Source organism: Fringilla coelebs (genome assembly GCF_963513975.1).
Source record: "Fringilla coelebs genome assembly, chromosome: 3".
NCBI lineage: Eukaryota > Metazoa > Chordata > Aves > Passeriformes > Fringillidae > Fringilla > Fringilla coelebs.
The window spans coordinates 108,896,031-109,016,021 of record NC_140030.1 but is presented as its reverse complement, the minus strand read 5'-3'; the positions used below and the strand labels follow the sequence as shown (position 1 = coordinate 109,016,021).

At 44.1% G+C, this 119,991-nt stretch overlaps 2 protein-coding genes across 4 annotated transcripts; both read left to right on the top strand.

Annotated features, from left to right (window-relative positions):
- Nucleotides 1-5,045: 5,045 nt before the first annotated feature.
- Nucleotides 5,046-68,119, top strand: RIN2 (Ras and Rab interactor 2; the record flags this gene model as incomplete). Of its 3 annotated transcripts, none has more annotated exons than XM_084202098.1 (12): nucleotides 5,046-5,180; nucleotides 27,661-27,753; nucleotides 34,822-34,916; nucleotides 41,952-42,144; nucleotides 42,369-42,480; nucleotides 44,306-44,378; nucleotides 46,384-46,475; nucleotides 49,647-50,783; nucleotides 57,813-58,118; nucleotides 61,014-61,145; nucleotides 63,247-63,410; nucleotides 66,326-68,119. In XM_084202098.1, 12 exons carry the CDS (start codon nucleotides 5,046-5,048, stop codon nucleotides 66,641-66,643), a joined length of 2,850 nt encoding a protein of 949 aa, XP_084058224.1. In that variant the 3' UTR covers nucleotides 66,644-68,119. The 3 variants fall into 3 exon arrangements, with proteins under 3 accessions (XP_084058224.1, XP_084058226.1, XP_084058225.1); XM_084202100.1 differs by lacking the exon at nucleotides 66,326-68,119 and adding an exon at nucleotides 63,932-65,264 and having other exon boundaries at nucleotides 5,086-5,180; XM_084202099.1 differs by lacking the exon at nucleotides 27,661-27,753 and having other exon boundaries at nucleotides 5,090-5,180.
- An 18,275-nt stretch (nucleotides 68,120-86,394) lies between these two features.
- Nucleotides 86,395-95,480, top strand: LOC311151957 (uncharacterized protein; the record flags this gene model as incomplete). The annotated part of the gene is made up of 4 exons (XM_084202669.1): nucleotides 86,395-86,428; nucleotides 89,470-89,507; nucleotides 93,900-93,987; nucleotides 95,229-95,480. Exons 3-4 carry the CDS (start codon nucleotides 93,904-93,906, stop codon nucleotides 95,478-95,480), a joined length of 336 nt encoding a protein of 111 aa, XP_084058795.1. The 5' UTR covers nucleotides 86,395-86,428; nucleotides 89,470-89,507; nucleotides 93,900-93,903.
- Nucleotides 95,481-119,991: the final 24,511 nt, after the last annotated feature.

Genomic DNA, 119,991 nt, shown 5'->3' with positions numbered 1-119,991 from the left:
TTGCAGAGCAATGCCATCTAGGGCATAGAGCCTTACAGTTACCAACAGGAATTCTATCCATCCTTCGTGACAGAGCTTCCTGGATTGAATATTTATAACTGGTTCATCACATTTGCATTAGGCCTGTTGAAATTTGCTCATTTTCCGTATCTGTTTCCAGTTTTCTGGACTGTGCTCAGTTGTCAGATATTAGTGGATTGTTTTGTCTGAACTGGAACATAATGAATTTCTGGATATACCTTATTTCCTCTTTAAATCCTCTTGTTAGCTTTCATCTGTGCAGCTCAGCAGGGATTATTGATGGTCTCTCTAATCTTCAGCTACTCGAGGAATCCGCCGTGGCTGTGATTAGAGGCACAGTACACTTGGGCAGTAGATTAAAATATTAAACCTAACAGGCCAGATCTTGTCATCCTTCCTCAAAGCTATTTACTGTGTTGCTGATGCGCTCCTGTTCAAACCAAGCTGCCTCTAGAGTGCTGGTCTGTGCTAGCTGAACACACCCCAAGAACCTGGCCCGGTCACAGCCTGTCCTCGCTCCTGGCTGATGCAGCTCTCTCCAGGCTGAAGATGAAGTGCCAAATACAAGGTAACAATCTGCTGGGTTTTGTCAAGGCCTGTGGCAATAATGATTAATGAACTTGGGCTCACAGGTAGTACATTTTAGGTACCATCTCTTCTTGCTTCCTGGCATTTGAATTCATAATGCTTGGCCTTTCTAGGGAATGGTAGCAATATTTAGTGGCACTTTTTGTTTGTCTCTGCAATGGGTTTTGTTCTATATACACAAATTTGCTCCCCATTAGAGAAGAACAAGTGCTTTAGCTCGCAAACCAGTCTCAGGACATTCTTCAAACTCCCAAGGCTGCACACCAGGTTCTGGACCAGCCAGCTTCTGCCTGTCTCTGCGAGAGTTACATTTGCAGCTGATGATCCTCAAGTTACTGGTTGGGTATGACTTTGTTATTTTTACGAGCAGCTCCAAACCAAAGGCAAAATACTTGACTCTAATTTGAAAGCATACTGGGAAATGTTAGTACTTTCACTAATAAACACAAAAGCTTTTACTATGTAGCTGCAGGAATTCTTTCCCCTCCCTTGGAATAATGACATTCTTGTTGCTATCTGAGCATAGAGGAGGCCTGATTCTCCTCCAGGTTCGTAGTGGTCTGGTTTGGCTGCCAAGAGGTAATAAAGCAAATGCCTGCTGGTGCCTTAGAATGGCATTGTCTGTGGGCACTCCAAGTCTGGGGAAGGATTAGATATTAACAGTATTAATTAAGAAGCACATTAGTACATTAAAGTACATTAGTAATTAAATTTTTGCAGGGTCTAGTTAAACAGTGCATTGTTAAAGCATGATGCTGAAGTGACAAATAATTGGTTCGTCACAGTTCTCTCTAATGATCTGTTGTCCCATAAATTGGTATGGTGTATGTCACTCCTCACTGTAACTGCAGATCTAGAGCACAGATGACTTTATTTAGAAGACAGTTTTAAAGCCAAGCTAAAACCACTGTCTTTTCCCCTCTTCAGTGTAAAGATAAAAGGATGAATCGCAATCATTACTTTCCTGCGAGTTAAGACAGCTGTGAGAGAAATACTGGAAATATCAGCCTGGTTTTTTTGAAGGTGATGAGAGCTTGCTGGTTTTTGCCAGGACTCCATCCATCACAGTGAAGGCAGAGGCTGGTTTACTCAGTAGCTGGTACTTCCAAGTCCAGACTTGGATCAGCTCACGTTGCTGTGCTTCAGTGGTGGGTCAGAGACAGAATCAGGGATGCTGAACTAGGGTGCACTGAGGAAGTCCTTACCCAAACACAGGTCCTGCCACTGCTTCTCCCCTACCCACACTGTGCCACCCACAAAAAAGATACATGTTCAGCAGTGGGATCAGAATATGGCTCAGATCATTCCCAAGCTCCTGAGGATTATTCACAGCTAGTGTCTGGCATCTCCCTTGTGTCATCATCTCCCTTGACAGAGGACTCATCGCTGCTGCCGTGTAGCTTTTGGCAGGTACACAGCTGGAATGAGCTTTCATTGGCAGCTCATTATTGTACCTCCCTTCTTGCTCCCTGAGCTAGTGAGGTTGCTGGTGAAGAGTCAGATCAGATGCCATGGCCCTCACATCTTCCTTTCACAGTGCTCAGAGACGTGTGTGGTGTTTCTGTGTTGCTCTGACTCTGCAGGGGCTTTCTGAGAAACTTGGGCTTCTGCTGCTCACCTTCTTTGGGAACTGAGATGTCCACGTGTTTGCACATGCCCATATAAGTATGCATTTTGTTTGAATGCTGTTGTCAAAAAAATCTTGAAATTAAAAGAGAGAAAGTAAAAAGTAAGTGCTGCTGAGCTGGAAATACAGTTACGCAGCTTTTCCACTTTTTCATTTCCTGGCTGGTCAGGAGGTTTAGCTGTTGTCAGCTCTCTCATCAGAGCCCCACCATGGAGATCTGTATTGATGTGAGGGAGTGTTGGAAAGCTGTTGGCCCAATCTACCTTCATGGGACAAGGCTGAGAGAAAGGGAAGAGGTGGAACAAGGAGAGATTCTGCCTCACTACATTGTGTGGCCACAGAACAGAGCACAGTACCACTCAGGATCCCAATACTAGCCTAGCTACAGAAAACTAGGCTTGGAGAAAAACTTGCTGGCTGAGTTCTGTGGGGTTTTGTTCACTTGTTGGTTCGTGGGGTTTTTTGGTGGCTTATTTCCTTTGTACGTGTGTAATTATGTTCCCTTTGATATGTTCACAGTGTATGAAGAAGTAATCAGGAAAACTAAACAAAACATCTCGTACTGTTTTGCTCTTAAGCAGTTTTTGCTGTGCCTCCTTCATGCTGTTTGATTCCCATTTCCCTTCTCTCTTGCTATAAGGAACAGCTGAGTGCAAATCAGAACAAGAAATCCAGCTTGAAGCCGAAAGTATAATACACATAATGCTGCCAAGGGCCAGATTTGGAACACACTGCAGTAATAGCTATCACATGCTATAAAATGAGACACACATCATGTTTTCAGGTGAGAAAAGGTCATTCTGAAGTCATTGGTGGACATGACCTGGTTGTGGAGGCTGGGGTGGATGCACCTCCATGGCTGGGTGATGGCACAGTTGTTCCCGTGGTGCAGCAGCAACGTGTTCAGCTCACAGGAGAGAGATCCCAGCGCCTGTTCTGTCTTTTCCTGGGCTGTGGTTTCTCTTCTCACTCCTGCAGAGCTCACAGCAATGTGACAGGGCAGGAGCCAGAGCAAGAGGAAAGTGTCTGATGCAGGAATCTTGGCTGCCATGAGAGAAGCTAGCCAAAGGAATTAATGGTTTCTGCTCCTTGTTGCAGCTGCCACCGTGTGACAATAGATAAGTGAGTCTGTGTTCTTTCCCTGTGGCATCTTCTCAGGACGGTGGAGATCCATCCTGGTAACATGCTTTTCCTTTGAATTTGGGACGTGATTTTTATAGCTGAAGTACATACTGCCCTGGCCCAGTCAACCCCAGATTCTATGGGAAAGCTCCCCTCACCCCTCCATGGTTTATAACACAGCAGAGCAGCAGTTTAGGGAAGGCTGTATGCCAGTCTTGTCCAGACTAGTCAGGTGCTCAGGGCAATCCCACCTTAAATCCTTCTGCCTACAAATTGGTCTCTGACCCACCCCTGTATGATGGGAAATACAGCCCAGCTGTTCAGGGCTTGGAAAAAAACAAACCCTGCTGTTCTGCAGACTTTCTGTATGCACAGGAAACCAGGCCAAGCCCATCTCACAGCTGGATTGAGGGGAGGGGTCTCAGGGATACATAAGAAACACAAGCCATGAAACTTCATGCGGTATCTCAGATCCTTCAAAGGCAGAGGCTTTTCCAGTGAATTTTTCCAGGCCTTAGAGCTCAGTTTTGCTCCAATTTGGTGGGGCTGGCTATGCCCTAACCTGCCTCTTGTTTACTGCCTTTTCTGCTCTCGTTTTCCTCTGTGGCTGGCAGTTCACCTCAAAGGTTTGGTGGGGAGAGGGGAGCAGCAGTGTCTCCCTTCTCTCTGTAAAAGGGTAGCCAAAGGCTCTGATGGCTCTACCAAACCAGGCACTGCAAAGCTGGACTTCGTTTCAGTGTTCTAGGCTCCTGAATAAACACCAGCAGCTCCCATTGGACTGAAAAGTCAGTCACAATATAGTTCGTAATAAGTGCATTTTAATGTCTTAGTTCTGTGTGGGATTCATGCAGGTGGAGCCATTGCCAGTGACCTTGTAGAAGTCACCACTGCTGCCATGACTGTCAAGCAGGACTGCTCCAGCTCATGCCAGAGTTCATGCCTCTCTCAAAAGGCAGCTGTAAATTGCATGGAAGCTGCAGCAGCAGGAGCTGCTCTTGGGCCTGAAGATAAATGGGAGCTTTCACAGAAGCCATGGATTAATATAAAAATCATCTTGGACGTGAGACAGCATTCCTTTGTCCTGCTTCCTAAAAGCTAGGTAAGCATCTGCCTTTCATTTTAATGGTCTCGATTTTGGAATTGTTTATACCCCCTTTAAGCAGATTTTGCCACTGTGGTGTGTCTGTGATTGTGCATGAACGTGTTTGTAACCAGGCTTAATGCAGCAGCTGCTCCTCACTGTGGTCACTGGCATTCTTAATGGGCACTGCTGGCAGCTGCCGGAATGGAAGGGGAATGTTGCTCTCATTGTTTTGTCATTGAGATAACTTGCACTGAAATGCAGCCTGGAATGAGCTGTGGAAAATACACAGCCTAATAGCATCGAGGCTGCGAATGATCTTCAGCAGTTCCTTTGGCTCAAGTCGGAGAACTGTGCCCATCGCCCGGGTCCTGCTGACTTGGAGACGTCTGTGAGGCCATCCCGCCCCACGAGCAGGTGCGCTAAGGCACAGAGCCCTCCCGGCTTCGTGCCCGGTGCCCTGAGGGGCTCTGCCCTCCCGGCTCCGTGCCCGGGCTGTCCCCGGTGCCCTGAGGGGCTCTGCCCTCCCGGCTCCGTGCCCGGACTGTCCCCGCTGCCCTGAGGGGCTCGGCCCGGCGGGGGCGGAGCGCGTTGCGGGAGCGGCGCATGCGCAGGGGCCGGGCCCGGGGCAGCGGAGCGGCGGCGCAGAGCCGGCCCATCCCCGCGCCTCCGCCCGGCCCGGCCGGCCGGGGCGGCTCCGACTGCGCTGCCCGGCGCTGCCGCCGACGCGCGGGAGGCGAGGTGAGGCGAAGCGAGGTGAGGGAAGGGCGCCGGCCCGTGCGGGGGTTGCGGGGCCGGATCGAAACCGCTCCCGGGAAAGCGCCGCGGGAGCGGGAGGGCCGGGCCCAGCCGAGCGCCGGCAGTCGCCGGTGCCGCGGGGCAGCGTTGTCCTCGCCTTGCTTTCACCAGACTCTGCCCCTTTGCCAGCCAAGGGCGGCCGGGTTGGGTCGGTCCCCGCGGGCCCGGGGCTGGGCACTTTGCTGGTGTCCGTCCCGCCACCTCCCTGTCCCCTCGGGTGTCCCGGGCTCGCTTGAGGGCGGCGCGGCGCGGTCCCGCGGCGTGGCCCTGGCACTGCCGCGGCAGCGCCCGCCTTGGGCAGGAGTCCAGCCCCTGCTCCACGAGGAGTCCTCAGTGCGGGCATCTGAAACGTGGGCTCCTAAATGCAGGAATGCGTATGTCTGGCTGCGTCCTCTTCTGAAGTGTTTCCTTGTAAATATTATGTCAAAAGTTTGTTTTAGATAGCGCAGGTGTGATTTGGTAGATGCAGAAAAGCAGACAGTGCGTTATCCTCTGTGAGCTCGTCTTCCCATCTTTTCAGACTACTCTCCTCTCATTTGTTTTATTTGCTGATATCCCAAAGTGTAATTCCTTAGCCCAATTAAATAAGGAACGTCTTTATGTGCCTTTGGCAGCCCAGCTGAGTTGATGAGGAGTGAGTAGAGCAGAATTTCCACCAGGTATTTGTGTGACAGCAGAAGCCCCGGGGGGTGAGCAGGACGGTGCTGGCCGGAGCCCTTTCTCCCTTTCTCAGAGGATAGCTTGGGGTAACAGGTGAGGAACTGGTTGGGTGAGTGGAGTTATGGTGCCTGAAGAGGTGTGTGTTTTCTAGGCTGTAGCTGGAAGGCTCATGGGGCAGTGCTTGGAAAGGCAAAGGCTCAACAGCCGTGACCCTGCTGCTCCACATCAGCTCTGTGTTCAATTCAGCTGTGTCTGCACCGGTTCTATGAGTAATTCTGTGTTTGTTGTGGTAAAAGTATGCCAGTATAGCCATGTAGCCAAGCCCTTGACTTTCCTCAGGCCAGATCTATATTAAAGTTTATTAGCTTCAGATCTGTTTAGCTCCAAAAATACCAATTTATTCCTTGGGGTGTGACTATTGAATTAGATCAGCAAGAGGAAGTGGAATGAAGCTGTGCTGGCCAGGGGTCTGTTGGCAGCCCTTGCTGCTGGCACAGCTGGATACAGTGTCTTGGGGCGCTCTTGGGAGTGAACTGTGGTGGATCACTCTGTCTCTCCCAGCCAGCTCAGTGTCTCTCACTGCACCTCTAGGAAAGTAGGTTTGGTGTCTGTGTGAAACTCTGCTCCAGTGTCCCCTCCTCCCACCCTTGTTGAGGTATTTGGTGAGTGGGCAGCTGGACAGGTGTTCTGGTATGTGGCTGACTGGACCAGGAGGGGTGGCTCCTGTTGCTCTTGGTGTAGAAGAAGACTAGCTCTTCTGCTTAACTACTGGGGCATTTTTGAGTTGTTTTTAAAGCTACTTCAAGCAGTGGCTACTGAGAGACTGAATGATCAGTAGGGTTACTGAATTTTTTCAGAAGGGATCCTACTGCCTTGAAAAGAACAGAACAGTTCTGTTACTATAGCATTTTAAGAGTTGCTGTTATGTATGAGGATAATGTGAGGTAATTCATCTTCCATCAACTGCAGGGGATTGATGGAGTACTGCATCAAGTAGATATGGACTCAGGTCTTTTCTAAACATCTCACTAAACCACAGCCACAGTTTATTGTTTCTGTAGGATCACTAAGAGACTTTGTATCAGGAGGACTTCAAACACTGGTGGAGCAGCACACACAAAACTGGTTCTGTGTCAAATGTATTGCAGGCTCTGTGGTTGTGTAGCTCTTGCCTGTGGCTGTAATAAATATTTGGCATACCATACAGTTCTCAAGAGTAAGAGGTTTAAGAGTAAGAGAGTAAGAGGCTTTACGTACCTCTGATATGCAACTGGAGATTTCTCAAGATGTGTCTCAAAAAAACCCTCTAAAATTCCTCAGTGAGGGGTTGCTGTGGAGACTGCTAGGCAGAGTCAAGCATGCCAGTTACCTTTTTTTGAGTTAATTATCACCCAGTTGGTAATGCCTATCAGGAGAGGGGTTGGAAGTGTAGCTGAATATTCAGTACCCTGTGTTACCTTGAATCACTGTGTAGCAAAACACAGATGTTTTAGTATGAATTGGATGGATATGAGGCTCTAGTTTTTTAATACTTGTCTTACTTCAGAACACTGAAACAAAATTTCTCCTGACATAGTAAATGCTGCATCAGCACACTAAATGCAATGCAGTTATCCTGTGTCTTCTCATGGAGCACATTACTGGCAGCTGCAAAGGAGGTCATGGATGCTTCTTAGCATTTATGGTGTTCGTGATCCAGAGTAGGACTGCTGTGGACATTACTGGTACTGATACCACCTGCAGTTAGTCAGTGCTGAGGTGCTCTGGTTCACCTTACCATACGTATTCAGGAGTCCTGAGCATTTGCAGCTGGAGCAGGACAAGGAGGAAGAGCTGTCAGGGACATGGAATTTTCTTTGTCTCAGCTGCTGTGAGCCATGACACAGTTTGTTTGTGGAAGAGCAGCTGCTGCTGCTGCTTTGCATTCTTGGCTGTAGAGTCTGAAGTGTATACATGGTCTGATCCTGTTTTTGGTTTGTGCTCTGTGTGATCCTTACCTGGCAGGGAAGACATGCTGTGCCATGACCCAGCCTGTGTTAATTTGGCTTCAAGGACCTTTTTGTAGGTATACTGAGGCAAACACATACAGTTGTTTCTCTGCCTCCTTGTTCTAGAAGGCTGCTGCAGAAATGGAAGGTGGTGAAGGACCTGTTGGCACACCACAGCAGTCCATGGCTGCCTCCATGCTGGGCATTCTGCCCCAAAAAGCATCCCCTGTCTCAGCTGGTGATGTGACTGGTGAGACAGGGGCAGAGGTTTGTGCAGCGCAGAAGCACAGGTCCTTTTGTCATTTGGGTGTTGTGCTGCTGGGAAAAGGGTGTGTAAAGTGCACTCTGTGCTCTGTGCCCAAGCAGGCAGGGCAAGAGTCTCTGCATGGGAGTGTTTGTAGCTGTCTGTTTCAGCTGCCTCAAGTTTTCAGGCAAAACAAAAAGCATTAGAGTGTAGCATAGCATTCCAAGGTTGTCTCATGCTTGTGAAGTCCATTCTTTATGAGGATCATTCTTTAGTCAAAGGAGGGTGGGCCTGGTTATCCTCTGCTGACAGTATGTTTTATCCTTTATTGACTTCAGGGGAGTTGCTTCTGAATTTTTGCTGTTGTGAATGCTTAATCAGGCCCAAGAGCTTGGCTTTATCCATGTAACTTTTAGTTGCCTTATGCAGATTTTGTGAGCCTGCACACATAGATCCCATTGTTTACTTTTTAAAGTAAAATTGAAAATTTTGCTGGAGGGCTAAAGCGATATTTCTACCTTGCAATGAGCAGAGTGAAACTACACATAACAGAAAAGAAATTGTGCAGCTGCAGTCATGTTCTGTCATTAGGCATTGGGTTAATTCTGTTTTTTTCGGAAATTTTGATCTAAACAATTAGCTCTGTTGAAAATTGTTGTGCATTAATACGGTGCTGTTTCCTTTGAACCAGTAAGGATTCTGCCATCAGCATAAATATGGGAGAGGAGTATGAAGTTCTCACCATGATAGAGTGAAAATAGCAAAAGGAAGTTCCTGGAGTCCTACCAGTCCTCTGGCAGGAATAACAGTAATTTGTAGTATGTAATTGTCATTATACTGTTTGAAATTAGTGCACCCGTTTGTGTTGAGGTGTTGTGTGAGAAAACAGATAATGATGCTGCACAGGGGAGGATTCTGGTCTGTGAACACTGTGTATAATGCTAGAGTAGGGTGAGAAAGTGACATTTTTCCTCCTGATTTTGGAACAGGGTCCTCGAGACGACCTTGTAAAATGAGTGTTCTTGGAAGATGTTTTATCTGTAACTTGTCTTTGAAGAGTTAAAGCCCTGCTTTGAACATAAGCAGGTGTTGCCTTTCTGAGTGGTGAAAATCTGAAAGCACTGGATTGTTTTGTATTGTATTCAGATACAAAAGGACAAATCTTTTGCTGCAAATTGCTGTTGCTCCTTTACAACTGGCAGAGCACTGCAGACTGACTCTGGTGAGAGATGTCAAGTTACCTCCCCAGTCTCATGTATACATGCTTGGATGCAGACACAGCTCTTTTCTGAGGGACTTTTCTCAAAAAAACCCCAAAACTATTCTTTTCCTCACTCCACCAGCTCCAGAATGTGAATGTCATCTGGCCAGATGCCCAGAACTAAATACAGTGCTCTTGTGGGAACTCAGCGCACTTCTCCTGAGGGCCAGAGCTACCGAGAGAACCCTTGGGGAGCTCGGGAGCCTTGGGATGTTGCAAAAAGTACCTGGTGGCTCAACTTTGACCCTGCAAGAGATGTTCCACCTATATGTGGGGACATAAGAATCACTGGCGTGTAAAAGATATAGAAATAGAACATTTATAAGCTTAAGCACAGTTTTTAAGATTTGGTACAGGGGGGTTGGAAAAGAACAAGATGGAGGGAGTTAGGCCTGCCACATGGCTTTTCCTCCTTCTTCTTGTCTTCCATTTTCCGGGTGACGTAGGTATTTTTGATAGGTTTATAGTAAAGGTACACTTAGTAATAAAAATTATAAGTATTGGAGACAAAAGATAAATATAGTCTACGTAAACTTTGTTATAAAAGGAGGTGGCCGCCCTGTGGGCGGTCAGAGTGCCTTTGGCTGCCTTGCTGGTCAGACCCCGGCTGGGCAGAAAGAAAATTTTTGTAGATAAGAAATAATAAACAACCTTGAAGACCGAACCTGAGAGTCCAGCCTTGTTTTTTGGAGCCCGAAAAGCGAGCCCATCTCACCCTTGTCTGGGCAGAGACAAATAACAGCCCGAACCCGGACATGCTCTAAACAAGGTCTCACAAGTGGCTTGTACAGGAAAAAAAAAAAAAAAAGACTACAATAGCCAGATACTTTTTTGAATTTAAATCGTTCTTTTGCGCTTTTTTTTTCTTGTATCAGAAATGATGTTTTTGGCTTCTACTTTGTATTTGCTGAATAGAAATCTGTGCTTTCCAGGAATTAACTCCAGGGCTCCTCAGTGCTGACTTTGTTGGAACGTACGTGCTTATAACATGAGAATAACCCAGAACCTTACTGGTTTTTCTTTCGTGCTTTTGATGTGTGTTGCATATGCTGACATTCCCTTCTTAACTTGACTGTGGATCTGTAGCCTCATCTTCCTCTAGATCCTTTGTTTAGTATTTTCTCCTAATGGATGATGATTTTTGAGCACATGCCAAGAGGTGTCTTTAAATGCGTTTGAGAGGGAATGTGTGGAAAGCGAGGGCAGCATTGACTTGGCTCCCTGGTTCAGGTGAGGTCTTGGGGCTATGGAGCACAGGGGGATGGAAGAAGGCAGATCTGAGTGAGTGGTCAGAGCAGCACAGGGAGCCAGTGCCTGGACAAGTGCTGTTTACAAGTACCTATTTTTATCTTGCTATCTTGCTGCCCTGCAGGTACTCAGTGCAAAGCCAGATGCTGTGGCACTGGGGGTGGTTTCTCCTGTGTGGAGCAGAGGATGGAATTCTGAGCTGTTGTGTTCCAGCCCAACCTGTGTGCCTGAGCCAGTGTGGCAAGGTGCTGCTGAGTACTCCAGCTTTGTGAGCCTTGTGATAATTTTAACTCGGGAATTATAAAAGGCCTGTACTGAGGCCTGGGGATGCCTGCTGCCTGTTTTGGATCTGGCTTGTGTGGGAAACTGCTCACCATCTTTTGCAAAGAAGTTAAGTTTTTTAACTGATTTTTTTTTTAATGCAGCCACAAACCAAAACCATAACCTTCAGAAAGATAAACATGCATCCTTGTGCCAGCTGGGGCCTTGGCAGGATTTATGCTGCATAACTTGCTGAGACTGTAATTTTTTTCGAAAAGCAGTTAGATATTGGCAGCTATGAAATGTCAGCCCCCAGTAAATGTTGTAATAAGCTATTTTAGCTACAGCTGGGGATTTAAAAAAAGAATAATTTACTCACAGCATTCTTGGTAGTTAATGCGAGAATAAAAATCAGACTTTGGACGCACTCAATAGCTTAGGAGAAGGAAGCAGGGTTCTTTGTGTGTGTTTGCTAAGGGCCACAACTGTCTGGATGCATGACTAGGAACCTTTAGGTGTTCTAGATTATTTAAGTTGTGTATGCATCTGTGCCACAGCATATCCCTCAATTTTTACTTTGGTTTTACTAGATTTATCTAGATACAGCTGGTAAAATGATGGTTGTTTTGGAAGTTTATGAGAATTCGGTTTTGGGAGGTGGAAGTAGAAAATGTGCTGGGGACTTGAACTTGATTAACTTAAATAGTAGGTGCAGTAAAACTCATCCTGAAGTTTCTCTGAATGTGTGTTAGAGCTGGGAATTGCTGGTGAAGTCTTTGTAAACTGCTTTTAAGTAACTGGAACTTTAGGAAATGATATGTGAGGAGTTAGGCAGAAAGGCTCAGTTCGAACTTGTGTTGGTGTTCTTAATTTATGTAGTATATCCTCTGCAAACTGTAGTGCTTGGAATTTTTAGCAGAGGGAAAAATGAGTTCACCGTCAAGCCAGCAGCTGGCTTTCCTTTGGATAGTTCAAAGTTTCTATTTAGTGGTTCCATAAAAATTCTTGGTTCATGTTTGTTACAGATAGATGCATAGCTCCTCCACTTTGGCAGGAAGCCCTACATAGATATTTTCAGCATCTGTTTTGCAGTAAGTCTCCTTAAATGTTCACCTTTATTGCAAATTTTTTGCTAGAAGGTAATGATCTGCCAAAGTAAATATTTGGTTTGTTATAGTGCAGGTTCTTTTTTTGATGTTTTTATGGAAAATATTTTTTCATCCCTTGGTATTTCATGAATGCTTGGGCATATGTTAACTATAACTTATGGTGATATACCATGATAGCTGTGGTGTGTTCCCATGTGGTTTAGAACAGCTCTGGAAGCCAGAGAAATGTTTTAGCTGGATCCTGTGTGATTTGATCCTTGCTGGAGTGGTGTACTCTGGGCAGACACACTGGGCACCTTCCTGGACTGCTGGTGGCCTCCTGTTTGCTGTGTCTCAGAGAACCATGGCTTTCACTACTCCACAGTGAGCCAGAGGAGGCAGCTGCTTTTTTTCTCCTTTTTAGTATGGCACCCTGAGAGCTATGTCTAAATTCAGCCTTTTAATTAAGGTTTATTCAGGGCAAGGAGTGCATAATAGTGTGGCAGTTCCACTGATGCTCCGTGTGTTGCTTTTCATTGTTTTATGTGTTCTAAGAACATATGGTGGGAACATACAGAGTTGGTTTTCAGTAGTTACTATCAATATTCTGATCTTGACTAAAAGTGTTATCTCATATGATCTCAATCATGTTCCTCCATCACAGGAGTACAGAATGGAAAAGTAAGAAAGTCTTGGACCTAGGGGTTAGCTGGATAGTATGGTTAACTGAGGAATGATGGATTGAAACCATAACTTGGAAGCAGTGAATTGAAGAAGTAGTCTCAATATCAAGGTTGTTTCATACCACCTTTTCCTTCACAAAGGCCTGTGTTCATCAGTTTGGTTAAAACTGCTGCTAGGAGGCAATGCACCAGTCAAGATGAGAAGACTTGGGGTTTTTGTTTCTGGGCCTTCCAGTTCCCACATGCAGGTGGGTGTTGTGTTCCCTGCACAGTTCTGTCCATGGGGATATTTCCTTTGCTGCATGTGATCAGATTGTAATGCTGGTTACAGGCATTTGCCCTGTGTCGAGGCAGGGCATGCCCTTGGGCCCAACAGAATGGCAAGACAGCCTTTATTTTGCTAGTGGAAACCTTCCTTTGGAACATTTTGCTGAAATCTGATGCATTAGAAGGAAAAGAAATTTAAGAAAGGTAAATTGTAGATTCAGCTCATGTGCCAGTAAGCTTTCCATCCAGCAAAGTGTTTACATACTATATATCTAATTTTAGCTATGAATAGTCCATCAGTTTTTCTCTGTTCATGCTTTTCCTGGATGATGCATTTTCTTAAAGTAGCACTAATTCAGGCCAACAAACCAAGTTTAACTCTGGAAACTAGGGAGAGGTCTAGACAAAAATAAAACATCAGGCCTTGCCACTCACAGGTTGGATACGTGGTCTCTGACATCTGTAGTATACACCTCTTTTACCAGGTGTGCAAACTGAATGTACAAACTCCAAAGAAGAGTAGCGTGTGTAAAGTTTTGGCAAAGTTGATTCTGTATGACTCCTGCAGGGTGACTTTTTCGGCATTTTATGGAATCCTTTCCTTCTGTTCACCACTGTCTGGTGGCCAGCACAGACCTCAAGCTGGCCAGCTTTTAACTGAAGACAACATGGTTGGTTGCTTGGCTATTTAAACCCATTTCCAGTCTTTTCCCTGCCTTTCAAATAGTCATTCACCACAGCAAGGCTTAGATCTTCCTCTTACAGGTCCATTTCAGCAAAGCACCTGCCCCACTGAGTCCCTGAGCCTGTGGTGTGTAAGTGTAGGCTAACTCCAAACTGCACATAGGATGGTCATCACTTAAAGGTCACGTCTTCCAAGGCTGCCTGTAAATGTCTGGGGCAGTTGGCAAAATTATAATTTCTTCGGGAGAGTTTCTTACATTACAGCCTTGGTAGTTGTAGAATGCTAAATTGAACTGTTACTTTTCCAAGCCTGAGTTTGATAGTGTTCTTCGTGTGTAGGTGTGAAATGTGTTTGTGCAATGTTTCTGTGTGGATTTACTGTGTGTTTTAGGAGATTTTGGAGAGAGATGCTTTTGTGTGGCAAAGTGCCAAGAGGCATGACAGTTGTTTGAACATGCTGCCGGGCTTGGAATCTATTTCTGATCAAGAGATTAACAAGCAGAAACTGCCAGAAGTTCATTTAACTTGCAGGTTTCAAACAAGTAACTCCTGCTGCAGAATTCTACAGTGCTGGTAGCATGGGGTAGCCAGTGTTTGCTGTACACAGAAGCAGTGGTGGGAAGCTTAGGCTAAGGCTTCACTGGCAGGATGGACAGAGCAGAGGGGGAGGCTGGTGCCAGCTCCTTGCTGGACATTGTTCATCTTCACCTTCTCCAGCAGAGAATAGAACTTTGCAAGGAGGAAGAGATGCAGGACAACAGTCATGGTCCACAAACTGTGGAAGATGTTTGTTTTCTCCTTGATTTGCCCTTTGGTGCTGTGGTTTTGGAACAAAGGCAGACTGACTGGGAACAAAAAGATTAATTTTAGGTCTGAATTGAGTTCCCCTAGCTCAGTCACAGCAGGTCAAGTTAGTCGAGAGATTTGTGACTCCCCAGGGACATGGGTTCGTGTTTGTGCAGGGCATATGTCATAGCTGAGGTACAGAGGACAGAAATGGACTTGTTGGGGTTTATTTTAAGAGTGGTTGATAGACCTGAAAGTTGTTGAATTTATACAAAGAAGCTGCATAAAAATAACTGGCACCAGATGTAGAAGCAAAAAACTAATGCCGTGTTAAGTCTTGAAACTGTGCTATGTAACCTAAGAAGTATTTTCACCTATTGGCAGCTTCCTCTTTATTATCTACAGAAGGAGAGTAATGGAATTTACTAGCTGTTAAACAATATAATTTTTCATTTTTAAAAGAACTAAGTAAATGTGTATCTCACGACACTTAGTCTGAGCTCCCCATATGCAATGGTTGCCCATGTTTGTTGCTGGCAGTCATGGGAATCTTTTGGTCCCAGTGTGTCAGCAAGAATTAAACCCTAGGAAGCAGCCTGTCACCTGGCTGCTACCTTACACTTTCTGGGTTTGACTGCATTTGGTTCAGACCTGAAAGAAAAAAAGTGACACCCACAGATTGTCTGATCTATGTGCCTAATGTAACCCCCCGGTACAGTAATTATGTGGAGTCACCAATGTGTTTGGAATGCTCTGCTTTTAGCAGTACTTGGACCCAGTTTCACCATTTCAGCAAATGAGGTTTATTGCCTTCTAAAAAGCCTATTTCAAAACACAGTGTCCCAGGAGAGAAAAAACAAATTGTTTACACAAGCAAACTAACAGAGAAGAGCTAAACACCCACGCTTCTTTCTTCAGGAGTTCCCCTGCTAAGAGTTTCTATGAACTCATTAATACAGTGAGTAAGAAGAAACTTTTTAATTCTAATGAAATGGGTCTTGATGTGACTGCTGATGCTGCTGAGGAAGGAAAGTTTGATTTTGATGATATCCACCATTCAACTGGGGGATCAAAAAGAAGTTAGAGGAGGGAGAAGTGCTCATCCCAAAACCTAGGGAGGACCTTCATTCCTCCTAGTCTGCAAGGAGACAGCCTGAGAGAGGCTTTAAGCTGTTCTCCTTACTGTTAGAGCCAGCTAGTGCTGTGGCATCAATTCCTCCCTCTTTATCTGTGGGCTCTATGTGTCCTAGCCTTTCAAGGGATTGGAGGAAGAAGCAGATGGGGAATTACTAGGGTGGGATGATCTTGGTCCACCTTCTCAAAAACAAATGTGATGGAAGAAGGGGAAGGGATGAGAAGGCTCCTCAAACCTGATAAGTGGAGGTGTTGTGGAATGTGCATGGTGTCCACCTTGTATTGGAAGGTGTCCCTGCCCCTGGCATGGGGGTTGGAACTAGATGACCTTTAGGGCCCCTTCCAACCTAGACTATTCTATGAATGTGAAATCCTGTCTGGGATCTTTATGCACATGGCTTGGGAAAAAGGGGTAGAAAAGGAGAGGAGCTTTAGTAGGAAGTAGAAAACAGTGAAAACTGAAAAGCAGGAGGATTGGATTGGTGGATGGAAACCTTACAGGTTCAGGGAAGGAAACTGGCAAAGCCATGAGGCTTCATCCCCTGGGGTTCAGCTGCAAGAGTGAAGGCAAGCTGGGTGTAGGGGCTCTGACAGGGGAGGCTGGGACTGCTCAGCATCAGCAGAATAAGAGGATGCTGCTAGTGATGGGAAAAGGGAAGAAGGTTGGGAAAGCAGCAGTAACCTTTGCACTGCTGATGAATTTACAAGTCAGCTGTTGACAGAAGGTGATGAGGTTATCAGAGGGAAGAGTTGCAGGGAGAAGTCTGAGGGAACAATTGTCCTCAGGAGGATCACGAAGAGCCCCATGAGGACAGGAAGGGTGACCTGTGCTTACGTGTCTTTGAAGTTACACAGGTTGGGAACTGAGCCAGGAAGTTTGGTTGAGGCTGACATTGCCAATCCCATGCTGCATGTGTAGAAAACAGGAAGAGGAGTGGAATTAACTTGAGACAGATATTTCAACAGCCATCAGTTTTGAATTTCCTGGGTTTCATTGCTGTGTGTCATAACCTTGTTTTTACTATTTAATATTCTTTTTCCATAAAGAAATAGGATGGATGGAGAAATATTTAAGACTTTTTATCAGAGTCATATGTTATGACTGACTTTTCTCTTTTGTTTGGTGAAAATATATTTGGAAATGAAGTTTTAGAGTCTAAATATTGGAATATTTGGAACTCCCTTGTCCCTCAAAAAGAAAACATCTCCAAGGTGAATCCCTCCACCTCTCCAGTCCCACAGATAGGCAGTAGTTTAGTAGTTGTATGAAAAAAAAAAAAGAAAGCGTAGTATTTCAGAATATAGTTGACCAAAGTTGTGCATGGATTTTATAGAACAGTCACTCTTTATAACCAATCTAATCGTTATGAGGAATATAGAAGTATCTGAAATGATTTTGAGAATTTAAAATGGCCTCCTGATTTTTCCAGATAGGTCAGGTAAAGGCAATACCGTGCATTATGCTATCTGCAGACTTGATTCTATAGAACTGTTATATTGCCCTATTCATGCCTCCCCTGTGCCTCCAACCAGATTCTCTAACAGGCAAGAAATAGACTGTGCAAATAGAGTTTTTCTCTCCAGGATTTGATTTGTGATTTTGTTTTGGTTTTTAACCTCCTAGTAACACAAAATAAGTGCAGGCATTTTGTCTAGGCATTCCATCTCCTCTGATGTGTATATGGCACAGCTGACAGGACAGTGAGAATGTGTGCTTTGGGTGTATCCTGCTTTTTGTGTTGGCACACTTGTGCAGCAGTGAGCTGGCACACATTCATGGCTCAGTCTGCTTTTTCCAGTCTGTTATAGGAACAAATGACACATTCTGAGCCTAGTGGTGGCTTTCCCTCTACGTAATACAGGTCTGCAGTGCTGTGCTGTGGTGGTGCAGAAGGTGTCAATCCCTAGTGGGGCTAGCCCAGTTCCCAGGCCTGTCTCCATGCAAGCTTTCTGCAGTGAGCAACTTCTCTGTTCATTGCCAGTGGATCTGAGCTAGGTTAGGACAGTGGAAACTCTGCTGTAGGCAGAAGTGTTGTTACATGGATCATCCTTGTGTGCAGAGCAGATGACCTTGGTTTAACTAATGCAAGATTTTCTTGGAGTCTCTTCTTTGCATAAACCAAAACAAACAGGTCAAAACATAAGCACTGTTCTTTTAAAGTTTTTCTAGTGAAAATATTTTCTTTTGTTCATTGAGAAGTAATTCTTCTCCTTGGTACTCAGCCTCATGCTTTGCTGTGTTTGTGCACCCTCAAGGGTGTGGAACCACATTGGAAGTGCGCTACAAAAAGTGCTTCTTAAAGCAATCTACAGCATTCTTCAAAAATTAGTAGTGAGTGCTTAGAGAATAAAGAAGCAAACTGTCCATCATGTCTGATGTCCAGCTGTTTAAAATAAACAGTGCAACCACAAAAACTCACATGTGATCTTCCTCATAGAGTCTGTTGGATTGCATTCACCTCTCGGTCAGAAAGCACTAGTGCAAATATAACTAATGACATGCAAGTAAAATTGTTATTGAACAGAAAGCAAACCCACACCTGCAGCTGGAGTGCCCTCAGGTTAGTCAGCACTTGGTGCTGACCTGGTGCAATTCAGGATGTAGGATGCTTTGCATTCTTAAACAGGCAGCTTGAAAATGTATCCTTTCAGGAATTTCACTGGCTTCACACTAGCTGACCTACAACACTTAGTGTACTTGCTTTAGTGGGTGAAAAATCAGGTTCCATCACTGCAATTTTTCCTCATTTGTTTAAACTCGGATGAGTATTTGCATATCACTTATTAGGTGAGCTGCTCAGGGTATTTTTAAACATTTTCCAGTGGCAGATAAATAATAGTTGTGGTTTGTTTAGTTGTCCCTGTAAAAAGCATACATCCAAATTTTTATCCCTCCGATTGATATGTAGTTCCAACAGTACATTAATTTGTTTACTCCAAGTTTAGATGTTCTTTCACACAGTTTTTTGTGCTTGGATGTATGTCATTTGCTAATAAATACAAAGTTAAACGTCTGATTTATTATTTAAGCTGATTATGCTTTATAATTATTATATTATTTAAGCTGATATTATGCTTTTTGACTTAGTGCTTCTTTTTGGGTTATATAAATTTAGCAATTCCTTTGTGATGAAATGTAAAAATGGGTTTTGGAGCAGTGGAAGTCTCCCCCCCCCCCGTGTGAAACTGAGTAAGAAAAATTCATGCTTTTCCTCCGATATCTTGGTATTGCAAAAGAAGCAAAGAAAAAAAGCCAAAACCCCAGCAAAAATAATACCCAACCTCCCCAATATACACTTCCCCATTCCTTCCCATTCCCACTTTGTGACGTCTTTGCAAAAACCAGAGGTTAGAAGAGGCTTGCAGAATTCAGCTGGTCCAGCCCTCCCTGCAGCCTGATCAGGAGCTTGGGACCTTTTCCTACTTCTCTGGTTGCACTTTTCTTTCCTCTGCACATGTCCTGGTGACACTGAGGGGTTCCTGTGAGTCACCGCCATTTCCAGTGTCTGGAGTTGTCACTTCTGAGTGGTTCACTCAGTGAGAAAACCCTCTGATGTGGGGCAGTGCTGTTCTCAGTTTTCATGGGGAACAAAAACTAATTACACATCAAAGTTCTCACCAAATGTGAGGCCCATTTCTTAAATCACTGGAGTGCATTAACTCTGGTACTTCTGGATTCTGTATAGACCAGAGAGGGCACATATGCTTCCTGAAATCCCAAACCATCTTTCTGTTTTAAAGATGCCACACTGTTTAGGTTTGTCTCTTTGATGCTTATGTGTATAGTGTTTGGTATAAAGCCTGAGTTTTTGTGGTCCACAAAATTTACTATTTCATGTAATATGGTGAAAGTGGGAATAAAGAAGAAAGGGTGAAATTATTCCTAACTAATGCTAAGGGCTAAGCTGAGAAGTGTCCCAGGTGATTACATCTTAACAGTTTTTTTTGATTAAGGAATTCAAATATGAGCCTTTACCGTGGACTCAGCTGAAATAAAGTAGTCTGTATTTAACTTAGTGTACTCAGCTCAGAGGAAGAGCAGCCTGTGTACTGGAAATGAGCAGTTTCTGTCACTGGGAGCTATCCAAAAAACAACGTGCCAAGTGTGGTGCATTTCTGATAATCTGGTTCCTTAGTTAATAGCTAAACCATTAGATTAGTGGCATTTACATATTATCTTTTGAATGTGTCACACGAAGATGAGCATAAGGTCAACACCAGAATAAAGAGAGGGGTGTTGGCTCCCTGGTTAATCATTGCCCTGATGCCCTGGACTGTGCTGAAGCCTTGGTGCACAGCACAAACTTTTAAATGGAACGTGGAATAACAGCCTAAGGGGCTTCTGATCTTACAGATTCCTTATGCACACCATTTAATGCCTTGTGCTGAACTCATTCCAGTAATTATGGCCATCAATGGAAATCTTTATGTTGATTCTGTGAAATGCAGGATGTAGTCTCTTTGGCATTGGCTGCCTCCTGAACAGCAGCTTACTTTGTAAAATGTTTCATAGGCAATAATGAAACCATTGCTTGCTATTACAAGGAGTTATTTTCTTACAGAGATACCTGTTAAGCCTATTGGTGATGCAACAAACACAGCTAGAAAATGCTATTGCATTAGAATTAAAAGAAGATCTATTTGTCGTTGTTTGTGGTATTCAAACTATTTAACTCTTTTTTTTTTTTTTTTTTTTTTGATAAAGAGCCTAAAAGATATTTAGGGCTTAAAAAAATCTCAGCTTTTGCAGTTCTTTAAAGATCACTTTTCTGTCTTGCAGTCCATGTCTCATATTTACTTTTTAGGTCAAACAACTTTTAGATCTGTCTTCCATTTTTTCCCATTTGTGTGTTGCTTTAGGTGAACACCTGCAATCCTTTTCAATGAATTATGTGAAGAAGAATTTATCAAAAGAATTTGTGTTCCCCTAGCTCTGAAAAGAGAATTGCTCTTACTGGAAATCAGCTGAAGCTTTTCTGGAAGCATTGAGCAAAATGAGCATGGGCTTTGATGTACGTAATACTCTGCCACAAGGAAGAAATGTTTTAAGGTGGGACAAGGGGAAGTGGCTTCAAAGTGACAGAGACAAGTTTAGCTTAGATTGGATATTAGGAAGAAATTCTTCCTTGTGAGGGTGGTGAGGCCCCTGGCACAGGGTGCCCAGAGAAGCTGTGGCTGCTCCATCCCTGGAAATATCTAAGGCCACGTTGGACAGGACTTGGAGCAACCTGGGGTAGCTGAAGGTGTCCCTGCCCACAGCAGGGGGTTGGAACGAGACCCTTTTAGATCTCCAATCCAAGCAGTTCTATGATCTTGGAAATATGTGAGTAGATAGAAGTGTTCTGGCTCTCTGAACCATCAGAAGTCAGGTCCCTTCTTCCCCCTTGCTGCATGGAGGATGGTCACCTCTGGCAGTGGAGCAGACAGAGCTTTGTTTTGATGCCTCTGTTGGGCCAGAAGGTAAGAGGTAGGAGTTGAGCACTGAACCCCTCATCCTGCTCTGGCTTTCATGGTACAGGGGGAAGATGCTTTTCCCAGGTGCCTAAAATAAGCCATGGTCAAGCCCAGCAGGTGTTTGTCTTGTGCAGATGTAGGTGCTGAACCCCATGTCCCTTTGTCACTATGAATTCTGGAGTTTCTCTAGACTGTGAAGCTAAGACTGTAATTCAAGCAATTACTTTTTCTTGCTTCTCCCAGGAAGTGCAGCTCTATGTTAAACTTTAAAAAGATGTTTGAAAACACTTGTGAATGTTATTCTTTTTATTATTCAGTGGTTTTGGCAGGAATAGTAAGTGGAAATTGCAGAAATACTGCAAGAAACACTAGTTTTTGTGAGGTATGTAGGCCAGGGAATTTGGGAAGAATAGAAACCTTCTGAAAGGTTATCCAAATCAAAGTCGATCTCTTCCTAAATTTATTTCTCTGACATTTCCAGAGGCAAAACAAGACATGAATGTATCAACAAACAATCATTCTCTTATAAGAGACTTGGTAGTATCCTCCATGACTAAATGCTGTGCCAGAGGAAATGACTTGGGGTTTTATTCCTTTTCAGTAATGTGGAAAATATGCCATGGGAGCAAGCAGGAAGAGGTTGTTTAGTGGAAAAGAGGAAGAAGAAGCTTGGGAAGGGGTACAGAGGAACAGTGCTAGCAGCAAACAGAACTCTCCTGGTAGGGTGCTGTGCTTTTGCAACGTGCCTTGTGCTCGTACAAAGCTTGAGGATTGGCTTTTCTGAGGCATTCAGTGTTTGCATAACTGTGTGCTTCTGCTGGAAAGAGTGATGCCATGTCTGCTCATGTTGATGGGAGCAGAGCCAGGACGATTCTTGTGCCCTTGTTAGATGAGATTTTCAGATGCTTTCATTTCGGAATTTATGGCTTTGTAGATAAAAGAAGTGGGTAGACAGCTGTGAGTGAGACAGTGGATCAGCCCAAAATCTGATGGGACTTAAAGCCTCTCCTGAGAGTGCTGTACTAAAAGAAGTTCAAAGTAATAACTCCTCTTTATCCTTTAGTCTCATAAAAGACTGCCAGCAAGTAGGATCTGGAATCAAGGGGAAAAAATAAGCCTGCTGGCAAAAGATTGGTTGAGGCAGGAGTGATGACTGGCTGAAACCAGATGTAGAAAGATCAGTGGATAAATCTGGCAGTGATGTTCCCACTTTAGGCTGACCCCAATAATTATGCCATGACTGATGCAGAGACTGGATAACAGCCCCTGAAAATCGGTCTGTCCAGGTGGGCTTCTTGTCACCCCTGAAGATCAGTGTGTCCAGGTGAGACCTTCTTAAGCACTTCATGGCTCAATGCAAGGTGAGGTGGAGTGTCCTTGGAGAGCTGGCTGTGATTAAACAGCATTGTTGTGCTAAGTGTGATGAGCGGCATTGATACAGTTTACCCGTGACCCCCCTCACTGCCTTTGAAAAGTTGCATGTTTATGTTTCCTTTGCAGTTTATGAAGACAGTATTGTTTCCTGAAAAGGATTGCAAACAATCGCTCATGGCCCTTCTGCCTACATGTAGGGAATGTTTATCTTTGTAAGATCTTCTTTACATCGAGGGCAGAAATACTGAGTGGGAAGTACTCACCGACATCATACTGGTGGCTTTCTGGTGGCTTTCTTCCGGGGGAGGAGCTCACACAAACACGTTATGTTTAGGTAGCAAAGAAGAATATAAAGAGTGCTTGAAGGAAAAGAAGGGTGAGGGATTTTTTTGTTATTTGCAAGGTTTTTAAAACTCTTTAAATAAAATGGCAAAATACAAAAATTAGTTGTTTTCTACAAGTAATGTGCCCTTGCATTACTTGAATTAAAAAAAAAAAAAAGAAAGACTGTAAACCCTTTCTGCAGCCGGAAGAATGATGGAAATTAGAATTTCTTTTTACATAATCCCCTCGCATTTTGCTTGTGGATACAGCTGTGTTAACACAATGCAACATTTGAGTTGAGAGATCTGCCAGATCCTGGCACCAGTGATAGTTTGCAGACTGAAGGTCTTATTTGATAGATTTTCAAAGTGATACTGTGCTCAGTTGTATCTATGTTCCTGGAAGGAGGATTGCAGTCAGCTTCTCAGAGGAAATACTTTCAAAAGGAAAAGTTTAATTTTGCCAAGATTCAGATAAGGTCAGAGTAATTGGACAAACCAGAGCTTTGTAGGTTAGAGATGAACGCAGCCGGCTCCCTGGGACTGGCAAATGCACTAGGAGAACAGGGAAATGAACTGCATGAGAATGATTACATTTGCTGAAAATCTGAAGTCCTGTGTATATCTCTTGGCATATTGTCAAGTGTAGAGTTGCCTTTCAGCAGAGTGGGTTTTTTTAACTTTTTATAAATTAAGTAAAATGTATTTATCCTTTCCATTTCTGGTTTCTACTTTAACCCACCAGAAAGTGGGTTCACAAAATTAATTTTAGTTGTTTTAATATGTATTTATAAATTGCTGTAAAAATTGATTGTAATATGATGCTAATTCACCATAGATTTTACAAGTGCATCAGTAGTAGCTTCTACCTAGCTTCCATGCTTTTCTGTTATGGGGCAGTAGGGATTGTATTCCAGCTGTACCCCACTGCTGGCCAAGGGAATGTTCTGACAGGTAGCAGCCAGTATTAGCCTCTCACATCAGCTGACCTTTGCCAGCTTATACTTAAGGTCTGGACTGATATTTTCTCCTGTGTTTTCTTGGCTGCAGAACAGTAAAACCATTTTTTCATTTGCCTGAGGTAGTTTCTGTGAGAGTCTGTGCTCAGTGATTGCGCAGCCTTTACAGGCAGGGAATGAAAGAGGGCAGACTGAGTTTCTTCAGTGGGGTAACTCACATTTAAAATCCAGGAAAAAGTGATCATTCTGGGGGTCAGCCAGCAAAAGGAAAGCTGCAGATCTCTTCCTTCAGTGGTGGCATACATGGAGTCTCTTCCTGCTATCTTTTTGTCTTGTTAGGTTGGCCAAAAGATCAAAAATCCTAGGTAGGAACTGAGGAGCAGGAAGCTAATGCAGTTGGATAGTTTTGATTCCTTAGGAAAGAGAAGATGTGGGATTGTGGGAGGATTGTGGGGAGGGACTTTGTACAGATTGCTGTGGCTGAGCTCGGGGGAGGCATACAAACAGTCTTGTCTTTGCTAGGACTTTGGGCTAAAAAAAATGGGATGTTTTGCTTTGTAAAAGCAGGATTGGAATGAGAGGGTTAAAGGGAAGGATCCTGAGAAGTCCAGTGAGGTCGTCATTGGCTCTAATGTAGTTAAGTATAAGAACATACAAAAAAATCCAAGTAAAATTGCAGTAGAGGGAGTAAAGTAGGAGCTGTTTTGATGAGAAGTCAGATTGCACACAGGCGTGTGAAGGGTGCTCTGGCATTCTTGTCTGAAGGAAAACCAGCAGGAGAAGGGAATGGAAGAAAGATAAAGAGGCACCTGGGTTTTTGAAACGTACAGCTTGCATGGGCATGGGTATCATGCAGTAGCATTGGACTTGAGGGAAGTTTCCCAAGCAGACAGATCATGCCTTCTCCCTGCCCTGTCTTGTTGGACACACACAGGAGCTCTGTCCTGGATGTGGGGAGCTGTAGGAAGGCAGTGCTGTGGGTAGGGAGTGTCTGGCACTGGCTGCCCACAGAGAGCTGGGACAAAGCCCTGGGGCGCAGAGGTGGCTTCCAGATGGCCAGGCAAAAGGCCACGTGGATTACACAGTGAGCTGGCTCCTGCAGCCTGGTGACATCTCCAGGTGGGTGAATCTGTCTGGGCTCTCTGCCTCGGTGCCTGGAGCACAGGAAGATGAGAGAAGGCTTCTCTCCAGTAGGTGCAGGAAAAGACATGCTTTGCTGACTTGCTCCACTTAGCTTCCCAGTCAGAGGACTTTGTTCTGGCTGCCTCATACAGTCCAAATTCAACGAGGACAACTTTAGAGCAGTGGTTTCCCAGCCTGTTTTGGATCTGAGTAAGCATCAGATGTGCACAGCTATGTAGAGAAATGAAGCCTCCTGACCGTAGGTTTGTTTTTCTGCAGTTTTTTCTGCATGATATGGAAATACCTCTCAGCTCAGAGGTAGGAACCTGCCCCCAGGTTTTGGGGTGTTGCACCCAGCCTGGCTGTCCATTTTACCAGCAAGCCTTAGTATCTTGTGTTATTTAAAAAAAAGTATCTGCACCAAAAGAACCCTTCCCAACAAACACAAAAAAGACCAGCAGTGTTTCCCGTTGTGCTGATTTTAGTCAGAAATGCTAAAACCCGCTCAAACATGAAAAAATATTTAGGTTGCCCTAAATTAGTTTGAAATTACATTGTAACCACGAAAAGTGGTGGGGATTGATTCATGGCTATGTGGAGCTGAGAAGAGCCTGGCTGAGGCTCATAGTTAAAGTCTTACTGATAGCAGTAATGTTGCATAAATAGTGACAGTAATTGAAGTTACGAAGAAGTTTAGAGCTCCAGAACCTCTTACAACTGAAATAAGCAGTGGTTTTGTTTGAGGCTTTCTTCTGACTGGAGTCATAGCACTCTTTGAAGTACAAAAACTGTGTGTGTATTTTCCTTCCTCTGTACATTTGAGTGGAGAATGTAAAAATACCAGCATGGTCTTGTTTTGGTAATAGGATTGCATGCAGACATCCTTGTGGTTAAATTGAAAAAAAAAAAATTAAAGCCCATGAGATTTTCTGTGAAGGGGTTGTTGTTTGCAAACAGAGTGATTAATGACTGAGACTAGAGATGTACAGACAACTGCAGGATCTTGCTCATAACCTTCTAATGTAACTCCTTAACACTCAGGTGAAAATTTTCTTTCCAGAATTGATCTAAAGAAGATTTTTTTTTTTAAATATAATTTCTTATGCTCCCTTTTTACAGAGGGGAACAGCTGCTCTGTACCCTTGTGTATGTGGCAAATGAGGAGACAGAGCTTACTCATTTAGCAGCACCTGCAAAACCACCCACTGAACATCATCTCTTTTGGAATTAGTGCAGTCAGGTTATTTAAGCACACTTCTAGGTAAAGAAACACAGTTCACAATTCTTTAGAGCTTCACTAGGAGTGTATCCTTTAAATATACTGATTTAGGAAGAAAGTTGGAATTTTTTATTTTTAAATTTTTTTCTCAGCACTATTTTTTTGTCTTCTCTTGCTCATCCCCTAGTGTTTGGTTTTCACAACAGTGCAGAATTCAAGATTTTACTTTCAGCCTTCAACGTCTGCAAACCCTGCTTGGAAAACTGGCAGGTTGCTGAGCATGGCTGCTTTTTAACCAGAATGCAAGTGGAAAAATGTAACCTATTCTAGGGCTCTTGTGGTAGGACCTCTGGAAACAAGGCGAGCTATTTAAAGCCTCCTGCTACATATTAAAACTAAAATGTTTCTTTTCTCCTGCTTGTACCTCTTTGTTTTCTCAAGTACTTTTGCTTGCCAGGGTTTTTCATTTAACCCTTCTGCCTTGGCCTTCCTCACTCATGTCAATTCTTTTTCATAAGGCATTAGAGGAAAGCAGAAGCATGCATGGGTTTGGTGTGGGGTATGTGTCTAATTTGGGGTTTTACCTGTCTGTATCCTCTGTCCCAGCTGCTTTGTTCTGCTCCATCTCCCTCTGCAGCCACACCACTAAACTTGGTTTTCACTGCTGCTCCTGAGAGGCTTTTAATTTAATTTCTGCTTGTATCAAGTCAAAAGCTGTGTCTCTATCTCTATTCTGTAATGTTTTGCACTTGTATTATTTGACCCTTTTGGTAGCTGAAACTTCCAACATAACTCCCTGCGATGTGGCTGGAAAAGGTGTGTGCAAGAAGAGTTAGGCTGTTTAAATACAGTCACAGCTCACCTGTAAAAATCCTAGGATGACTTTTTAGCCATGGAACTGACTTCTGCTTAGTTCAGAAGCTGATTCACAAATTACTGGTGTGAATTGGTTGTGACATTAGAGGAACTCTGCTACTCTACTTTCAGATGAAGATCACCCTCTTGATATTCCTCACTGATGGATGCATTGTCCTGGCTGTTGAACTTTTCCTTCAGTTTACCTGGTAGCAGAAAATGTCACTCTTTCCTAAATTCACCTTCAGTTCCTGACTTGAATATGACTCAGTTGCTTTTTAGAAATCTGAAGCAGGATTTTTTGGGGGGTGTTTGGGCTTTTTATTGTTGTTGTTTGTTGGTTTTTACCTTAATGGTAGAGTGTTTTCTCCCTTGTGGGTGATTTTAAACTGTTTTTTTCCCCCTCCTGATAAGTCCTGCTAATACTGTAATATTTGAGAGTGGATTGTAATGACATCTAACATTTTGTTCTGTTTGTACTGCAGACTGAGGTCAAGTAAACAAAGAAAGCAATCATTATGTTTTAGCATTCTTTTTTAATGAGCACATTAAAATCTAGTCACAGCTACAGGATCAGCTGTGAAAAGAAGGGAGAGATACAGAACTCTGAGTAGCACTGTATTTTTGAAGCAGTTTATGGAAAAATAATGGACTGAGGGGATATGTAAGGACTCTGGTAGGAAATAAATGGCACGATGTTGTTGACAGAAAGGGTTTGGCAGAAGGCTTGTTGTGACTGTTTCTGTGGCTTAGAATTGCAGAGGAATTTCCTACAGACTGGACTAACCATTACAAATATGTGTCTGCTTTTAGGAGATCAAGGCATACAGTGGAGTCTTCTCAGGGAAGATGTCGTCTTTGACAATGAAAACCAGTTGTGTGGACAAAAGAGGAAGTTTCTTTAAGGTAAATGGGATACTAACACAGAACATTAAAGTATTTCACATTTTATGTGAAATGAGCACAGCAGAATGTGCAGTACCCTCTGTGATACATAGTAAGCCTTTTGTGTAAAAAGGGAAGTACTTCTTGAGCATTTCTTTTTACAGGCAGATTTGTGGCTAGATCACCCCCCAGTTATTTCACATGTATATTTTTTCTGTACATGGAGTAGAATATTTGGTGTAAAATAGGTCATGGCTTTCTTTGCTGCTAATGCTGAGAACATAAGCTTTATTATGCACAGGTATAAAATTATTGGAGCCTTCATAAACTGGATTTGTGTCACTTAAAGTTGTGGTACAGGTTTATGATTTCCATTACTGGATTGAAAATTGGTTTCATTTCCTTGCCTGTTTTGAGAACAACTGGTAATCCCAAAAAGCCAGACTGCTGTAGGAGTTACCAGTGCAGTTTTCAAAAGATTTCTGAATCCTGTTAACTATGTGCCAAGGTCACAGTGGCTGCCTTGCTGGGCAGGGTTTTGCTTTAGGAAGCCATCAAAATTTACAGGTCTTTTTGAGCACTGAATTAAGGGATCATATCCCTTAGAATATTCATCACTTGCTGTAGCTTCTTCCAGTGAAAGATGCTAACCTGGGATGTTGCTGTTACCATTCCTTCTCTTCCTCTGGGGCAGAAGTTTCCCTTGGGGAAATCTTTAGGAAATGAGCGATCAGTGCTGCAGTGACATCGTGTTTTCCTTTTGTCTTGCCCAGCAGTTACCAGGGTCATCCAGTGACTGGGAACCACCTCTCAGTTCTGCAACACACTTCAGCTACCTCTCATAACTCAGGAGTACAAACATCAGCCTTGCTGATAGCACTCCACAGCCAAAGAGGGAGAATAGCCCTATTTTTCAAATCACAGCAAGGAACTATCTCAGTTCCAAGAAATATCTCTAGGTTGTCTCTTGCATGTATGCTGAAGGACTCCTGATGTCAGATGGGACTGTAAGTAATTTTCTGCAGTCTTTGGGATCTTCTTATGTAATTCTTATGTAGAAAATAGATGCTGGAACAGCTGTTTTGTTCATGATGATGGGGTTGCTGTTACTTTAAATGATTAGAAATGCAGTCTGCCTGGGCAATTTCAAGAAACATTGTCAGTTGGAAAGCTAAGGTCCTACGTTTTCTTAAGGACATGCTGGCAGGGAAGAGCTACTTTTCCAGCCTTCTGCCATCCCTTGGAAGTTGCACTGTTGGACCATGGTTCTGAGCACAGAGTGTGGGATTGGGTGGTGCAGGCAGTCAGTGTGCCCAGCCTGAGTGCAGTGCACCTGGCAGCTTGTGTGTGTACAGTGAAATTACCTTTTATTGCCTTCCTCTACCATGTGAGCAGAATTGAGACAACAGTTACATTTGTTTGCTACAGCTAAGCTGGTGAGCAAGCAAAATACTTGGCCATCAGATTTTTTGAGTTTGCATGATTTTAATTTGCTTTGTCTGACTGTGTTTAGGAGACCTAGTAATGAAGCCTTTTATTCCTGCTGATCTGTTCTTCAGTGTGCTCTCCCACATGGGCAGACTGTCCCCTGTACTTGCACATGGCTCTCACGTTGTGCTCGTTAATTTGCAGTTGCCTAAGAAACCTTTACCATGTTGGTATGCAGATTCTCAGGACATTTAAATCTTCTTAAGGGAGTATCTTACCATTCTCAGCAACATTTGCCAGAAAAATCGCTGACAAAAGCCAGTTGGGAAATTCCAACTTTATCTTTTCTTTTCTGGTTCTTAAGTAGTTCTCATTGCCGCAGCTTCTAACCATCTCTTAGTTTTTTTTCACAGCCATTCTTTTGACTGTTAGCACACAAGGAAAACAGTCTTGTCCCCATTTTAGACAGAGCAGAAGTCTGTAGTTTTAGAGGCTAAATTCTGTGGACTCTACACCTTGTGATTGGTGAATGCTCAGAGCCAGCAAGTAGTAAGAATGAGGCAATGATGGGGTTAGTCTTGTTTAATTCTGGGACTGAATAGCTTGCCAGTGGTTACAGAGAGAGTCTGTGGTAAGGCAAGGGGCTGAATATATGTCTCTGACAAATGTCTTCTTTACTGAATTATCCTCCTTCTCATCAAAATGTTCCAGTGTTTACTGAACTGGCATCAGAGGTTTTACACCAGCAAAGCTTTTCTGTTCCAAAATCAAGCATCAGGTAAAACTTTGTTTCTGATGAATAAGATACTGAACAAGGTCAGTGGCCCTGAGAATTCATAGCTCACCAGAATCTGCTGACGTGTATCAAAATATTGGATTGCATTCAGAGGCTTGCACAAGTTCAGAAGCAGCGTTCTCAGATGGGCTCGTCTCTGGCACTTGGCCACCCCATTACACAGGGCCCTCTGTGAGGGTTGCTACGTTCTGCTTATCAAAACAGGAAGGAAAAGATGTGATGCCAAAGAGGATGCAGGTCTCCAGAAAGAATGAAAAATGAGATGCTGGCAGGAAGGGGGAGTGGTAAGTGCTGAGGCTCATTTGTCCAGTCTGATTCTAATCTCACTGTCCCCTTGCCTGATTAGAAGCACCCATTTTACCTTTTCCTCTTGAGTTCTTGTAAATCTCAGGGCTTGGAAACATTCTGGAGTGGTCATCTTGGCTGACTCTTTTGTGCCTTCTCAGAATGATGGCAGTTTCGTTAATTCTCTGTACAAGCTTATTTACATTTTAACACTAAGAGCAGGAATTCAGTTGTCACGCAGTTTTTTCTAAAAATGTCTGGAAACAGACATCAAATCAAAGCCACTTGTCTTCTTCTTGGGCACAGGATACTCTTCAAGTCCAGTGAGTAATAAGAGCTGTAGTTATGCTGGGTTTCTGGGAGAGGCACTGTCTATATGTGGTCCTGGGCATGTGCTTTCTTTCCCTGATGCACGGCAGTGATGTGTCAATAGAGCAGCTTCACAAATGTGACTGGAGCCCCTTGAGAGTGAGTTGTTGGTGAACACACTGACTTTTGCTGCTTGTAAAACATCCTGAACGATGCAAAGCAAAACAGATGTTGTGTTATGGTGAGAGAATGCTGGGGTGCTGAGGTGCCATGTTTGTGGGCTGTATGTAGGAGTTTCACTGTCACCCTTGCCAGCTCCCAAAAGCTGAGCTCAGTCTTGTTGAGCTCTGAATCAATTGACAATAAGCAGTGTGGTGCTTTATGAAAGGAAATGCTGTGGTTTAAGATGTTTGCATTTCATTATTTCGTTCATGGATGTTAGGAATGTAAACAGTTAGTTCATGGGTATTTGGCAATCTAATGTTTAGGATAGATTTGGTTAGGCAGTACTGTACTGGGCTGCTGTGTGACTTCATGTTGCATGAGTCATAATTATTATTTGGGTTTACAGTGGTTATACTGTAGTGTCTTTTGAATTTACAGAACAGTGCTTTATCAGAAATAAATTCCAAAAGAAAAATCGTTGCACACAAAAATAGCTATTTTATCATGTTATATAAAATCTCAATTTATTTTTTTTTTTAATACTGGTTAATTAAACACCTGAGAAGATGTCATATTTCCAAATGCATTTTTCAGGTAAACCTTCTCTTTCTATAGCATAGCAGGGTAATATCTATTTCTCAGGCCTAAACAGTCCCCAACAGATTTCTTCCGATTACTATTTAAGGTTTTGGGCTCATGTATGCTGTTTTACACTAACAGGCTTCTGACAAATGTATACATCCACTTCTGTTGCATTTTCCTTTGCAAGTTCCTCTTACTGTGTTGATTTCAAGTCTGTTGAAACAAAGGGTGGGTTTTCCCATTATTTCCAGCCAAAAAGGTACCGTACTTATTGCAAATAGAGCAGTCTCTTTGAAGAATTCTGATATTCTTAGCCTTGTGCTAAAAAGGCAGAGCCTTCTGCTACTGCTTGTTTCCTCAGGGCTGGAGCTAATAATAATACAGACCCAGGATCCTTCCTGTGTTTTGTAGAAACATGTTATTAACAGCTCACCTTGTATAATGCTAGTCATGTGTGCATCACGTGTGCTCTGTAATCACCAGAAGTTTCATTGATCCTAAATTCTGGGAAATGCTGTCATAAAACCATGACTACACCTTATATTATTTGTAGAAAAATGCTGTTGTAGCAGGATGTGTCAGTTAATTGCAGGGATACACAAATGATTCAACTCCATAAGATTCTTTTCTTGAATCAAGGAAAGAGCAACTTTTTTGTCATTAAAGAGAATTTCAAGAAAATTAGTTGGAAATTGCAGAAAATATCGGTGGTTTATTCTAGGAAAAAATGAGAGGTTTCTTCCTAGAGGTCAGTGTTTTAGTTCAAGTGGAGTACATGGTGGTAGGTGATTAGTCTTGGTCGGGTTGCAGCGTGTTCCATCCTGGGGAACTTCGCTGGTCAGTCTGGGCTTTGATGCCACACTTTGACCTGGTTTCCTTGCCCAGTGTATTGAGTTTCAGAGTCTAAGGCTCATTTGTCATGGAGGCTATGTAGCATACCTAAGAAATTTAGCCTGCAGAACAGAGTGTGAGCATAAGGCTGCTTGAAACGTGCCATTTTGTTTAAGTCCTCTTAAGAAAAAGAAACAAAGTTGCTAAACATGGAAGAATTCCTCTTGGGAATAATTTCTGCAGTTCTCTTCAAGGCTGGCATACAAAAGCATTAAGATTACTTTGCTGTTAGCACAGTTTGGATGAGAGTTCTTTGCTGTAGCTCCCTGAGATTTTGTTTTTTGGGAGGGAGGTGGGTTTTGTCACAGCTCAAGTCAAAGCCTCCTGACAGAGTTAACTCAGCTGCCAGCCAGGTAGTGATGCAGCAAAGCAGGCATGGAGGAAGTAGCTGAAAATACATGGATGCTTCTGTGGAGAGCTCATACATTGTATGCTTTGAGGGAGAGGTGCTTTGAGAGGGAAAAGCTCCTTTGCTGTGCAGACTGTTGGCCTTCAAGACACTAGTCTCTGCTGATGTGTCAGAGAACAGGGCACATCACTGTGATGGCTCCTTATGGCCACAGCTGGTCTTAGGTGCAAAGACTTGTGGTGATGCTGCCCATGAAGAGCAGAGCTCTTGTGTAGAGCTGATTCATGGGGAGTAGCAGCTCAGCTTCCATGCAGTGACTAGCTGAAGCAGCTCTGCAAGGGTGCTTTGCTGGCAATGCAGAAATTCAGCCTGCTCTGGCTGCTCCCTGAGGCTGCCTGTGTTCCTCTGGTTGGCCCTTGGAACGGTCAGGGAGGCATTGCTCAGGTCTGGCTGCAGTGACTCAGGGCTCTTTGGGAATCAGCAGGTGGAATGTCTTTGTAGTGTCAGTGGTACACGTGGCTGGTGTCACTGAAACTACAGGAAAAAAAAACTCTCCAACATAATCTTTAGTGCTAGAGAATTAAGGCATTACTTTATTCTTGCCAGGGTGGTGTTCTGGCCAGGATGTGCAACAGAAACCAGTTCATCCACTCCTTTCCCTGGTTGTGCAGAGAAAATCATTCCGTCACACAAGTCTTTATTAGATTTTTCAGATTCATCAAAACCCAGAGAAATTAGTAGTTCAATGTTCACTGCTCCCAGGGTCTTTTGTATTTGGTTTCCTATTGGCTATTGGCTTGCCTTTAATGTTGATCAGTTTCTCATTCTGCATTCTCTTGTCTGTCTTTTCCCTGACCAGGAGTCTTGGACCATGCCAAGGGTGATGTTTAGAGCTGACATTGTTAATGGTTGCTATCTTTTGTGTATCTTCTTTTTTGCGTGCTGCTCCCAGCCTGCTGCGGTGTCAAGCTTATCACACCTGGTGGAACAGTCCTTTGAAAAGAAACTTCAACACCTTTTCCCCTGGGCAAAGGCAAACAAAACCCCTGACTAAAGTTATATCAAAAAATGCAAAACTTCATATAATTTCCAACACTTTGAACTATGACTTGGACTGAAGAAAACCCTTAGACTGTGGGCAGTGGTAATTCATTCTTACATAAGGTTCATTTATAGGAGTTGGCCAGTTGTAAGCAGAGACTAAAATTTTGGAATAATGGAATAATAATTGATTGGAATAATGGTGCTCAGCAAAGGGGAGTGTGAATTCCTGAGGTGGAGGAAAAATTCCAATGTAACAATTTAGGAAAATGATGCCTGCAATTCTTTTAAAATGCTGCTGTTCTGAGTTGCCTGCCCTGAGTGGGACTCAGGCTCATACCTTCAGGGCAGCTGTGAAAACTGTTCTGACTTGGACCCCAAAGCTGTTTTTGCTTCTTGTGCCAGGGTTTTTGTTTGTTCTGATGTGCAGGGGTGGTGGTAGAGATTGTCACATCACTGCAAACCTTTTATTAGGTTCCCTCCCTGCAGGGGAGAGGGAGCCCTGCTAGGGTTTATAGGCTGTCATGGTGTGGCATGACAAGCAAACTTGATGCCTTGGCTACAAAGAAGTGTTCAAGAGACAGGATTTGCAAATGTCATGGTTGGTTTCTGCTCAAGAAAATGTTTCTGTAAAGTCTGGCAGCAAATTCTGCATTTCTCAAGATACAACCTTAGTGCTAATCTTGCCTACCTTTATGCCCTCAGATCCAGAATTAGATTGGTGTTCTACCTGAATTGAATTGCTGTGTTCAAGTGGAGTCCAAAACTTAATGTGAAAAGCAGCCATCCACTCCCTTCTTGCTCCTTTCTTGCTTCATTGCTTTTCATCCTCCATGGTATTGTAATTCTGGCTTAGTCTCCCTTCTGAAATAAAACTCTTGCATGTAGAATACTTCTAATTTTTTTTTTTTTTTGAGAACATAAATGCTATGAACAGCTGTATAATTTAGTTCTTGTAAGATGTTGTATAATGCACAGAGGCTGCAAATTTAATCCATTTAAATTAAAAGGCTAGCCAAACTGGAAGGTTTTGTTCTGGCACAGAACAGGAATTACTCTTCCTCTGAGAACCTTTATACGTGGCCCCAACCCTTACTTGTTCCTTTGCAAGGGGAAGTCCAAATAGGATGCGATTTTACAAAAAAAGAAAAAGTTTGTAATCTCTGGTGACTAAACTTGCCCTGGCTTCTTTTCCACGCCTCTTCCACTCACTTGATGTCATACTATTTTTGTCCCTTTCTAGCTCATTGACACAATTGCCTCAGAAATCGGAGAACTGAAACAGGAGATGGTACAGACAGATCTCACAGTGGAAGATGAATCTGCTGATTGGCAAAGGTGATTAAAATGTTTATTTTCATGGTTCTGGAGAGTCTACCACAACAGGAATGTTTTCACTGTGCTTTCTTCTTGGGTGGCTTATGTCCTTGCACTTTTCTCCCTGGCAGCATAGGAGGTGTAGATAATCTTGCTCTTGATCCAAGGAATTTGCCGTTGTGCTAGAGATTCAGTTGTTTGGTGTATCTGCCTTAATTGCAACTGAGCTTCACTTCCTTGTTAAAAACCTTGGATACTGATGAGTGTCTAAAGCAGGAAACTATTACCATTATTACCATTTTTTGTGGCACAGCTTTGCTTTCGTGCTGTAAAGACAAAATGTGCATTGTTTCAAGTGGCTCTGTGAAGATTAAAGATACAGTAACATGACTTATTTATGCTCTCAGGTTAGGAAGTAAAATATTGCCTGCTATGAGCTGATGCATATGTGGGTTATGTGTTTAAATTAATTTATATATGAGTAACTTGTTCATTAAAAAAAAATGTACCTTTAAGTGGGCAGAATTGGGACCCCAGCATTTTGGCTTTTCTTGAACAGTTACATCTGCTAAACATCTGGAGGATAATCAATATTTTAGTCCTTGTGTTAACAAGAGAGCACATTTTTGTACTTACCTGAAATATTTGTTGCAAGAGGAAAGCAACCAATGGTAGGTGTTGTGTTTTATCTGACTGCATGGTCTTGGCCAGCCCTGGAGATGGTGGGCTTTGTTCTTGTAGCAGTGAGTTAATGAAGTGGAAAATTGTTTTTAGAATTACCTCCAAGATTTTTAGCTCTTTTTCTTCCTGTGAATTATATTGAAATCTGCTAGAATTTACAACAAAGCATATGTAGATTATTTTCAAAAACATTAAGCAGCAGCTTTGTTGCCAAAGTAGTAAAGAATGTAAGACAGTTGAACTAATTAAAGTTCTTGGCTATGGCCCTGGTTGAACATTACTCAAGTTTTAGAGCTTTTGAGAGCACATTTCTTTTAGAGGGGGCAGAAAGGATACTTTCTTCATTTGTGAATTCAGCTAATTAACTTCAGAGATCATCAGCTACTTTTCAGTTAAGAAAAGGCTTCTTGTATCTTTGAATACATCATATGCATGAAAGACTAAGGTCTACTGATTCTAAAATTTTTGTGGAAGCCCTTAGCTGGAAACAGTCAACTAAACTTCCCCATTTTACAGATCATGAGTTTTCTTTTTATTGATTTTTTAAAATGGATTTTTAATCTTAATTTGTTAATCTTGACTGCAAAACATATTTTGGTTTAAGATAAAGCAAACCTAACATAAAAAAGTGAATAAGGCAATTTCCATGAAAAATAATAATAGCCATCAAAAAAAATTATTTTCTGTCACTTCAAGATGATAATGTGAAATATGAAATCTGAATAAATGAGCTAAAGTCAAACCTACTGTGACTACATAATTCTGAACTGCATGCTTCTATGTGAGGAGGAAGTTGTATCAAAGTTGGTAAGTAATTGAGTTGTGCACTGACGCTTTTTTTTTAATATAGTGCTACAGAGCAAGATTATAGTAATTTCATCAAGAGTTTTCCAGAGTTTTTGTTTAAACTAGACACCTCACAAAGCTGTGTTTACTGTCATAACTGTAGTTCTTGTAGTTAATTTAAAACTTGGCAGTTAATGGAGTTTTCTCTTCTTATTGCTTTGTGCTGTTCAGCAGTTGGTGTCTTGAAATGACCTTTGGATTTGCATATAGGGATGTTTGAGCTCAATGGAATGTCTATTTTCCTCACTCTTTTTCCACTTTAGCAGGTATCCACAGCCACCCAGAGCAGTTCTGGAAAGGCAGGCATTGCAGAGCTCTCAGCTGAATTCAGAAAGATAAGGACATGAAATTGTGTGTCTGCAGCCTTAGTATTGTGGTTTGGGTTTTTTTGTGGTTATGTGGTGACTTTCAGATGTATACTCCTCATCTTATATACTCCTTTCTTTTGGACTCATTTCTCCTTTTCATACAATATGGCCCAAGTAATATCAAGAATGATTCAAGGGCTCACTTTGGCTTGTAAATATGTAAAAGCCAGGCAAAAAAACAGGCTTGCAAAAATGTGTATTAAGAGGGACTGTTTCAGTAGCCCACTTTTTTGATGCCTCACTTTTTTCCCAGTGCAGACATTTATCTCAATAATTCAAATGAGCAGAGTTGTCAGAAAAGGCAATTAGTGGGACAGATTTCTGTTATGCCATTCCAGTGACCTTTGAATGAGTAACAGGAGACCTTCTGCATGCAGTGGCAGCCAGGAGCATGTGGGACAGGTCTGGTGGCACCTGGATGATCTTTTATGTGGCCCCAGGCCTCCTGCACATCTGTGTGAATGTCCATGAGGGGCCAACGCTTCCCCCTGTCCTTCTGGAGGGAAGGCTGTAAAGCTCCAGGCTTCCCAGGGCACTTGGTGCCTGTGGAATAGTTCAGGGATGCTTTGCTGCTGGTGGCAGCTGCAGCAGCTTATTCCCTTCCTGTTCTGTTCCTGTGGAAGGAACAGGGGCAGAGCTTTGCTCCCTGCCTTATGTCCTGCCCTGCACAGCCCTCACGCTGCTGTCTTTTCCACTTCAGTAGAGCCATCTTCTGTCCAGCACAGAGAACCATTTCTGTTACTGCTGACAGGCTGGCAAGTACCCAGAAACCTTCTTTCCCAGCTGCCTTGTCTTGTCCTTTTAGCTGTAATGGGATGCAGGAGGAAGTTACCCCTGCCCCTCTGGGCTGGGTGATAAAGACCTGTTAGATTTACAGAAATCCAGGAAAATAATCAAACTGAGTTAACTGTGAGGTGGTTAACTTCTGTGGGACTGGAGCAAGGTTCTCATTATGACCAAGGATCATCCTGGTTAAAAGCTTGAGCCTGCTCCTTGTCTTTTTTACTGTGGGTCTAATCAGGATGCAGCACTGCAGTGTTTATCTTAGCAATCACCTCTCTGTACTTCCCACGTTTTTTGGGTTTTGTCAAATCTAAGGAAACTTGCATGAGTCATGTGTTTTCTTTACTTCATTGTCAGTAGTGTTGAAACCTACCTTTCCCACTGAAGAGGAACTGTGCAGCAGCCCTGAATTAAAGCAGATCATTCATTAAGGCTGATTTGTGTCTTGATTTTGAGTTTAATGTGACCTGGTCAGATTGTCTTTTAACAAGAATCTTTTTTTTTTTTTCCAAAATCGCAAACAAATAACACAAACCAACCCAAACATCCTCCAACCAGAAAGTAAAACCAGGAGAGGAATTTAGTTGTTGCATAATGTGCATGTTTTGTGAGCCTATTTTACTAGCATTTAGGTTACAGGAACTTCTTATTCTTGTTCTGTACACATGAGTTAATCAGTTGCTCATGAATTTAAATGGTTATTCTTTCCATGCAATTATTTCCAAAGTAGTTACACACACATGCCAGTCCCAAATAATTTTATTCTAACTCTTAACACATAATGAGTTTTGAGAACTCCCTTGTGTCAGGGTTTGACTGTATGTCCAATGCCCTGATCATTAATTAAAATTATTTTAAGAATAAAAAAGCAAACTGGGAGTTTGATGCTCAGTAGTGCTAGACCACTACAAATAGGCTGTCAAAACAGACCAGTGGGGGTTTTTTACTGCATTTGCTCCCAGGCCTTGGGAAGTGGCTTCTTGTAGGATGTGTGTGGTTTGCCAGGTGTGTTTTTTCCAAGGTGTGCTTTTTCCAGAGTTTATCAGGTTAGATGTTTCTCTCTACTTCCTTTATATTTTGGGAATAGAAAATAATTCTTTTAAAGTGTTTTGTGTTCTTGTTTACCTCACCACAGATTGCAGTAACATTCTAGTGCTGATTTATCTGAGTTGCATTGGTGCTGTTTGAACCATTAGTGTTCAGGAGTGGCAGAAATTCTGATGACCATCAGATATTCATAATCTTTGGTTTATTTCTTGAGGGAGCAGAAGCAGCTGCCCCAAGGAGGTGCCTAGGTATATAAGTCAGAGAGTTTCCTCCTTGGATCTCAGCAGTGGGAGGGACTGTGCATGTAATTTACCTGGAGGTTTGAAAACCTGATAGCTCCTTTTGTATTTGTGGGGACCCTTGTGGCAGGAAGGAATGATGAATCTGACTCCGTGTTCTCAGAAGGCTCATTTATTATTTTATGATACTATGTTATATTAAAGAATAGTAAACTAAACTATACTAAAGAATACAGAAAGGATACTTACTGAATGCTAAAAAGATAATAATGAAAACTCGTGACTCTCTCCAGAGTCCCAACACAGCTTGGCCCTGATTGGCCAGAGAGTCAAAACAACTCACAGCAGAATGCAATGGAACAATCACCTGTGGGTAAACAATCTCCAAACACATTCCACATGTGAGCACAACACAGGAGAAGCAAATGAGATAAGAATTGTTTTCCTTTTCTCTGAGGCTTCTCAGCTTCCCAGGAGAAAAATCCTGGGAGAAGGGATTTTTCCAGAGCATGTGAATGCCACAGCTTCCCATTCAAATTTATGGTGGTCTAGGGGGTGTGGGACAGCACAAAGCCAGTCATTCCAAAGAAGAGCATTGTGACCCTAAGACCCTAAGTGCAAACTCTTGCCAGCTTTAGGTGGTTTTGTGGTAGCAAGCAATGCCAGGCATTCTAGCTCATACCAGTCACCTTCTTTTGAATGTGGAATAGCTATCTTTAGCAGGAAAAAAACTTCTCCTTCTTGGGTATATTCCCCCTTGCAGCATATTTGGTTTTCACCTCCTGACAAGGGGAGTGGAAATGATTTCTATCTGTCTAAGCTTGCAGCCAGCATTAGTGTGTATCTTGTACTTTGCCACAGCTCCCTGTGGTTTGTAATGCAGCTGACTGGCACTGAGGGTGAGTGTGAAATTTCTGAGCAATATTTACTGGAGGTGCAGCTCAGGAAAACACTTCTGTGGTTCATGATTTGACTTCTTGGAGATTCCTCCATTGCAACACTAGGCTCTGCTGGGACTGGTTGAAAAGGGAACCCAGTATTCCTACTGAGGCAGTTTCAGACCCAGTCATGACTGATGTAAGAAGTACTTCCCTCCTGCACCCAATGTGTTTCTGTGTATTTTTTGTCCCTTGAAGGCATACTGGCAGTTAGTAAAAGCTTCTGATGTTTCTGAGCAGGGGGGGAAATCATCTGCATTTGAGATGCTGTGGAAATCTGAAAAGCATCACATAAATAAGCAAACAGAAAGAGGAAAAATAAAGAGGCAAACGCTGGTAGTGATAATTGATCCAGGTAATGAAATGTCAAATGATTTTGCCTGCTCTTATCTGATCATACAGTGAAAGTTCTCTTCCCCATTTACTTTCCTTGCTTGCCCTCTGCAGAGATTGTGCAAGTTGCTGAACAAAGCTAGAAGAAAGCAGTTTGGTTGTTTGGTTTTTTCTGTTGTTTGCTTGGTGGGTTTAGTTTGCTTCAGCTTGTTTTCTTTGGTGTGGGGTTTTTTGCCGGGGGGCAGAGAGGGTTTTTGTTTGTTTTGAAAGTATTCAGTGCTTCTGTACTTGTGAGCTCTGTCCCTACTTGCTGAGGGTACAGTAGCTGGCATAATGAGGATGGTAAATGCTCTTAGTGATGCTTAGGGCCTGGCCAAAGCATGGCATTCAGAAGAGCTGCACACTGTGCAGTGGGGAGGTGGAGCTGTGTTGTCCTCTGCTGCCCAGGCCCTTTCCTGCTGCAGAAAAGGTCTGTAAGGGGAACACATCCTCTCCCTGACAGCTCAGGGAGCCACTTGAGCTTGCAGGGTGCTTTTTATCTGTTCCTGAATTTTGCCATCAGGAAGCTGTTACCAGAATAACTGCTCCATAGTGATTTCTAGCATGGGGAGAACCACAGGATGTACTTCTAGCTCAAAAATGAGGAATTTAAGCCAGCAGCACATATGCACTTGTACTGGGTGTTCTGTATTATATGGATGATGGCAAAGCTTTGCATAACAAAAGGAGTTCTCAAAGTATTCTGTTTATTTGGATTTTTAGTAACAAGAATCTGCAGCCTCCAAGAACTCTACTTCATTACTGAATGTAGTAACTTTAGATGCCCTGCTCCAAATAGATTTTAACCTTACATTACCTTGCCACATTTACACTTAGTTTAGCCTTTATTTCTCACATAGCAGTCAGTCTACAGCCAAAGGAATTTGGAGTATAAATATACAATTCCTTGTTTCTGATCTTGGGAAGTGTAGTATTAAAATGCGAGGTAAGGACCTTTCATGGCAAAAATGGAAAAAAATGTAAATATTTACAGAACTTAGCAGGAGTAGGATAAGAAGTGACTGCCACTTATGACATGGTTTTTAAGGAAGCTGTGCCTTAGGGAGGATTATTTGGGGGTTTAACTTTTTTTGTCTTGTTTCTTTCTTGGGTTTCTCATCTCTTTCTCACCTCCTCCCACTCTGACCTCTTAGCAGAGGGGAGCAAAGATGGATATGCAGCTGTGAAGACAACAGAGCTGCTGGAGCAGAGACAGTAGTTTGGGCATAAGGTGAAGTGATGCTGGTTTGTGGACTTAGGTTATGAAAATAATCCCTCCAAACAGACAAAATTCTTGTGTCTGTTTCAGTGATCACTAACAGGTTGTGGGCTGCTCCATTGTCAGAGTATTGAACAGATTTTTCTGGCAGGCATGAGAGAGCAAGATTTCTGTGGGTTGCAGCATTTGCAGTCGATCTAGGAAAAAAAGTGTCTGAATTGCATAAATATCCTTGAAGAGAAGTTTTTCCATATATTAGCACAGCAAAGAAGGTAAGTGAAATGTTCTCTCAGTCACATCTGCACATACAAGTGTATACCTGAAGTGATGGCTGAATTTCTCCAACCTCACAGAATGCTAAGGCTTATCTTCAAGCTGGCTTTGAATTGAGAACCTCTAAAGGGAATTTTTGTGTATGCTAAATATAAGAATTCTCAGTAGGAGAAGTACCAGCCCAGAGTGTCAGCAGCACCACGAGCTTTGTGATAATTCTATTCACTGACCTAAGTGATTGTTCATAGGAGATTAACATGTCTAATTTTTTTTCCCTAAATTTTCCACAGTCTAATAAAGGATATGGATAATGTCTCCCCTGAGAAAAATGATGTCAAAAGCTGCCCCCGGGACTCTGGATATGACAGCCTATCCAACAAGCTGAGCATATTGGACAAGCTCCTTCATACTCACCCTGTGTGGCTGCAGCTTGGTCTGAACCATGCTGAAGCAATGGAAATTTTGCAGACACAGCCTCCTGGGGTAAGAAGAATCTCAATTTCTTTAAGGACTTGCTTTTCCCAAATGTTGTGCTGCCATTTTGCACCCAGGTGTTGGACCCAATACAGTAATGGCCAAGTAAAATTATAGTATGTTTTAGAGCAGACATCATGGGGTTGTTGTGGTTCCTTTTTGTATATGATCTGTATTTATTCTGGCATCTGGGATGGAGCTAATACCATGTCCTTCTGCCTTCTCCACAACAGATATTTCTGGTTAGGAAATGTGCAAGGCTGCAGAAGAAAGTCATCTCTCTGCGTCTGTCCAGTGACTGTGGGTCCTGCCTGAAAGAATTTGCCATAAAAGAAAGTACATACAGTAAGTTGTGAGTTACATTCTTTTCAGCTGTTCCTCAGGTGCTTTTTCCCTGTAGGATGCAGGGGCATTTACACTGCTGAAACTCACAGCAGAGGACACCCAAAGTCATGCAAATAATGTCATGGTCTGCCTGTGCTGCTCTCTCTGAGGTGGGCTCTGAGAGTGGGTCAGGCAAATTCTGCCATGAAGAGGGCAGATATATAGAAACACTTCAAACTGCTTCAGCTGAAATGTTTCCACTGTGTACCTTGATGAATCCAGTGTTCATTTATTTTTATGGGTAGTTATCCTCTTAGAAACTTATATGTCTTTTGTAGAAACACCATCTGCAATCCTGTCTGCTTTCAATGAAATGTTTTTGAATGCAACTTTGTCATGAGCTCTCTGCAGTTGAGGTGTGGGATGGGTTCTTGGGTTTGTTTTTGTTGGTGGTGGGTTTTGTTGTTGGGTTTTTTTGGCTGTTTGGATTTTTTTTTTTTTTGGCATGTGATAGCTAAGTGGATTTTAACTTGTTAGAACTGTTTCTGTTGCAAGATCAATGCTTTCTCTTTTTAATTCAAACTATATTTGTTCTTTCTTTTTTTAGTAGAAATGAGCAAATGTTAACACTCCAAATTGTTTTGAACCAATAATGCCCTCATATCTTTAGAAGGGAGAGTGTGAAAAATAAGTTTGAGATTTAGAAATGAAAAAAGGAAGCTGCAGCTGGTGAGTGTATGTGGTGCTGAAACTGCAAGTGGAGCAATTATTTTATTTAACAAGAAAGAGAAAACTGAAGAAAATTAGCAAAAGTTTCAGTTAATCATCCCTGAAACAGAGTCTATAGTTAACATCTATTTCTATTTGTAAACTGACGTAATTTTAGTTGAGTTTTTCCTTTTTTATCTCTCCCTCCCCTGCACCCAGGAACAAAAAGTTAAATTCTCTGCGTCTGGTTTTAGTTCCAGTAACAAGTAATGCAAGGCAAAGTGAAAGTTGTCAGTAATAATTGATGTAAGTGTGGTCTGGGGCTGTGTTTATAGCCTTGAACTTCCCATCTAGAAAAGAATTATATGCTGTCTTTTATGAACAAAATTCTTCCACAAGGGGGAAGTATTTACTGATGGTTTTAGCTGTTTGTCACAGCTGAGGTTTTAGACCAGAGGCAAAAGATCTGGATCATTTCACTCTAGCAGCTTCTTCTGCTTGATCTGTGAGATTTGTTACTGGCATCAGAGAGAGCCTGAGGTAATGGTCATGATTACTGAGAACAAGTATTTGTGTCAATAAGAAACTGTGGTATCAAGTGGGGAAAAATGAAAGGCACTGCTCCTGTCTTCCTCTTCCCTTGTGCAAGGCAATGGCATGCCACAGCTGTCAGGGTTTTTAAGAGTTTTCAGGTTAAAAGGGAGTGAAAATGTATCTCCCTTTATGTTCTACATTCCTAGGGCGAAGACAAAGTGAGTAGAATAGAATTCAAGAGGAGGAAATAAGACATTTAAAATTAGGTATATTAGTACGCTGGGCAAACAAAGCCTCAGTTATTGATTTGTTGTCTATTAGCAAAACATTGTGCAGGCCTCATCACACTTAATCTGTTTTACAGGAATTAGACCATATCCTTGGAATACAAAAGCAGACCAGCCACCAAGATAATCAGTATATTCTTGAAAATGCCTTCAGCAGGAATATGTACTTCTCCACAGAGTTTTCTCTTAATCACATAGTAGCTAGTTTGATGGTGAAAACTTACTAACTTCATGCTAAAATCTAAGATATATTTTATTAAACTATTTTAAGAAACAGTGGATTAATGTGTGATTGTTTCTTGTAACTTTCTTTGCAGCATTTTCCTTGGAGGGGTCTGCAATAAGTTTTGCTGATTTGTTCAGACTCATTGCTTTCTACTGTATTAGCAGGTAAGATGGTGCTATGTTCCAAGCCACATCTGCTAGAAAGAAAATCATTTCAAGGAGATGAGTTTTGAGGAGTTGGTTCAGCTCTTGATGCTATTTATGTTGCCAATCTGTGAATATTCCTGGATAGCCTTAGAAGATAGTGGTAGAAATCAGAGATGAGACTCGGAAGCAAGTGTCTCTGTCTTACTTCATACAGATTATTGGGAGGCTGATGTGATTTTACCCACCCAGCCGTGAGGTGCTGCCAAGCTGAACTTTACTTTAGCTGATATCTTGTGATCTTTTTTTTATTTTTGTGATGCTTTTTAAGTGCTCTGTAGCTCATTTAAAAACAATCATAAACTAGCTTGCAAAGTTCATTTCTTGGAATTGCTGGTGAGAAGAATTTTTGGGGTATAATGGAAAAATGTCAGATATGTAGAATATGACAACTGGGAGATGTCAGTTTAAATGGTGAACAACAAAAAAGGCCTTGTCAGTTTTGCAGTTTATGGTTACCAAACTTGTTTTCCAGGTTGTATGCAAAAAAAAAGTAGCTGGTGTTTTTATCCTTTATTTTCAATTTGATTTCAGTTTACTGGTGGAAATTTCCAGACTGATGCTTGAGCCTTGTATGCACACGCAGACAGGACACAACCAAACTGCCCAGGTGCACGTTTTCTGAAGGAAGCAGGGAGAGGCAGCTGTGATAGTCTCAGTCCTTTTACTGCATTGAGGGTGCCACTTCATGCTGACCATGTGATGATTTCTGGTGTGGGATGCTCTTGGGCTGCTGTGCTTGCTGGTTTTGTTTGTAGTGGAGAAGCATCCTAGACCCCTTTCCTACAGCCTCTGTTTAGCTGAGCTGTACATGCATGTAATAAAAGCAGCATTGGTACCACATGTATCATTGGGTAATTGGTCAGAACTCAGAAGAGAAATGAGCTGAAAATGGCTTTAAACATAGTTTCATGAGGAGATATTCCTTATCTTGTCACCCTTTTGCTCCTGCCCACTTGCCAGGCCCTGGTAGATTCTCTCTAAGTACCTACAGGATCATTAAGCAAACAGAGAATTCTTGCATTAGTCTATCCATTTTCTTTCACTGAAAGTTCAATATTGCTTTGTATAGACTAAAGAGGGCAGATTGGTGGCTATTGTGGAAAAGCGACAGTACCATTTGGTACATCACAGGAAATCCAGGAGGATTTTCTAAAAGCAGAGGGAATTTCTTGCAGGAGGTAGCCAAGCAGTTTTTATGAGGGTTTACCTATTTTTAAATTGCAACCATGGTGATGATCTGGACTCTGGATTTTCTGTGGTACCATGCAAAGTGCCTTTCAAGGGCTTTTTAGCTGGTATATCAGTGCATATGCTTGGCTTGAGTGTGAGTGGAATTCTGAGATCCTGTTTTTTTCAAGAAGCTAACATACAACATAGAGAATATTTATGTGATAAAGACCCACTATGTGTCTGTGCTATAGCTGATGGTTGGCTTGTTCACAACCTTAAAACCAAAATTCATGCTGACACCAGTTGTGTAGGATTCTCATTTAGTCTTAATTCTATGGGTACTTCTACTACAGAATGTTGCTGTTTAGCAACATTTAGTTATTCTGAAAACTGGAATAACAGTCAGCAGTTTATTCAGAAAGTGAGAAGCTTTTTTAGAGTGTTAAGGGTGGGTAACAAGTTTGCATCTCACTGATCTGCTTGTAGAAGACCAGGTGTAAAAGCTTCTGTTGGAAAGGCAGAAAATACTGGATGGCTCTGTGAAAATGATCCTAGGGAAAGTCCTGGGCACTTGGCTGTCATTTGCCCTTCACACCACTCTGCAAAGTAAAGGAGCTTTGGGGTTGGTAATGTAATGTTTAACCGTGCTGTGTGTTTAAGGATCTTGCTACCTGACACAGCTCAAGAAGAAGATAATCAGAAATCAGACACACTGCCAGTGTTTTAAAAAAATAAAACTTTTCAAACTATGGATGTTGCTGAAAACCATAATGGTTTTTCTCTTTGGAAACAGGGATGTCCTTCCATTCACACTGAAATTGCCTCATGCAATTGCTGCAGCAAAGACAGAAGCTGAACTTGAAGAGATTGCTCAGCTTGGACTGAGTAAGTAGTTCTCTACACAGATGTCTTTCCCTGTAGCACACCTGTAACATTGAAGAAATATATCAGTATATAGTTGTCTTGGATAGTGATGATACAAATTTTGTTTAGAAAAGCAGTTTCTCTTATTTGGGAAGGCCAGACCTCCTCCTGGCCAAGGAGGGGTTCTCTTCCTTCCTTCTGTGCCTTCTGTGATATTTTTGTTAGTGCTCTTTCTTTCTTCCTTCTTCTCTTCCCTCTCTGGGCAGCCCTTGGGCAAAGCAAATCTCACAGTCCCCGTGCAGAGGTTGGTGTGGCTTCTGCTCCAGGACCTAATGTTGTCTGCTTGCTCACATAGCACTGGCTGTGAGAGGCTATATATAGCACTGGCTTTATAATTTATTGTGAGGAGAGTGTAGGAACTGAGGTCCCCTGTTAATAAAACTTCTGTTCAGATTGCCATGGAAACTTAAAATGGTGAATTTGGAGATCAGTGCCTCAATGAAGGGGCATATTTAGAAAATGAGGAGTGTATATATGATGGTGTAGAATGTATCCATGGGCAGGGGTTAGGTGAAATTTTTAAAATACCAGAAGACAATGCTAGGGTGTCCTTGCATTACTTGGTTGCTTCAGCCAAAGACAGGCTCATTGTAAAGCATACCTTGAGCTCAGAGGAGATGGATACAAGGCCTCCTGGGATTTGAAACTTGGGCACCACCCAGATGAATCATTAAGCAGCTCTGCATTGAGCAAAGTGCTGAGTGGCTTCATTTCCTTCTCCAGGAAGAGAAGGTTGACTGTCAGCAACCTTTTTTGCAGTAGATTTTTAATAATCTTTGATTTTGAAAAGGATCCTCTCTAAATCAGTGCTAGCATGAGGATCTCTTGACCTGTCTGGGGGGACTTTGCAGTACAACCATACCCAGGGATGCATTGCAGTGCTTTGCGTTTTGTTTTGCTGCAGTAGCAATGCAATTAAAGGATTTGTTATAGAGAGGAGAGAAATTACTTCTGCACTGCTTGTCTGCAAGTTTAGTTAATCAGGTGAAGCTGTGGGTTATCATGGGAATAGAGGCAAATATGGTACTACTGAGGTCAATGTTTAGATGGCAAAAAGAAAGTAAAAGGTCTGACTGGGATACCGTGTAATGAAGACAGTCTCCCAGTGACACATGGAAGCCTTAAAGTAGCATGAAGTGAGTCTCTCCAGAGGGGATGATAATGGTAACATTGATCAAGCTCTCCAGGCTAACCACACTGTCACCAGTACCCCAGAGCACTGTGGCCTACTTGCTGCAGAATTAGTCTTGCTCTTGAACGGTCTCTGCATTGTGTGTGTTTCTTCTGTGGCTTCTACATTTGAAAGCATATGGATCAGTGTCTGTGTGGTTGCTATATTTGGCATGAATTACCTGATATACACCAGATCACAGTGTCCATGAGCTAAAAGCAGGCAACAAAGTTGAGATTTTGATGGAGTTTTAGGTGTCCACGTGCAGAAGAGCACACTAGAAAGTCAGCCTTTCAATGCTGTGGACTCAAGAGAGGCCTAAAAACTCCCAACAGCCTTTCCTGTTAAGTGTGAGTTTTCTTTGAGGAACATGTAAGCACAAAACCCTGTGGTGTGTGAACACAGGGCTGTATCCCCTGTCAGAGCTCTCTTGTGCAGTAGGCTCGGAGGGAGAGCTGCACAACACAGGTCAATAGCACATAACCCAGCAAACCACATCAGGAGGAACTATTGGTAGAGATTTCAAGGCTGCTGCCAATCTGAAAGGTTTCATGTGCTGAACATATGATTCTCTCTCAGTCTCCCTTGTGTTTCATCTGCAGCAGTGCTTACATCATGTGTGTTTGCAGCAACCACGTGCCAGGCACAGGCACTGAGAGATCTGCAGGCAGGATGTGAAGTCATGAAGCTGGGAACACCAGCAACATGGCATAACTGCAGAGAAACATACCTGTGCCTACAGACATTCTCTGGCTGTGGCAGAGATGTGAAGTCATGAAGCTGGGAACACCAGGCAGGATGTGAAGTCATGAAGCTGGGAACACCAGCAACATGGCATAACTATGCAGAGAAACATGCCTGTGCCTACAGACATTCTCTGGCTGTGGCCTGTCACCAGGGGCTGTTTCCTGTCTTCTGCCCCACAGGCAGGACATGGCTGTTGGCCATGGACCTGTTGTGGATGCTTGGCATTCGTGCGCTTGGGCCCAGGTATCATTGCTCAGCTGCCTCCAGTGAGCCATTGTGACACACTATGGGAAAAGGACCATGTCAAGATTGGCAAATTTTAGCTAAATCTCCCTCCTCTGCTGCTCTGCCCTTATTTCAGCTTGATTGCTGCCTTCAAGGGCACATCTGCTTTCAATCTTCATACCTTCAGGTACTGGTGCTCTTTAGCTGTGGCTTGGTTGCACAAACATGCTGACATGTGGCTGGGATAAGTGCAGAGGCTGCAGCTGCAACTTGCTGGTGTAGCATACTTTTCCATGCTGCTGGTGTGGGACTGCACTCTGGGTCTCTATGTGTCACTGCAGTCTGTATTCTCAGGCAAACTGTCCCCACAGCAAAGGCAGGGCAGCAGGCCAGAACCTTTATTAGACACTGGAACGCTTGGTCTGCCTTGCTAAAGGTATGTGCATCCACCACAGCAAAACGGGAGCTGCCTTTTCATGTATAGTTTCATGTGTTCACTATGAAAAGAAACTGAAGCAAAATACTTGTAGAGTTTCTGGAAGTGGCCTTTAGCTGGTGTAAATCAGCCTAACTATTGTCTTTAATGGAGTGAGCTTATTAATACCAGCTGAGAATCTTGCTTTATTTCTCCTGAGTGAGATGCTAGGGAGAAGTTTGTGTTCATTTCAGTCTCAAGCCAGTAAAAAGTATTCTGTTACAGTCTCCATTCCTTTCTTTGATTCTCAGTTTAATTTTTAGCTTAGTGGGGTGATTGGAAGCTATGCATTGGTCATGGTATTTATAAATGAGTAAGAGCAGCCCCAGGAATGTAGCATACAGTTATGTCTGGTGGTACTTAAAGAGGCTCACTTGGATTATTTTCCCCTTTTAATTGATAAAATCTTGCCTAAATTTTTCGATATTTTAAACTGGTGTTGTTGAGTTTAATGTTCTGAAATCCATCTGCATGGTGTTTAGCATTCTTACGTTAATGCAATGATGATTTTCAGACTTTTGGAGCTCCCTGGCTAACAGCAAACCCCCGGATCCTTCACCTCCCTGTAGGCCTGTGCCTTTGGACAGTGCTCACAAAGACTCACGCCAGCTCTGCTTTATAAATGGAGTGCATTCTATACGAACCAGAACGCCTTCGGAGCTGGAGTGCAGCCAGACCAACGGAGCGCTGTGTTTCATTAATCCCCTCTTCTTAAAAGTGCACAGCCAGGATGTCAGTGGAAGTCTGAAAAGGCAGAGCCCGAGAACTCCAGACGTGAATGGCACAGCGAGGTCTCGCTCCCCCCCGCCCCGGCCACCACCTCCTGCTATTAATAGCACCCTCACGAGCCCACAGATTTCCAGGACTATAAAGCAGGCGAGCATGCCAGCAACAGTCAGCCATAAGAAGGAGAGGGGCTCGGATTTGCTGCAGAACAAGCCCACCCCGATTCCGCCTCCTCGGCTGAAGAAGCAGGCGGCGTGCTCCGAGGCAGACAGTGCCTCCAGGAGCGCGGCCGCTCTCCGGCCCCGCTCCGTGTGCGTGCCCGAGGCAGCCACGGCTCCTCCGCGTGAAACCCTGCCAACCCTGCCCCAGCCGGCTCCAGCGGCTCCCAAAAAGCCGCCGGCTGCCATCTCTGAGTCACACATCCCGTGGAATGGAGGCCGGCAGAGACTGAGCGACATGAGCATTTCCACCTCCTCGTCCGACTCCCTGGACTTCGATCGGAGCATGCCGCTCTTCGGCTATGAGGGGGACACCAACAGCAGCCTGGAGGACTTTGAGGGGGAAAGCGACCAGGAGAGCATGGCACCCCCTTTGAAGCCCAAGAAGAAAAGAAGCAGTTCGTTTGTTCTCCCCAAGATTGTGAAATCTCAGCTGCGGAAAGTCAGCGGAGTTTTCAGTTCCTTCATGACCCCTGAGAAGAGGATGATTAAGAAAATTGCAGAGATGTCCCGGGACAAGCGCACCTATTTTGGATGCTTAGTGCAGGACTATGTCAGCTTTCTCCAAGAAAACAAGGAGTGCCATGTTTCCAGCACTGACATGCTGCAAACAATTCGTCAGTTCATGACCCAAGTCAAGAACTACTTGTCCCAAAGCTCCGAACTTGATCCCCCAATCGAATCACTGATTCCTGAAGACCAAATAGGTAAGAAATGCTGTCCTGTGTTTTGGGGGGAAGGTGAAAATGTGTAATCTGTGCTTATAGTGGGTGTCTTTGTCCAGTTCAGAAAGGTGGGACTAACTTGGCTAGTACAGCTTGAACCACTGAGTATTTGAGTCTTACAACAACCTCTCCCTCCATTCCCCACCCCAAATCACACCGTCAGCTTGGAATGATTGCACTATGAAGTTGTTCATAAGAAGTTATCCTTAAAATAGGTGCAATATGGACTTTTTTATCTGTGATTATTACTTTTTTTACCTGCTTTACTGTTGACAATAGAGAATCCTTTATTTGCTGGCACACATGTATTTTTCTCTGAATTGGACTGACATAGTTCTCAAGGTTTGGACTTAAACTGCCAAATCTGACCATACGAATTGTAGTTATAGAACTAGAATTTATTCAAATCCAATGACATTTAAGAGAGCAGAGAGACATTTTATGACAACTTAGTATTGAAATAAATCTGATTCCTCCAGACATTCTTAGTCACTTCTAACAAAGCTGTACTATCCCTGCACTTGAAACTAAATAAAAAGATATGTAAGAGTTTTAGAAAACAAACATGTGCAGGAGACAGAAGGGGCTGTTGTTTTCTGTAGTCTTCTGTACTTCTCTGTTAGATGTGTTTGTGGGTGGCTATGGATGAGCTATATGTTTTAACAGGAGAGAGAGATTTGTGTATCCAAAAAAGTGAAGTTGTTGTTGCTGCATAAATCTCGCCCGCCTCTCTTGCAGAGTCTGAGCAGTATCTGTAAAAGAGCCTGTAAGCCACATTTAAGAGGTAAACATGCCTCAGGGCAGAATACTTTCCTTGTGAGCTCACTTCAGTCCTAATTTGTTTGTTTTTCTCCCTAGCCCAGTGTCCCAACAGTTGGCTCAGTGCAAAATTGGCAGATACTTCCTTCCCTGGGACTAGAGGGTAATTTTATATTGACATTCTGTCTGTCCTTGACCAAGATGAAGTATTCTCACATAACCTCAGCTGCATTTACACAGTGTCAAGCAAAAGTCACAAGGGCTGCTAAAGCAAATACAAAAATGTGAAAAGTGTCCCCAGTGTTGAGACTCAAAGATGTGATATTCTTACTATAATAATAAAGACTCTTAGCTGGGTGTTACATGGAAGAAAAAGCACCAAATTAAGCACAGGACGGAGGTGCAGTTTTGCCTGTGTTTCTGTAGAGTGCTGGATGTTTGACAAAGCAATACAGCTCGAGTTTGGTTGTAATTTTGTGAAAGCCTAGTTTGTTATGTACTTTTCATTTCACAAGGGTGTGGTTTAGTCAGACTGTGGGTCTCCCAAGACTGGAAAAAATGTTGTCTGCTATTAACTATTTCAGACTTTGGAGCAGCATAAGCTATAAAGCATAACAACTAAAACTGCCCTGGTTTTCTTCAGCGACAGAAAGTCTGGTTTTGATCACGTGACTAAACACAATTAATTTATAAAGTGGGCTGGTTAAAACAGAGAAAGAACTTGCTTTTGAATCATCTACTGCCTTTGGCTTGAGCCAGCAAACAACTGCAGTGGATCAGGAGCATCAGATGTTGCTGATCTAAGTATATAACTATGTGATGGCAAAATTTAGTCATCCCTATGGAGAGCTTTTTCTGAAGCAGAGCCCTGCCTGTTGTCCATAGTTTTCCTTGACTATTTCAATATGGAATTTGCAGCCCAAATTTTAACTTTGTGAGTGGTTGTTTACCCTCTCTTGTGTGTTCGCACTTCCGCGGTGCAGCTTTTTCCTCCAGCTCGTCAGCCTGGTGCTGGATGTGTGCTTCTGGGATAATGCTCCTCCTTTCTGAGTCATTCAGGCTTTGCTTTAACCCTCTTTTGTCTCCTGAACTTCAGTAGGTGCTGGAACAGCTCTCCCAGGTTTAGTGAAGCCCTTGGTGTTTGGAACTTCTTTCAATGTCTCCATAATGATCTTTTTCATCATGTAGCTTTTCTTCTAGAACTGCATCATGGACTCTTGCAAGCAAAAGACTTCTGCAGCAGCTCTTTTTAGCTTCCCAGATAGGGGTCCCATCAAACTGTTAAGCTTCTGCAAAATCACTGGGAAAATATCCTTCAGGGTTTCTAGTCCTGACAGATGCCTCCTAACCTTAGCACTGTAGGCTGTTAACCCTCCCTGAAGCAATGGGGCTCCCAGTGTTGGCACAGAATCAAGAGTAAGGCACATGGCTCTTGGCTGTTTAAGGATGAATGTAATTTATTTTTTTAAAAGACATCCATACCTCAATTTGTATCCACAGGATAAAGACTGGTCTGAGGAGACCCTGTTAGTCCAGAGCTGCTTGGTCAGCAAATGTTTGGGAGTTTTTGTTTGTCTTTTTATCTTTTCCTGGCTTTGAACTGAATGGAGTCGAGTTGAATGCTGTCACTTTGCCAAGTGGGATCTAACATCTGACATCTAAACAACTTCAGTCTCAGTGCCCAAATCTGGCCCTGAAGTGAGAAATTAGTGGTATAAACCACTTGTCAGTAAGGTACTAACTGATCTTGTGGGAACGTCCCTAAACAATACCATCTATTATTTGTTTTGGTATTTTTAATATGTTAGGGATATTTAAATGCTGAATGTTAAAGAAGCTTGGAGAGAATGTGTTGGCCCCTTACTGGTGGTCCATGCCTTGTTGGAGGGCCTTGGGTGTGTACAGAGGAGTTGCAGGCAGACAGAGCTGGACATACTAATTAACTGAAGCCCAGGACTGACCCCCATGGTGCCTCTTCTCCAGTGTCTGTCTTGTTTGACAGCCAGCTATGGATACTTGGGTTCTCAGTGCAGTGTTCTGTGCACCTGTTAATGCATGCTGCTTATGGTTATTATGGCAAGACAGTATTTCCCTTGTTTGTTTATATGCAAGGTGCACAGAATGAGGCCTAAATTAGGTCTGAAAAAGGTTAAAGCAGCACCCCACCCCAGATCCCCTCTTTTTTATGAATCCAGTTATCCTCCTAAAGGAGCTAAGTAACTCACAGCTGCTTAAAGCAGAGCACACCTAGCACAGATAGCTGTGTGATTTTTTGGTGTGCTTTTTTTGTAGGTCAGATGAGGGGAGGTTTACTTTTCATCCCTAGCTGCTAGGTCTCTCCACCACTGCCTGTAGATCAGGCACCTCTGTTTTCAGGGTTGTGCTGATTATCAAGGAATGTGGATTGTGTGAGGTCTTACTTTCAAGTCCTGGTCCTGTGGAGCAGATTGCCATGTCTGCACCCACCAAGAAACGGATGCTTGGCCATCACGCCGTGGTATTGCAAAGCAACTTTCTGCTTTCAGCTCCCAGGCAGTGTGACCTGTGCAGGACTGGGCCTTTTTGTGGTGGCTCTCAGGCTCACTCAGTCTGCTGTTGACCTCTGATTTACCTGGTGAGTGGTTTGGCCATGGTAAACAAGGCTTGAGTGTAAATTGAGGGACTGGAATGTGACAGTCGTGTCAGTGGAACAGCAATAGCTGGTAGGTAGCAGGGAAACAGAGAGCCTGGAAAAGGTGAGAGCGTGCCTAGAATTTGAGGAAGTGAGGGTTGTAAGGAGGCTGTGTAAGGACACTGGCAATGACTAATATGTTGTCCTGTCTAGATGCAGACTTGTGTGGTTGGCAGCAAAACAAAAATAGCATGTCAGCACAGGATACAGATGTGTTTCCACAAGTTACAACGAAACTAGCTGGCTGGTCTTTACAATTCATTTATCAAAGCACTTCCAGTTCCCATTTTGAGGCTACAGGCTAATTATAAGCATTTCAGGAACGATACACAGTGTTCAGCTCATATTATATTCAGTTAAAAAAATTATCTGAAGAGTATCTATTTTGGTTTTGGAGTAGTAAGCATCCTTGGAGGATATTTGAAAACATGCATCTGAAATAAACAGAATTTTTGTTGCTGATTTGGATCTTAAAAATGTACAGAGTTGTTAAGGTAAAAAAGAAGTCCTCAGTTCACAACTCAGATAATGATTTGCCTGGGAAACCCTCATATGCATTTTGTGGCCATTAGAAGTCAAACAATGAAAAACTGCTGTTGGCTGAGAATTGGTTTGTGGGATCTTACCCAAAAACACCTTTCTGTGAAAGTGGCCAGAAGTGACAGTGCTGAAAGGGATGGATGACGGATGAATGGTCTGGCCCCAAACAAGCTCATAGGTGCCATGATACTGAATATTGTTCTAAGATTCAAATCACAAGAAGTGCTGTCCTACCAGGCGTTAATAATAATATAATTTTTTGTAAGCTTTGTATTTGTTAGGATACAACAAATATATTTGTTATGGGTATTACTGTTGACCATTAAAAAAACAGTCCAGCCCTTATCAATCTTGTTGCTGTTAGCCTCACCAGCTTGTTAGATTTTGCCACTTTTTCATTAGAGGGCAGAACTCAGTGGTTCTCACGTGTGTGCCAAGAATTCATAAAGGAGAAGAAAAGGTTGTGTGTTGTTTTGAGGGTTTTTTGTGTGGTTTGAAGGATTTTTGTTTGTTGTGGTTTTTTCTTTGTTTTGTTGTGCCTGTGTGGAGCTTTCAGCACAGCCAGGAGTTATATGATCCCTTTCTCTGTGCTGCTTCAGAATTATTTCAGGTTTCCATGGAAACTGTGGAAATGTGATGGAGTAAATTTCAAAGCAATTTCCAGGCACTGTTTTTGGATCCTGTGACAAAATAGCAAATGTGAAAGAAACCTCCTTGCCATCTTGCACAGCTGTAAAAATCTGCATGGTTCATCTGTGGAAGTGGCACTGCCTTTCAAAGGGTTGAGGGCAGAAACCCTGAGCCTTCCAACGAGCCTGGCCCCAGCCAAGGACTGCAGCCCTGGGGAGGAATTTTGTCTCCCAGCAGCATCCAGTTCCTGTGGGATCTGGGGAAGCCCTGCTTCTGCCTCCTGTTCCTGTACAGAATCAGTCACATCCAGAAACATACTGAGTTTTCCGAGGCTCCTGTGAACAAATATTGTGATGACCCCTCTTTACTGAGATGAAAGATGGCTTCTGCTCAATATTCATCTACAAAACTTCCAGTGGAAGCCTGTGGGAGTTCAGCTTTCATGGGGATAGAGCTCTCTCACTTTGCATGATGTTTAGCAGCACCAACTGCTTTAATAAACAAGACAAGGTGCTTGGAATGCACAGTGCAGAGGTGTTCCTCTTAAAAGCAAAGCAGTTGTTTTTCCTATTTGAAAAAATCAGGTAGTAGAAATAAAGTAAGCTGAGTTGCCAAAAAAATAGTCATTAGCGAAGATAGCAAGGAATGATTTGTACATTCTAGAATAGAAATTTACCTAGTCAATGTAATGGGTGAGACTCGTGTTTTTCTTGGTGGAAAATTGTTTCTGCAGTTGTTTGTGCCCTATGACCCCTGAGGATTGCTTTGATGGTGAGGAGAGGCAGTTTCTGTCTCTGTGCAGAAGGGTGATGCTCCTATTCACCTGGCTGGTTTGGTGCTGATTGGGTGGCTCTACCAAGTACAGTAGATAAGGATCAGTCCTTTGAAGTGTTGCCACTTGCTAAGGTTGCTAATTGATGGCTCTGGTCTGGTGGGAAGCTGGATCCAGCCCTGGCTGCTGTGTGAGAGGCCACCAAGAACATGTCTCAGACCGATCATGCTTTTTCTAGTGCCTTTACTGACAAACAAACACAGAAAAATGCTACATAGGAAGTCAAGGCACCATAGGAGGAGAAGTGTGTGTGTGAAGAAGGGTGTTTATATGGGAAAGAGAGGGATGGAGACCCAAAAGGAAAAAAGGCTGGACACAAGAATATGATAAATGAAAGAAAAAAGCAAGAAACAGAATAATGCTTGTTTGGAGAGCGTGTGTGTGTGTCTGTGTAAATACCAAGCCTTAGAGATAGTATATGATTAAAAAAAACTAAACAGGAGCATTGGGAGAAAAGAAAGAGGCTGTAGTCTAAAAACCCCCAGAAGTACAGGCAAAGAACCTGGGACAGGCATAAGGCTTAATGAAACTGTAACAAGTCACTGTTACTAACAAGAATGTCCGCTGGTAATTTGTGTAAACGTGTGGCCTGGCAGTCACACAGCCTCTCCTCTGTGTGCTCTCAGTCCTTGTGCTCCTCTGGTCCATCTGCCTGCTCTAGGCTCTGGTCCTGCCCCACTCTGCTGCAGGGATGGCACAGGAACATTCCCCACCATGGTGCAAATAATCTATGTAACTTAACAACTAATGTAAGCTGTGTTGCCATAAGGATGCTGAGAAAGGAAATTAGCTTTTCAAGTAAAAGTATGCAGAGAAAGTGTTGAGCAGAGAGCTTTCTCTGTTGACACAGTCCATACTATGAAAATGGAGAATGAGGGTTACAGAAAACCTGGAGTAGAACAAGAATTAAAATAAGTCCTGAGGTTAGCAGTTACAGTGCTATGTGCATACAATTTCCAAAGAACTTCAAACTTGATGACAAAGCTGTATATAAGCTTGTGTGATGAAATCTGAAGCTGGACAAACACAGCTTGGTTTTCATTTATAGTTTAAAGCCTGTAATCTGCCCAGCTTCATAAAGATCCTGACAAAGTTGAGCCAAGTTTTAGGAAATCTTCGTTGAGTTATAGTTTCCAGTGGAAACTATGTGAAAAGGACAGGATTTAATGCCAAAAGGAGACAAAAACTATGATTTTGACCATGTTTCATGTTAAGTTTGGGAGTTAAAGTCTAAACTTAAAGTAAAATAAAACTTGCAGACTTCCAACCCACAAAAGAAGAACTTGAATAGACCCACAGCTTTTTTGTTTTGTTTTTGTTTTTTTTTTTTAACTATCTGTATTCCGTCTGTGTGGGTGTGAGTTTTTTTATTACCACATTGCCAGAAATGACAATTCAATACGGATTCTGCTCTGCCTCCTGTTTTCATGTTAACAAACATCTGGAAACTCGTGTTGTGTAATAAATGGGCCTTAGAAAGTAAGTTTTGCTCGACAGGGTCTCTTCAGGGAATGGTTGTGTTAATGCTGGCTCTGCTTTAGAGGGGGAAGTCAGCTGGATTTGTGTTTTCCTATTGCAGATGTTGTGCTGGAGAAGGCCATGCATAAGTGCATTCTGAAGCCGTTGAAGGGTCACATTGAAGCGATGTTGAAAGAGTTTCATACCACAGATGGTTCCTGGAAACAACTGAAGGAAAACCTGCAGCTGGTGCGGCAGAGGAATCCTCAGGAACTGGGCGTGTTTGTCCCAACACCAGACTTTGTGGACGTTGAAAAGATTAAAGTCAAGTTCATGACTATGCAGAAGATGTATTCACCTGAAAAGAAAGTCATGCTGCTGCTGAGAGTTTGCAAATTGATTTACACTGTTATGGAGAATAACTCAGGTACGGTGCTTCTGGTAGTTCAGGTTTGCTGATATTTCATATCTGATGTATGAAATGTCCTTTAGAGGAATCAGCCCATCTCATTCTGCAGACAAATCTAGTGCTGAAGTTCTTGCAGCTTCTCCTTGCCCTTTTGAGAGGAATTCTTGCTCTCTGCTTCTAATCTATCTGTCTGCATATCTTAAAAACTCAGTCTGAAGCAGAGTTGTCGTCATGGGTGGAGTGCCAGCCTCAGGCAAAGTTAATTAGAGAAGCCCTCCTATGGTGCAGGAAGGATCCTTGTGATTTCTGAACTCCTTCTCAGAGAGGAGCCTGGGTACAGCTGGATTAAATCTTAGCCCAGACTTTGTCAATGGTTTAAAATCCAAGGAATTATAGAGGTGTGATTGAAACTTTGTAGAACTTGGTGCTACAGGATTAAGGATGACAAACCAGATATAGTCATATAAAAATAAATTATTTATTATGAAAAATTACTAGACCAAAAAGATCTTAATCTGAATTATTTACTACACAGTGTAGAAGTAAAAACTACTAGTATAGTCTAGTATAGTATAATGCTCTATATCAAAATGATTATAATAAAAAAACTATATTAAAGCTAGCAAAAAGACCCAAAACAATAACTGAGTAGAGATTGATGTTTCTTAACCAGGGGGGCCAAATCTCTTTTGCCCAGCCTCCAGGAGTGGCTGTGAGGGGCGTTCCCACCCAAGGGAGGGGTCTCCACACAAACTCCCAGAAGGGAGATATTAGAAGATCCTGCCATTTGAAAGCAGGACTAGACTTTTAGAGTACACAGTGATTGACTGTCAGCCACATATCTCCATGCCAGCTGTGTCAACCTCTGTGTTTTTAGATAAGGCTACTTTATTTTATTTGCCACATTGCTGTTTAACTTTGGGGTTGATGAGTCAGACTGGGTTGAGCATAATTCAACACCAAAAGCAGCATGACAACACTTCTTAGTTCACCACTGGTAACTTTGCAAAGCAGGACATTGTTTTACCTCATTCCAGGCAGAGCATCCTACAGATGTGAAGCAATTGAAAAAGAGCAGCTTTCCTTAACTGTAGGCTTTTGAAATTGCCTGGCAGAAAGGCTGTCCTGTGAGCCTTGAATTTAACACTGATTCTAAATTAGTATTTTTCTGCAAATTGTAATAGAGGTAACACCATATATTTAGCTATTGTAATTCAATAGCATTTATGCAATATGACAACTACAATGGTTTTATCTTAATGGGTGGAAAAAAGCAGCCTTTAATCCAGTATTTTTGGCTTTCTGTGCCACTGAATGTTCTCATTTGGACACTTTCTTTCATGCTTTTGGAACAGAAATGACATCTATTTCTGCACTGTAGCAAGAACCCAAAAGCACCTTTGAAACCTAAGTACTGAAATGGCACTACAGGCCAGTCAAGACCTGCTGAGCAGTCAGTGGCCCAAAATGCTCTGCTGGATGGCATGAATTTATAGGTGCAACTCTTGACATTCTCTCTTGCATGCTGCTATGACAGGTCATGAGCTAAGGTGTAGCAAAGCTGTGGTAGTGGGAGATTTTTTTTCCCTTAAGTGAGTATAGGCTGCTGCAGGTGCCTGGCAGTTTTCTTTCTAAGGAAGCACTGCATGTGCAGCTGGGTCTGCTGCAGATCAAGACACTTACTTTCTTTGGAGATTGGAAATGAATGGGTAAAGCTTGTGGCTGTTAAAGCCCCCCAGGTACTTTTACAAGATTTAGGACTGAGCTCCTGCCCAGCTTATTATTGTGCTTCAAAATTCTGCATTTTAAAAGGAGATATGGGGATCTTGGCCTGAAGTTCTGTAACCTCATCTCTCTGTGACATTATTGCATTGAGTAAGGTATTTCCAACATGCAGAAAGAAAATATTGAGAGGCTTCTGCTGGTTAAGTGCTGTACTGGGAGACCTGGGCTGAGATGTGGCAAGTGCTCATTGGGCTGTCTTATTTTGTCATGTGAAGTTTGTCAAATGTGGCATTGAGCCAGCAGCTGTTTGAGTATCTATCCTTCCAGCCAGGTAAGTGTGGTAGCTGGAGCATGTGCCTCAGCTGGTGTCACTTGAGTTTCACCAGAGTCATAAGCTGGCTCCTGCTCTGGGCAGTTCTGAGTGACCTTCACATCCATCCTGCAGTGAGCACTGTTTAGCCTGACCCAGAGATTTGGCCACATTGGGATTTCTGAACAGAGAGTCAAAATGCAGGAAAAGTGCCAGGAGCACAGACAGGCCTAGGTACAGCACAGTCTTTGTGGATCACTTTCACTCCAGGCCCTTACAGTCTCTCCCCATCTTTCTTGTAGGCTGCATTCAGGTGCAGCCCTTGGTGTTTGTAGAACCCCTCTCTGGTGTTTTTGACATACTGTCAAGGAAATGAGTTGAGTTTTCTTGTCAAATCTAATAGGCTTTTTATTCAGGCTTTTCTGCTGTGGGATTCATGTTCAGAGACTGTCATTTGTGTCTGGATGCTTTCAGAAAGTGGATGCAATCCCTGGATGTATAAAGAAAATGCCTGTTCATCACCTCTTAGGCAATGGTAGCAGTGCAGGTGATGGTCAGGCCAGACTGGCTTGGCAGCCTTTTCAGCAGTTCACCAGTTGAGCTGCTGCCAGGGGGAGCCCAGTCTCTAAATTTCCCTTGCATGCCTCAAGGTGTGCATCACAAGATTTGTGCTCGTTTGAAGGACAGGATTGAGCTTGTCTCCTGTACAGTGAGTGTCAGTGATGTTCTCTTTGCTGCACATTGGTGACTTGAGGAGCTTCTGGAGTAATACAGACATGCTGGGTAGAGAAGGCACAAAAGAGTGTTTTCCTTTCAAACATGGGAAGTGGTAAAAAAATGTGGTTTGTCTCTCATTGCCTGTGTTCCCTTCAACCCAGGGAGGCTGTATGGAGCTGATGACTTCTTGCCTGTGTTGACGTATGTGCTAGCCCAGTGTGATATGCTGGAGCTGGATACTGAAATCGAGTACATGATGGAGCTGTTGGATCCATCCTTGCTGCATGGAGAAGGTAATCTATTTATTTTTACTAGAACTGCCTGAAGGACTAGTGAGGGGGTGTTCTGTTTGAGTAGGAATCCTATCAAGGGGAGACCTAATGGCAGTGGTGTTGATAGTATAACAAGAGAATGTCAGCATCATTTCCACTGCTGGGCAGCTTGCAGAGCACAAGCCCCAGCAGCTGGAAAATCTGCTGCTGTGTTTTGCTTTGTGAGCAAACACATTGTTTCCAATTCATTTTGACTCAGCAGGCAAACACATGTACTGTGCAGGTGCCCAATGGCCTTAGCCTTTTGTGCCTGAAAATTTCCTAAGAGGATTTATGGGGCAGCAGCACTCAGCAAATTGTGAGGCACATAGTAAGACTTGGGTTATGTGCTTGGTGAAGACTCTGGGGAACTTTCTTGCACCTTTGCAGAATTGCTTTTGAGAATATTGCCCCTTTTAATGATCTTTGCTTCGTCCCAGTATTTGCTTCTTACAAAGTATTTTTATGAGCTCTAGAAGTATGTTTCCTGTGGCATTTCTTGTATAAGGGCTGAAGTCTGCTGGAGGCAAGGAAATCTGCCTCCTTGCTTTTTCCATGGTAGTATTTTTAAAGAAGAAATTTTCTGCAAGGCCCTGGTAGGTCCCAGAATCTAAAAGGTTTATGAGGAGGTTTGAAGGCTCTTACAGCCAAGCTTAACTGTGTTTATGTATACCTGTGTGTTTCCTGTTCCTGCTATATCCTGGCTTTCTGAAATTGCTTTTCATGTAACCTCCTGCATGTTGTTATGCCTGGGAGAATTCATGCCTCCATTCCTTCAATTTGGCACTAGTCTGCTCCTTGCTTGGTGTACAGAGCATCCTTGAGTGCATTGTTAGGAGTCTTAGCATGCATAATACTTGAGTGTGAAGCTGGAGATCAATAAGATGCTTGAAAAGCAGAAAGATTTACTGCACTATTAAGTCTTGTTGTTTTGAATGCAGCAAAGAAAGTCTGTCTGTTGGTTGGGCCTGTCATTGGCACTAGCTCAGCTCTGCTGTACAGAGAAAATTGTGTAGGGCTTTGGGGTCCTGCATTTCAACTGTAATGTGTTGTCCAGTTTGTCTAATGGGTCTTGCATGAATTTTATGTGTTCATCTTCTTGCAAAGCTAAAGGCTGAGAGGGAATGCTGTCATTAATACAGAAAATACTGCTGTGGGCATCCAGTGCATCTCTGAATGCCTCTGAATAGACTCTGCTCTTAGCTGAGCACTCCCACCCAAATAGTTGACTTTAAAAAGAAAAGACAGCATGTCTTTTGTTTCTCCTGGTTGCTGTGGACTGTTGCCTCCTGTTGAGACTCTTTTACTTTGTGATCCACAGCTTCTTTTGTGCATTGGCCACTCTATTGTGGCTTTAATTTGTTCTCTACTCATGTAATAAAGGGGGAGTGTGCAGGACTGTACACACCATCTCCTGAATTAGTTCGACATCCTGGGGAAAGCTAAAAGGTGATAGATCAGTAGTTGTTTTAAAAAAAAGGCAACTCTTTGGGATGATTCCAGAGTACAAGTCTCACACTCAGTTGTTGCTTTATTGCCCCTGAGCGTGGTGGCTTTTAAGTTGGTGAACAGGTTTAGATTGTTTTTTATTTTATTTCAACAACCATGTTTATTTCATCCCCCCTGAAACCTGGGAAGAAACCAAAACACTGTTAGAATATTGTTTAGAATAAAGCTGGTGTTCCAAGATTGGAGGAGTAAATACTCAGGAATAAAGGAGTTACAAGAGTTGTTGGTTTTCCTAGCTTTTACAGAGATGGGGCAACTGAGAGGGGTTTTAAAAGATTTTATTCTATTATCAGTGATTTAAGGAAACAGCTTTCCTCAGCAGGAGTTGGCTCCACTGTGTAATATGGAGCACGTGCAACCCCTGCATGTCTCTGAGCAGCTGAGAACACATCCTCCAGTGTTGTGCAGGCCAGGGAGGGTTTTCCTTTTGTGTGTAAATATTCTGGCAACTTTCATATCTATGTGTGTGGCTGGGTGCCTCTCTGTGTGTATGTATATATATATCTCAAAGAAAACTGCCTGCACTTGTGACTGTGACCACTCTGAGGAGTTCTTCCCTTGCTGTCCTTCACAGGAGGCTATTACTTGACAAGTGCTTATGGAGCACTTTCACTGATCAAGAACTTCCAGGAAGAACAAGCTGCCCAGCTGCTCAGCTCAGAGGCCAGAGACACTCTCCGGCAGTGGCACAAGAGGAGGACAACAAACAGGACAATACCTTCAGTTGATGATTTTCAGGTAGAGCTTCAGGCTGAAATAGAAAATGGGATTATTGTCTTGCTGGAAATTCCCATTTGAGGTATCATTTGTAGCAAATTCCCTTGATGCTACAAGTGGAGTGAAACAGTTGTGAGATTACAGCTGGAAAATTTGCCTCTTTAAAGTCCCCACACTCACTTTTTAATCAAACAGTTTCATTATGATGGTCTGAAGAAAACACTAAATAATAGAGCTTTCTTACCTTCCCTTTTAAGTCATATGAAGTGAGGACAAACTGCATTGTATCTTATATTCAGCTTTTTTGCACACTTTATTGTTCAAAAGATCAAATCCAGATTTCCAGGGGTATAAATCAGCCCAGCTGCCCAGTAGCCAGTGGTGGCTAAAGCAGGTAGCAGGGAGGAGAGGTGGGAGAAATGTTCCCTGACAGTGTTGAAGTTTAAGCAGGCAGCAGAGTTCTGTGATATGGATGTCCTCACATTTTTCTTTTTTGTCTTTTTTTTCTTTTTTGTCCCCTGTATTTTGTACTGCTCTTCCAGAGTAGGGCAGTACCTTCAACTGGAGAATAACAAAGCAGTGGTTATCACTTCATCTTCTGAACCCAGGCCTGCATGTCTTCCATCTGCTTTGGACTGACTGTTAAGGTGCAGCAGTTTGTGAGCTGAAGGAGGGGAGGGAGTTGGAATTGGGAAGAGAGGATTTACTCCTTGGAGTTCAGCTGGCTGCAGTTAGGAAGAGGAGAAGCCATTTCAAGCAATTCCAGTGCCCAGAGCCTGTCCATCTCCCTGGGATCCACGTTCTGTTCTCCTGACCTGTACTTAGGTGTCAGATTCCAGCAGCTGGAGTCTTTGTTCTTTCTGGCAAAACTCTGCACTTCCCATAGGAGCATCCAGCACCTTTATTTCTGCTGGGTGTGGAAATGACAGAAGATTCTTTCTGCAGGATTTTGTAGGAAGTTCCATCTTCTCTTTCTCCGCAGATGAATTTGGTCCAGGCTCAATGTTCGCTTGGATGCAGGAAGATGCAGGGGGCAGGGAGGAGCTGGCAGTGTGTGTGTCCAGTGCTTCTCCTGCTGTTGTCTCTTTCAAAAGAGAGCCTGGAATTAGTGGAGCCCACCACCCACAGGATGTGCTTGGCACAAATGCAAGTGTTTTGTTGTCTACTCAGAATGGCGATTTTCTCTCTTCTCTCTCTGAGTCTTGCAGTCCTGAACTGGAGCACCTTGCCTACAACCAGCATGGAACATATCTGCGGCTCCAGTCATCTTTCTCCCAGGGAAACAGGGTGTGGTCATGGCATTTCTGTGCTGCAGTCTCACAGCCTTCCTGGCTCTTGGGCCCTGGAGGCTGTTTTTCCACCTTCCCTAAATGGACAGAAAAGCAAAAACCCCAGTACTTTGATGGTGATGATGAAATACAGCTTTCTGGGCATCTGTAAAAAAAACTTCAGCCTTTCCTTCCAGCAATCCTGTCTATCTAAAAACTCGTGCTTTTCAAAGCAGGTCTTGTGTGTGGTAGCTTAATGAAAAATTAAATCTAGTGTGTTTTGCCCTATTTAGAGCTGGGTTTTTTCTACCAGTTCTTCAAACTGGGTAAAAAAATTGCTTAGTTCTGTTCAGTCAGGTTCAATACCAATTTTTAAAATCTATTGCCAAGCTTTAGTGTTCAGTCTTTGTGGTATCAAGGAATACTTGATTAGACAAGACTGCTCTTTGGAGTTTAAGTCATGGGAAGGTCCTTCTCAGTCCTACCTTTTAACAGCTTGTTTCTGTGAGAGGTAAACTTCTACCATTGGGATTTTGCACGCTTAATTTATTTAGTTTACAAACCATGGGTGCCAGCTGAGTCAATAAACAACTCTTTCTCTCTTTAATTTTTTCCACCTCCTTCAATCTTACTGCATTTTAGTCTTTAATTCCAGCTATTTTTTTTTCTTTTAAAACTGTCTCTGGTTTAGAGACAATTCAGGAGAAAATGCTCTGGAATTAACATCTGCTCTAAAGAAAGTGGGTTTTGGCACTCCCTTCCCACCAATATGAAAGGAATTTCTTGGATGAAAATGACAAAAACAATTTATTTCACAAAGAAAGCGCCCACAGGACAGGCAGGGAGAAAATTAATAACTGTCAGGTATTGAAGCTCCTCGCTGTTGGTGGATTTCGAGTTCCCTCTTTAGCTGGCCTGGCCTCCCCCGAGGTCCAAAGCTGGGATGCAGCGTCTGGCTCCCACCAATGGTCTGGTTGTCCAAAGCTGAGCTGAGCAGTTCCAGAGGAAGCCACAGAAGTCACTGGAGTATTGCTGTTGCAGTCCCAGGAAAATTTCTTGCTTCAGCTAACTAAATCCAAGGTAGCCAAAAGCAGAAATGTGAGTCCCTCCACGCGGCAAAGCCAAGCACACGGGTAGTGAGTGCCTGAACACAGCCTGTGCCGGAGTTCCCCCAGCTCCCACCCTTCCCCTGGACCCAGCTTAAAGCTCCAGGACTCATTTCTGGGCATAAAGCAGACCATGGGGGAATACAATATTATCATAAAATCACCCCAAGACAAAAACAAACAGGAAGCAGATGAAACTGCATTTCCCTGTGGGACCCATTTAGAATGTATCTGTGTTAGCAGAATTGTGGGCTTGTGTCAGTTTCTACAGGAGAAAAGATCCAGCATTTGCCTCAAGATCTGGTGCATCTACTTGAATGGTGCGGAGTAAATTTTCTTTCTGAATCCCTGTAAAAAAAAAAAAGAAATGCTGTCCTGTGAAGCTGGGTTAGGCCAGGCTTAGACACCAGGCTGCAGCTCATGGGATGGCCATAATGTCCAGGAATCACCAGGGTGTGTTTCACAGCTGGAGCAAGTAGAGGCTTGCATTTTGTTGCTGACTTTTCAGTTTTCAGAGGCTAAGGATTTTTTGACTTCCTGATGTCTGCTTTCTTGTTCACAGAACTACCTTCGTGTTGCATTCCAGGAAGTTACCAGTGGCTGTACGGGAAAGACTTTGCTAGTAAGGCCATATATCACTACCGAAGATGTATGTCAGCTTTGTGCTGAGAAGTTTAAAGTGGCAAATCCAGAAGAATACAGGCTGTTTCTTTTTGTTGATGACACCTGGCAACAACTGACAGAGGATACCTACCCTCAGAAAATCAAGGCGGAGTTGCACAGCCGTCCGCAGCCCCAGGTCTTTCACTTTGTCTACAAGCGCCTTAACAGTGACCCTTATGGGGCCATTCTTCAGAACAGCAACGACTCGGCTGCTTAGAACCAGCAACCTGTCATTTTTATATCTGTTCCTTGGTAAATGTTACAAACATCTTTGTTGGCTGCCTTCCTTAGGAGCTAAAACATGTCTTAAACCTTAAGTGCCTGGTAAAACACGTGCTGATGTTTCAGATGTTGCTTACAGGACCCAGGCGCACTGTGCACGTGGCCAGTTATGCAGAATATTCCACCAGCATGTCTTGAGGAGACGGCCTATGAGGCTGCGTTTCCTGTACCATGGGCTCTTTTGCAGCATATTCTACTGTGGCCTTTCACAGGTCTTGGCTGTAGTGTGCAAAATACGATTTTCTTCCACTCCTTGTTTCCCCAGCTGTCACTTGCATTTGAATCCGTGTGCGAGACGAGTGCGTCTGTGAACTGGGGTGAGCTCAGTTCTGCCAGCAGGAGTTTGACAAGACTGTCCGATGCAGGGCATCAGTTCACTCAGCATTACCTGGATGGTTGCATCCTTGTCTAATTTTTTTGATTACAGAAAATCTTCATGTTTATATATATATATATATATATAAAATAGATATTTTATAGCAGTTGCAGGTAAACTGTCAGGGTTGGTTTTTGAAATATTTTTTTAACTAAAATATTCTATAATTATGCATGTGATTTTTAACATTTAATACACAAGAATAAATCTCTTGCTGGTTTTAGAGTCTTGCATTGATAATCTCTGTGGTTTCTCTTCTTTACCTGTTCCAGGAGAGTTCTTAGGAAACCTCTGTACCCTTGAGGCAGTTTTGCTGTCCGTTCTCAATTGTCTTCTGAAAATCAGACCATTTTATTCATTGTGCTGTGCAAAACATGTCTTGACCTCTCATCACATTCATTCTGAGCACACTGTGTGTTTGGCGGCCCTCTGTCTTTTCCTCTGTCCTTCTCCATGCCTCACTCCCGTTCCTCTTTTATTCTGTGTGGTGCCTTCCATGCCTTTGTTTCTCACTGGGTGCTTGTGAACCATTCCCTGTCCCTGTTCTTTTTTAATCCCTCTCTGTAATGCTGCCCATCACAGTTTGGTTTTTTTGGCTTTTTTGGGTTTTTTTGGTTGGTTTTGGGTTTTTTGGGGGCATTTTTGTTTTGGGATTTTGTTGTTGTTGTTGTTTTTTGCCTTACTTGTATCCTGTTTTTATTCTTGGCGGCTCTCTGGTGCTCCCATGTGCCATTGTTCCTCTACTGGATCCTTGTGTCCCATTCCCCGTCCCGGTTCTTTTTTATTCCCTCTCTGTCATGCTGCCCATCCCAGGGTTTTTTTGTTGTTTTTGTTTCAGTTGTTTTTTCAATTTCATTCTGCACTGTTCTTCCTGTGTCCTCTCTGCTGCCCCTCCCTCTTTTTGCCTCTCTCCTGTGACTGCAGGGTTGGGGAGGAACTGCTGGGGGCTGCCCCCCATTCTTGTTGCAGCAGAGTCCCTTTTGGGGGGGAGATGTACTTGTGGAAAGGGCTTGAATAAAGCACCACGCTGCTGTCCAGGGCAGTTTGACTGGTTCTGTGCCTTCTTTGGGGCTGAGGAAGGAAGGCTGAGGGGGCGGCAGTGAAGACTCGGGGTCTCTGATGTCATTTGGGGCACCCCAGTGTCCCTAGGAGGGAGAGCCAGGCTGTGGTGGAGGAGCAGGTGAGTGGGCAATGAGGGGGGGTCATGCTGGGTTACCCTGCCCCAGAGGGACCCAAAGCTGCTGGAAAATTCACAGGGAGAGGTGGGTGTAGAATACCAAAACGTGTCAAGTTTTTCATTTTTATAGGTGTTGGCAAAGAATTGGCATTTTTCTCTTAAAACCATTTGGAAAGAATCTCTCTATCCATTCTATTGTGTACAGGAATGTAGGAAACTCTGACTAGGGGTGGGTAGTCGTTTTGAAACCAGTGCCATAAAGTTTTTACCTAGGGATGAGCCAGTCGAGTGCCCCGAAAGCACAGGAATAGTTGCTGGGGATGAAGGGAATAAACACAAAAGCTTCTCCGGCCGCTTGGGCCTCCGTTCCCGGCCGGCTCCCAGAGTGCGTCCAGCCCGGCCGGGCAGGGGGCGGTGCTGCCGCCTTGTGGGCACAGAGCGGTGCTGTGGACGGAGGGCAGCGGCGAAGGAGAGCTAGGAGTGCAAAGGGGACGTGGTCGGGCTTCAGCGGCCGCCCTGCCAGGCGGTGGCTGAGAAGAATGACAGCGGCGGGGCCGGTTTCGGCGGGTGGCGGAGGCGCGGTGGCAACAGAGCTGCCATTTCAAGATAGCGAAGCGCCCGCGTACCGGGACCTTGCATGAGCCGGGTCGGGCTCCAGCCACACTCAAGATGGCGGCTGCGGCAGGACTCCGGCAGAGGCGTCGCCGCCGCTGCCTGCCGCCGCTCGCGCGGCTCCGGTGCCGCTGACCCCGCCAATCGTTTTCTCCCTCCGGGAAAGGCAGCAGAAAATCGCGCTGAATGCGCGGGATGGGCATCGAGGCCGGGTTAAGGCATCCGACTAGACAAATGCCTCAGTGAGGAGCGGGGGACCCTAAAGGTACCACAACAAAGATGGCGGCTCGGCCGGAAATGGCTTCTGCCAGTACCAAAGACTGCGGCGAGGAAATCCAGGAGAAATCGCTGCTGGCTCCTGGCATCCCGGGCTTGCCAGGCATGTTTTGTACTTGATTGCAAGGCAGTTTTCCTGCCTCTGCAGAGAGCGGCACCTGCATCCCACCGGAAAGGAGAGAGAAAAAAAGTCACTTTTACGCCACACCCAAGATGGCGGCCCAGCGCGCCACTCTCTTGCCCTTCCAAGGATGGTGACAGCCACGCGCCTTGGGTAGGGACAAAAAAGGGCGGTACAGCAAGTACCCCGCTCCGTCTGACCGGCGGCCTGCGCTCACCCCGACACCGCCCCCGCCCCAGCGCGGCTTCCCTGTGTGCGGACATGGCCTGTGGGCTCCCCGGGGCCGGGGGAGAGCCGGGCGGGTGCGGACAGGCGGTGGCGGGGATGCCTGTGCGCCTCTCGCGGCGCGGCGCGCTCCTCTCCTCCCCTCCACAGAGAGGACCCTGCGCCCCAGCACAGCACACCGGGCCGGCCGCCCCGTCCCGCCGCCGCTCTCCCCCCTTCTTCATCCCCGCTCCCCTCCGCCCCGCGGAAATGGAGGAAAACACAAAAGCATCGGGGAAGAGCAGCCAGCCGAGCTGCCTGAGCCATCCCCCTGCCCGCAGCCGGGAGCAGCCGGCAGGAGGAGGCAGCTGCGCTCTCTGCCGGCAGGTGAGAGGTGAGGGGTGGGCACGGTTCGCCGGGCAGCGCTTGGCAGTGTGAAAAACAACAATCACTTGGTTTTAAATTTTTAAAAGTTTAATAGTAATGAAATAGTCATGAAAATAGTAATATAAATAGTGTAATAAAAATTTGGACAATTAGGATTTAGGTCAATATGAGACAATAAAAAACAAGAAGTTAGGGACAGTCCGGGTACCTCTTTCTGGGCAACATAAGCCGGAAAAAGGACCCACGTTAACAGAGGATTAACCCTTAAAAGCAACAGCCTGTTGCATCTTCATACACCTCATCCATGATGCATAAATTCCATTCAAACACAGGATTCTGTCTGGGCAGTGTCAGCTTCTTCCTCTGAATCCTAAACGGTGCCTTCAGGACTTAGCAAGGCAGGAAGAAGTTCGTTTCTCCTGATAATGGAGCAATAAATTCTTTTTCTCTGAAAGATTTAGATGCCCTGTGGCTGCTATCTCGGTGCAAGTCCTTTCTTTAAAAAAAGTATCTTACATAGCATAGTTTCTATTTTAATATTATGTTATTACCTAAAACTATATTTAACACACTACTTGAGAAAATTAACACATCATAACTTTCTAACACAACACATATAATATTCATTTTAATATCTGCGAAAGGCCAATCATAAAATACGCATTTTTCACACCAGGGAGAATTTCAGCTCCCCGCAGCTCTGGCTCAGTGCTGCACAGAATCAGGGCTGAGGCAGCTGCGGGGTGGGGATGCTGCTCACAGCAGCCTCCTGCTGGAAACAGCTGTAGCGCCGGCAGCCACGTGCAATTTCCATCGGATTTGTAGCAAATGTGTGTTTCAAGCTGGGAGCTGTCAGTTCCCTCGGTGGGAAAGTCCTTGAAGTAGCCACGCTGAGTTTCTGAGAATTCCAAGTCTCGTGTTGTTATGATTCTTGATACATTATTTAGTTACAATCGAGCTGAGACAGTATCAAGTGGATTTGTAAGAGTGGCGGAAATGGTTTTTTTGCAGGGAAGTGTGTTGGGGTGAGCGGCCCTCCTTAATGTCAGAATGACTTGGTCTTCCTTCTTTTCCCTGTTTCTCTTTCTAGATTGCTGAGCACTGGGGAGAATATTTGGGATAAAGAAATGAAAGGCACAAAGGAAGCTCCACACTCCCAAGGGAATGCTTTAGGCATGTGCAGCTTGTGAACCTCACCAATAATCCCAGCCGCCACAGAAACCTTGTGAAGCTGGAAGGGACAGGGAAGAGAATTCCAGGAGCTGTGGGAAGTGCTTTCTCCTGATTCTGGACGTCATTGAGGTCAGAACGAGTTCCGAATTATCCTTGTGCCTCTCCTGTTGCCAGTCCAGGACTAAGTCAGTGTTCCCTGAGTGGCTGCAGCTCCCTGAGTGTGGAGGGAAGAAGCCTGTGCTGGAGAATGAGAGAAAGGTCCCTGCTGGTTGCTGTGTTCTTGGTGGGTTCAGAACTCTGGCCAGATGGGTTGGTGAGTATTGAATCAATCCTGCCTCCTTTAGGCTGAATTGTTGTAATGAGTCATCAGCAGGGACTGCTTTCATCCAGCTTTACTTCAGTTTCTTTTCAATGAATTTCTGGTTGTTTTGATCCTGAAATTGCTAAGCCCTTAAGTTTGCTAAATTAACTCTGAAAAGGTTCTACAAGCCAATGCTGAGGGAATTGAGGATTGGATAGTTAGGATCTTATGGCCCTTCAAGGGTTGGGTTCACCCCCTGATTTTTGTGCCAAGGGAAACTCCAAGCTGACACTGATCAAAATAGGAAACAGTTGCCTCATGAAAGTCATCTTTCCAACCTCTGTTCAAGATCCAAAAGAGATGGGAATGCCCTTGGCAAAAAAAGTGCCTTTGAGACAAAGCAAGTTTAAAATGCCTGTAATAAGCAGGAAATCCAGGAGAAATGGCTGCTGGCATCCTGGGCTTGCCAGGCAGGTTTTGTACTTGATTGCAAGGCAGTTTTCCTGCCTCTGCAGGTGGTGGTGCCTGCATCTCACTGGAAAGGGGAGAGAACAAAATTCCCCTTCTTCCCTGGCCCAGCCCTGGAGTGGGAGCAGCTTGCCCTTATCCTAGAGTTCTCCTGCTCCTGCCAAGGATCCCTCTGGTACCATGTGCTTCCCAAGCTCCCAGCACCAATGGATCTAAACTAGGAGAGCAATCCCTGTTCCTTCCCTTCTCCATCCTTGATGTTCCCAGGCCCTGCACCGATGGATCTAAACTAGGAGAGCAATCCCTGTTCCTTCCCTTCTCCATCCTTGATGTTCCCAGGCCCTGCATCTCCCTGGCTAGTCCCTGCCTGACTCCTCATCTCCATCCCACCTTCTCCTGGTCACATCTGGCCCTGAGATGTGTTTAGCAGCAAATCCATTCCTTTAAAGGAAGCCAAGTGCAAAGAGCATCCAGGTGCAGATAAGTCTTTAGAAAAGGAATGCAGTCATGCAAAGAAGGGCTCTGTCTTCCTGCATTTCCTATCCTTTTTCTCTGTCCAGTTTCAGAGGGTTTCTCTCCATGCTTTCCTGTGATCCAGATGTGTCCCTTCCTTTGTCCAGATCCAGTGCCAAAGGATTGAACAACTGATGAGTGGGGTCTGGGATGAAAATGCTTCTGCTAAAATTAGGGAAAGAATGCTAGAAGAAAAATGAGCTTCCTTTCAATGACTGGAATAAAAACACTGGGAAAGGGCGCTTTTTTATTTGATTTACTGCCACCTCCCCTTTTTTATGGCTAAAACTCCATGGTGAGCAATCCAAGCCAAAAGATGAAACGCAGAAGTCTTTGATTCTGCAGTGGGTTTAACTTCCCTTTTCTCCTCTCCTTCAGGACAGGGACAATCACTGAACTTGTCCTAGCCTTGCCAAGAGCTTTGGTGTTTGAGCTGCCAAACCCAAACTGGTCCTGCCCTGGTAGGTCCCAGGTTCCTCTTCTCCTCTCTGCTGTGACAGGCTCTGTAAGGAATGCCATTTCCAGCAGCCTGCTTTGCTGGAAAAAGGGGAGAGGGGAATAGGAAATGTGGTGCCAGAGCTGTGTCCCACCAGGTTGTGTTTCCTTCCCTCTGAGGACAGAGGGTCTGGGTTGAGGTGAGATTGCTGGGAGTGCTTAGATGAGCAATCTGAGCAGGAAGCTTGGAACTCCAGCTGCTGCTGGAACCAGTGCCTTAGGTCTGCTTAGGTTGGGTCCTGCAGTACCAGAGTGATGAGGGGGAAAAAGGAATGTGTGCAATTCATGGGAAAGCTTTGGTTATTCCCGGTGCAGTCTTTTCATTCTGGGCTCTGACTGTCCAGTATCTTTCTGATGAGACCTGTCAGAGATTTAGATGGAGGACTTGAGTTTAGGTCTGTTCACAACAAAATCTTGCCAAGCCTGAAGGCCTTGGGTGATGACTGCTCTTATCACCCTCTGACTTTATTAATGCCCTGTCATCTCTCTGACTTTATTAATCCTCTGTCAGATTTCCCTCAGCACCGGGCAGGAAAGGTGAGGGTTTGGATTAGGAATTTCTGCAAGTAAGGCCTGTGTGACCCTCTGCTTCCTGTGTGTGTGTCAGTAAGCCAAAATCAGGAGCCAAGGTTGGTTTGGTTTTAAGAACTTCAACTGACTTTAAAACAAAATAAATCAACTTTTTCTTTTTTTTTTCTTTTTTTTTTTTTTTTTGTTATTTTAGAAGCTGGAACTGCCTCTCTGGATGTGTGCTGAGCTCTCACTGCTGTGGACTGTGTGGCCTTAATTGCTGCAGGGTTCTGTTCTTCTCACTGGGGAATTGGAAATAATTATTAATTAGAAGGCAGAGATGTTTTTGGAAACTTCTCACTTTTTTTCTGCCTTTTAGTGGTAGATCTTCTCTTTCTGCCTCTGAATTTACAGCAATTCTCAGATGTCATTTCACCTGCCCAAATGCCTCCCAGCTCAGGGGGGTGCAGGGAAGGTGCTAATCTTTCACCTTGTGTGTAGGTATGTAAGCACTTAGCAGAAAATCTCAGATTCTGTAAAACCAGCCATTCATTTTCAAACAAAGACCAAACTCCTGCTGCCGGGAAGCTGGGATCAGTTTTTAACTTAGCTTTAGCTCAGAGATACTGGATTTGTGTAAATCAGAATAGCCCCAACTTCCTTGCAACCCATAGCATCAGTGTCATCTGACTGAGCTTCTCTGCCACTGCCACCACAGGGTGACTGTCCCCACTCTGGACAAGCAGTGCATCAATAAGGCAGTGGAAGGTGAAATGAGAGAAATCAATCTGCCTCTCATTAGTGGGATGAATAGAAGTGTTCTGGGGAGAGGGATCGCTGAGGGGGTGAGGAGATGTGTTAAGAACTGGTTAAGAGAGGGATAAGAGAAGGATGTTAATACTTTTTGTCAGATGGCTGGGAATAAGCTTTGGAGGACTTTTGGATAATGGTGTCTCAAGTGAACAGTATCAGGTACCCTCCGAGCACAAACACTGCTTGATAAAATGAGCTTAGGGAAAAGTTTTGTGCTTTTATGTTTTTAGAGATTTCAGAGAGTTTTCAAATAAGAACCATGTGTTTTTCTAAAATGTGCATGGGTGTTTGTAGTTGCACTGGAACTGAGCTGCTGAAGACACACAAATATTTTGTAGGCATAAGTTATGTGTGTATTTATGTTTGCCTGTGCTCAGACACACACAAGCTCACACAAAGAGCAGGAGTGACACTTGTACATATTTATTTTCCTTTTTCCTACTAGATGGCATATTCATTGCTGTGTTTGTAGCCCAAATTAATCACAAGGAGGAAAAAGCAATTTGCCTTGTAAGCAGAAATAGAGATGAGGAAATGTTTCACTCTGGATGCAGTGAGAAGTGTGGTGTTGGAGCAGTTCTGGAGCAGGCAGCATGGACAAAAGAAGAGGTCTTTTCCCAGGCCTGGGCACCTTGCATTTCTCACAACACAAATATGGCATTGCTGCTTCAGGGACTGGGGCCAACTCATTGCAATGCAGCACTCCAGAGGGAGACAAGGCAATTTGCCATGACACCTTTTCCATCTTGCTGCCTCGCTCACTGCTGCAGTTACAGATGGCCAACATTTGTGCCTTAAACATTTATCCTGCAAAATAGAGACTTTTGTATAAAAAGTATTTGGTGCTCCAAAATATTTCCCTTAGATTTAAATTTTCATCTTGTTTCAATCTTCAGAAAACATTTTGAGATTTCAGATGTTGTTTTTTCTCCTTTTTGTCACCTTCCTTCTGTCTCATACTCTGTATTCTGAACACAGCAGATATTTGCCAAGGTTGAAGGATTTGGTGGGAGGGTCATTTTCTCCTTTTTGTTCCCACTTATTTTATTATTTTTCCAATTACCTAAGTAAGGCTTTACCTATATTGTTACTGTAGTGCATTAAAAGTTTGGCTAGCACAGGATCTCAGCCTCCTATCACAGCTCTCAATGAAATAAGTACAAGATAAAAGATTGTATTAGAATAATCTTTTTTTCTCCTTTACCTGAAGTTTGTAAAATTACCAAATAGATGTAAAAATAGAAAAGCATTTCTTAAAATTTTGACATTGAGGTTTTCCATGCAGTCAGTGGCAGATGGAAACTATTACTGGGAAAGAAACAGAAGTGAAAAATTTTACAAATATTTTGGGTGAAGGAGTACAATTCATCTCAATTTGAACTCTGAAATATAAACAAACTTAGAACTTCAAAATTAATTGAGTATTTAGAAAACTCTACTTATTGTCTCTGTACCTTGTACATGCAAGTTGAGGGCAGGGTCTAGATGGGCTTTGGCTGAAAAGCAGCACTTCAAGTTCACAAAGACACCAAGAACCCCCATCTCTTCAAACTCAGGTTACATCCCAAGATCAGACCAAGACAAGGAGCTTTCAAACTCCTGGTGAGCTGGAATTTCTGAGAATATTTTCTTATGAATACAGCAGAACATGTTGCTCCTAAAACAAAGCCTGTCTGCTCAGAGCTCCAGATTCCCAGGCCTGCAGCAGTCCTCAAGGAATCAAGATGTACATGTTTTTCTGCTGAGTGTATTTGAGATGTCCCAGTTTATTTTTGACAGGACTTGTTGCCAGGCTCAGCATCTAGAAATCAAGATGAGATCCTTCAGCGCAGTGAGTCTGTATTTTACATGTTGGCTTTTAAAAAAAAAAACCCTGGAGTGGGTAGACTTTGCACCTCTCTGCTTCATGTAGACAAGATTTTGTTTAAAGATTATATTAGAGGTTTTGACTGATTTCCAGGCTCACTCTGAATCCTACATGTCTCATGCTTTTTGCTTGTGGGTTCAGCATTTGGTAGTGACCCAAACTAGTTCAGGTCCTGCAGAGGTACTCTGAAAAGGACTGGTTCTTTTGGTTCTGCATGTCCTTCCAAGAGATTCAGAATATTAAGGAACTTGTTACAAGAAAGAATATACAGGGATGACAAATAATTACTCTCACAGAATATAAATGAGGTGTTTATTCCTATCAGTTTCTCTCGGTCTAGATTGAAGGCACTTGAGACAGTAGCTCATGTTTGGACTCAAATGTTTATTATTTCTTATCAGTAAAACCATCTCACAACCATGAATTTGGCAGCTTTTCATTAGCAAGGCACAACATGTATCTCTTGTTACAAGGTCTTTCAAGACTAAACTGTCCAATTACGAACTGACACCTGGATTATTTTCCCTTTTAACCCAATAACTGATCCCAAAGAGCCCACAATGCAGACTTTTCTGTCCAATTACAAAACATCATCCAAACCTATGAAGAAGAAGGAAGAAGAAGGTAAAGAAGAACAACCTGCCCCCATCCTAAAACCTCCATCTAGCTTCATATTTATTTCTATTTTCTAAAATCCTAAACTCCAAGTTTTCCACCCTGTGATATTACACACTTCTAACCAGCTACACACTTGTAATCCCAGCACTATGAATCAGTTTTGGAAGCCTTCTTCACATCCTCAGGTCAAATGCAGTGCTCTCTTGTGGGTCTGTACCTTCAAGCACAGAAAGTTTAAAATTCTCAGCATCCAGGATTCCAATAATTCTCATGCAGAGAAGTGGATCATTTGTTTCACTAGGAAAGGTCAGTTTTTCATGGGTGTCTTCCTGTGGCACCCATGGGTGAAGCTCTTTGAGAGCAGTTCTAGAAAGCTGCTGTTCCATTTCTGAGCATCTGAATGATGGTTATACCACCCTGTGTACAAATGGCCACTGCTGCCAGGACTTTATAACTCGTGGCTGTTAGAAGAAGTTGATGGTTTTTTGGCCATCCATGTGAAGGTGGGAAAGGCTGCCAGGGGTTTGGCTCTCCCCATGTTTACACACAACTGGGGGAAGGAGCACAGGGTGGTGGTCACCCTGGCTGTCCCACTGGGAACAGGAATGGTGGCAGCAGCTTCGTGGGAGGAAGGGCAGAACAATCAGCAGGGAAATTCACCCCAAAATAACAAGCTGGCCTTCATGAAAAGGAAAGGTCACTGTTTGAAAGCCACTATTTGAGAGCTGGGAGGGGTTAAAAAGAGTGAGTTGGACACACTCCTTTTTGAGTTGGGGGCTACTCAATTCTTCTGTGGCTCCAAAGAATTCCTTTTTAATAAGGAAAACAATGCAGGAGAACAATGTGGATACTTGCAGAGCTTTCAAGGCAGTATTTTTTTTTTTCACATGTAGAAAATAAATTGGGACTGTTTCCATGAACAAGAGGCATTGGCCACAGAAGAAAGTTGGAGCTTTTGTGGAGATTTAAAAATAACCAAAAGTAAGGAGTGCACTGGCAAAGCGTTCTGTTTTCTCAGCATTGCACAGAAAGCACAGCACAGCCTCAGAGGCTGAGGAAGGGAAAGGCTATGAAAGCAGATTGGGAGACATAATGTGGTAAACTTCAGATTTGCCAGATTTTGTTTTGGAAGCCAGTGTTTGATGATTACCTCATGATGGGAATTGGATTGCAGACCTTGCCAGCTCTTTACCCAAACATCTAAAATCTTTCAAAACATTCTTTTTCCAGCAGACCACTTTAATCCAACAGATTATACTACCATGTACTGTGTCCCAACTCAGTCTGGTGCTTAGAGCTGCCCATAACTGAATATTCATGAATTCCAGGCAAACATCATGTTTTGCTGTGCTCTTGCAGTACCTGGCAAATAAGTTTACTGCACAAATATAGCACACTCAAACCCCCCCCCCCCCCCCAATGCATTAACCTCGGCAACTTTAACTTTTTAAAGGCATTTACTTAACTTTTTTTTCAGTTGATAAGGATAAAGCAATGTTGGTGGTGTTACCTGATTCCTGACCTCTCTAATTACACTATTGCCAGCATATCCTCTGCTGCTGGAGAGGGTTTTTGTACTGGGAAAGCTTATTTTATTTTTCTGCAGGAAAATAAGCTGCCCAGTATGCCCAAATACATAGCAGTAAAACACTTGCCTTGGCAAAGAGAATTTGGTACCTAAAATTAGAGGGGGTTTTATTTTATTTTACTGTGGGTGAGTCTCCAGTGAGTTATTAGTCACAAAAATGTTAATATTATGGCCAAAAGGTCTTTATCAGATAGATGTTGAGACAAATATAACTGTTTTTTCTGTACTGGCTATTTGTAGTGATAAATGCAAGTTTAATTACTCTCTATTGGTTTCACTTGGCCTGCAACCTGTCCCTTGTGTATCCCCAGGGGATTCATTATTAATTAATTATTTCCATTTTTAAATTTCCAAAGAATATCAGTTGACTTTTACAGCCTCTTCTGTGCTCCCCAAGCTTCATATCACAGCTAAATGCTCATTTTTCACTGCCTGAAGATATTTTCTGGCCTGAGTGATTCTATGAATCTGGCCTGTACTTCAGCTTAAGGGAAAACCTACACATGGATTGAATTTTGGAGAAAAAGATTTGAACCTTCAGCTGTAAATATATCTTGTGTTATGTCTTCCAGGTTCATTCATATTGTAACTTGCAAATGGCAAAACAAGGTTGCTATTTATTAAAAACAATAATGTTCTCAAAATTGTGTTGGAAAAACAATGAAAAATAACTCCCACATCTTCCCCAGGGCCCAGGCAGAGAAAGGTGGAGCTCAGCTGTGGAGTCCCCCTGATTCTTCCATGGGTATTAACATCTGCAGCACCTGGGATCCACAGCACAGCTCTTTCCTCCAGAGGCCAAAAGCTGAGCCTACAATTCCAAGCAGAATAATCACCTTTCCAGGGCAATAACAAGCCCTTCCCCAGAGCAGCTGGTTAAGAAGGCTCCCAAGCAATGACAAGAATGTGGTGAAAACTTTGGTCCAGCTTCTGGCCATGGCAGGGAAGAGACACCTTTTGATAACACTGTATTTTTTATTCTTTGTGTTTGTCTGTGCTCCCACTCTGATCACTCCTTGAATTATTATTTTTCAAAAAAATATGTAGGAGAGAAATTATGTTTATTCAGGGAGAGCTTTAATTTCCATCTGTTTTAAGGGCACCAGGAATGTTTTAAACCCTGCAAACACACTGGGAGCTCCAGAGTGTGTAGTGCACTTTTCTGCAGCACTGATTTATTCTATTTTACAAAATTCTGTTTAACCATGCCCTGGGTTACCAGGTAGGCTCAGTACCAGGAGTGGGAGATGCAGACCTGGAAGATGCTTTGGGCACAGCCCCTCCAGGTTTTATGCAGCCTGCAAAGGCTGGCCTTGCACTACAAACGGGTCTGCTGCTGCCATCTCCTGGAAAAATCCCTAATGGAGATTTCCAAACATGGGGAGGAGTATCTGCTCCTGTTAGAGAAATACTTTGGGGGCTTTTTGTGCTTTTTAAGGCAGGCTTTTCCCCTCAAGGGCCATGTGATCTGCCCAAGAACAATGTGTACACCAGGCTATTACCACTCTCTGCCAAACCCAGTGTAAGAGCAAAACAATTCTTCCAACAACAACCTGCTACTAGAGAGGCAAAAAGATCATCCTTCCAAAGGAATTCATCCTTCCTCTTCCTTACAGCTCTCCTGTTTCATCAGACCATAGAATTTGGGTTGGAAGGGACTTTGAAAATGCCCTAGTTCCAACCCCCTGCCCTGGGCAGGGACACCTTCCCCTCGACCAGATTGCTTTGCTGTGCCCCCAGATCTGTGACCTGAGCTGAGCAAGAGCCATTCCACACATGTTCACACAGAGACCACACAAACTTTGACACAAGGAGAAGTCCTAAGGTTCCTGTTCATCCCAACCCATCAAATCTAGAATTTCTTTCTTTCTACACTGTTTGCACTTATTTCTTTCTCAAACTGTCACACACATAGAAATATTTCTGCAGCCTGGTCCTATGGGATTTTCAGAGGAATTGAATACAATTTCCTTTTCCCTCAGATATCTTTTCCTCCTAGCAGGAGTCTTCAAAATCCTTTCCATCTCTTAAACATTCTGTGGCTCATCATTCTGTAAAACCTTAGAGCACATAATAGTGTGTGACAGGAGAAATCCCCTCTCGCTTGCAGGCAGCCTTAAGCCACACAGGCTGCTGTTTGCCACGAGCAAACCCCTTGATAATTTTGAAGGCATTCTTAACTCCATGCCATCAGGCCCCAATCTAACCTGTGAGGTGTAATTGCCATGGCATTCAATGCTTTTGATCACCCCCAGCTGGTGGGATTACACCACCCCAAGCAGGTGCTCACAAAGGCAGGAAGGGTTTAGGAAGTGTCCCAGCAGCTGCTGCTGGCAGGGCTTTAAAGTGTCCTGCTCAAAGGAGGAGTCAATGGGGAATCCTCCCAGAGCAGAGCTGAGAATAGCAGGACCTGTGACTGTGCTGTCTCTAAGCTGCACTTACACTTATACTGCTTGTACACTTATACTATTTATGCTCTTATACTGCCTAAAAACTGCCCTGCAGCGTGCCCTGGAATTCCAGAGCAAGAGATGTGTAGGGCATAAACCCTGAGCAGGGGTGGCAGGGACTGTTTCAGGGAGGCAGCACAGGGAATTGGTGGCACTTTGCCTGGTGGAGAAGGTGTGAAAGGGAGTTAGCCCAGACCCAAGACACCACTGATTGTGTCCCTGGGCCTCCCAGATGGCTCAGTGTGGGGACAGAGACAACCAGCACCTTTACAAACCTGTTCATTATTTAAAGAACCTCTATCAACCTTCACTAGCAGAATTAAGCATCTTTCAAAACTACCATGCACAGACCCCAGGCATCTTCTGTAGCTTGGAGGACTTCTAGCATGGGAGAGGAAAGAATCTGCATCCTGCACCATCCATACTCTTACTGGATGTGGAAATTGTAATGATATTATTAAATTAAAATGCATTAAATCAAATTATTATATTTATTATTAAATTAATAATTAAATTATTGATTATTATTATAATGGCTGTCACTGTCATATTTCCTGACAAATCCCTTCACCAGGATTTTTCTCCTGGGAAGCTGAGAAGCCTCGGGGAAAAAGGAAAACAATTCTTATCTCATTTGCTTCTCCTGTGTTGTGCTCACATGTGGAATGTGTTTGGATATTGTTCACCCACAGGTGATTGTTCCATTGCATTCTGCTGGGAGTTGTTTTGACTCAATGGCCAATCAGGGCCAAGCTGTGTTGGGACTCTGAAGAGAGTCAGGGGTTTTCATTATTATCTTTTTAGCATTCAGTAAGTATCCTTTCTGCATTCTTTAGTATAGTTTAGTATAGCATTATTTAATATAATATAGTATCATAAAATAATAAATTAGCCTTCTGAGAACATGGAGTCAGATTCATCATTCCTCCCTGCCACGGGGCACCCCACAAATACAATACAGGTCCATCCATCCCACAGCTCCAGGGCTTGCAGGCTTTGGGGCTTTGCAGTTGTAGTGCCTTGTCACAAGGTGGCAGGGATGTGACACTGCCTGGCAGCACTTCTGGGCTCAGATCCTTGCTGCTTTCTTCCTTATCTGATATGGATTTATCAGCAGTCATCTGTCTTTTCTTTAAAACTGTCCCTAAAACTGTCTACCTATTTGCACTCAAGAAAAAAGGCAAAAAAACTGCTGTGCATCCCTCTGCCTGGAAGTCATTGTGACACAGGGAAGTGAGGAAGGGGCTGGCCTGGGTCAGCCTCTGCTAAGCCTCAGCTCTGGCTGCTCCTGCTTCCAGGTTAAACCCAAAGCTGTCACGATCAAAAAGCCCTTCTGTTCTGAGTCACAGGGACCATTTCTTCCTAAATAACTGAAGATGGAAAATCATTCTTGTAGTTTCAAAAGGAAAAAAAAACCAAAAAGCAAGCAACCTACACACATGTATAGGTGTGTATTTATACATACATTTCCTTCAATGAAGAAGAAAATCTTATAAATATTATGTTATCTCTGGCTTCCTAGAGAAGATCCTTAACTCTGGGCTTCTGAAACCAAATGTCTGTGCATTCATAGGACCATTTCCCTTCTTTTTATATGCCACCCACAGTAATCTTCTACCCTTCCACGTGCCAAGAATTTTGTGGTTTTGCTGCTCTGCTCTCTCAAGGGTGTTGCAAGCTGTGTAGCAGGGAGTGAAAACTTTGTCACTGCTCATCAAACATTTTCATACAGAATTCTACCTGTGATGATAACATTAGATTTGTGTTAATAAGCTGTTAATAACCACCAGGTAATTATTTAGTTTATCTCTAGAGTCCCAGCTGATTGTTGTCTCCTTATGTTTGCTTGCCTGGCAGCCTTCAGGGACAGGGGATTTTCAGGTTTTTTAATCTGCAGTACATGCAGTGAGAGATTACTCAGCTGTCACTCTGCAGAAAACACCCCTGTCATGCAGCAGGAGGTATCCATAACAAATTGCTGCTATCCACATCCAGCTCTGCACAAATGCATGTGCAGGATGCCTGATGCTCCCCAAGTCAGAACCAGACCTCGGTGGAGCAGAGGCATTGGCACAGCAGAAGGAAACAAGCAGAAAATGACCCAAGTAGAGCAGATAACATTAGAAAATGATTCTTTCTGAGCTGCTGTTCACTAGCAAATATTTCCTCATTTCAGCACAGTGCAGTGGCCCAAGAAGGGATTTTTTGTGGGTCAGCTGGATGTGCTCCTGCTTCATACTGAGACTCTGAGATTGACCTGAGGTTTGCCTTCCAATTTATTGGAATAGAGAGTAATCAGAAATTTTCTCAGCTATCTAAACCACAGACCCATGGAACCAAATAAGCCTGAGCTCCTACATGCTTGCTATGACCCTTGAGATGAGTGTGTATCATTGCAAGCTTGCACTTTATTTAAATATGCTAAGGAAATCAGCTTTGAGGTTTGAGGCAGGCTCTTAGTTGGGAAGGAGGGAAGAAAATCTTTTCTTAACATGTGATGATTCATTTCATGTGGAACTCATCACTGCAGGACAGCATAAAGACTGAAAGTGTAATAAGATGTGGAGTGAAATGGAAAATCTGACAGGTGAGAAGAGCATCCAGTGTACAAGTGCACAAATTTTGCTTTTTGCTTTGGTTCAAACTCAAAGTTATAAGGAATTTGGGAATGAGATGGGAAAGGTCTTATCTTTTAAAATGAAAGCTAGGTGAACCTCAAGGACAATTGGTTTCAGAGCAGCAGGTCAGGATGTTTCATTTTGAGAATGCAGGGACTCTGCCTTTCAATCATTGTGTGCAGTTTTCTAACCAAGGGATTTGATGTGGGCTTGTGCAGGGCTTCAACTGAAGTAAATCAATGTTTTCCAACAAATGCAATTTCAGACTAAAAAGTTCCATTTCCCTTCAGTACAGCTTTATCATATTGAAGCAGAAAATGCAAAATAGCAAGGCCTGTCTAACTGCCCCAAATATTTCCAGCTTGGAGCTGGGTTAAGCTGGTATGGGGCTGAGTTCTTTCTGCCTTAGGAAAATACCTTTCATCATAACCTGAAGTTGGCTACATTCAGGAACCAGGGATTGGATGTGAAAGATCCATTCCTGATTGCCACTCCTCATGCCCCCAAGCCCTTACTGTAGCTGTCCTTGTGGCACCTCCTGGGTCCCTCTAGTTTTTCTCTTGTTTTGGCAGCTTTTGGTGACATCAATGGTCTCAAGAGTCCCCAGGTTCAATTCAGGTTTAACATCAGAATAAACTTCCATGAGAAAATCTGAATCTCCTTCCAGGGATGAGCCTCCAGATCTCATCCAGGGCTCATGGAGGTAAGTTGCTGGCAAAAGGACATTTGGGCAGAATGGTTCACCACATCTCCTGGAACAGCATCAAAGAAGCTTGCTGGGAAAAGCAAAGATCTGCTAAAATCTCTATCTTCTGTGATGTTTGCTTTTTAGTTTTGAGCATGACAAATGTCTTAAATTGACTGCAGATTTCTCACCAGCCTGGACACACTGAGGTAATCCTGGAGGAAAGTATGTCCTTTTACCAAATTCCAACAATTTGCTGCCAGGCCTGAAGTCTGATACCTGAACTTTATGTCAGAGCTTTATGTGTGATGTATTAGTCAGCACAATTGATTTATTCCTTTGATTTATTCCTGTGCTAAGATATCAGCAACCACAGAACCTTCCCTGGTTCCTGGGAACCCTGCTTCTCTGGCTGTTCATGGCCATGGCACTTGGGAAACAGACTCTGCAGGAGAAAGAGCATCAAAGAATCCCCTGTGACAGTAAAAGGGAGAGGAAAAAGACATATGATGCAGAAAAGCAAGGAAGTATTCAGGGCCAAGCCTGAATCCAGTTTTGAGGGAGAGATTTTCCCCTAGAAGACAGATATAATCTAGGGCAAGAATAACAACAAAGTCCATGGCATTCTTTGCTTTGGTGCTTTCTGCCATAAGCCCTTTTTTTTCCTCCCCACACTTGCCTCCCACTCACAATTTCACAAGTCAGATTCTTGCAGGTACAAGCATAGCTGAGAATCCTGCTGGGAAGTTCAGCGCCCTGGACAGACAGACAGTTGTGCTGGGTGTGTTTATTTCCACAGAACAGCTTGTCAGTTTAACAGAGACAGCAAAATCAGAGAGAAAAACATGTCACATGCAGCCACCGTGTGTCTAGAGCACATTGAGGAGAATCTCACTGCTCTTTTCCTTTGTCAGAGTAGGTTCAGCCCATAGCTCTATTTTCACACTCCTAAAGCTCTGTTAAAATTACCAAGGGGTCAGGCACTGCTAAATTCACCTTTAAACACGGCCTGTCAGCTCTTCTGCATTCCACAAGGGTGGCAAAAGCACCTCTAGCAGCAGTCCACTGTTTATGCATAATGCAAAAATAGGCATTACAAAAAGAAGGCTCAGAAAATAAAATCACACTTTTTGTCAGAGATCACGTTGCCAGGTTCCAGCCTACAGCCATTTGCAGCTGAGGAATAGAGCTCCAGCAACAGAGTTTGTAATGAAAAAACTGACACACCTTCAATTTCAGCCACTCTTGTTCACCACACACAGAATGCAAGAATGCATCTGGTCCATTTAGAGAAGGCATTGCCATTTTCTTGCACACATTAAAAGAGGAAGGATGGGACTTTGTAAGGCCTGGCTCAGCAGAGCCCAGCTGTAAGGCTGGGCAGCTATAATCCAGCATTTCAGTGGAGCACAGCAGCACAATGTTAAAAACATCTGTATGGAGCTGGAGTTTGGGACCCAGAGGTGGGGACAGTGTCGTGGTGTTTGTGAGGGTCCCCAGGACAAGGTGAGAGATGGGAATTTGACTCCCAAGTTCTCAGAAGGCTGATTATTCTATTCTATTCTATTCTATTCTATTCTATTCTATTCTATTCTATATACTAAAACTTGTGAACAAAGCAGGAGCGGTAAATGAGATAAGAATTGTTTTTCCTTTCTCTGAGGTTCAGAGAATGTGAAACCCAGAAATATTCTTGGGAAGAATTGTGCCTTGCTTTTCTCTGTGAAGAGAAATGTGGCTACAGCCATGCCCCAGGGGATCACAGTCTGCTCAGGCTCTGTGTGAGGAGTGTGTTGGGAATGGGAACGCTGACCTGAGTGATGCTCTGCTGTCCCTGCAAGCCAGGCAGGACTTCAAGCTTTTCAGAGGGGCTCCCAAAGTTAAATTAGTGTTTTGGCGTGTTAAGTGGCAGTGATTAACTGCATAAATACTGGAGGGCAGCTCTCACATTTGTGTTTGGTTATGAGGAGTAAACACAGCCTCAGGAGCAGCAGAAGCAGCAGCTGCCTGGCTTCCTTAGGCTCCATCGTTTGAGGATGGGCAGCCAGGGCAAGACTGCTGAACAGGCACAGCAGGAATTCTACTTGAGTGGTGTTATTGAAGCTGGGCATGTTTTCTTCTTTCCTGCTTTGTTCTTCACAGCCTTTACACCTCTTTTCCACAGGTGGGGAAACTGAGGCACGGAAATTTCACAGCAAGTTGACCTGAGTAGCTTCCATGCCAACATCAGCCCCACAGGCTGAAGCAGCTCTCCAGCAGCATGGCAAGCTCAGAAGTGCATGGAGCCAGTGGCACAAACAAGTGCTTAGCATCTCTTGTATGTAATTAAGTGTTTTGTCTAAGATTTTCTGCTTTTGCTGAATTAGTCTTCTTGTTCTTTCCATTTTAATTAGAAATCCTGGTGGGAAAAGCTCTGCAGCAGTTCCAGTCACAGCTGTCTGGGCACCTGGCTTGGTGAGCTGGCTGAGGTCAGTACCTGCCTGCAAGCAGATGCTGCCAAGATTTTGCTGTGCAAAAATTTGCCTTTTATTTTTGGAGGCTCAGATCTTATCCAGACAGCACTTTGGCCAGTAAATGAAAGGCAGAATTGGGGGTTTTCTGGTTTGTGTGTTCTGTGGGAATTCTAGCCTTTATTTGAGAAAATTTAATATCATTTTATTGTAAAAAAACCCTGCAGAATCTAACTTAATACTCTGTTTATTCACATGGGGCAGCTGGCAAAGGGTGCTGCTCTGCTTTTATCCTGGCTGTTCCTGGCAGTGCTGCAGGTGAGGGGCTGGCTGTGCTCAGCCCTGTGGGGCAGTCTGGCTGTGGCTCCTCAGCAGCTGAAGCTTGCAGAATCCGTGCTGGCCGGTGCCTGCAGGGCTCCAGTGCTGTTTGAGGCTGTGGGATTTGCCATGTGCCTCCTCCCAGGCACTCCAGGGCTGTCACAGCGTTGTGCCTGCCATGTGTCACAGCCTGTGGGTGTGCTCAGAGACCTGGGGGTCTGTCCTGATCAGTGCCTTGGGCACAGAGGTGGATTTGGGGTACCTTCATTCTGAGGAGCATTCTGGCACCCCCAGCTAGTGTCAATTAAAATGTAAATTTTTATTGTAAACAAACATTCACCCAAGGACTCCTAAATGACACCAAACCTGTTGTGCCATTCTTCCTGAGCAGTATTCCCACTGCTAACAAGAGACTGGACCAAACCCAGCAAAAGAGGATTTGCCCTGCCAAAGGCTGCCAAGTGCTGCAGAGCTACAGGGCAGCAGTAAAACAGCTCTGGACCTGCAAATCTTCCTCCTCCCCTGCAACCAGAACATTCAGAAACCACTTCCTTCAAAAGAAGGATGTATTTGACATAAGGAAAATTACTTCAGCCCCAGGTTAGCAAAATATTTATCTCATAAATTGAAGTATACTCAAAAGCCAGAGAGATTCCTTTCTTTTGGCCTTAACTTTGAAGCTCAATGTTCAATGCAGTGCTTTGCAAAAGAACCTCAGGCCTGCTTGTATTCTGTTAAAAGAAGGAAAAGGGAAGAGGTCAAGACACATGACCCAAAACCTGCCAATGGTTATCCACACCCCTGTGGGTTCAGCAGGCCTGAGGCTGCTTCCCCTCTGGTCAGATGCCTTTTGTAGGAGGAAAGCCTGTCTTGGAGCTAAAGGACACCTTGTTTTTCAACACAGTACTCTTGTCCCAGAACTGTTCACAGCAGCATTTACACTTTAATTTGCACCCCAACATGGTTGGAGGTCTGCAATAAATTAGAAGCTCAGGTCTGTGGCTGCACAGCATGTTTTGCAGGAAAACATTTCCAAGTATTTTTTATTCCCCTCCTGAAAACTTCCTTAGGAAGAAGCTACTGCTAATTTTAGTAGGTGAATGGTGTTACATGGAGCATGACCAAGAGGATTTTAGTTTTCCAAATGGCACATTTTTCATTTTGTGAATTGAAATTCTGAGTAACAAAAAAGCAATATAATGGTTCTTCAGGAAATGATGATATATGAATCTGTTTGCAAAAGCAGCTCCATGCAGTCACTCTTTTTTAAGTGCTCATTAAAAAAAAAAAAAATCAAATATGCCATTCCCAAGCAGATCTAAGCAAAGGAGAACCATCTCCAGGTGAAGGCTAAAGTTCACCAGCCTTCTGAGTATACCACAGCTCATGTATCCCTTTATCTCCATAATTATGTATGCTTTTGATATGCAAGATGAACTGAGCAGTTTGACTGAGTTCAGCCTGGAGATTTGGGATTTGTTTGAACTGCTGACCTGGAGTTCAGCCCTGGACTGCAAAGCCTTGTGGCTCTAGAACAGACGCAGGGTGAGTGCTTAACAGGGAAGCTCTCTGTGCATACCCCTGTGGTCAGCACTTCTCTGCCTCTAATCTATGCAGATACATCAAAAGCAAAATATTTTCAACAATGGCTCTCTGGAGGATAATGAGAGAAGAAGCAGTGGAGCTGTTTTTCTGGCCAGTGGATGTCAGCATGGCTGTTGATGGGAAGAGATGCACAGTTTCCTTGGCACATATGGGGAGTGGGGAGCATGGTCCTTCTCCTTTCTACCTTGGCAGAGAGAAAAGATGACAAAACATTGCTGTTTTGCTGTGGGAGATGCAGCTCTCTTCAGGAGGATTAATTTTTCAAGAGCTTATTAAAAGTGCCTGTGATTTACAGACATGGTTTCAATCCTATGTTGGGCAAATACACCCTGAGCACACTTTGTCTTGTGACTTCCCACCCTCCAGCTGCTTCCCAGTCAGATCAAACCTGACCAGGCTTATCTGGCAGCACATGGAAAGATGTTTTTTAAAGGAACTATTTCAAGGCAGGGAAGTCAGAAGAAGCAGTCCTGAGTGGCTCAGATGCCTTCTCATGCATTTGGAAATTTGAATATTTGGATACAATCCCCAACATTGGTGGCAAAGAGAGTGAACCAGCATTTAGAAAGCAAGGACCAAGGCAGTAATGCTCATGTCAGAGGTCATTGAACAAATGACCTAATCTGTCACTGAAATAAGGGCTTGGAAATGTTGTCCAAATCAAAGAAAATCTACATTTGATGGGGTTTGCAGGGTATTTTTTCCTTCAGGGAGCAGCATGTGGTAAGTGAGTTACTGACATGCTGGTAATTCAAAAGAGGAGAGTTTTGTATCCCTGCTGTGAGGCTGAATGACAACACAATACAGTTAGGAAGGGGAAAAGGCAGCCTCAGCCACGGGCCTCCTGCACTCTATATTCAGTAATGACAAGCAGCACCAAAAAAAGGCTCACACATCAGGCAACCTTGAATTTCTCCTGCAGTCCTCAAAGTGGAATGAAAGTGAGTGAGTGAAAGATTTTAGCTGCAAATTGACTTTTCAGCTTTTGCCCAGCCAAGCTTCTAGAAATGGAATTATTCTGGAAGAGATTAAAAATAATTTTATACTTATTGGTTTTCAGTATAATGAAAAATATGCACTTGTAAACCATTGGAAGAAATGTAATTTCAACCCCTTTATTATTTTTTTTTTTTCAGGAAAAAATCCCTCCACCTGTCTCAACCAACTTTTCCAGGTAGGCATAAGTGGGGGAGAAACCCCCGAGCACTTAAACACTGGTTTTTGAAGCATTCAAAAAACTTTTTAAAGAAATATTTTATTTTCTGAACTTTTCAACACAGTTTATTTGATAAAAAATCAAAAGAGGTGTGAATTCTTCATATGAAACTCGGTCTCACAAGTAAGACAGGGATGAAGTGCCCCTAAAGGCTCTGGCTCTGCTGTCACCCAAGCAGGATGGGAGAGACACTTCCCTCCTTGCTCTATCTTGAGGTTGGGATTGAAGGTACTTGGGTGAAACTCTGCTTTCCTGTGCAGGTCCTCCTTCTGCCAAGCAGGGGCAGCCCTGAACAGCTGATCTCAGGACAATAATATACTTTCTGGTTTTCTTCAACAACTAAAATTCATGCAGATCTTTCCAAAATGTGTCATCTTAAACAAAAATATCTCCACTTTTTGAGTGTGAGTTACCCTTCTTTATTAAAAAAACCCCTATATTTCAAAAAGTCATGTTCTATATATATAGACATGTATATAAATTTTTAAATTTTTTTTTACATTTTTAAATTTCAAAGTAGCCAAAGCAGCAACCCTGAAAAACCACCAGCACTTAACAAATGGCAGCCAGCCCTACATCTCTGTGATTGCTACTGACATATGGGTTTAGGACCCTCAGTTTCTCCCAGGGAACATGTTGTCTCATGGTATTTCTTGCCTACCCAGCCAGAGTAATGAAAACAGTGTGAGGATAAGCTGTTCAGATAAGTGTTTGCCAGCCTTCCAGTTTTATGGTTACTTGGAGCATTCTGGTGCATATGTATTCTTTGTGAATTATATTTCTCCCTATAAAGAAAGTTTGGTTAAGGCAAATACCTTTTTATCCCACTGTCAGCCCTATTCATCCATGTCTGATGTCAGCTGTCTTTGAAATTGAGAGAGTCTAATTTCTTATCAGCTTTAGCAAAAGGATCTTTTTCTTATACAGATTTCTCAGAGCTGAGTAATGACTAACAGAAGTCAAAACCCAAATGGTGAAGCATGTAGGGCCCCAAGCCAGTTGTGATGCTTGGCACACCAGCTTTGTCTTTCTAAGTCCTGCTCACTTTGAGAGTGTGACCAAGTTCAGGAGAGAAAATTAGCCAAGGGAAGTAATATTTTATCTGTCTTAATTAGGCAATTATAAAACCTGTCACTGACTCTCCCCTGCATTTATCAGTCAGTCAATGGAATACAGTATTTCAGTGCTTCTTCTGCCCCTCAGGGTCACTGGAGGACTATCCCAGTTACAGCAAAGGCAGTGAGAAGCAGTTCCATGACCACAGTTGGATTCTGATGCTGTCATGTGGGCAAAGCACCTTCTGATCACATAGGCAGAAACATTGCCCACCAGTAAATTTCCCTGAGATCAATGAAAAGGTTTTCCTGCATCATCCACGCGCCAGAAGCCAAATGACCCCACCTCTGTCTATAAACACAGACCTTGAACTTGGCCCCTCCCACCCAGGTGCAGGAAGATTGGTCTCCTCCCTTGGGGAATGAGACTTTGAAGAGTTAAATGAAGGGTGAGCATATGCCCACAAAAGCCAGAGGACAGCTTCTGTCATGTCATTTCTGGCACTGGACAACAAATGCAGGCATTAAACTCAGGGTGGATTGGGCTGATGGTGGGAAATCATGACAGTGAAGCATCCACAGACATGGAGATGTATTTGGCTGCAGCTCCAGATCCAAAGGTGTGTGCCCACTCCTGTGGTGGTTTTCTGCACGGTGCAGAACCTCAGCCTCTTCTGAACCAACTCAGGGAAGCAAAACTGCGTGTGCAGAAGGAGCTGGGGGGCTGTGATAGTGCTTTTCTCTTTGGGCAGATGTGTACTCACCATTAAAAATCACATTGGATGTTTCTCCTTAGGCAACTCAAACAATACACAGGCAAGTAAATAAATACAGAAAAAAACAAGGTTTAGGTGCTGTTTGAAAATGGGGAGTTTTGTATGTGGTAAGTTTTATGCAAATTAAATTTTGCACATCCATATATAATCCATATACCAGTTGGATTAAACAAAACTACCATTTGGGAGGTATCAGCCTCTGTGTGTGCCACATACAGAGCATTTGCAAAACAGTCATTGGAACCCCTTTTCTGGCTTTGGTTTTGAGAACCACTGAGACCCTGAAGAAGTTCAATCTATTTGTTTCCCACTTTGGCTATGCTGTGAGGGGCAGAAGCAGCCTGATCTGCAGGAGAGAGAAGAAGCAGAGAAGGGCTGAAACTCATATTTTTGCACATATTTTCCTCACATCCCAGCCACAGGAGCAAGCACATCACTGAGCCCTGCCCTGGCATTGCTTCCTGCAGCCTCTCTAGGTGCCACATCTTGGATAACCCAGGTGTGATTCCAGGGATCAGCATTCCTGGCAGATGACAGTACTTCCAGTACCATCCTAAGCTAACAGACCTCCTTTCATCTGCACAAAAGGGAGATGTCATCCAGCAAAACAATGCAATTCCCTTCAAAACCAGCTAGGACCTCTTCTATCGCTCTAAGCTCTTGGTTTAATTCTCCGTATTACTTCGTGTTCTACAACATTTCTCTCTTCTTAAATGCTTATTGAAGCAAACCAGAAGTGCATAAAATCAATGTAATTAGCAATAAAAATAATTCCAACCCCCAGTTACTTCATTACTATGGAGAGAAGTGCAAATGGCACAGAAGCAACTTTGCCTACAGGTACAGAGCTGGTGGAGCACCATTAATGGTAATGGTACCACCAGGGACAGGGCCTCTTCTTGCTCCAACAGTGTTGCCTTCATGAGAAGTATATTTAGATTCTGCTGGAATTTTGTGCTCTTGTTTATCATTCTTTTTCATTATTTTTTTTCCATAGTGCCCCAATTTTTTACTATTTTTTTTTAGACCAAATCTAAGACAGTGAAGTACCTGCAGCATCCTGCCTTGACTTTCACACATCCTTCCCACCCCTGCTTTGTACCAGCAGTGCCTCCAGGAGATAATCCCTCTCCCTTTTCCTCCCCCTGAAGAAGCAATTCCCTCTTGTCAACTCTTCAAGCAGCGCTTTTCAGCTGTGGCAGCATCCAGTAGCTAAGCAACAAACAGCATCCCCAAACACCAAATCAAGGTGCACAGGGGAAAAAAAAATCCCTGCTGTGCACATTATAGCACAATCCAGGGAAAATTGCTGCATCATGGACACTTTTGCTTTGTGCTGAAAAGGAATCAGCTGCAAAATCTGACCCAGACCCTATCCTATCCTATCCCTATCCTCCCTTTTCTGGAAAATATTTCCAGTAGCTAAAAGCCAGTGTAATTACTGGTACCATACTTACAGTCATGGCTCTTTCTGGTTGGTGGTTGGAGAATTTTTTAGTTTTTGACACCTGCACTTAAAAATTACTTTTCACACTGTTTGGCTAAAGCCAAGAGCCAGCACCAACGTACTCAGTTGTGCCTTAAAACATCCCCTTTCACTTGTTTCTTTTTGCTGCTCGCATTTTATTTTCCTCTCCCACATACACTACTGTGACTGAATAACCTGAAGCACAATTTCCTTTTAATAGGCAAATGACTTTTAGTTGGCCCCTGAATTATGGCCTAACACGTGCTTCATTATACAGGCCATAAAATCTTTCCATATATTGTGCATTTTGTTTCAACAAGCTTATTAATGAGAAAACAAAGTTCATCACATTAAAAGAGTAAAGGCAGCTAATGGGCACCTAATTCCTTGCATAACTGACTGCATTGATAGCTCAGCAAGGCTACTTTAACAGGCAAATAATAAATGCATAATGAGTCGCTTCTGATCCCCAAATCAGGCTTGTTCAAACTGTTTTAGAGAAGATATTCAGAATATTATTACTCTGAGCTGAAGCTAGGCTGTGTAAGAAAAGAATTGGAGCTGAGCGGTTTCCTGTGCTGTTATATTTAGGAATTCACTGGGAGTATATTATTGACTTCAATCACTGAACAGGATGACCAAGATATCAACATTTAAAGAGGATGCTCTGGGTCAACAAATACACTTCCAGTCCACCAGGGCTTGCTTGTTCAGCTGTAAACCTGAGCCTGACAGCAAAAACCTTTGGTAAGAAACATGCTTGGGATGGAGTTTGGTCAGCAGAGCACATTAAATACCAATGAAAAGAAAGAGAGAAAACCCAGATGGAAAGCAGGGGAGCAAAAGTCCACCTGGATGCTTGTCCTACTCCTGCATGAAGGCCTTCATGAATTTAGAGGCAGCAAATTCCCACTCCTTCAAATCATCTGCACAATCTCTCAGCCAGGACATTCACCCCAACATAACGGTTATCTTCTTGAACCAGAGAGGATTTGTGTCCCTTTGGGTACAACAAGGTGATAAAAAATGTTTGGAAACCCTTTTTTCACAGAGATATGCTGCTCTTACCTTCCAAAACACTGATGATGATGATGATGATCTATGGCCTCATTCATGAGCACCCCAGGGTCACAGCTAAGGTAGGCTGGCATTTAGGGACGGAGATGATCTATACAGCTGTGTTAAATTCTGAAATTATTAATAACCATAGAGAAATTGCTGGCAACCTTACTATGAGGATCCCACCACACATGCAAGACCCTTGAGCTGCCCTTCCTTTCTCAGGTTAAGGTATTTTGTGGTTAAAAAAAATTTAAAATAATTTTGTTACCTAAAGTTACAGTTAGAGGAGACCTGTTTATCTTTGGGCTCAGACTTGGCCCCAGCCAATTCATCAGTGGAGCTGTGCTGACTTCTGTCAGTTTGTCATCTGGCTCCTGGGTAGAAAACTGAAGAAGCAACTATTTTCATTTTTTCACCTTTACTTAAGGCTTTTTCCTGTCCCTGGGAAGTTGCCATTCTGGAATTGCCCTGGTCCTCAGCAGAGAAATAAGCTCATCCCTCCCTTACCAAGGTGTGAAGTAGTTTCTTAGAGCAGAACTGTGGAAATCACAAATCCTCTGCATAGTCAGACTGTGAGGTGATGGGCTGAGCAGGATGGATGGCAGAGCCTGATGTTCTCATGCCTTGTGCCCAGCCACACTTCCTGCACCCCAGATCTGGCTGTTGCACTCTCAGGGTGTTTTTCTGACACTTTGCAACGCCACAGTCAAGAGAACTACTTAGAGTTAAAACAGAGAGCGTTTGTCTGGACAATCACAGTGCAAAGATTAAATACACAAAAATGGCTATTAAAAATCTGTAACAGTGCTTGTTAATGCAGTCATACCACACTGAAGGAATATTTACTTATTTACATTTTTGCTGTGTTCCTCAAGCTTGAGTAAAGCTGCTCTTCCTGTTCCTGCAGGTCCTGAGCACTTTGATTTCTCTGGCATTGTGATTTCATTACTGTGTCCCTTGGAAACTTTTTCCTGAATTGTTCTCTGCAACTTAGCAACCTGAAACTGCCTGTATAACACAAACCTGTCTCAGGCATGTAATTCTTTCCTCTACCCCCTTGCTCATTTTTAATTCATAATTTATTGGCTTTTTATGTGAAAATCCTGACTGCTCCTTTGGACTGGTTTGGAATTGGCTTTGCCTTTAGGTTTTGCTGGACATGACCTTCCTCAGGGGGTTAATGTGGAAGTCTGTTCGATATTGTTCCAGACTGCAAGGCAAGATGTATTCTGTCACCATCTCTATGGCAGTTGTCTTTTGTCAAGTGGGCAGTTTTCCTTATCTCTCTCTGAGTGATCACAATCCTTTCTCCCTCCAGGAGACACCTGCTGATAACAGGCTATCAAATGTCACTGCATGGCTGACACAATTACAGCATCCCATTGGGAGATGTGAGCACAGAGGGTGGAGCCAAGCATTCCTGCCCAGATATAACCTGGAGACTCTGGAACAGCAGCACAGCTTCCCACTGGATTCCCCAGAGGAACAGCAGCTGCCTCTTCCACTGGATCTTCAGAGGAAGACTGCACCCTTTTCTGCAGGATCCCTGCTCCACCAGAACCACACCTGACACTGCAGGAGGGCTGTAGCCACAATTCCCATTGGACTGCTACCAACACCCTGACCCACAGGGTGTCAGGTTGGGTTCTGACTCTGTCAGTGTTGTTTCAGTTTACTGCATTGTTTATTTTATCTTTTTATTTTCTTCCCTACTAAAGAACTGTTCTTTCCGCCTCCCATCATTTTTGTTGCCTGAGAGCCCCTTAATTTAAAATTAGGGCAATTTGGAGGGGAAGGGGTTTACATTTTCCATTTCAGGGGAGGCTCCTGCCCGCCTTAGCAGGCACCTGTCTTTCCAAACCAAGAAGGGACATTGCTCCCAGCCCTTGGCTTGGAGAGCTGAAAATGGAGTCAGGATGGAGGCAGGAGGTGAGTTCACAGCTGGGCACTGCTCTTTTGGCCTTGCTGGCAGTACCAAAGCATCGGGTAACCTCGGGAAGGAGAGTTAAACACAATGCAGCAAGTGCTCTGTGCTGATCATCCCACTGCACTGCTGCAGAGCAAGGCACCAATGCCAGAACTTCCCCACAGTTTTCCTTCAGCTGCTGGTGGCATCACCAGGGAGCATCACAGACAGGCTGAGGTGCTGCTCCCACGGGGTTTGAGCCAGACCAGCAATCTCAGTTGAGTTTATAGTGCAATAAATCACAGCTTTTCAAAGCATTCCCCCCTCCTACCCTTTTTGTGTAGTTTTGCTTGCCAGAGGTGCCATCCTGCATGGTTCCCCTGTGCTGGGAAATGAGAGCATCCAGCTGCAAAGATTCATTAGCACAAGCACCTTCTACCAATAAAAGTGTGCCATGGAGTGGGACAGGGCTCTGTGCCCTGGGGACAGCACAGCCAGGCAGTCAGGCATGTGGTTTTACAAAAATTGGAGCTACAATTTGAAGCAGTTTAGGTTTTTACCACTCAACTGCAATGTCCCCTTTACAGCATTTGTCCTTTGGAGCTGGATAGAAATCGACTCTCCCCCTAGTCCGCAGCCATTCTTTTGTGTTGGCAGGGGCTCTAATTATGCACCAATTAACCTTAATTAAACCAGTTCTTGTGTAACTGCACATGCAGACAATGCACTGAACAAATGGCCTGACAAATATTGTCACTGTAAAGGCATAAACCCACATCAAATCCTTAATTGGAAAGTCAGGCTGTAAATTGCTGCAGATTTTTAGCCCTTTGTTCTTCAAATGATTGAACAGGAGTAGTGGCCTAATACCCTGAATGCTCCCAAGGCCTTGGGTGAATTCATTTTCTTAGCTGGTGAGGCCAAGAGATGTTATTTGTTTAGGAAAAGAGAATGATGGAGCATCCTTAACTGTAGCATTTGTCAGGCTGCTCTAGAGGGTATCAGAATGGTGGGCCCAGGCAGAGACACTTCTGGAGGATGGGTGATTTTGTGCTGGGTTATTTGGTGATTCCTGCTGCCATCTGCCTTGCTGTTTGTCCAGAAAATGCTCCCTAAAGCTGGGACTGTCCATCGGGTTATGCCCTGGGCTGCAGCTTGCAGCCTGTAAGCAGTGATGCAGCCAACAGATGGTGCTCCAACTCGCCAATGCTCCAGGGTTCTTCCCAAAATGCCACACAAGCTTCCTGCACTTTGTGATCCAATTTTTAGTATTCCTATTTTCAGGGAGCTGCTGCAAACAGCAAAGTTTTTACCTTCATTTCTCTGAGCCAAATAATTCTGTGGGACTGCTGGTGTGTGGGCAGAATTCTTGCCAAAGGGATTGCATATCTCCACTTTGGCCCTTTTACTAAGTTTGACATAGAGGAAATAAGTTGGACTATGAAAAAGTCCAGGCTCTGCATCCCTAATTTGTCCTGCAGTGAAAAAAACCACAAAAAACAAAGACCTTGAGACAGTGCAGCGAGGGAAAAAAATTAATAACTAGCACAGAATTCAGAACTTCCTGCTGTTTGTGAGATGTGTTTAGTTGGGGGGTGCGGGGAGACAGCATTTCAAATCCTTTAATAGGTATTGACTTTCTGGTGGTTCAGCTTTGTGCTGCTGAATGCTTCCCTTTCTGCAGATAATCAAACAGGCTCAGGGCATAGAGTTTTGTGGGAAAATATTCTGCCTTGTCAACACAGCAAATAAAAGCAGAGCTAATTGGGCATGGAAATCATGCCCACATCCATCAGTTCCTCACACGTTCTCTTGGCTGCTGGCAAGGCTGTGGTGGGCAGGGGGAGTTGTGGGATCCCTGTGCCCGGGATTTAGAGGAGCCCCCTAATGCAAGGTGTCTGCAGTGAGGAACTGTAAGAGCTGAAATGAGGGAAGTGGGATGCCAGGCAGCTCTTCAAAATACAGTTTATTACATCTGAGATGTTACAGCAGTCCAGGGGCGTGGGCTGATGAATTTGCAGGCAACCACGATGAGGGGAGAGATGACTGAATGTGACTCCATGTTCTTAGAAGGCTTATAGATTATTACATTGTATTGTATTGCACTTTATTGTAATTACATGTGTAATATGCTGTATATTATATATGCAATATTGCATTAATTATATATGTGATATTGCAGTAGTACATAGGCAATATATTGCACTTATGGGGCAATATATACTGCATTTATCACATGGGGGCACTGTATACATAATTTATTACATGGGGTGCTATGTACTCCATGTATCACATGGGGGCGCTATAGATAGTGCATTTATCACATGGGGCACTATATACATAATTTATTGCATGGGGTGCTATGTATTGCATGTATCACAGGGGGGTGCTATATATACTACATTGATTGCATGGGGCGCTATATGCTGCACTTATCACATGGGGGCGCTATAGATACTGCACTTATCACATGGAGATGCTATATACCTCATTTATCACATGGGGGCGCTATATACTGCATTTATCACATAGAGGCACTATATACTGCATTGATCACATTGGGAGCTATATACATAATTTATCACATGAGGATATTGCATTTATCACATGGCCATAGATACAATGCATTTATTTCAAGGGTGGGATGATATATGGCACTTATTACATGGGGGGGGGGGGCGATATATTTTACTTATTACATGGAGGGGGCGATATATTGCACTTATTAAATGGGGGGGCGATATATTTCACTTATTACACGGGGGGGGCGATATATTTCACTTATTACATGGGGGGGGTGATATATTTCACTTATTACATGGGGCGATATATTTCATTTATTACATGGGGGGGGCGATATATTTCACTTATTACATGGGGGGGGCGATATATTTCACTTATTACATGGGGGGCGATATATTTCACTTATTACATGGGGGGGTGATATATTTCACTTATTACATGGGGGGCGATATATTTCACTTATTACATGGGGGGGGCGATATATTCCACTTATTACATGGGGGGGGCGATATATTCCACTTATTACATGGGGGGGGGGGGGGGGGGCGATATATTTCACTTATTACATGGGGGGGGGGCGATATATTTCACTTATTACATGGGGGGGCGATATATTCCACTTATTACATGGGGGGGCGATATATTCCACTTATTACATGGGGGGGGGCGATATATTTCACTTATTACATGGGGGGGCGATATATTTCACTTATTACATGGGGGGGGCGATATATTTCACTTATTACATGGGGGGGGGATATATTCCACTTATTACATGGGGGGGGGCGATATATTTCACTTATTACATGGGGGGGGCGATATATTCCACTTATTACATGGGGGCAATATATTGCACTTATTACATGGGGTGCTATATACTGCATTTACCATATGGGAGCACTATATATACTGCATTGATCACATTGGACGGTATATACTGCATTGACCACATGGGGGCGCTATATACATCATTTATCACATGGGGTGCTATATACTGCATTGACCACATGGGGGCGCTATAGATACTGCACTTATTACATGGGGCTGATATATTTCACTTATTACATGGGCGTGATATATTGCACTTATCACATGGGGTGCAATATACTGAATTTACCACATGGGGGCGCTATATACTGCATTGACCACATGGGGGCGCTATAGATACTGCACTTATCACATGGGGTGCTATATACTTCATTTACCACATGGGGGCACTATATATACTGCATTGACCATATGGGGGCGCTATAGATACTGCACTTATTACATGGGGCTGATATATTTCACTTATTACATGGGCGTGATATATTGCACTTATCACATGGGGTGCAATATACTGCATTGACCACATGGGGGCGCTATATACTGCATTGACCACATGGGGGCGCTATAGATACTGCATTGATTCCATTGGACGGTATATACTGCATTGACCACATGGGGGCGCTATATACTGCATTGACCACATGGGGGCGCTATAGATACTGCACTTATCACATGGGGGTGCTATATACATCATTTATCACATGGAGGTGCTATATCTACTGCATTGATTGCATGGGGTGCTATATGCTGCATTTATCACATGGGGGCGCTATAGATACTGCACTTATCACACGGGGGCGCTATATACATCATTTATCACATGGGGCACTAGGTACTGCATTGATCACATTGGGAGCTATATACATAATTTATCACATGAGGTGCTGTGGATATTGCATTTATCGCATGGCCATAGATAGAATGCATTTATTTCAAGGGTGGGATGATATATGGCACTTATTACATGGGAGGGGGGCGATATATTGCACTCATTACATGTGGGGGGGGGGTGCGTGACATATTGCACTTATTACGGGGGGGGGGGAATATATTGCACTTATTACATGGGGGTATATTGCAGCTCTTGCATGGGGCGATATATGGCATTTGTTACATTTATTACTCGCAATATTGGCAGGCTTGTTTGCCTGTGCTATCTTTCTGCTTGGTTGTCCAGACTGCAAGGCAAGATGTATTCTGTCACCATCTCTATGGCAGTTGTCTTTTGTCAAGTGGGCAGTTTTCCTTATCTCTCTCTGAGTGATCACAATCCTTCCTCCCTCCAGGAGACACCTGCTGATAACAGGCTATTGAATGTCACTGCATGGCTGATAAGAACTACAGCATCCCATTGGGAGATGTGAGCCCAGAGGGTGGAGCCAAGCATTCCTGCCCAGATATAACCTGGAGACTCTGGAACACCAGCACAGCTTCTGCACTGGATTCCCCAGAGGAACAGCAGCTGCCTCTTCCACTGGATCCTCAGAGGCAGACTGCACCCTTTTCTACAGGATTCCTGCTCCAGCAGAACCACACCTGACACTGCAGGAGGGCTGCAGCCACAATTCCCATTGGACTGCTACCAACACCCTGACCAACAGGATGTCAGGTTGGGTTCTGACTCTGTCAGTGTTGTTTTGGTTTACTGCATTGTTTATTTTATCCTTTTGTTTTCTTCCCTTGTAAAGAACTGTTAGTTCCTGCTCCCATAATTTCTGTTTGAGAGCCCCTTAATTTAAAATTTAGAGCAATTTGGAGGGGTGGGAAGGGTTCACATTCTCCCTTTCAGGGATGGCTCCTGCCTTCCTTAGCAGATTCCTGTCTTTCCAAACCGAGACATTGGTAAAAGCATCTTGTGTGAGGTGAGTTTATCGTTTGCTCTAAGTCAAAAAACCCTTCTAACTAACACACCCTTTGCCTCCTTGGTTACTGACAAGCACACATGTCTGTGAGACTTTCTTGTCAAACTTTCATCCTTCCCAGCAAGGAACGGTGTGGGAGATGACACAACAGGGTGGTGGGATGATGCTGGGATGCTGGTTGGGAGCTGAGGGTGACAGATTCTGAAGCTGGTTGGGAACTGAGGGATGCAGGGTGACAGATGCTGAAGCAGCTCAAGCCAGGCATGGGGACAAAGATCACCCAGACCCTGCATGGCTCCATTTACAAGGGGTATGTGAGCCCATCCATCACTTCCTGAAGCAGATGGAAACACTTCTCTGGGATAGAACGGTTTGGCATTTGGCCCAGAGTAAATGCAGTAAAAGCTCTGGATTAAAGCATACTCCCAGGAGAAGGGACAGGAGCTGCTCCACTCGCTCCTTGCAGTCCAGGCTCAGTCCTGCAGCCCCCTGAGATGCCCACCAGCTATGGGGGGATTTGTGGGGGGACAGAATGTAAGAGAATAGTGCAGAAGGCAATCTCACCCCTGGGCAGTTGCAGATGTACAAATCCCCAAAGATTAGGAACAGGCCTGCCCTTAACAGGCCCCAGCTGTGTCCAATAAGAAGATGAGTGCTACAAAAGAGTGGGGTTAGCTGGGAGGGGAGAGAGCTGGAGTTTGTGGGCTGTGCTGTGAGAGACAAGGAGTCAGTGCTGCAAGGAGCTGCCTGTGAGAAATCACCAAGAAGGTATGGAACTCTTGCAATAAGAAGACAACAGGGGCTCCAGAGGGTTTAATGAGACATTGTGGGAATGTTGAATGTTTTCCAGCAGGTATGGAAGCAAGCTGACTGCACAGTGGAGGAAACAACCAGGGCTTGGCCTGTCTGGGAGCAGAACTCAGGATAAGCGGCACGGTGCGATGAAGAGAGAAAGAGGAATGAAAAACCTTTTGCGAACAAGGTAAAAAAAAAAATGTTTTGGCAGCTGGACAGGTGTGTGAAATCCCATGCAAAATATAGATGGGCTAAAAATTGCTGCCATCCTCAGAGGTAGTGCTAATCCAAGATGTGCATGCAGAACTAAGATTTTTTTTTTCTTACAAGCCACCTATCAGCCTGCAGTGGGTGGCATCACTGTGCATCCCTGGCGTGTGCAGGAGGGCCCAGGGGAGGTCCCGTGAGCTGCCCTGGCTCTCCATCTCCCTGCCATTCTCAGAAACCCTGCACAGACACAGCAAGACCTTGAAAAGCACCCCAAGGCGACCAACTGGGTTTTCATTAAGGGAACAGAATGAGCACATGGATGGATCCCAGGGGGACACAGGGCAGCAGAGGGAAGAGCAGGCTCTGGGCTCCAGGGCCAGATGAAGGTGCTTGTGGAGAGCAAAGGTTGGGTGGGAAGCCACAGACAGCAGGCTACAAAATGACAAATGCTGAGATATTCCAGGTTTTTTTAAATTTATTTTTGAATTAAATACAAAATAAAAGTTGTCCTCATCTCTTGCAAGATCTGGGGCCATGAGGTGAAAGAGCACATTTTATCACTCCCACCTGGTTGAAAGTAAGAGCCTGCAGGCATCTTCTGAGAGCAGGGCTCACTGTTCTGAATGCACTAAGCTGCACCAGGCCCAGGAATCACCTGCTCACCAGGATTTGGGTCCAGGCTGTCTTCTGCAGCTGATGCTGGGCCCTCCTCTGCTTGGAAAGCACCTTCCTTGGCTCTGGCCAGCTCATCCTCCTTCCTGGAGCTGGGCCAGTGGGCAGCCACCAACAGGAGTGGCCCCAGTATGAAGGAGGAGGAGGACTTGTGATGAAATTGTTGGACCATTCCCCTATCTGGCTTCAGTCTGTGCTGCCTGGACACTTCATTTGTTGTTTCACACCTTGCTGGCAGGCCAGGAGAGCTGATGGTTTCTGCTAGGACATGGTGTGAGCACAGGGGACAAGCTGCACTACAGCTATGGGTCCAAAAAGAATTTTTTCCCCTTGTCTGCCATTGGTGGAGGATTTTTCTATGACAAACTCTTGGGTACTAATAGACCATCTGGAAGGAGTAGCAGAGCAATTTCCAGTAGCTCTGGGCAAATTCAGTTCTATTAAAATTAAATAACCACAGGAGCTTGTTCACAAATTTTTGCCGACAGAAGCTCAGAAGATACAAGGAAGAGACTCCTCAAAAGCTTCCTTCAACCACAGATCCCAAGAGAAGAGGATCCAGGTCTGCTGTGACAAGATCCATGGAATTCAAATGGAGCCAAGTTCATTGCAAATCAAGTTCTCAGGCAGGTCCCCCAGTATTTCCTCCCCTCCCACAGCAGAGTCACTAATGCAGGCAGCTTTATGCTCACAACCTCCTGCTGAAATCATTAAAGAAGGGCCAAACATGCCAGCATGGATGTGTCACCCTCACCCTGCCCTTCCTGGTGCCCTCCAGAAAACTCCTGGTGCCTTCAGTAGAATTCTGTGAATGAGCAGAGGAGCCTGGGCAAGGTACTGACAGGCTCTTTGGTGTTGAGTCCCAGCTCAGGGATCTGCAGCCCACAACTACCAGCTGAAGGAAACACCTGAGGAGCAAATGTGTCCCCCCCCCAGAGGCACCTGCTCTTCACAGAGAGGTGGGAGCAGTGTTCCTCTGGCTATGCCGAGACCTGAAATTCTCCTGTCCTGGAACAGGTATTTGGGGTCACCTTGAGGAAGGTATTTAATCTCCCTGTGTTTCCATTCCCCAAGTGAAAGGCAGAAATAGCAGCACTGCCTTCCTCCCAGCAGAGTAAGTGTATTACAGACTGTGAGGTGATGGCAGTCCTGGAAGGGCCTCGGTGGAAGAGATTCATTTGGATGCATTTGTTGTGCATTACTCACTCAGCCCTGAGTTTTAATCTTCTCCTCCTCTCCATCATTGCAACCTAAATTTCCTTGAGCTGTCTCACCAGAACTCAGTCCCAGTTGAATCCCTGCCTTGTTTGAGTGATTTCTCCAATTTCTCCTTTAGCAGATGATGAGGTTTATGCTAGCCCTCATCCCTCCTCTCAGTCTATCCCAGAAGAGCTGCAAAAGCTCCCTCCACAGGGAGCACCAGTGCTTTATCTGGGAGCTTGTGCAGCTTCTCAGGATAATCCCTTTTCAGTTTTTCCAGTCCAGTGAGGAGTGGTTCACAGCCTTTTCCAGACCTGCTGCACTGCCTCATGCTGGGGGGGTTGGAGGGAACCTTCCCACCGAAACATCAGCAGCCTCCTCATCATCAGTGACTCCTCCTGGCTCCCTTGGGACACTCTGGTCTGGGCAGAGCTGCCTGAGCACCCTTGTTCATGCAGGTGGGAGCCCTGGGTTTCACACAGGAGCAGCTGGCAAGCTGGGCAAGCAGCATCACAGAATGAGGGGATGGGTTGGATTGGGTTAGGAGGCACCTAAAAATCATCCAGGAGACCTTCCCCTACACCAGGTCACCCAGAGCCTCATCCAGCCTGGCCTTGAACAATTCCAGGGGTGGAACATCCATAATTTCAGTGCTATGTTTGGATTCCTCTTGGTTTGTAAACTTCCAGCTTTTTTGACTGTTTGTTTTATTGGGTTTTTTTTTTTTCAGCAGGATTATTTGATACTCTATTATCAAACGAATCCTGGCTCACATAGGCAGAAATGTGCAGAAGGCATAAAATTCCCAATTTATTAGCTTGGTTCACATGATGCTATCGAGAATTGATTGTAATGCTCAGTGGCATTAACAGTGCCTTCCTATCATAACAGCAGCATTTACTGCCAGGAGCACTATTTGTGCAGCAGTTGTGTTACACCACAAATAATTATATTACATACATTCAATTTGTATCATTGCACATAACACAACTGTGCCTGCTGCACCATCTCATACTTCATTAATGCTCGAGGCAGAACAGCCTCACGTAAGTACCCTCCTTGGCACTTCTCATTGGGAATTATATTCCACTCATTATTAAAGTGTAGATCAAAAATGACATTTCCTGACTATTAAAAATACAGAAAGAAAAGCCACTGCTGTATTAATAAAGAGCACCAAATAAAATTCATTACTCTGAAAATGTTCACTCTAGAAATTTAAGGAGATGCTGTCAGGTTTGGTAAACGTCAAATGTGATGAATCTTATTTTCCTGCATTTCTCTGCAATTCTGTGTGTCCCTGCCTTGATAAAAAGCACTAGCATGGGTTGCCTAGAGATGCTGTGCATGTTCCACCCCTGGAATTGTTCAAGGCCAGGCTGGATGGAGCTCTGAGCAGCCTGGTCTAGTGGAAGGTGTCCCTGCCCATGGCAGGGTGCTGGAACTGGATTATCCTTAAGGTCCCTTCCAACCCAAACCTTTCCATGATTCTATGAGAATGTCCCAGGTAGCCTTGCAAGTAACAAATAACAGAGTGGGACATTTCACCCTAGGAACATGAAGTTTCTTTCACTTTGGAAGTCTTCTGGGTGGGATCTGCTCCAGAAACAGAGCACTTGTCATTTAATCAAAGCTGCAGAGACGCTCTAGAAGAATGTGCACACACCTCCTAAAAAAGCTCAGCAATAAAAAAATGCACCTTGACCCACACAGACAGCCCTTGTTTGAGGAGATCTCCATCCTCATGGAAATAAATCTGTCAAATTAAAGGGATTTTTTTTTTTAAGCCTTTATGGGCACACTACATGACCTGTGCCATGCTGTGGGAAGGGATATCAAAGAGGTTATTTGTAAAACAAGGTACCAGGGGGTCAATTGTCCCCCCAGCTCGTGGTGACAAACTCCTGCTTGTGTCAGCCACTGAACAGGGATATTGAAGTCTAACCCCAGGCAAGGATTAAAGCTCAAGTCCACTCAGCCTTGTGAGACAGCTGTACCTGGAAGTTTTGGGACAATTCAGACAGCAGTGAGGTAGATTTAAACAAATTAAAGAACTTTTTGGCATTTCCAACAAGCAGGAGCATTTTCAGCTTTCAGGATGAGGTGAGGAGGGCAGAATGCAGATTGGAAATATTTGCACGTATGATTTTAAAGCACACATGAATCACCTTTGTGTGAGACAAAGACACAAGACTCGGCCCATCTCTAACTTAGGACACAGCTAAAAAATAACAGAGATTTTTAACATATTTTTGAAGAATTCTCTAAAACTAATGGCAGATGATGTAGCTATTTTATCTGGCAAGCTTCCATGCAAAATTTCCTGCTGATGCTGGCTCAGACAGATGGAGATTTGAGAGGAGGGGGAAGAACAAAGTGCCATAGGGCTTTACTGGATGAGCCTTGAAAGGTTTCTGCAAGCTTCTGTCGCAAGGTTTATGAACCTTGTGCTTGGTAACTTCAGTTTTGCTCAGTGTTTTAACCCTGCTTTATCTCCTGTGGTCCAGATGACACATTTACACATCTTTAGGAAATTCAGTGGGATGCTCTTCAAACAACGTGTGACTTTGCACCAGTGAGGGCAGGAACTTGATGGTTTTACCTCAATATATAGAAGTTTTTCAATATTGCTATAGAAAGTGCTTTTCTATGCAATGTCTACTTTGGTTAGATCATGCAAATTTAGTGCTGGCTGGTGCTTCCATAAGATGAAGAGTAAGAATAACTCATTAATGTTTCATCGTTTGCCTCTGCAATGGTCACAAATGGTAATTTGAGCTCCAGCCTGTAGAAATTTAGCAAAAGGAGTTGGACATTCAGAGGATTAAAATAGAAAAAAATGCTTTTGAAGGATTTTTCCTTGCTAGTGCTGGTATGTAGACAAGCTGCCTAAAAGGTATGGAACTGGAATAATCTGTTGAGGGCACACATTTAGCTTGTGCTGCTGAAGCAATTCTTGATTTGCAGTGCATTTAAAATGAGAGTTTTCTTTATTTACCCTTTTTTTTCCCCTTCAGAGAAGAACTGAAAGCCCCCTGTCACCCAAGATCCCTGGAAAAGTGTCATACAGAAGACAGCCATGGTCCTCATCCACCTCAGGCTGGATGTGCACCAGCATCTTCCCATCTCCTTCAGGACCTGAGCACTGCCCTAGAAAAGCTGTGAAGGGGAAAGTGTCAGCAAAGGTGCTTCAGCCTGGGTGCTTCTTCATTTATCTTTCACCTCTACCTTCTGTAATGCCCCTAGCTGGCTGCCTTGCCCTCTTTCAGGCCATCCCATGAAAGACTCTAAAAAATTCAAAGCCAGTATTCATTGAATCATGGGATGGTTTAGGTTGGAAGGGACCTTAAAGACCATCTGCTAGGGACAGGAACACCTTCTACCAGACCATGTTGCTCAGAGCCTTCAGCCTGGTCCTGAACACTTCCAGGGATGGATGGGGCAGCCACAGCTTCTCTGGGCAACCCCTGTGCCAGTGTTGTTTCTGTAACCAGTGTGCACCAATAATTTGCTTCCACCTTTCCCAAATACTAAGGGATCTGGGCTCAGGCCATATTATTTTGGGAGTGGGAAATACCCACATTTCTCTACGTTCCAGCCTAGCACTTGAAAAAAATTTTTTTCCTGTATTGAGGAATTCAGGTGTTCTTTCCTTTGTCTAGGTTTTTTTTTTTGAGGGGGGGAGATGGATGGAAATTATATCCTGCTGTTCACCCAACTCTGAAGCTCATGGAAATATTTTACAGCTCCAAGAAAATGAATGGTTACGATTTTTAAAACTACCAATTCTCCAAATTCCCAGCTGGTTCCTTGGTTCCTTTCTCTGGTGCATTTCTCCAGCCATGAGCAAACAAAGCCCTTTTTCCAGCAGCTCAGATGCCAACTCTCCCTCTCTCTGGCACCCAGAGCAGGCTCTGGACTGAAAGTTGTCTCATCAAACTCTCATTTCAGCCTTGCCACCTGACATGTTGTGACAAGCCTTTAACTTTGGAGCAGCAGTGCATGGAAACATGTCCCTGCTTTGGGAGCAGCACGGCACAGGCAGCCAGATCCAGCTCCTGCTGCAGGGCTGTCAGCACCTCTGAGCCCCACACCCATCCCAGCCACGGCTCCTGGGCAGGGAATGACCTGGGATGCTTCAAATGGCCCAAGCAGACCTGAGGCAAAGGTGTCACCTCCAAGAAGCAAGAGACTGGGAGCTAAGAAGAGAAGCTGGGTGGCATTTTTCAAGAGGTAGGTGCTTGTAGTTTGGTTTGTAAAGCCAAGGCTGTCTGAGACCCCAAAGAGAGGATGTTGGAACTGGAAACTTCCCCTTGGGATCGGGTGGTTAACGAGGGCATGGGCTCTGCTGGCTTGTCTGTGCCTATTGCTACTGGTGGTGGAGGGGAAATACAAGATAATTCTGAAAACATACCCAGAGATGAGTTTGCATTTCAGAGTAGCTGAGGACAGCCACACTTTCTCTGACTTGCTGTAGGTCTGTCTGTCAGGTCAGACAGAGGCACACCGCCCATCTTTTATACTAAAAACTACGTGTACATTATTTACCATAACTTCCCAATACCTATCACCTATGTCAGACAGTGAGCTGCTACCTTAAACCAATCCAAAAGTGCCAGCATCACAGCAGAAGATGGAGGCCAAGAAGGAGAAGGAGAAAGGCTGGACGCGCCCAGATTCCTCCATCTTGCCTCCTGAACCCCCATTCTAAAAACCCCAAAAAATCTATTTTTCACCCTGTGATAAATTCACTATCATTCTACCTAAATTTTCACGGCTTGCAGATCCTCATACAAGGTTGGTAATTTTTCCCATGGGTCACAATCAAACTCACAGGTGTCTTGGGCTCTGTGCCAAGGTCTCTGAGCCCCTTGGCAGGGGCTGGAGCCCTCCAGGACAGCCAGAGGGATGTCCTGGGTTCTAACAGGTCACTGGGTGAGCCCCAGGCAGGGCTCAGCCCCTGGGCATGCCCAGCACAAAGGTGTTTCTGAAGGTCACCCTGGGCTGTGGGCACTGTGGGAAGGGCAGGTTGGCCATGGCCAAAATTCAGTGACCACACACAGGAGAAATCTCCCAGCCTTGCTGCTCTCTGAATTTTCAGGAAGGAAATAAACTCCAAACCCTGCCTGTAGGGGGATAGAATATAAGAAAACAAAGATAGCGTAGAAAGTATTCTCACCCTAAGGAGCTGCAGCTGGGCCAATGATCAAAGATCAGGAACAGGGCTGACTTTAACAGGCACAGCTGTAAGCAATGAGAAGAAGAGTGCTATAAAAGAGTGGTTGGCTGGGTGAGAAGGGAACTGGAGTCAGTTGTGGCTGCTTTGTGAGGAAGGAGGAGTCAGTGCTTGGAGGAGCTGCCCAGGAGAAACACCAAGAAGCTATGAAACTCTTGTGATGAGGAGACAGCAGCATGGAACCCCTGCAGTAGGATGGCAACAAGGGTAAGGTTTGGCTTTGGAGCTCCTCCTGGGGCACCTCAGGGAATGACTCAGAGCTAGCTCCAGAGCAAGCAGGGTTGGTGCCAGCTTGTCTGTTGCTGGAGCATTTTGTGGGCAGAGCAGGCAGATAAGATGTCCAAAGAAGTAACAATTGGCTCAGCTGCCACCATCAGCACTGAGAGCTTTGGCTCTCCTGCTCTCCCTGCCCTGCTCATGCTGCCTGGGCTCCCTGCTGCTCCTTCCCCCAGGCCCTTGGGAGGGAGAGAGGGAGAGCTGATGTTGCTGATGGCTCACATGTCCTTGCTGGTGCAACCTAGGAGAGGAATTCATGCTGAAAAAAAGGGGGGGAAATGAATTCCTGCTCTCTCAGTGCTCCCAAATCCATCCTACAACAATGGCAGCATCATTGCAATGCTGCTGGCTTCCGCACAGCCACTGAGTTATCTTCAGGTTTAATTGTATTGTGGGCTTTTCTGTGATCCATTTGTTTTAATTGAATATTCCTTGGGTCTGCTTCAATTTTCCACCAACCTCAGTCCCAAGACAGGCCTTCAGTCTTCTAATGAGCTCAGGAAGCTGTTGTGAAATTCAGAGCAAATGGGGAAAAAGAAACCCTGGTGACAGGTCACTCACAACTTTAAAGAGCAAGAGCCACCCTTCCCTCCCTGGCAGGCTGCCCTTTTCTCCTGTAGTCTGTCCCACAAAGAGGATGGGAGATAACTTGGTGGCAGATCCCTCCCCTGGACTGATAAAAGGGGATTTAATTTATCAGTGTGGTCTTGGCACTGCAGAACAACATTAGAATGATGACTCCCCTCATGCTCAATGCACTTCCAAACCTTCTTTATAAACTTGAAAAAAGGGACCTGAGGATTCATTATCCTTTGTATGGAAAAGAAGACAAACAGCACGTATGTCTCAAAGTTTCCCTCGTTGAATACCCACAAATAGTTTGTCTGATGCACAATCTTCCATCAAAAAAAAAAAAGTAATTTTCTTGAGGTTAGCCTCCTGTTTTCAGAGGAAAAGAAAAAGGAAATTATCACCTCTGTGGATGGGAAAGCAGAGGCAGATAGAGGGCAAGAGGACTGTTCTGTGGAGCTGGAAAAGGATCTCATTGCTGATTATCACAGTAGTAATTTTATCATAAGTCCTGTAACTTTGAGGGCAGACTAGCTAATGATTCAATTATCAGGGAACATATCCATATTGCTGCTTGAAATGTGCTGGGCAGATCTGTCACTCATTTTGTTATACATCTGTGTACCTACACCAGGAGTCAAGTTTAGAAAATCCTTTTCATCTACCCCCATTCTTTGCATTAAAAAAACAAAACAAAACACCTTCACTGGCTCTTTCCCTAAGCCCCAACATTCAGGGCAGTGAAGGATGGACTCTGTCATCGTTAGCACAAAAAAAAAAAAATTACATTTTTTAGTCTTATTCCCAGAAAGAAAACAATTGGCTCTTTATTTAAGGTTGTTCTGCCTTTCTTTTTTATCACACTCTCCATAAAATCTCTGGCATCCTTTGCCCAGTGTTAGCCACACTTACTGGAAGTGGTCTTTCATTAGTGTTAGAAATTATTCAAACTGAAGAAAAGACAAACAAAAGTCAACATTTGGTGTGATTTTGATAGGCACAATTTCAGAAATAGAAAGGGAGGGGCTTTTTTAGTGTACAAATCTGCAAAACTTCTTGAGGTCAGAGGGTTCCTCCTCTCTGTCTCCTGCACGACAGCTGACTGGAGAGAAGCAAGGAGAGGTTTCTATTTGTGATGTTTTGCATTTCCCCACGGTGGGAGGTGGTACAGAGTGAGACCTGAAGGGTGGTGGCTCTGTGGTGGTGACTGAAGCTCTCTGACAGCTGCTGGGGTTTTGAACTGGGCCAGGGACACAAATGTCTGTGTGCTAATCCTGCCAGAGAGAGAGGCTTACCCTGGGGGTGTGCCTGCAGGAACCTGCACCCCCAGCCCTTGGTAGCACTGCCTGAGCCAAAGCTTCCTGCTGTGTGTCAAGTGCCCCATCACAGAATATCCTGAGTTGGGAGGGACTCTCAGGGATCATCCAGTGGCCCCCACAGGATCCTGCTATCCTCAGCACCGTGTTCCAACCAGCTGAGCCAGTCTCAGGGTCACCCCTGAGCCTGTGAGCAGAGCAAGATCTCCCCATGGTGCTGCCCAGACCAGCTCCAGGCGGTGATTGTGGTGGTGTTTGAGGGTCGAGGTGATAATCTTGACTCCATGTTTCAGAAGGCTGATTTATTATTTTATTATATATATTATATTAAAAGAAAATAGTCTATTAGAACTATACTAAAGACGGAACAAGGAGACATCAGAAAGCTAGAAAGGAATGAATAATAAAACCCCGTGACTGCTCACAGCCTTGACACAGCTGGACTGGGATTGGCCATTAATTAAAAACAATTCACATGAGACCAATCAAAGATGCACCTGTTGGTAAACCATCTCCAGAACACATTCCAGAAGCCATCAGATAATTATTGTTTACATTTTGTTTCTGAGGCCTCTCAGGGGATTTTCATAAAATATGTCAGTGGCAGGTGATGGCACAGGCAGCATCAGCTGGCCAAGGTCACCGTGTCATCCCTGCCAGCCCAGGTGTCACAGCAAGCAGGAGAGAGCTCACCCTGTGCTCACCACAGCCTTGCCTGGGCACTGGCTGCCAAAACAGAGCCATGCCGTGCATGCCAGTGGCTGCAGGGCAGAGAGAGGGCATGAAAAGCCACTGAGGAAGCTGCCAGCTCCTCCCTGAGCTCTGCCCTGCAGGCTGGGTCATGGGCAGCCCTTTGGGAAAACTGCATTTGCTGCCCATCATTCCTGTCCTGCAGGAATTTAAATAGCCTGGGTTTGGGTTGGTCCTGAGCTGAGGGCAGTAAGGAGAAAGGGAGAAGGCTGTGCTGCAGGGCAGGTGGATCCAGGCAAAGGCAATTTGGGGAGCAGGTTTGTCTAACAGCATTTCATTTTCCAGTTCTGCTACATTTCATTTCATTTTGCAGTTCTGCTAGAACTGCGTGTCGACAGCTTTCAAATATCCTCCCAAGTCCCAGCAGCCTGCTTGAAAGTGCTGTGTCTTTATCAGATCACTGATGGTCCTTCTGAAATGTGAGTCTCACTGCCTGCATCCAAACCTCCTGCTTGAAGAGCACTCCTAATTACAGCAGATTGGGCCTTTGGGGAAGAAGGGACTGCAAAGCATTTCCTAAAGCATTTTCTACTCCAATTTCATTGTGAGGAAATGCACCTGAAGGATGATGCAGGGACTAGGATTGAGACTAATATGAGTTTGGTGGGTCAATTTTACTTTGAGAGATTGAGAGGCACAGGAAGCCCAAGTGATGGTCCCAGAGGGTTTAACCCAGAGTTTTCACCCTCCCAGAAATACAAGGAACTTAAAACCACTGTTAATTTGCTGACAGCTTTTTATTTTAGAAATGCCTTAGAGCTGTTTTCTTCAATCACTTTGGAATGTGAGCTGAAACAAAGCCATCCAGGCTGAACCAGAGGGATAAACTCCCCATTTCCCTGGTGTAATAAATACCAGCTCACGTAGAAATGAGAGCATCTCTCATCAGACAGGTCCTACAAATGTTGTGCCACAGACTTTCTGCTGCCTCCCACACCAGAAGCCATCGGGCAGGAAATAAGGAGATGAAGAACAGGTTTGTGCAGCAGTGAGGCAGAGCTGGTTTGATGGCTGACGCAGGATGACACGAGCACTGAGCTCTGAGGAGGAAAGCCTCGATGCATCTGAGTCACCTTCCTCCTGGCAGCCTTAGTTGGAACATAAAATATTTTGCAGTTGTTGTTCCTGCTGCTAAACTTCCTTCTCTGCAAGGATCTGGGCACGTTTTGTCTGTAGGTGGCACCAGCTGGGTTTGTGCTGCTGGGGGAAGCAGCTCTGGGTGTCTTGCCCAGGTGATGCTGGGGCTGGGGGGAGAGAGCCCCAGTTCCAGGGAATAATTGTGCAGTGCCAGCTCCACCCTGGGGCACCTCCCCTCGTGAAAAAGGAGTGTTGATAAAGCAGCTCTGCCACCTCACTGGGCCAGCAGTGAGTGCCTGCCAGGAGGCTGGCAGTGGGAACTCAAATATTCCCGTGTCTGCCTCAGTTTACCTGAAAAATGGGAGGGGCTCATACAGATGAGCTGCCCTGAGTGTTGGTGAAGTCTAGTTCAGGCTGAGTGCAGAACAGTGGGAAAGCTGGAAGCCTCCTTGAATGGTCATGATGGTTTAAAAATACCCCAGCCTCCTCAGTTTGGTTGTTTAAATGCAGAGAATTTGCTGGGCAATCTGAAATAATGTGTTTATTGTGGTTTTGGCTGAACTGAGTGACTAAAGTGCAAAGCAGGTGGTGGAACAAGGTGGAGGATGTCATGCTTATCTGCACCTGCTGTGCATTCAGCCTGCTGCAGTGATGATGAAAAGGATGAAATGTACTTTTTTTTCCTGCTTTTCCTACCCCTGTGGCTTTGGAATGCTTTAGTAGATGTACAAGGAGCAGCTGCAAAGCAAAGCATGTTTTTACCTGCCAGCCACAGCAGCAAAATTGTGAAGTTGATGTTTTATGAACACCAAATTACCCCAAGCTGGGACAATCTGCAGGGGATACAGAACAGAAAGAAAAGACCACAAAGCTTGGGGTGAAAAAAGCCAGTAATAATATTTGGAGCCAGTCAGAGTCCTTCTCCAGTTTGTTTCTTAAATCTTGGCTTTCCTGGGATTGCTTCTGGTGACAGTGTGATGGGATGTATGTGGTGGGAAGGCTGCATCTCTGAAGGCTCAGTTTTATCCAGGTGATGAAAAATAAAAGATGAACCTCAACCAGGGGCAAGGAAAAGTTAATGGGGACAATGTGGTTTGTGGAACTCCCAGCCAGGGCTGTCTCCTGTGGTCCCTTCACAGCTCTGAGCAGGCTGGTGACAGCCCTTTCTCTTCCTGGGAGAGTGTGACAAAGGATTGCCATCACAAAATGGGGTTTTCATCCCTGCTCATGAGAGAAAAGTAATGATCTAAGGTACCAACCCTCCCCTCTGCTGCTGGCATTGTGCCTCCAGCTTCTCCCATGTGGCACCTTCTCCTGTGCTTTTCCTCTCAGGGGGATGAAAAATTTATCTAATGCTTTCATAGCGATATATAGCTTTTATTTAGGCTTGGAATAGATTCCATGAGTAGTTTCTGGAGCACTCCTCTTTGACTTCTCAGCTCTCATGAGGCAGAAAAAACAGTATCACTGGCACATCCCCATTGCCTTGGGGTCCCCAGTGGGGATGACAGAGCTTAACTAATTACAAAGCCTAGTGCTTCCCAAAGTGACACTTCTGGACAGCCTTGGTATGGCACAAAGCTGTCAGTGCCATCTCCAGCTCTCAGAAAGGAGCCTATAAATGTCCTTTCTTTGCTGGGTCAGGGAGATGAGCTAGCATCTGCTTGAAAAGATGGAAATGAGATTTCCAGCCTGTTGATATCCCAACTTGGCCAGCTGCTTTCCAGAAATCAGTTGCTGGGCTATCTCATTTGCGTGCTTTAGCTCATAGCTAAAGGAGTGAATCTTTCCCAACGTTTCTTCATGCTGTCTGCTCAGACTCTTTTCCTTCATCTCACTGCTTGTAGCTGAATTTCTAGCTCAGGGTTCAGGGGAAAGAAGATTTAATACCTAATGAGGCAAGTTTGCTTTAGTCTGGTCAAACATCCACGTACAATATCTTCCTGCCTTCACTCAACACTAAATTAACAGTCAGGACTCACCACACCTAAAAAATATCATCTTGTGTCAGCTCCCAGACACTTGGCTGGATTCAGCTGTTTGGTGGCATCCTGCTCTGGGGATGCAGATCTGTCCCAGTCCCTGAGTCCTGTGCCTCTCAGTCTGGCTGTTTGCTTTGGCAAACATTAAGCTAACTGGAAAAAAAAAAATCCTTGCTTCTTAGCAAGCCAAGTATGTGGGACTGTGACCATGATATTTTCTGAAAAATCTTCTTTGAAAGATTCTTTTCTGAAAAATCTTCTTTTCTTTCAGGATTTTTCTCCTGAGAAACCTCAGAAAATAAATGTAAACAATAATTATCTGGTTGCTTGGAATGTGGTCTGGAGGTTGCTTACCAACAGGTGCATCTTTGATTGGTTCCATGGGAATTGTTTTTAATTCATGACCAATCCCAGTCCAGCTGGGACTCTGGTCAGTCATGGGTTTTTAGTATTCATTCTTGTTTAGCTTTCTGATGTATCCTTTCTCTATAGCATAGTTTTAGTATATAATTTTCTTTTATTTTAATATAATATCATATCATAAAATAATCAATCAGCCTTCTGAGAGCATGGAGTCAAATTCTCATCTCCCACCTCGTCCTGGGACCCCATCCACACCACATGGGACCTAGGAGGGAATTTGATGAGAGGATGAGGAGCAAAGCAGACAAAGCAGTGACCTCTCCCCTGAGGTGAGCAGCCCCAGGCACTGGCATTAATGAACACCTTGGTTCCAGCCCAGAGCAAATGGACACTTGGCTCTATCACAGGGCTGCTTTATTGGGATGCCAACTCCACAGCTCTGGGCTCAAGAGAAGCCTTGAGCTGAGCCAGCACAAAGAATCATTGAATTATCTGCAGTTTCTCCCACAAGCACATGCCAGGGTCAGGGCTGGAGCAGTCTGTCCCAGTGTGGGGTTGGCCCCCTGATATGATTTAGCAAATAACTTACTGAAGAGGAGTGTGGGGTTTCTGCATTTGGGTTGGTTTGAAATGAAAAGGGATCTGCATCAATTTACCCTGGCTGCATCCAAAGCAGGGTGGGCAGCAGGTTTGGGAAGGGGATCCTGGTGGGATCCCAGCTGCAGGGCTGCATCCAGCTCTGGGCTCCTCAGCAGAAGGAGGATGGGGACAGGTTGGAGTGAGCCCAGAGCAGGGTGATGGAGGGATCAGAGGGGTGGAGCACCTCTGCCTGGAGGCAGGATGGGAGAGCTGGAGCTGTTCAGCCTGGAGAAGAGAAGGAACCGGGGGGCAGAACCCCTGTTCTGACTTAGAGAACCTTCCAGTACCTAAGGGGCTACAGAAGAGCTGGAGAGGGACTTCTTACAGGGACATGCAGTGAGGGGACAAGGAGGAATGGCTTTAAACTGACAAAGGAAGGTTTCAAATTGGATATTAGGAAGAAATTCTTCACTGTGAGGGGGGTGATGCTCTGGAACACGTTGCTCAGAGGAGTCTGACCTTGGTCCCTGGTGTTCTTGTCATCTTCTAGCCATTCAGTGGTGGCTGGGAGCTGGCATTAATTTCTTAAAATAATGGAAAAAACTTGAATCTATGATTTTGATGCATATTGAATATTGGCCTTTCAAGCCTACTTTTTTTTTTTTTTGAATATTAATATGTAGACCCTCTTTGTCTGGTATTGACTTCCATTCCTGGGACATCCATACCAGAGGAGGTGACCCCTTGTCAAATACCTGTCATTTTAGGGTCAGGTGTTCTTAGGAGTTTAAGATTAGGCTTTATTTACTGCAGACTGTTCAGGCCTTGCTGGGAGATGGCAAGAGATCAGGCAAGAGTATCAGAATGACCCCCTTTGGCCTATTTGTCTTTCTGTACAAGCAGGGATGATCTCTCTAAGCCCCTCTTGGCTTTAGGTGGGGTTCTAAAAAAAAAAAAAAAAAATCTCCCAAACATCAAAGTTAATGAAATGAATAATGTATTTAAGAAATAAAATTACTTGACATAGGGTCAAGTAGGACAGTATGGCATGTCCTGGTGGATGGGGAGGGAGGGAGGCAGTGGGGATGCTCTGACCCTCCTGCCCAGGCAATGCCTGGCCACAAAAACTGCTCCAGTGCTTCTGAAAGGCACTGAAGTGTGTCCTGTGCACAGCTCCTGCCCTCCATGCCTAATTGATCACAGGGTCCAAGGCTGTGTGGAGATGATCCACAGGGCTGTGTCTGAGTGGTGCCACGTGCCCCTTTCTGTTTTAGCTCCATAAATTAAAGTCACTTCAGTTTCATGCATGTTAGAGGAAGCGATTTAGTTGCAGCAGGTCCCTCTGGCAGGAGCCAGGGGATGGTTTTGGGTCTTGCAAAGATGAATCTGTTCTCTTTAAGCGCTAATCCTTTCATCTACCCTGATGTGAGACTCCTAAACACTTTCCTACTACACCTCATTACCCAGATCCATAACTCTGGTCAGGAAAAATCGCCTTCCAGCAGAGGGAAGAGATTCATTTTTGGTGTGAGCAGAGTCCAGGCAGGTTTGACATGAGGTTTTAGCAAGGTAGCAGGAATTAAAGGGCACATCTTGAGCTGATGAGGCATTTGGTTCTCAGGATGTTTAATGTCACAGTGTAAATAATCTCTCACCACCCCATTAAGGGAGAGGCTTTCAGGGCATGCAGCTATTGTTAATGGCTGCCTCCTAATCCCAACTTTCACCGCGTGCAATTCAAGGTCTCCCAGGGCTTTTTGCAGAGCACAACTATTTATATATATTTCCAGTTAGGGCTGCCCAGGGAAAGGGAGGCTGGGCTGAAATGCACAGTGAGAGGCCAGCAGGGGCAGGGAATCCCTAAGGCCAGTGCTCAGCTTGAAAATAAAATTGGGAGGAGGGGGAAAACTTTTTTCCAGGTTTAACCAGAAAGGAAGAGGAATGCACATTGCTAAAAGGCTGAAGTGAGTCCATAATTGACACAAAGCTGAGTCTAGAAGACCCTGATTTTTGGGAATACATTGAAGTGCTCCTCTAATGACTTAATTTTAGATGCTATCTGCACCCACAGTGAGTTTTTTTTTTTTTCTGTGGAGGGATTAAATAATTATGCCAAAACAAACTAAACCCAGCAAATATTTGCAGTGCTGTAATTCCTTGGGCAGTGCCACGACAGAAAGCAGTGCTGAAAGAAAGCTGATAAATTATATTTGTTTAAACTTGAAATTCAAGAAAAAAAAACCAAACCAAAGCCCTCTTCATTTGATGCTTGGAAAGGCTTCACACAGAGGGTCAAAACTGTTAGCACATCTTGAGAGTGTTCTCTGCCATGCAGTGACAATTGTGGGGCTCTCCCTGATGAAAGGTGATGAGAACTTTATCCCCTCCACTGCTCTGCACCTTTCACCAGGCCCAGCTCTTGCTGATGTGTGATCTTAGGGCTGTGAAGGTGACCTCCCCTGACAGCAATGCCAGGTGGATGCTCCTGAGCACTGCAGGTTTGCACAAGAAAATGCTTACTCCTGAGCCTGGTTCCCGGCTGAGAGGTTTTATTTGGGTGTTTGTCAGTTAATCTCTGTGCTTCGTGTATTTTAATTACTCAGATGAAAAAGTAAATATTTTATAAAGTCCTGATGTGAGAGCTAAAATCACTCTTTTAATGCAGAGGCAGCAGCAAATAGCCAGCCCAGCTGCTGAGCCCCATCCTGGGGCTTGTGTCCCTGTCCTGGGAGGGGATTTGTTTGCTGCTGGCCCTACTGGCACAGAGCCCTTGTCCTTTGCTGGGGCATTCCAAGGAAAGGGAGCAAGAAGGGCTCAGAGTCCATCTGGGATGATGGTGCTCCTCCATGGCTGCCAAAAGAAAGGGAATCTGCTGGCTTCAGCTGCAGAGCCCCAGATTACCAAAGATGGGAAGGGATGATGGTGGTGGTGAATGAAGATGCAAAATCTGTTTTCTGTGCTGTGAACCACAAGGAGTGTCCTGGCTGATGCACAAAATGCTCATCAAATACAGAATGAAGCTTATTTGGGCAGTTGTCTCTCCAGGGTGTCAGTCTGTCTGAGGAAGCTGTACCAAAGCTGACCTCTACCAACCACTTCTGTATTTTGGGGGGTTTATAAGCAGTATTTCCATTGAAACACCAGTTCAGCCCAGCATGCCTGGAGTCTGCAGCTCCTGATGGATAAACAGCTGTTCTCTGCTTCCACCACTCTGGCCAGGGCTTGCTTATCCCTCCCCAGACCCTCCAGGGGGACACAAACCCTGCATTTGTCCCCATGGAAAGGTGGTGAGGGTATAAGAAGTTCCACTCCTGGCTCTTTCCAGCACAGGATGCAGAAATCTCCTTTTGTGCTCTCCGTAAACAGCAACACTCAGAGGCTGCAGGAGTGTTTGGAAGCAGCCTGGCTATGGTAGCTCCAGTCTTGCTGATTTCCCTGAGGGGTTCTGCTTTTGGCTTTGCTGGAGGTTGGTGTTAGGGCTACATGAATGTTCAAGCAGTGTCAGGTCTTAGAGCCTTTGGAAAGGATCTGGTATTGCTACAGCTGTGAGCTCTCCATCCTTCCAGAGCAGCCTCCTAAACCAACTCCTGCTGGCCAGGGACAGACCCAGTGCCTTGTTTGCTCACTAGTGATGAAACAGCTCTGCAGGAATTCCCAAATCTCTCTGTAAACTGCTCCTGACTGAGGTGCTGCCCTTCAGGCTTTGGTTGGGAAAGGTGTGAGAAAAGCAAGCAGCTCTGAAGCAGATGAGCTGTCCTCTCACCTGCTGAAGGGTTGGATAAAGCAAAGATAAACCTTCCAAACCATTCCATGCTTCTTTGACCTGCAGGCAAGGGTGCACCTGTCACCACATTTCTCTTCACAGAGAAAAGCAAGGCACAATCCTTCCCAAGAACATTTCTGGGTTTCACATTCTCTGAACCTCAGAGGAAGGAA